Here is a 121,896-nt window from a genome sequence, read left to right on the forward strand (position 1 = left end):
ACTGCTGATGTACAGTGTCAGAACAGTAATGGCGATGCTTCTTATGTATGCAGGGTGAGAAACAATTTGATATCAAAAACACCATGCTGTTCTATTTCTGCTGTTCAAACACGACGCTTGATGCATCAGGCCAGTTAAGGCTTAGCATACGAGACAGGACGCTCTGTCTCTTGATACTACGATTCACATTTTCAAAGCGTTCGCTGTTCCGAGACGTGTGCTTCATAAGACATGTTTCATAAGAGCATGAAGATTTGATTCATACGTCCATTTCAGGATCGCCATAACGGTGACTTCACCAACATCTGTAGCCAAGGGATGTTTTGTTTTAACAATGAACTGGGAAAGTGTTCCAAGATATTACCAGCTGATGGAACTCCTTGTGGACATCAGAAGGTATTGGTTTATAAGTATATTAATAGAAGGTCGATCATGTTAACGAAGTTCTGCAAATTGTGGCTTTTGTTTTGTAATTTATCACAGAAAGCATCGGTATCTTCTCTACTCGCTTATGACACCTTTCACAAAAGATAATGTAGTGGAGCTCTTTTTGTTTCAGTGGTGTTTAAACGGTCTTTGTGTCGAGGAATTCTCCATCAACAGACCAGCTGGTAAGATTCTATCACATATATTCATTAACTTCTTCTATTGTCAAATCCTCAACTATTTCCTTGCTGGTTGAGCATACGGTTGGCGTCTAAATCCTCGATTAACCTGTATAAAGATCTTGTGTGGTCAGCCAAGTGAGCTCTTGTTATCAATATGACCGCATTGTTTATCCCATTTAAGTTTTTCTTTCAGATAACTGTCCATTTTATGATGTACCAGCATCTGTGTGGAGTAACGATACATGCGCTGATGTGGTGATGACGTCACCATGGGAATGTTATGACCGACAATTCCAGCTCAACTGCTGTGATTCTTGCTTCTATAAATACACCAATGTACCAGGTTGGTTCACTGAGCTTCGTGGTCTTAGTTATTCTTACAAAACTCCAGTAAAACCATGCATGTTCTGGATGTTTTACCACTCCTTTGTGCTTGTCACCTAATCAACCGAAGCTTTCAATGTCAAGGCACATTTTGTCCCCCATGGACTTTCCAAACTACCTAAACTGTTTTGTCGAGTGAACTGTTAAACTGGTCCGCCATTCCATTTTAAGCTTCTTTTTCATTCAGGGTGTGAGTATGGTGATCGAGATGCCGACTGTTTCAAAGAACTCTGTAACGAATACAACGAAACAAGGCGGTTGTCGGAGTGCTGTGAAACCTGTTCTGAGGTCCCGTTTCCGACTAGACCAGTTCGTACCACAACTACGATGTCTACACCAACTTCAACGACCACCATTGCGCCAATGACTTATCCAACAACCGCAAATTCCGCTTTATCGTCTCCCATTCCAGCAAAAACGACGACACCGTTATCTTTTGGTACTCCAGTAACAAATCTCAACCAGGGAGTAACACCATCTTATTTAGGTGACGTCACAACCATGTCTGGTTCTATGACAACACAGTATGACGTCAGAATAGTTACGTCTGGAACAAACCCGCCATATTGGAATACTGTGACGCAAGAGAATCTATTTGCCAGACCAGGAAATAACTATAACTGGTTATACGGTGTCCCTAATTATGGTCAAGATTCGACATGGTCGCCCTTGATTCCAGACCAGACCACCAACAGCTACAATCCGCGGGGTGAAACACCAACTCAACTGATACCACCTTATCTAGGTTCGTAAGCTACTGAACATAAATCTCGTAGAATTGGTCGACCAAAGCACCATACTGCGACAAGGACCGATGGTAAGATCGGGTCTCGCTTACCCTTTCGAAGCACCTCAATGGGTCCTGCTTAGTTCCTGTTCAAACTTTTATATTTATGCTTCATTTTCTATTGGTACATGTATTTCTGATGTTGTTATGTTTTGTTTGCAGGTCCACCCAATTTTTCTGAAGAGATAACAAAGCATCAAGACGATGACCTCACCCGTCATCAGGTTCCAGGTGTCCCAAACAGAGCGTCCATTGGCATTATCCATTGGATCCCAATTATCCATTGGATCCAAATTTATCCGCACCAGACCTTTCTTTCGAGGACAAGTTCACGAAACCAACAAGCTTCGTTCGTCCAAATAATCCTACTATCCAATCGACCACTAAACAGCTTGGTTTGACCGCCATACCACAGAAAGGTGTGACCGGTACAGATACAGGTGTTGCTGGTAAAAGATGGCCTCCTATATTTAACACATATTTCAATAGAGGACTACAAGGACAGCCATTTTATCCCAGGGATCATGGTTCTTCGTGGAATAGAGTAGAATCTGGAGGTTTGTTTGTGTACTAAAAATCTCGTCCAAAGCATGACAAAATCGTGAGCAATAATTGTATAGTACTGGACTCCTCAAACGAGAAGTACCATCAGGTGTTTGGGAAAGAGTAAGCGTGGTCTGTTTTGGATGCGACACCCGCCACTGCTATATTAATTTTTTTGCATTCTGAAACTTATCTGTACATGTATTTATATTTCAGAAAATGGACAGGCTTCTGGGGGACTTTCACGAGAAGATGCTGATGATGAACCTCATTGGAACCAAAGAGATCGTTTCCTGAAGCATTTACAATCCAAGATAGCGCTTCACAATAGTAAGAGAGATTCGAATAAGAATTTTTATGAAAATGGACTCTTTAGTAATTTTAAACTGAACCATTTGAAGAATTTTGGATAGAATAGCCATTGATATATTGGGTTGGACCACTCTACATCCTTTTAAGAGAGTCTGTGTATATATATAAATGTAATTTTGTTAACCTTATTAAAGAATATCCCAAAGGGGCCCTCACACTATAGCGATCACAAGTTGTGTATGATTGGAATAAGAATAGCGGTCATACGTTTCGAACGTATCTTTCCTGCAAGTGAGATGTGAGTTGCGTTCGGTACTCATGACCACTTTCATTATTCGCAACCATACACAACTGGTAATACCTGTGGTGTAAAGGTTCGTTTCCCCCCTCGATGAACTGCGATGTATTTATATTTGAGTTGTGTTGAATATTCTATGAACCATATATTGTAGCTTTCAAATAAAAAAAAAACAAACAAAATTTTGTGTCTACCAAATAAACAATATTAAGTATGTGGACTCTCCGAAAGGGATGCTGTGTAGACAAACCCAGTCGCATGCTGTTGGTGAGCTCTGCACATCAAGGGGAACATTAAGGGGGCCATACCCCCCCCCCCCCCTCACCGTATAATTTTTTATCAGTAACTTCTGAAATGTGATGTGAACCCTCCTTTAACAACTCTGGGTCCCTTCTTGGTCCCTTCATCTTAAAAGGCCTATGAACGCCACTGCAGGTTATCATGAGAGGTACCACCCGCTTTCTCAATGTGACTACCCCCTCCCTAACAATTTTCGAATTAGGCTACCCCTTTTTTCTTTATGAATGTAGGGGTTAACATGTTCAAGTCTGAAGAGGATGAACGGTATTTAAAATCTGGATTACCGGAGTTTCTTCAGTATGCTACAATCAAGGGAGATAAATCCAATGAAGGTAGTACTTTTTTGCATTGCTGTGGTCTGTCGTCTAATATATATTTCATATAGATTATTAGATTTCCAACTGTTTATATTGCTCATACCAACAGCCTTATCAAGAAAGAGTCTAATTTCAGGTCATTCTTGGGAAGTTAATGAATTCTTTGATGAAAAAGATGAGAAGTCACAGACACGTGTTCCCTTGTTCTCTTTGAAGAAGTCAAATGGCGGAACTAAACTTCTAGATAAAGACATTGTTTCCGTACCAATGGATGACGACACTTTAATAGAACTGGTTCCTGAAATTGAAGAAGCGATGACCTCAATACCGGAAATGACGACACCGATGACATCTGATGACGAGTCAGATGGGCATACTACTGAAATACAACGCGAGAGTATCTTGGATGCCCCAGCCCCGGATTGGGAATGGATCAGCCCTAAAGGTAAACTTTATTCTCTGCAGTATTGAAGCCGTCTTCTCATTCCTTTTCTCCTTGTGATTCCTTAAAATGCCACTCTGTTCTTCCTAATCTTTAAATGCGTTTCTTATCATTTTCAGCAAAAGCTCAATATGAGAAAACATTGAGGAGACGTCGGAAAAAGAAATTCAAGCCAAAGTATGAGAAGAAAAATTGGAAATCAAATGGTGCTGAAGAGTTCGAGTCTCAATGTTTATCTGAGTTTTTACTTTCTGTTTATAACGGATGTTAATATGAATTTATTTGAATAAAGATATTTTTCTGTGTCTGAAAGGAATGATCTGACTGGTCGCGTTGGTGCAACCTTGCTACTCTTCTACTCTACGACCTTTGATACTTCCAGTATTGTTTTTTGGTTATCCAGTGTAATGTGATATAGCTTATTCTAAAGGGGATAATCGAAACGAGAACACAACTCACGTGCTAACACAGGTGTTTTGGTTGACCTAGTAACCTGACAATTATATATATAATTGTGTCCTCTATTTTTAGACGCCATGTAGCTCAGTGGGATGCGCGCTCAGCTGGTGATCATTACGACATCCTCGCAGATATGGTTATGGGTTCGAATCTCGTGAAGGGTCAATTTTGACATTTATTTATTTATTTATTTAGTTTTTATAAGCCAGAGAAGTGGACTGTTTGACGGCTTTGTTATCCTCGGAACATCTGCCTCTATTCCAGCCTCTGGTAGCTATTTTGAGAGATAACAGCCGATGACTGTTAAAAGAGCTATCAGAGACTGGAGTAGAGACAAACTATTGAGGTCAAGATGCTTGCTTTTTAAACCTAATGATCGGCTGTTGGAATAACACTCCCAGAAAATAAATTGTCAATTTGTGGTGGTTTGAAACGCATGGTTATGGTTCACATAGTATGTTTGAAATATCACTTTAACACACTCTTAAGTGTAATAAAATAATAGCTCAGTCGGTTGGAAGTCGGACTGGCAAGCTGAAGGTCCTGGGTTCGAATCCCGTCGTGCGGAAGGAACAGATTGAACTATATTTATGGAAAGTTTAGGATTTGTCAACTTTAAATATTACTTCCGAACATACTCATATATCTGAATATAATGGCTCAGTCGGTTGGACATTTGTCTGGCAAGCTAGAGGTCCAAGGTTCGAATCCCACAATGGGCAAGAGAGAGTATCAAACTATATTTATGGAAAATTTAGAACTTGTTAACTTTAAATATTACTTCCAAACACATTTACTGACAATTAACATCTGGTCCAGTGGGTTGGACGCTTTCCGACTAACCTTGATGTTAAATACAAGTCTTAGAGGTCCGCGGTTCGAATCCCCCGATGAGCCAAAAAAAAAAGAGTTAATGGAATGGATGAAGAGTAGGAAGGGCAAGAAACCAGGTGATAGGTAGGATATGGAGACCAAGGGATCGAGGGTCCGAAACCCACACTCGTCCAAGAAAATCGTAGATGGTAAAAGATAGTTGAGAGGTTGCTGAAGGAGGGTGGAAGCTAAGGGGTATACAAGGCATATGGGTAGATGAAATTATTGAGAAAAAATCCTTAGATTCAGGCCGGTACAGGTTATTTCTATAGGGGAAATGCATAGGCCGAGCTAAACCTAAGCCGGTACAGGTTATTAGAGCCCTAAAACGTCGAAAAATGTAGATCTTTTTCCATTTTCTGGAATTTTTCCCCATTTTGTCTCAAATTTTTTTTTCGAGCTGGATGATGGTTAAATATATTATTAGTTTGTGCTACGCATGCGTGTAGTGGTCGGAATTGATATGTGTGAGAGTACTATGTCTTTGTATGGTGACTAGAATGTATATTTGTAATATGGCGGGTGTGTAGTATGACGATGTATGTATATACAAGGGAGATAAATCTAGTTAGTAACAGAACACAAACAATCAATGATTTAATTAACTATAATCTTACCTTGTACACACTTCATTTCACCTGGCTTGAACGAGTCTCGAACCCGCATCGCTTTGACGAAAGTCTTTCACTCAACGCACGTACTACCGCGGATAGTTATTTAACCTAAATTTTAATCCATTTTATGTTTGATTAATGAAAACTGCCGAGAAAAAACTTGCCTTATTCAGGATTCGAACCCTTTCACAGAGGATTACAACTGTGTGAAGATGAACACCGCAATCGACTGAGCTATCGAGGACACAGAAATTACTGGGTTAAATTGAAATATATCCAGTTAGAAATCTTTAACGTTGAATAAAACTGATGGGGATCGAACCCATACCCTCCAAACATTTTCTTTTCTCAACGGACGCGCATCCGACTGAGCTATTCAGGACACACATACTACTGGTTTAAATTGTATTATATGCATCAAGAATATTTAGCAGTGAGGAAAAGTTTGGTGGGATCGAACCCATACCCTCCAAACATTTTCTTTTCTAAACGGACGCTCATCCGACTGAGCTATCCAGGATACACAAATTGCTGGTTTAAATTGTATTATATGCATCAAGAATATTCAACATTGAAGAAAAGTTTGGTGGGATCGAACCCATACCCTCCAAACATTTTCTTTTCTAAACGGACGCTCATCCGACTGAGCTATCCAGGATACACAAATTGCTGGTTTAAATTGTATTATATGCATCAAGAATATTCAACATTGAAGAAAAGTTTGGTGGGATCGAACCCATACCCTTCAAACATTCTCTCTTCTCAACGGACGCGCATCCGACTGAGCTATTCAGGATACACAAATTGCTGGTTTAAATTGTATTATATGCAGCAAGAATATTTAACGGCGAAGAAAAGTTTGGTGGGATCGAACCTATAACCTCAAAGTTATAATATTTCCCAGCGGACGCGCATCTAACTGAGCTATCGCGGTGTACAAGTAATTGTGCTATTTAGTCTTCTATCCTAAGACGAAACTATAAATTTGAAGAAAATTTAGTGGACTCGAACCCAAGATGACAGTATTTTCTGTAGCCTAATGACCAATCGCAACCGACAGAGCTACCCAGGACACAAACACTTAGCGATTTTAATTGAAATATATCCATTAAGAAATTTTAACATGAAGAAAAGTTTGGTGGGATCGAACCCATACCCTTTTAAATATTTCCTGTTTCCAGCTGACGTGCATCCGACTGAGCTATCGTGGTATACGATATTTCACATAATATAGGAAACTATCATCCTAAGAAGAAACCATAAATTTAAAGAAAATTTTAGCGTACTTGAACTCGTGCATCCTATCATTTCTAGAGCTCAAACCACAGCGCAATCAACTGAGCTTTCGGGTAAACAGATGAGAACAGTTTTGTCTTTCTTATTGTAGAATCCGAACTTTCATCCTACAAATTAGGTCACGACGTTAAGTGCACGTGCATCCCACTCAGTTACAGTTTTTTACCCTAATAATAGGGCACGTTTTTGGGGATTTATTTGGGGAGGGGGGCGGGATTTGACACCATGTTATTTTTCAACTAAATTTATTTTAGATATACACGCTCTTTCGAAGATCCAGCGGTCTAGATTGGTATAATACCGCTCAACAGGAATGTTTCTAGCTTGTTCAAATTGTTCAAGGTATTCTTCACCTACAGTTCTCATGGGTGTATATTCAGTTTTTCACAGATCCAGCGGTGTGCAATGGTATACTGGTGCCTACCAATCTATCTATTTTTAACCATCGTTCTAAATGTTCACATAATTACCGGAAATCCAGAAATAGATTGCTAACAATTCTAACGCCGGTGATCACACCCCAAGGTATCAGACTCTGTTGACAATGGTCGTATTACAAATTCCAGACCCGCACCCTCGAAACACCAAGCTATTGTTCTTCTTCAGTCATACCACAAATGCCGAACCATATCCGCCATTGTTGACTACCATTCTTGTCGCCCACTAAGTTTAGTTGGCGCGTTTCATTTCTGACCAATGTAAAATGAAAAAAAACCCAAACGATCCTACATATTATAAAAGAGAGTACTCCGTCATATTTGTACAGCTTTTGGACCTCTTTATAATCTTTTTAGGATCAGACATGAAATGAATGGAGTTTTACGTTCTATTAATCTGCAACATGTGGGTTAATGATGATAATGCCATGTAGGGTGCAATGAGAGAAAGTCTGCCAGGACAGTAGCATTAGCCTAATCATTGTCTATTTCCAACTGTCAAGGGATCTTTAACGTGCACAGCCTGTAGCACACGAGGCCTCCGTTTATTATCCCATCCGAACGACTAAGATCAGAGGAACTTGCCTTGATATGTCATAATATATCAGACAGTACCAATTGATTTGAACAGTATCCTCAAATGACCAAATGATTGAACAATACGGGGAGGTTGACATTACAAATATGGCCGTATTGACTAGAGATAAAATTAGGGCGTTGGTGACAAACATTTCTTAATCTTTATTGTCCGCCATGTTTGCCTATAATAGCTATCTAATATTGAACTTGGCAGCCACAGATTGACTTAACAATTATTGGTCATTTGAACTGAACCCACCAAATCAAAAAGTCAAATGATCACTGGCCAAATTAAGCCGGTCATTTTTTCTTAATGTCAACAAGGCCCTAGAGTACAGGAGACTTCGGCTGGACCCAGGGCGATTCTCTAGGCGATGCCCATTGCATTGCATTTGGTAGGCACCAGAGCAAACCCTGTCGACTCTTCTTTCAAAGATTAGAATAGTTTTATATCTAAATTGCTGTTATCAATGGTCCAGAGGTTCCCTTATACATCCAAAATTCATCGATCTAATGCTATACTGCTCCAGAATATATGGACGTAACACTCTCCTTCATTTCTAACGACTATCAATTTGAATTCAGTTTTCATGTCTGGAATAAACAAAGAAAAGTGATAACGATTCCATGGCAGAATCGCTGCATAAGAAACGTTCCATACAGATATCATCTCGACTCACAACTTGACATCCAATATGGCTACCGGTTCCCTTAAAAATACAACCAACAAAAGCTGTTTGATCTGAAAAACGAAATACTTAAAAGCTTTCCAATGCAAATACAAGGAGCGGCATAAAATCTATTTTAATGTCTTTGTTATAAAAAGTGTCTTGGCATATACATCTATCAATGGCGAAGATAAAACTGTTTTTAACCCTTTTGAAATCAATGACCCATCTCAACAATTTCTTAAAATAGTTCCGATATAGATTTTATTTTAAGATTATAAATGTTATTTTCGTTTTGTAATGTTGATAAAAGTTTTCTAACTTTCCTCTGGATTATTTTAATAGAATTCAACTGAGAAATTCCTAAGTGAAGCGGGTGAGGTGGGAGCGTGTCTCCCTTGAGACCGGGGATCCAGGGGGGCTGCAACGGATTTCAGATGGCCTTGGGTGAATTTTGAGCACCGTGGGCCAGGACGTTCATTGTTTATGACAACATTTGTACCAAAAGAAAAGTTCTTGCATAATTTCTTCAGTCAAGTGCGTCTTCCTTTTTTCGCGAATTTTCTTGCAAATTCAGTCACGAAAAGACTCAGTAATCTTTCTATTTAAATGTTTCTGACTTCAAAAATAGAGAAATAACTGTCGAAAAATCTTACTTTTAAATAAAAAAACAAGCTATAAAACGTGTTGATTCTTGTGCACACAAAATAATTACGTGATATAAACTAAGATGACGTCATGTCAATGAATCGCGCCATTATGAGACATCGTTGTTACGTCTGCTTATTCCATATTTGGCAATTTTTTAATTTATATTCAGCAAATATACCACGAATTCAATCAAAATATAAGTCCATTAATTAAATAATATAAACATTTGATTCGGACCTACTCGTCATTTTCAAAGTTCTCAACGGTCACGTAGGCTAGTTCCGCCATTTTGTTTACTTTTGTTGACATTTGGAGACAAATATTTCTGGTTGAAATTTCTATGTTTTGATGCAGGTCGGCTGGCGGTAATTGTCAGGTACTTACTAAGACGATTTTAAGCCGAAGGCAAATAAATAAGAAATTTCAAGACATTCTCACAAATTAGAGAAATCAACGTCGTAATTTATTTTTTCAGATTTTAAAAAGTAGTTTAGCAAATGTTATCGGTGAATAAATTGTTCATGGACACTAACATATGTCCTTAGAAATTGTCCTAAGTAATTAGAAAAACTTTTGAATGTCCTTAGAAACTTTTGAATGTCCTTAGAAACTGATGATTGTCCTTAGAAACAATTGAATGGCCTTAGAAACTAATGAATGGTCTTAGAAACTAATGAATGTCCTTAGAAACTAATGAATGGCCTTAGAAACCAGGGAATATCCTTGGAAACTAATGAATGTCCTTAGAAACGAGGGAATATCCTTTGAAACTAATGAATGTCCTTAGAAACCAGGGAATATCCTTAGAAACTGATGATTGTCCTCAGAAACAATTGAATGGCCTTGGAAACTAATGAATGGTCTTAGAAACTAATGAATGTCCTTAGAAACTAATGAATGTCCTTAGAAGCCAGGGAATATCCTTAGAAACTAATGAATGTCCTTTGTAACTAATGAATATCCTTAAAAAATAATGAAAATCTTCAGTGAGGTGGCTACATTAATATACATATGATGAATTTGAAGAAGGCCTGCCATGACACCTGTGTTTACCGCCGGGTGTGTTTCTGACCTTTCAGAAGACGTCTGACCTTTTCAAAATGGCCGCCATCATGACAACCATTTAGCAATGGAAGATCAACTCACAATGGTGACTTTCTCAAAGATGTTCAACGAATAAATATTGAAATTGATTCTTTACTAATAAAACGATGTTCTTCTTCAACTTATTTGCTGATTTTTCAGTCAATATTGCTCTGTTTGTCGGCCATGTTTAAATCGCCCTTTTTATTGGCCGTGTTTGTATTAACGTCGCGATGTTGACCGTGTATATATGAGAAGTAGATATTTAAAGATGGACTGTATTGACTTGTCGTTTTACTAGAAACAGTATCTTATGGTCGTGTTGATTTGTTCTGATGTCAGTATACGGTTTTCACACCTTGCTCCCGTGTCCCCGGGTCCTATCTTCGTGATATATCACTACCCCTACTGTAGACAGAATATCAGAAATAGAATGGAATTTCTTTTTGCTAACGGAGTCTTGTGAGGACAGCTTACTCTGTTTCGATTTCCAACTGTCGACGGCTCTTTAACGTGCACAGCCTGCAGTAAAATAAATTTTGCTTAATTTCAAATCGAGAACAGATTCAGAAGTTATCAACGACAGAACAATTATTAAAAGTAACAAATGAAAAACTAAATTTACTTCTGCAATACAAACATCTTCTGCAGCTACAAGCCGGCACATCATAGACAAAACTAACCGATAACATGTGACGAAACCATCCGATAAGTGGATTAGACAAATTTCACGATTGGACACTGAACAGAAGTTTCTTTTCAACCATTTCGCTTTTTCTTTTGATGAAGATGACAAATTTAAGATATCTCGGCTCAGTCGATTCTAAAAATAGATTCGACGTTCTTCTGAAGTCGATTAGAATCAAAGAAACTCTTCAGCTATTTTGGGAGAATAAAGAAAAACTAAAAGTAAATGGAGGAGACCTATTTTGGCTTTTGGATAAGAGTATTCAACTTATTATCTCTAAAACAAAGACTGTTCAACCCCGGGGTATTATTTAAACTTTTTCTTGACCTACTTATGTCTCCAGCTGCATCAAAGGGGCGGGAAAATAAAATGGGCGGGAAGTAAAGGCGCGAACAGACGTCAAATACGTGTGGGTCAATTTGACCTGAAACCCCCTTAGTTCCTGAAAACCCCGGGGTATTATTTAGACTTTTTCTTGACCTTCTTAGGTCTCTAGCTGTATCAAAGGGGCGGGAAATAAAATGGGCGGGAAGTAAAGGCGCGAACAGACGTCAAAATAAGGGTGGGTCAATTTGACCTGGAATCCCCTTTAGTTCCTGAAAACCCCGGGGTATTATTTAAACTTTTTCTTGACCTACTTATGTCTCCAGCTGCATCAAAGGGCGGGAAAACAAAATGGGCGGGAAGCAAAGGCGCAAACAGACGTCAAAATAAGAGTGGGTCAATTTGACCTGAAACCCCCTTAGTTCCTGAAAACTCCGATTACATCGTTTGGGTCATCCCGACTAAAACATGACAATTGCCTCCAGTGGCTCAGCTATAGATGGCCCTTGGGGTTGGAGGACTCGGTTCAACAAACCCCATGAGCCACTGATTGCTTTGCGGGAATATCTGAAGTTGTTGTTCTATATTATATTGGACTGACTTTAGTACGACTGTACAGCTGTGTTTTTAGATAGGCTTATATCTACACGAAACCCGAGTTCCATTGCAACATTTGTCTTACAGATTTGGTCTGGTAACAGACTTTGATCGATTACACTCCTCAACTCATGCCACTCGGATATTGAGATTCTCATTTTCATATAGGCTTACTTCCGGTCCATTGGCGCTTTTTTATATGATAAATAATCCGCTTGTCAACAAAAATAGAAATTTTGGCAAAGATCTTCCAAAAATGGCCAGAGACCCGAAAAAGACGCAGGCAATGACTTGATGGTATTACTGAAACATATATCAAGACCTACATATTGGCATCGGATACTGCATATTCCCCTGACGTCCTATTTTTAGCCAATTTCAATCCAAAACCCAACACCCAACAGAATAGACATGCAGAAGTATGCAATTCCTTATACAGATACGTTACAAATAAACACCGAAGACCGAATAGATAAATATTTCATTCCATGTCGATCGTTTTTCTCATTAAAAAATATTTGATGGGATTTCTTGAATGTGTTCGGAAGTAGAATAATTGCTAGAATTTCAAAAAACGTAACCTTAGATACGAAATGCAATACCCTTTTTACACAAATCTGCAGCAAGTCAAATATACCAGAGAGAGACTCAAATCACGTTTTTGGCAGTTGTCTATCCTTCGCCTCATCCTAGTAAACAACTCGATCTGGTTTTGAAGCATTACCAAATATTCTGATCTCACGCATGCGCAGTACATCGACGTCTGCTGGTATAAGAAGAAAGTTTGGTCAGTCAGAAATAATCATCGAATAGTTTTGACAAGTGAAGCAGACGTGAGTTTATCGCCAAAAGTAACGAGGCCAATTTATCTCTAGCCCTAATTAGAGAGTGGTCACGGAGCAGATCTGAGATCAAATTTCTTTTCATCGACGTTGACGAACTATAAATTTCGACTTCAATAAACAGTGCTAGGCTACTTGAGAAAATCAGGACTGTTTCGAAACGTTGTTGTCAAAATGGATGTATTTATGATATGCGGACTAATGGTTTTATTCACACAGGAAAGTTTCGGTAAGTCTCTTTTTGCGTTTTCGGTGTTATAAATATTGAGCAATCACCTGGTGAAAAGCGACATGTTCCTTCCAAAGCCCAAGCTGAAAGTCAATGGCGTAGACGGGAAATGAGTTCCATAGCTATCCTGGAACATTCTAGTTGAAAAAGAATGTCTTGGTAATTGTTCCTCCGAAGGTTTTAGCTCTGATGGTATTCCCTGTCTATATTATGCATGAACGTTCCTGATTATTTGCATCCTTCTAATTCTTTTTTTATGTGTATCGGAAACACTTATAGCTTCTATTTACGCCATTCTGATTTTCTAGTCTTTGTATGTGTATCAGAGACACTTATGTCTCCTTGTATGTACAACATGAACGCTTATTGCTACTTACACCACTATGATTTCCCACAAGACATCTGCCGAAAAAGTATACTCTTTGCGCAGTTGGTAATAACATCCGAATTCAACTGCACACATATAAGTAATTCGCAAAGCCTTAAAGAACCTATTTTTTGTCATGCAAAAAACAATGATGAAGACCTTGCTTGGCAAATGATTGCAAATATGAAAAAATGTCAATATTTAAACTTTACTTTAAAAATTCGATCAAGAAATCGACAACCATTTTAAAATTAAAGAAATAATGGTCCTATTTAGACCAGAATGTAATCAACAGCGTGTTTGTGTAACATGCAATCTCGTCATATTTTACCCTGTCAGAAAGCTGCCAAGTGTCGTCAGTAAATTTGAATTGTTGCGAAGATCAACATGTACAGTGGACAAAACATGCTTTTATTCCAAACCACAACTGCGTTTTATAGTCGATACACTTTTTTATATTGATGACAAACATTGTATTTCATTTCATGATTTGATATGAGCTCTGTTTTTCGGCCACGAAAAAAACTTATTAATTTGCGAAGCGCAGTTTTCTTGCAATTTGCCAACATTACCATAGTGCCTAGCGTAGTCTTCTTTCAATTTGACAACACTACCATTGTGCCTAGTGCAGTTTGCCAGCTTGTTATGCTCGATAGTTCGGCAAAACTGGTTTAGAACAGGCCACACCGAGCTCATTAATGCATGAACAAACTGACGACAAGTTAAAAGGGGAAGATATCAAAACATACTGATGTTGCTAAAGGGAAAAGATTTAGCGGACTAAGGACAAGTGGAACGAGTTCTGACCGACTTGATAAGAATGCGAGCTAATTTAACAGATTGTCAGCTGTTGAACGGAGTCAGCTAGCTGGATAAATTGTCAGAAGGTTGAACAGGCTGCCAGCTAGTTGGACAAATTGTCAGAAGGTTGAACAGGCTGCCAGCTAGTTGGACAAATTGTCAGAGGGTTGAACAGGCTGTCAGATGATTGAACGGACTGTAAGCAGGTTGAACAAAGTGCCAACTAGTTGGACAAATTGTCAGAAGGTTGAACAGACTGTCAGATGGTTGAACGGACTGTAAGCAGGTTGAACAAAGTGTGAGCTAGTTGGACAAATTGTCAGAAGGATGAACAGGCCGTCAGATGGTTTAATGGACTTTCAGTAGGTTGAATAGACTGTCAGCTAGTTGAAATTGTTGTGGGCAAGTTGAACGGACTTTGAGTAAGGTGAACGAAATGCGACATGTTGAACAGATTGTCAGCAAGTTGAACAGATTGTGTCTGAGTTGACCAGACGGTCAGCAAGTTGGACAGACTGTGTCAGCAAGTTGAACAGGCTATCGGCAACTTGAACTGACTGTGAATAAATTGTGAGAAACTTACAGAAGAATAAAAGAATTCAGGGATTCATTGTTTCCGTAATATGGATGACCCTTCCTTTTGTAGGTCTGAAAAATGTCAATGTCTTACGATTATGAATTTAGTAAAATGATTGCGACTGACGCTTGAGTTATTTTCTGATCTGAAAAGCTATTTATAAATCCATTCGTTTGAACTTGATCATAATAAAAAATCAAGACCAACATTTTGAAATTATTAAGAAATATTTCTCTGTGCGGTTTGTTTTGAGTAAACAACCTGTCGCCGTTTTCTGCGACCTTTTTTGATCAAAAGCTTTAAAAAAAATTATTTATCTCGACTGAAATAGACAGACGATGTTGACAGTCGGATTGAGCAATCAGAAGAATTCTATTTTGGGCATACTTGTTGTTTTAAACAAATTTAAAGATCGGCTCCGTTCCTTTACATTGTTATTTTGGCAGTTGATAAATCAATATCTTCTAAATTTAAATCTTAAGAATGCTTCTTTGTTACCTAACGCATTTAAATTTGGACTTCATTCGAGGAAATACATGGAAGAAGATGGACGTGCTTTTAGTTAACCCTGTGGGTCGCTAGTTATACAGATGTATGTGTTTGTTGCTGTTTTCGGATATTGTTCCTTGTGCTAAGGCAAGTTTAATGTTAAGTTTTATTCCCGTCATTTGCATATTATTATAATAATGAAGGGGCTAAAGGGTAACCTTGTAGACTACCATGTTGAATCCTTTTTATTTTTGCTTTCTTGATTACTTGGTATCAGGACATGAGGTTCCTCTGAAATTATTCCATTATTTGTCTGGTACAATACAGACCACATTTGCTGTTGTATTAACAGAAATATTTTAGGATTTGTTCCACACCATTGTAGACTTTGTCGTCTTGTAGTCTTCCCAAAAGAAGCCTTTCATGATTTGTCTGTAACTCCTGTTGGTAATGTCTCAGTCACTGATTATAATTTTATGATTTGTTTGTTCATATACTGAAGAATTTTCATATTTATTATGTTATTACAAGAATCTTCCCATTAGAACATTCCTTGGACTAAAGATCGCTAGCCGTATTTGTTTTCTCAATTACGCAATACCGGTACAGACACTAACCAAACATTGTCAGTAATAAGAACGTGACTTTAAGACCATTCCAACACGACCTACGGTCATCTCGACCATTTTAGCCTACTGTTGGATAATTTCAGTCAAAGAGCGTGAGACTATTGCCTAACTAAAAGTGCAATGTTTGATTTGTAAAGTATTAACTGCTTTTTCGAATGATTTTCACTTTTAAATATATTGCACAATATATATCAGGCTTCTTTTTCAAGAGAATTAGAACGTAAAATTTCACTTCATTTCGTTTGAATAGCGGATAAATAATGTTACGTTACGACTTCCAAAGAATAATATTTTTGGACCATAATCTTGGTTTATCAACCACCAAAACCACAAAAGATTAGACTTAGATAGCCTTTAATCCGCAGCGAAACAACAGTTTACCATGGCGAAGACACGACGATAAATCACAAAACAAACTTGGTAACAAGTTGTAAAAACCAGAGACAACCCGCGAACTGAAATCTGTCCGCCTCCATCGTCTTAAAATAGAACAAGACGAGTTGAGATGATCGGGGTATGGTAGTGATCTACTGGGTACTACTGCACCAGTCTGGACATCTCAACAACAGTCAAGGTATTACGGACTTGGTCTTATACCTTGACTACAATAACCACTCTTCTCGTATCACGGAATTGCAGAGATTTGATTATACGCCAATCAATTCATTGCTATACAGTATAATGAATATAAGGATGATCAAAAATATGTCCACAATGGACAACGAAGAAGAATTTTCTTGCCTTAAGCGAGGAAAGGAATAATGGTTGGCGCGACTGAAATTTGGGAATCTAAATCGAGTTTGTTAGCCTGTTTGTGTATCGCACGGCTTATCACAATATTGGTGTTTGTCCACAATATATCTTTAAGACGCCTAGCTACACACATTTCTCTTGACAGCTTCGTAACATTTACAGTTGGTAAACTCAATCTCGGCTGTACAAACTACAAACAGCTATATTTAGAACACCTACAATAGGAAATCGATTACATCAATAACATTGCGATCGTTCTTTACCAGTTATGTCTGATCGTGTTTAATTTAGAATCGGTGTGAAGTCGTTCACACTATAGTGTTCTCGACCAGAGGCTGGACATTCCTAAATCAAATCGACCACCGATAAAATAACTTTCATCTCTTCGGGCCCGTTATTGTCTTACTCTTTATGAAACACCTGATGGTACTTCTAGTGTGAGGAGTCCAATGCTAAACAACTTCTACTCCCGATATTGGCATGCTTTGGACAAGATGTTTGTTTACTGGAAATGTTTTGCTTGTACGGATTTTTTTTTATTTCACCTCTTGGGACCTATCATCGACTAGCGATGTAGACTTCTGGGGGGACACCTGTTATCCAAGTCTTACCACCCTGAACGCTTACGGTTTATATATTTCAGCTATCAACTGCCATGATTGTACGAGTTGGAGCCCGTACTGTCGAGAAGGGGTGGACCTGCCCTTCCCTGCAGCTGTTGCCACCAGCGAGTGTAAGAAGACAGATACTTGTTACTTGAAGAAAGAGGAAAATGGCGGTACGTTCACCCTAAAATCTTTTTGATGGGGTGGTGGGGGACTGTCAACTTTTGTAGAAGAATATATATTTTTTTATTTGGGAGGGGTTGTGAGGGCTGAAAGGTTGGGATCCCTTGGTTTAATGCAAAGCCTGTAACAGTGGCGTACTGGGTTTCTATGGTCGCTTAATGACCCTTTTATGATTGTTTTCAGTAATCACAAGAGGCTGTGCCGACTGGTGGATGTCGTCACAAGTTGATATCAACTATGTCGGCTGCCAGACCCAAGAGGTGCCGTGGATGGGAAAACAGACGTGGTGCTTCTGTCAGGAAGATTACTGTAATGGTGGCACAATTCAGGAAATTGAGAATGGAATCGGACACCGGCCACCAGGACTTAGAGATGAAATGGGAGTTCTAGCAGGAGCTGCCGGACCCACTGCTGAACCCGTCACCACCTCAAATCCCTGGGATCAAGATTGGGAAAGCATCGACTGGAATCAGTGGACGTGGAACGAGAAGACTGGCGCTTGGGAATCTTCTGAACTCAACGATCTTAGCAACGTCAATGATGTCGCTGCCACCACGATCAAACAAAACGAATACAACGACTTCGACAAAGATTATGAGGTAGAGGTCAAAGCTCATTCACAAGATCCAGCCTGGAACCATTGGTACTGGCACGCTGATTCTGATAGACCACAATGGCCGACCAACGAAGTCAGAGAGCAGACGACAGAAGCCGCCATTGTAGCTGAAAAGATCGAAACGACAACACAAGCCATCCAAAGACCTGCTTCAGCTTCTCAATCTACCCAAGATGCGGAATGGAGTGAGGGATGGGAGCAACTCCTTCCTTGGTGGGAGGGAAATTTCCACCAATCTACCACCATGCCACCTGTCGGTATCCAAGACATTAACGTCATAGAAAAAGTACATGATCAAGATGGCGACGATCTTAGTCAAGTGATTGACATTATGCCGGATGTTGAATGGGTTGATGGTCCACAAGTTATTGACAACGCTGTGGAGATTTCAGAAGCAGGTAGGTCTTGCGTTTCCCTTAAAGACTCTTATACTTCTACCAGACAACATGTACATTTTCCTTTGTCCAATATAGATTTCAAATTTCCCTTTGCGGCTTGGATAGTTAGTACTTGGTTTGTTTATTGTGTGATTTAATGTACCTTATTCTAAAATCTCACATGACTTCTTTCAGATTTCTTTTGTTGGGATTGTTATAGCGACAGCCCACTGTGTGGTGAACGAGTTGATAGTACAAAAGCCCACTATCTGGGTAAAACAGCTTGTCCTGCCACCAATAAATGTTTCGTCCGACACGACGGCGATGGTGAGTAGGACTTATTTTTGACTCTCCTTAACTGCTTGAAACATTGATTCTGAGATAAAAACAACAAAAGGTTGGCAAATGCAGGCAATTGGGATGATTACTTGACCGGTCACATTATATCCAATAATTTGAATGAACTTAAATGACGACAGCTCAGATATTCAAGCCGTGATGAACATAAAATTGCAAAGTTAATTGTAAACGTAAACGTATATTACTCCGTTTCAGTAACGTATCGTGGATGTGCTGACGGCTGGATCGGATCTGTAGTGAACCACGACTACGTAGGATGTGAGGTTCAGAAACTGTGGGGTAAAGAAGTAGAATGGTGTTTCTGTACCGCATCGCTCTGTAATGGCGACTCCATGATGGACATCCAGGAAAAATACCTTCACAGTGAACCGGAAGTCTTCAAAGGTACGTCAAGATGGATTATCAGCACAATGCTGAAAAGGATACGAGATAAGCACTTCTTATAAGCAGAAGACAGTGCCCGTGCTCAAATTCATCTTGAATATGCATCGTTATATCCTAAACGCATATGCGTCAATGTGAAATACCACTTGTATCAATGATGAGTAACTGCACAAATCCATGTTTCATTTCAGGAGATGTAATGAACTCGTCATCAACACAAGTCTACGACAAAACTGGTTCCCAATTCATGAACACTGCTAGAACGACCAGAAGCATCCGAAACGAAACCGTGAACACTACAAGTAATATTGTCCTTAATACTGATCCTACAGACTCGACCACCAGCCGAACAGTAGTAACTGACCGTACCACAACAGCAAGAAACAAGACTTCAGTTGCTATGTCAACCGGAAAGACAGAGAAAGATGCTGTAACAACTGCTCAGCAAGCTAAGGGTGAAAACACAGAGCCCACAACGCAAGGAACGGGCAAGGCGGAACAACCAACGTCTGCACAATCAACAGCGACAGTCAAAATAGAAGCATACATGAACAAGTTGAATACAACAACTGTGGACAGTAACTCCACATCTTCAGTAACCTCAACAGAAGGGACGCAACCCACAGATACCCAGACCACAATTAACTCAACGTCACCATCTGATAATCCGTCCAACCAAACAGCGATTACACAGAAAGTTAATGATAATACAACGCAATCGTTGAATACCACAAGCATAACCAGCAATACGACTACAGGGAATTCAACTCAACTAGAAATGACAGGTATAACGCACATGCACGTGAACAAAACACATTAGCAAACGCATTAGTAATTCTGTCGCTTTTAAAAAACAAATCTCATTTCAAATAGTTTCGTGAGATCAAAGAGCCAAATTCAGACTGGCTATTTCATTCAAGGTGAGTGTCCTATATTAATCGAGAAATGCACGTGCATTCAAAGTTTTCTTGAATAACTGTAACCAATGTAAACAAAAAGAAAATCAAAAGTTCTAAATGCAATTTGCGAAACGCATGCTTCACATGTGTACATACAAGTATATATAAAGTCACGACTCTCATGTGCGTGCATGTACGTGCAAATCAAATCGACAAAGGAAGGAAGGTAAAGTATTGAAATGTTTCTCTTTGTTGGTGTTGTCAGTTTAGCTGTAAACATTGTGTGGTTTCGGATTGTTAGCTTGTTAGTTGATACTTCGATTAAAGTGGTGAAGCAACTACGAGTGCTGAGAACATGAAAGGTGACATAACCGATTTATTTGCCGAATCTTTGAGATCACGCTTCGATTTCTCTTCTCGAAATGGGCTTATTGCTTGTGATGTATCTAAATTTCCTTTTAAAAGAGCTGATGATATTGCCACTTTAATCAAAGACTCGTATTGTATTAGTCCAGTAAACTGTTTCCATTCTTGAATGTTAGAATTATTTTGTTTTTTTTATTTCGATTTGAGCTTCGATTATTATTAGAAGATGTCATTTTGGGTTGGATGCTTTCTCCTTTGTTAGATTTATTATTTGTTGATTGCATGGTAATGCTTAGGTGAAGTTTGCACTTTTGTTAGTATGTCAGTTGTCTCCCCTTGTTCTGTGAATGCACGAGCACAAGCACGTACCTGTCCGTAGAGGAATGAAATCGTTAATGATGTTCGTAATCTTTCTGGGGTCTTGGTTTGGCTTTGTTGCATGTTTCTAGATTTCAATCATTTTTTCTCATTTTGAATTAGGTCCAATATATACCGTTAAAAGCATCTTTGCATATTGTATTGGTTCGCTTCGGTACCAACTTGCATCATTGCCGGTTACGGATGCTTCTAAACAATGCTTCCAAGTGGGCTTGGTGGTTGACACATTGAAGACAGTGTGGTTTAAGGATATCTTTAGAAATGAGCTGATTGTTGTAACGCCTTGAATCATATTCTTGTATTCTGTGCTTTCAGGCTTTGGCCCCTGACCCTGGTAATAAGTACTTCCCTTCCGAAATGCACGACCATGTTCAAAATGGCGTCATACGTTGGAACGATTTGGTAGCACGGGTTTTGTAGGATATCTATTGTGCATTAAATCTATTTATAGTTTTTTTGGAATCGTTTTTATCATGTATTGTTTTGAATTGCAAAGAAAATCAAGTTGAAATATATATGGTTGACCTACTTCCGGTCAAAGTGCACGTGCTTGATTTTCTTTAAGCTCTAAATATATTCATTCTGTTTAGTATATATAACTAATGATTGATAACAAGAAGAGGTAAGGTATCAATTCTTGCATATTCATTATCTCATTTAAATATTCATAATGTTACCACCAATCTCTCTCTTGCCTTTAGCCTAATGTCCCACATATATCTTATAAATATTCATGACGAGATTTTCTAGTCTTTGAAAGTGTTCATACACTGTACCTGTCTGCAATTCCAAAAGATCTTGAATTGTATTACCAGAAGCTAATGTCCCTGATGCACGTACAAAGACCAGAAAGCCTCCTCTAAAGCCCTTGAAACCGTCCCTCACCCAAAACCATCCAAAGAACATTTTTACACTATCATGATTCATTTACATGCACATGCCCCTATTCCCTACATACCACCCATATCTTTGTCCCTTATACAGCTAGACAAATACACCACCCCTCAATCAACCACATGAACATGGTGCTTACCCTCGAAAACTCTCATTTCAGACCCTACATTCTTTTATAATATAAGGGATCGGGGCTCGCTGGAATGGGGTGTTGCTTTAGCTTATGCATTTAGAGTGTGCTTGTGGTAGTTTGCAAGGTGCATTATTAGGGTTGGAAACAATCATAAGGGCTGCAGTTTAAGGGCTTTTAAGCTGCCTATGGGTTATGATTTCCGACAGCAATGGTGTATATTAAAGCAGAGGAGGTTCTTGGAGGTCCGATGCTTAATAGGGCTTGATTGTGGACACATATTTGCTTTATTGACTTAGTTCATGGCTGTACCTTCTGGATAAATGTGGTTCACAATGTGTACGTATTCACTTTGGTCAAATGTACTTGATTTGTGTAGTCATTCGATGGGGTCTTGGATGTTAGATGCATTATATGGTGTCTGCTGGAATGACGACATGGGTTCATGGTGTTTGCTGGAATGACTGCATGGCTTCATGATGTTTGCTGGGATGACTACATGGGTTCACGGTGCTTGCTGGAATGACTGTATGGATTTATGGTGTCTGCTGGAATGACTGTATGGGTTCACGGTGCTTGCTGGAATGACTGTATGGGTTCATGGTGTTTGCTGGAATGACTGTATGGGTTCATGGTGTTTACTGGAATGAATGCATGGCTTCATGGTGTTTGCTGGAATAACTGTATGGGTTCATGGTGTTTGCTGGAATGAATGCATGGCTTCATGTTGTTTGCTAGAATGAATGCATGGCTTCATGGTGTTTGCTGGAATGACGGCATGGGTTAATGGTGTTTGATAGAAATGACTGTATGGGTTCATAGTGTTTGCTGGAATGACTGTTTGGGTTCATGGTGTTTGCTGGAATGAATGCATGGCTTCATGGTGTTTGCTGGAATGACTGTATGGGTTCACGGTGCTTGCTGGAATGACTGTATGGGTTCATGGTGTTTGCTGGAATGACTGTATGGGTTCATGGTGTTTGCTGGAATGACTGTATGGGTTCATGGTGTTTGCTGGAATGACTGCATGGCTTCATGGTATTTGCTGGAATGACTGTATGGGTTCATGGTGTTTGCTGGAATGAGTGTATGAGTTCGTGGTGTTTGCTGGAATGACTGTATGGGTTCATGGTGTCTGCTGGAATGACTGTATGGGTTCATGGTGTTTGCTGGAATGACTGTATGGGTTCATGGTGTTTGCTGGAATGACTGCATGGGTCTATGGTGTTTGCTGGAATAACTGCGTGGGTTCATGGTGTTTGCTGGAATGACTGTATGGATTCAGGGTGTCTGTTGGAATGACTGTATGGGTTCATGGTGTTTGCTGGAATGACTGTATGGGTTCATGGTGTTTGCTGGAATGACTGTATGGGTTCATGGTGTTTGCTGGAATGAATGCATGGCTTCATGGTGTTTGATGGAATGACTGTATGGGTTCACGGTGTTTGCTGGGATGTCTACATGGGTTCACGGTGCTTGCTGGAATGAGTGTATGGGTTCATGGTGTTTGCTGGAATGACTGTATGGTTTCTTGGTGTTTGCTGGGATGACTGTATGGGTTAATAGTGTTTGCTGGAATGACTGTATGGCTTCATGGTGTCTGCTGGAATGAATGCATGGCTTCATGTTGTTTGCTGGGATGACTGTATGGGTTAATAGTGTTTGCTGGAATGACTGTATGGGTTCACAGTGTTTGCTGAAATGAATGCATGGGTTCACAGTGTTTGCTGAAAAGAATGCATGGCTTCATGGTGCTTGCTGGAATGACTGCATGGCTTCATGGTGTTTGCTGGGATGACTGTATGGGTTCATGGTGTTTGCTGAAAAGAATGCATGGGTTCATGGTGTTTGCTGGAATGACTGCATGGTTTCATGGTGTTTGCTGGGATGACTGTATGGGTTCATGGTGTTTGCTGGAATGACTGCATGGGTTCATGGTGTTTGCTGGAATGACTGTATGGGTTCACGGTGTTTGCTGGAATGAATGCATGGGTTCATGGTGTTTGCTGGATTGACTGTATGGGTTCATGGTGTTTGCTGCAATGACTGTATGTGTTCATGGTGTTTGCTGGAATGACTGCATGGGTTCATGGTGTTTGCTGGAATGAATGCATGGGTTCATGGTGTTTGCTGGAATGAATGCATGGCTTCGTGGTGTTTGATGGAATGATTGTATGGCTTCATGGTGTTTGCTGGAATGACTGTATGGGTTAATGGTGTTTGCTGGAATGACTGTATGTGTTCATGGTGTTTGCTGGAATGACTACATGGGTTCATGGTGTTTGATGGAATGACTGCATGGCTTCATGGTGTTTGATGCAATGACTACATGGGTTCACGGTGTTTGCTGGAATGACTGGATGGGTTCATGGTGTTCGCTGGAATGACTACATGGGTTCACGGTGCTTGCTGGAATGACTGTATGGGTTCATGGTGTTTGGTGGAATGAATGCATGGCTTCATGGTGTTTGCTGGAATGACTGCATGGGTCTATGGTGTTAGCTGGGATGACTGCATGGAGGTTTTTTAGGTTACCAGCTTGGGATGTTTGATTAGTTAAAAGAGGTTTGAGAAATCTGGACTTGCAACTTTTGGTGGATGGTTCAATAGTTAAAAGGGGTTTTGGGGTTTTCTAGGTTCACAGCGAGGTAGGGATTTGAGTAGCTTGGAGAGGGTATGTTGTGGAAGAATTGGTTCAAAGGATTTGAATAGCTTGGCAAGCGCATGTTATGTTAATGGGCACAATGGGTTGGAGAAGTTGGTATGAGTAGCTTGGATGGGGATGAAGCTTTCAGTAGTTTGGACAGTATGGTTTGATGTATGGGGAGAATAGTTGGGTTTAAGAGCTTTGAATAGTTTGGAGAGGGCATGTTTGAGTAGATCGGGAGAAAAGGTTCGTTGAATTGATAGAAGAGGCTTGCGAAGCTTGGACAGGGCTTGTTTTGGTATATCTGTAAGAATAGATTGGCTGGTGTAGTTAAAGTCGTTTGGTAAGCTTGGACAGGGCTTGTTTTGGTAGATCTGGAAGAATGAGTTGGATGAAGTATTTGAAGTGAATCGAGAAGCTTGGACAGGGCTTGTTTTGGTAGATCTGGAATAATAGGTTGGCTGGTGTAGTTAAAGTCGTTTGGTAAGCTTGGACAGGGCATGTTTTGGTAGATCTGGAAGAATGAGTTGGATGAAGTAGTTGAAGTGGATCGAGAAGCTTGGACAGGGCATGTTTTGGTAGATGGTAGGAATGGATGAAACGGACTGGTTACGATGGAACGAGTAGCATGAACATGGTATATTTTTGGATTGAGAGTGGGTTTGTGGAAGTAGTTAACAGAAGCTTGTGTAGCTTATGTAGCTTGGACTGGGCATGACGATAAATGGTGGGACTTGCATGCACGAAACTGCTTGAAACAGTGGAAAAACGTAGATGTTAGGAGTGCATGTGCATGTAGTATGGAGAAAGTTAGCCTTGCATGTCATACTTTGCCGAGTCTGCTTCGAAGATCCCATTCTTGATCCTTGCATTTGATCGTATTATTGTGTCTAAGATGTTGCATGTGACTGCTTTATTATTATACTTAGATGTTGCATTTGACTGTGTCACTATGTCTTTTATGCTGCATTGGACTGCATGATTGTGTTTTTAGATGTTGCATTTGATGGCATGATTGTGTTTTTAGATGTTGCATTTGATGGCATGATTGTGTCATTTTAGATGTTGCATTTGATGGCATGTTTGTGTCGTTTTAGATGTTGCATTTGATGGCATGATTGTGTCGGTTTAGATGTTGCATTTGATGGCATGATTGTGTCTTCTTAGATGTTACATTTGACTGCATTATTGTGTCTTCTGGGATGTTTCATTTTGTGCACTTGCTTACATTTATGTACCTCTGCTTTCGGGTGCACTTTTGGACGAAGATGCGTGAATATATGGCTGGTGTGTTATTTGTATTGGAAAATAAAGATGCATGGCTCCTACCTCGATTTATTATTGCGTTGCGTCTGACCCTACATGCATTCAGTTGTATGAGTTTGTTGCTTGGTATGGGTTTAGGCTGAAATGCATGCAGTGGACTATCAGATGAATGCATGAGTCTAGTTCAGTTGAAGAGTAAATTGAATTGCATGCATGGACGTGAGGTTGTTCATTGGTGGTTTGGTGGATGCCACATTGTGGTTAATTGGCTATTGATGGTTTGACGCTGTACAGAGTAGCAATTAAATATATGGAAAAGGGCTATTAATTGGTGGTTGGTTGGTTGCCACATCGTGCTTGATTGGTTGATTATGTTGGTTGTCACACTGTGGTTTGGTGGTTGGGTGATGTGGCTGTTGGTTGTAATAAAGTGGGTGGTTGGGTTAAATTTGGTTGGATGGTTTGGTGGTTTGGTGACTGGTTGTTTGAACTAAACTTAGCACTGCTTTATGCATGGGCTATGCATGAGATATTGGTGAAGAGGTCCCATTCATCTGACACATTACACTTTCATTTCGATTCGAACCTTCTTTAATACAAACCCAACAATAAGGCCCTTCAAACCCTATTGTAATGGGAGATTGGACCAACTACTCGAAGACTCTAAAAATAGCTCTTCAATCCTACCCTATCCGTCCAACCTAACAGAGTATACACCTTTACACCGTCCTACACATACGAAATCCAATCATTTAACATCAGCTGCTCACACATCTCCTTCTATACCAAATAGTCACCTTCAAACAATAATTCCGTTCTTTAACACACCCTTTCTCTTCACCTCGTCCCTTCATCCTTCTCTTTCCCTAACACATACAGCAAAATATCCTATTAGGTCTTAATATCCGATATCTGAGCTCTAAGCTTGTTGCTTGTCCATTGCTTTGCTTGAAACCACTAGATATGCTTACGCCAATCATCAATATCTTCGATCTTCGATCCCGTTTCTGCATTCGAATCAACCAAATAGTTTTATTATTGCTCTGAAATGACGAAACTGTCGGTTATTCGAATGTAGTCTAGGTCATTCAAGGCTTACTGCAAGGGTCGATTACTCAAATATCGCAAAGCTTAAAGCAAGCTTTCCCGTAGAGATTGGTGGTTGAAAATAAGAAAGAAACTGAGACTCTTTTAAAACATATTTTCAGATTCAAAGTCCACGACCACCGAGGCGGTTACTGGTGAAGCTGGAGCAGCAGATACCAAAACTTCCACGTCTGGTTATACCAAAACCTCTACCACAGAATCAAAGACTACCACATCGAAAGCCGCCATAAGAAAGAGAGAATCCGGAATGAAGGAAAAGGTGGTCGAAGCAAAACACTCAAAGTTATTTGAAGCATTAATTGGAAAATAAGGCCTTGATGTTCCATAGTTCCTTATTTAAAATCACATTTGAACCAATGCACAGAGAGATGGACTTTGCAAATGGTGGAACTTCCGGTTGGAAGATGGTTGTTATGGTGACAAAATAGGTCACAGGAAGTGACCTCATTGGTAAATTGGTGTAAATTATGAACTTGAGTTAAATAATGTTTTACATATAGTATTATTATATCGGGAGTCGCTTTTCACACATATTGGCGCAATATAACCTTGACCTTTGACATCCAGTCGAGGTCAAGGTCATTTCAAATGTATATACACACTAATTAATATAACTCTGTACATTTCTGTTCATAGAATTTTTGCAGAAAATATTTCGTAACTTTAGGAGAACGCAAAACATCTGACTTGCCAAATATGGGTACGAGCAGAAGGTACATGTTTGCGCACGCGCGAGAATTTAGCATAAGAGCACTAAAGTATTGTATTTGTAAATTGTCCAGGGTACGGGCTGTGTTTGGTTTGTTTAAATTTTAAAACGATTCGTTCGTAAATAAACAAACATAGCCTAATGTTTAAATGATTTTTGCGTGTGATTTTAGGCTCTGTTCAAAATTATTAGGCGCCGAGGCCCTGTTCTTTCTGATAATTCTGCGTTTCCAATTGTATATCAATTGACACTGTGTTCGCTTTTATGACGTCATTCAATTTGCGCTGGCTTAAGTTATTAGTGCAAATTTGGTAATATAAAATAAAAGTTTTACTGATTTTCCTACCGATCACCGCATATCTTCAAAACGCTGTTCGCCGCACAGACACAACGCAACTGCATCTTAGTTCGTCCATACCTGCGACCTCTGTGTGCTTTAACTACGACTTTTGCCGCTTTCAGAGGAAAGGAATTTACAGTGGTTAACTTTCAGATAGGTATTATGCCAGAACGCACATTCTTCAAAATAATTGCTACGTTTTGACTGAACTTTAAAGGAGTTCGGAGTACATGTCCGTATTTAGACTAACCTATTCATAATTTCAGATACCTCTACAGTTAGAATGCAGTTTATTAAGAGTTCATTTTGATTTTTAGTCACCCTATAATCTACTTATAGTCTTCAATATCCAGCCTTATGTAAGGCGTAAAACTTTCTCTTTTTTTATTGCTGCATTTTTTCATATTATGATAATAAATAATCACCCCCTTTTCTCTTTTATTCTTAAAAATGGCCGAAGTTGTAAGTATCCTCCATATTAAATTCTTTAAATTTGTAACTTGTGCATTTCAGTGTGTATTTTGGTGAATTTTGTATAATTTTTCGTTAAAATTGTGTGCCTATTTGCACGAATTAGCTTCGTTTTATTTTGTTAAGGCCCCGGTGAGTTCGAATAGTGCTATATAAAAGTTTGTCAGTTACTTCAAGCTGCCCTTGCTTAACAAAAGCTACAAGAATATGCAAGACTTAACTTTATTGTTTAAAAATATTTAAATGGTAAATAGTGTTTTCTAAATAAATAAATAAAAAATAAAATTTGATTTAAAAATTGTAAAAAATTAAGCTTTTAAAACCATATAGATCCAATAAAACTTCTAATTTTTTTTTCAAATGTAAAAGCTTTCACATATGAGCATTTTGAGCATTTTTCGCCTGTTATTTGCTCATGACATGAAAGCTTAAAAATGCTTCAATGGGCCCGAATGTATTTTATTGTCGTATATTTGTGAAAGAATGTTCATAATATGAGATATGTTTTTGCATCGAAAACATTTTTACCAATTTGACTAAATTTGTGTTTGTGTGTTTGTTTTTGACATTAAATTGTGCACGATGTTTTTTTGAGTCTGTCGATGTACATTTCAATAAGTTGCCATTTTGCCCTCGAAAGGAATTTTTCTAAACAGTTTGTCGTTTGTGAAAAGAATGTTTTGAGTTCTTGCTTAAATTGTTTTTGTTGTTTGGATGCATCTTGAATCTGAGAATTTGTATTGTATTTTATTTGCTTCATATTTTGTATTTGCACCGATTGTATTTTTGTAAATCTTTGTCTTAGGCTTCGTTCACACGGTTCGAGTTCTGTTCTTGTTGAAACTGGTTCGACTATTTTATTTTGTGATGAAAACAGCTGTACTCTGTGACTGTTCCAGCAGAGCCCCTGGTAGTGCTTAGCTTCCATAGACTACAGCAATACTAAAAGGACTTTAAAAACAACCAATCACTGTTAACCAAAACCTGTTTAATAACCATATTAAGTGCAGAAAAATAGGACGTAAAACTCCATTACTAAGACCCAATATTAAGAATGGCAATCTTGCATTACTCTCAATAGTCCAATAAGGTGCAGAACATATGGACACAAACCAGAAACCATCCTTTAACACGTAATCTGAATTCAGTTAATCGGATGAGCTAATCCTGATTAAAGTGATTATGTGAACGGAGCCTTAGTATAAGTGAACTATGTTGGATATGATATATATTTGAATATGATCCTATGTAATAACTGTTAATATTTTTATTATAATACCGTTAGAGGGGATTATATCTTATATTGCAAACTGAGTTTTATTATTCATGGCATTCCCGTCGTTACAATGTCAAGACGCAGTTCGCAACAGCTTGACATTGTGAAGTTGTGGCGTTCCACAAGGTGTGGACTGTGTGCAGTTGAAGGGAAGGGGTTCCAAGGAATCTGTCGCAACATGCAAACTATGTTTTATAGAATTTAGCCCAAGACAACTTCCTACCATATGATCTTTCCAAATTACAAGAACTCCACAAGCTAGTGATGATAAACCAGATTAGAAATTAGTGCCCCAAGAAACGAAAAGCTGAATCAATTGCACTAGCCTACCTTTCACGGTAGGCCGTTTGATCTTCCTTTGGTGCACCACGGAGAATAATCTTTAAACCAGATGACTGGTTGTTCGAAGTGAAATTGTTTAACAGATAAAGAACAACTGGATCTTTTCCCACAAAAAAACTTTATCAAGAACTTCTCTCCTTAACGACAGATATATATTTTCAAATATTCCCTCTTTTGGACCATTCTTGACCAAAAAATGGAAAAGATTGTCAGAAGTATCGCCACTGTCCTGGCAAAATTTCCCTCGTTGCACAATGCATGGTCTAATCAGTCTGTAATAGTGTTGAAACGCAACGTTCTGTTCATTTCATTTCATTTGACAGGAACTATATTTCTCAGCGGAAGTTTTAACACAATAACCCAATGATAGACATGTCACCATCAATATTTAGTCCAAATACGAAACTTTTCAAAACATTGAAGTCACGAATCGGATATATAACATGGAACACATTCGAATCGTAAGTTTTGACTCATTCCCCTCAATTAGATCTTCAATATGAAACAGACACTGGACCCGTCTGTCATGTAAAGTAGTAAGGGCCATACGAAGCAGACCATGCTTACTCTTTTCAAAACTAACGGTACGTCTCGTTTGAGGAGTCCACTACTATACATTTATTGCTCCCAACTTTTGTCATGCTTTGGACGAGATGTTTGGTTAAAGGAATTTGTATTTAACGAGAACAATACTACAAGTACACGTGTTCTAATAAAACAAACATACACGATTATATAAGCTAGGTTAACTCACCAACGGACACGTAGAGTTGAACTTCTCAACTGCAGAATGACAGTGGGTACTTCTACGTTCATACATAATGTCATCATTTTGGACACTGCCGCTTTTCAGATATTCTGACCGACTTCCCTCATGACCACACTTCAACTGAGAACAGAAAGATAAACAGTGGTTGTCTTGCAGTTTGCACGTGCGTTTCAGTGCTTTGGACTGGTCCATTATATGTAAAAGGGGTTGAAAACATCACTGCAGTTATTGAAGCGAATGCGTTTCATAGACTTGTTACAGACTCATTAAATGTTGGATGTAGTGCTCCTCTCCCCTCCCTCCCCGTCTACTTTCAAACCTCATTGTGAGACCCCTAAAGGGTTCTATTCCCCCTACTCCGGCCCACCTGGTACCTCATTGGAAACGCCACTGGTTCGATGCTCAGTAAGAGTACCCTACAATTTTATTGCAGGTGTTGGTCTCCTTATTGAGTCTGTCCATAGCGACAGCTCTAATACCAGGGACACCTCGAGATCACAATGGCGTCAAGTTCATTGGTGTTGGCTACAATTTGCTGAAGGGAAATCCAGATGGCGGAAGTGACCAGGAAGGGGGTGTGGATCCAGGGCTGTTAGTACTGAGGAAAATCTTCCAGTTGAGTTCTGGAGACAAACCAAAAGAGATCGTGTTCGAAGATCGGTATAGCTGTTTGAAAATTAGATCTACTCATGTATTTTATGGAGCGAAGTCTTACCAGGATAAACTGGGAGTTGGTGTTGACACTTCCGGTAGGCCACTTTTTCCGGAATAAATAGATAGGAGGGGTATACTAAGAGGAGTAACAGCTTCAGACAAATCTGACCCTACTCGTGCCTCGGACGTGATATAAGAATGCAATTTCCGGTATAGATATCACACCAGTATATCACGTCCGATGAACGGGTAGGAGCAGATTTGTCGAGAGAAGAATTACCAATCATCGTCTGACTTTGGGCCACAGTCGACGAAATCCCACAGCCCACTCATAACATGTCACTTACGGGTGGATGCTGGACAATGCTGAAGAATCTAGGATTGTATTTTGTTTGCAGGTGAAGGAGATGTCAAGTTGGTGGGCTTTAAGTTCAGTCTGAGTGCTCGTAAGTACCCTTTTATTTATATCAATGGTCATAGAAATAGTTTTAATATGAAATAGGGAACATAATTGGTATTAACTACAGTTGCATTTGGTGGAGTTCATCTCCTTTGCAAGCGCCACGTTGTTAGGAAGGGGCCCATTTACCTTATGTACGTCGTTACGTCGAACGTCTGTTTCCATCCCGTGCAGTTTGCAGCGACTATACCAATCTCCGATCAATTGCAGGTTACAGTCACGCTAAAACAGAAACCAACGAGCAGAGGAAGGTCTTCTACGATGATGTCAACATCTGTAACTTGGGACGAGTTCGTTTTGCCGAGGAGCTTGCTGATTCTGACGGTTTCTCTGTGACCAGAAACTTTGCCAGTGCCATCTGTCATTTACCACATGTGTACGATAAACAAAAATACATGACGTTCTTGGACAATTGGGGAACAGTAAGTATTTTCTAGTCTTCTCAGAACCATAAACGGTATCTCATTTCCATTATCGACGCCCTCTACCCTGTTCTCATATCTTTCAGCATGCGACAATGGAAGTAGAAATGGGTAACCGAACTATCAACAGATACCGAGCATCACTAGCAGAATTTATCAAGCATGTCCAGAAGTCAGTGAGTATATACGGAATCTCAATGGTTCAGCTACATCAGTAACCTGTGGATAACGAGTGGGCCCCTCCTCATTGTAAGAAATACTTTCATGTCATTGCCACTGCCAGTGCTCAGTCTCGGATTTCAACCCATAATACATTATTATACTCTGGTATCCCGTGGTCATGGACATCTTTTCACACTTTTCAGGGTGGATTCGGCTTTCATATTGGTGGATCTTATATGGGCGCCAGCGGCTCGCTGGGAGTGGATTTCAGCAAATTCAAACAAACAGACCAATCTAGCTTGAAATTTGGACAATATGAGTATACGTTGCATTCTGGACGGGAGGACAAACCAGAACCTATTCATCTGAAGCTGAAAACCATCGTTAGTGCTTTGGATCCCATATATTGGACATCACACGAGATCCGGTCAGCTTGTCCCTCGGCTGAAACACGGATTGCCTCAACGAAGCAGAATATGCTTCAAGCGCTGAATGAGTACGCTGCGTATAAAATGGCACCAACTTCAGAAAGTAAGTTCTGTTGATTCTGTTGCGAATACTAAGGACTTCATGGAAGGTACAGAAATGAACAGTTGTATGTTTTGTCATCTGTGATTGTTAAAATAAGTTGCTAACAGAATCCATTTTTGATATCCACATAATCTCAAAACTCCAGAACCGTAGAACGTAAAACTCCCATTTCAATTTGTTTCAGACCCCGAGCTGAGGATGCCTATTACCTGGCCTGTTGGGTCGTATGGTCTCATGAAAACAACTTCTGGTTGCCCATCAGGTCGAGTGCACTGGAGTGAGGGGTGGAGATACCAGGATACGGAGAACATCATCAATAAAAACTCGTGGTCTAACCCCATCCATCTGTCTGGTGAGTCGGTTGCCGCTTTCCTTTCTTTCCGTGAAAAACAAGCTATTGTTCTAGATACAAGGCTGAGGTGAGTTTTGAAAAATTCGCAGAACTGCGACGGAGCTTTGGCCAATCTGTTTATTAAATGTGTTCTTACCATCTGAGAGTCATGGAATGTTGCACTCCCTTCATGAAACTTGCTTTGATCTTCAGGAAAATTCAGCAAAAGTGACTTCAAGTTTGAATTCTGTATGAAGGGGAACACAAGGATAAGTGACTTCGACGTGGAGTGGCCGAGTGGGGATTACTGTATACTCAAGTATGGAGGATGTCCTTCAAGTATGTTTGAATAGATCTCATCTCATGCTGTCTGTACATGTTTTGGATACAAAATGCCTCATCAGGCAAGCTAGTTTTGTTAATGGAGGTCAGCCCTCGGAGGCGCTGTGCGTGAAAGAGTCTTTCTTATCACGGGCCAATACAACCACCTTCGTGGGGATTCAGCACGATCTGAGGGATATACAAAATGTGCGTACGAGGCTTGAGTACTGAAAATGTCAACGGGATATCCGGTTGAAAACCAAGTCGCTCTGTGCCATCAGGTGTGTACGACCTGTCTTGCACAGAATGTGGGTCATTGATGTTTTTTTCTTCTTTGGCAGGTCAATTTAAATCTGGTTGGATCTACTGGGATGATGAGAATTTCCGGAATAAAGATAAATATGGAGGCTCCCTTCCAGATGGTCAGTTCTCCAGAGATACGAAGATCGAGTTCTGCTGCAGGTATTTAGAGTATTTGTTATCCAATGTCGATGCATATTGGAGTACGCAACGGCGTATTTAGAGGGTGGGATATTGGGATCCATTCATTCCCCACATTTGTTGTCCTTTCACGGCCAATGTTCCACCAACAATGTGCCAAATAGGAAGCATGTCAATCAAAATCACAGGACCCACTCTGTAGCCACCCCCGCCCCTTCCCACCTTTCACAGCAACGCCTACTCAGTTCTCAACCAACGTTTTCCTTCCAGAGATGACGGTCTACCCAGTAAAGAAATCCTGCTACCAACAGAAAAGCCATTTATCATGCTGAAGTACACTCGGGAGTGTCAACACGTCCATGGGATGACAGTGCGAGAAGAGTATGTGAGGTGGGACGACCAAGATGTCATCAACCATGACAAAGAAGGTGGAGCTCATCCTTATGACGATGGTGGTCGACATAACCATCGCTTACATTTCTGTTACTATTCTCCTTCTAAACATTTGATTGGTTAAGTGTCAATGCAGTAAAATTTTGAAGCAGCAAATATCGTCTTCAATTACTTTGTCTATGACCACCAATATTTTGGGTCTTATCTTGGTAGAGGGGTGGTGAGTTATGGGTGATGCAGGGTTCTGTCTTGGCCAGTGGCGTTTCTACTATCAAATTTTCCATCATGTGAACCCTTGGTACATTTTCTGGCCCCTGCTTGACCCCTCACCTAATGTTCCCTAGAAACGCTTCTGGTCTTGTCTGTACCACCGCATCCTACCTCCAAACCAACTTGAGAATTCCCCCATGTTGGTATATAAGACCCTTGTTTGGGGAAGTAGAAACAATGGTCTGTGCTCCCTCCACGCCCCATGATAATTCTTAGGCTTCACACGACCCCTTCAACTAATGATGCATAGAAACGTACCACAGTATAACAAATAATACACAGGCTAGAAGAGTTTTTTCTTAGGCTTCACACGACCCCTTCAACTAATGATGCATAGAAACGTACCACAGTATAATAAATAATACACAGGCTAGAAGAGTTTTTTCTTAGGCTTCACACGACCCCTTCAACTAATGATGCATAGAAACGTACCACAGTATAACAAATAATACACAGGCTAAAAGAGTTTTGCACAACTAGTTTATTTAATAGTATGAATTGTTATATATACACGTTAGTAAAATTTTAATATGTACATTAAACTGCATCTTAACAACCATAATACTAAAAGCCGCCTTCTTTAGGTTTATCCTGGTTAGAAAGGGGCAATAACCCAAGGCCCACATGCCTGTGCCTGTGCTTTTGTAAAATTTGCTTTACTGCAATTCTACACCCTATAATTTCGAGTCTCCGTGTGCTACAGGCCGTGCACGTTTAAGATCTCTCAACCGTTAGAAATAAAACAAGAGAAGGCTAATGCCACTGTCCTGGAAAGTTTCCCTTATTGCAAACTGCATGAGGTTGGCCATCTGCATTTCATTTCTATAAGGTTATAAATTAAAAACTACAACAATAACAAATATTTTCGCTGTTAAAATAGTTTGTAAATACAGCGATTGGATTGGATTGTACGCTAGCGAAAACAGCCAATCAAAGCTCTCGACAGAAAGTCTGTAAACAATCAGCCATAATGTTTACAGTCAGTCTGTCGAGAACTATGATTGGCTGTATTCACTGGCATACAATCCAATCCAATCTCTGCATTTACAACCTTCTGTGATAAAAGAAAGGTTGATATTTCAGTCAAGGTATAAGACTAAGTTCATAATAACTTGACATTGTGAAGATCAAAGAATACTGGAGAAGCATCTATCCAAAAAGGCATTGTGGGTTTATTTTTTTATAAAATGTTTGTAACAGTTTGAGATTGTGAAGATGCTAAGGCAGTACTAGACAGGTTCATTAGATTTTATCTGGAGCTGGAATTGTTGGACACTGTTACCCTGGTTACCACTACCACTAGTTTGAGTCTCTGTATTACCACCATTCTTCCCTTCTACTCCAGCTAACTGTTTCTCAAACAAATCATGTTTCCATTTACCACGATCTGCTAAACTTCTTCCTTCTGTAAATAGACAATTAAATGGATTTTTACGTCTTACTTTTCTGCACCATATGGGCTAGTGAAGACAGGCAACGCCATGCAGGGTGCAATGAGGGAAATTTTGCCAGGATAGCTTCCATGCCTTTGAACTTAGCAAGCAGACTTCTAACTCACTGAGCCACAGCAGAGTGAAAATTGAAATTAGTGACTTACTGTGGTTTGTGAAACCTTTGTTAAAACTGATTTTTCCACCACGCTTCATCTTTGATTTTATGGATGGGTGTAAAAGTTTGGATGGTGGTTTGGAATCTCTAGGATCGTCTGTCAAATTAGTAAAATTCTTCACAAATTTATTTTGACCAAAATATCCTCGATCGCCTCGGAACCTGCCCCTAGAATTCCGGTTGTCATGCTGCAAAAAAAAACAAATATTAATGATCCAAACCGCAAAACGAAACCTAAAATCCAAAACAACATATTGGCGAAACATTGGTAGCAGCTAATGAAGGAAGTGTATCAATCATCAGTGAGTATTTCATAATGAAAAGTGGTATCAGGTGTCCAGGAGAATGAAGATATAAAAGAAATTTTAATAATTGTATTAGGTATATGGATCCTTATTCTACAAAACTTAACTTAAAGGCCATGGTTCGACATTTTCAGTTGAATGGACTGGTCTAACAGATGGCGAACATATCACTTCCAGTCATCTGATTGGTCAATAATTCAAATCAATATCAATTTAGTTGTATTATCCAATCAGATTACTGAATTTCTTAAAATCTGGAATTGATTAAAGTTAAGCATTCAAGATTAAGGACCCCTGATCAAGTAACATGGCTATTCAAAATAAAATAAAATTCCCTGCTCTATATTACAAAGAACGGCAGGGAAGCAGATCACAGGAAGAAAAATGTGAAAAATTTCTTTCTCTTTTTCCACCATTTGGTTGTTGAATACAATCGTTTGATTGGTTCAGTCATAAACAACTACATAGTAGTAGGGCGTTGTCATTCAAATCATCTAATTATTCTAGGGGGTGGTCAAATATTCTAACCCTTCCCCCACCCCCACCGTTAGCTATGGGCCTCCTTGGACAGGAATTAAGAATGGTGCAACTAGAAGCCATCAGTTTCTTTGATACATGGACAAGAACTACTAAATCTTTATAGGACCCTTTCAGTTTACCCTTGATTACCCCGCTTCTTCCAGTGGCAACCCCTGCATCCTGAGAGCTACAAATAGGGGACAGACTGACTCAATGGGGGGACAACTGTCCCGACTGAATTCAAAATACTGCAACTTTAGTATTAGAAGAAGAATACAGATATATACCTCCCCCAACCTCCTGTACCCCCACAGCAATCTTCAGAAAAGAGACTATGATAAAAAGCATAACTTTATATTTTACTGATCAAATTACACAACTTTTAGCTTTTTATTCAAGATGTGAAATTATACCCATGATTTTTAATAAAACAACAAAATAACACACGAGTAACCGAGTTACCGAGTTACCACCTTCTCGGGATTCAAAAAAATATATAATCAAAAGAGTCACAACTTTCTTAGTTTAACTCTGATATTTTACCTTTTTAACTTGATTTATGTCTTCGAAGAGGGGCAAAAAATGAAATGAATGGAGTCTAACATCCTACTCTTCAGCACCATGTGGGCTAATGAAGACAGGCAAGGCCATGCAGTGTGCAATGAGGGTAATTTTGCCAGGACAGTGACATTAGCCTACAATATTTTGATTTCTAACTGTTCACCAATCAATTTATTTAAGACTGGTCCATTAATTGGAATAACTTGATAACTTGAAGACCATGAAGTTTTTCTTTTTATGATAAACACGGTTCATGTCTTTTACACACACCAAATGATAACCTATCACTATGTCATCATAGGATCACTCAATTATCGCCTGTTAAACCTTCTAGACTTATACTCAGTAGGAGAAGACTCTCTCTTCCTATAGGAACGATTCTTTTTTAAAAATTTGAACGCTTTTTTGTCCTCCATCTCCACATTTTGGCCGTGGAGAAAATCTGATTTTAAAGGAAAACTTCCCTTCAATACTGGATTTTCAGGATTCATTCCTTTGAATTCCATTTTGATAGGTGCCGAATCTGAATAGAGTTCTGTTTTCATGGGCGCTGCTTCTGATTTTTCTGCAAGTGATTCTGACTTTACTTCCAACCAATCAGAGCCACTAACTTTTGAAGTGAAGTCTGCATCACCCTCTTTCTCATCATTAATGGATGTAAACTCTTCATCAGAAACTTGCTCCAAGGAGACATCCTGAGGTTCATCTTCAGCTTCTTCATCCTCGTTATCAAAATTATACGATTCTTCATCAGCATATAGATCAACTGTCTTCCCAGGTTTGGCTTTAGCAACCTCTCTTTCGTCTGTCTCCAAATGCATCGGGAAGGGCATTAACTCTGTCTTGATCCTGGTGAAACGATCAATCACCAAATTCCAAGGTTTGTGTAGTCGGGGAGGTCGTAATTTCGCTCGATTAAAAGTCACACCGAGACAAGTTGAACCATCGATGGTTTTTAACGTCGACCATAACTTGTAACAAAAGCTGATTGCGTGAATAAACATGGTTTCGTGGTACAGTCGGAAATAAAACTGGTCCACGTTTCGATGGCTTTTAAAAGTCTTCGTGACGCCAACAACGTATCCTTGGATGAAATTTACAATCTTCGCCTTACCAGTCGACTGAAAACAGAAATAAAAATAACAATTACTATAACATTTAAAACACAAAACCATCTTCTTTAATGTCAAGCTATTAAGAATTCAAAATGGCGGAGAAGGGAAAATTTTGAATGTGACTTATCTGTTTTTGTTTGATTGTGGCCAGAATTGAAAGAGATCTCTTCTGAACTTTCCAATCAAGCGCCACCTAAGATGTCCAATGATTACATTAAATGCATTTCTAGTTTTTTTAATACCCCATAAATCCCACTAATCAAAGATAAAAAAACAAGAAAAAAGCAACACGAGACACTCACTTATGGTTGAAACGAAAGATTCAGATAAATAACTCAATTTGCAAGATAACATTTTCTAAGATTTTGCTAAGTTTTTTTTTATATGTCTGAAACAATAAGCTATGATGCAGTCCTTTTGTCTTATAAGAAGATTCACTTCCAGATTTTCTTGGACCAGCTGAATAAATCTTCTTTTGTACCATCATCATCATTATCATCATCAATAAACATCATCATCATCTTTTCTGAACTCTCAGCCACTCAAATAGGCGATTGGGGGCCAGTGGACTTAAGTGGATCCCAGGGTAATTTTTTTTTAACATATGAACTGAATTTTTTGTGGGGGTCCCCTGAGAGATGTTTCAACCGGTCCAAATGGTAGTTGAGCCACTGTGACGTCTTCCTTGTATTTTTAATCATCATAATTCCAATGGCATTTAATCTCTGTTAAAACTATCATCAGGCTTTGCTTATTTAACATCCTGATCACCATCATATGCTCACTCTGGCCATAGTACATGCCATCACTGGCATCTATTTATAGATGTATACTAAGCTTCTCCCTGTACCCCTTTTTAATAGTGTCTTTTGTTTACAATTGGTTAAAAACATACAGGTGAGATTGGCAACAGGCGAATCAACATTGCCTAGGTTTAACAGTTAGTAGCAGGAACATATTTTTATTTTTTTGATCTTCCTGTATCCCTTTTTAATAGTGTCTTTTGTGGGTTCCATTTCCTGGTGCTTTTACTTGATGTTCCTAAGTTCTTTTCTTTCATAAGGTGCAGGAAGATCCATGTACTTTTTGGGATTTGCCTCCTGTATTCTGGCATTAAGGTGTTTTTTGAGTCTTTGCCTGGCTCTAAGTTTGGTTGTGTCTGGCGCCAATTTCTGGTGTGTCTTCATCTGGTGCCATTTTTGGTTGTGTCTTCATCTAGCCTAGTGTCTAGTTATTTTCATCTGCCGCCTAGTTACCTGAAAGTCTAGAAAATAGAAGGTACACTACCTGGAAGTATTTAACTCCTTTTGGAATCTTGGTTGGGTTGTCTACCCACGGTTGATATTTAGATCGATCTGAAAAATTAAAACAAAAAAAGAGTCAAAAAGAAGCATGAGGATTTCTAAATTTTTTATTTGTACCAGAGACACTGAAAGCATGAATGAGCACCATTCCAATTTTAGTTCCTGGGTTACTCCCTACTAGCCTACGATTGGATATATTACCTGGACGTCTAGAAAAATCAGGCAAATCATCATCTTCTTTGGAGTTACCATGATTTCTGTTATCTAAAAATAGATGAACGTGGAAATACTAGTTGGCCTGATAAAGGGTCCAATTTTAAATATTTATATTCTATTATGGCTTTAAAAGGATAAAGGCATTAATGCATTGATAATATTAGCCATCCGTGTCACTTTTTAGAACTAAACTTTATTTGAGGCCTTCAATACCTTTCTGACTGTTTTTGTTTCTACCTTGGTTTCTAGCTGGACTTCCTCTGGACATCTTCCTCTCTCTACTTCTACTTCTTCGAGAATTCTCTCCCCTTTCTTCTCGCTTTCCCTCAATTCGGTACCTGGATGTTCAAGAATGAATGACAATATTAGAATCTATATCACTCGTTAGAGTGAGGCTTGCTAACAATCTAATAAAAAGACATTTTTGTTTCAGAGATTTTGGTAAACGGAATTGTTTTGCTTGTATGAATTTTTATAGATTCATATACTCATATAAGTAATTGTCAACGGAAATAAGAACCAACGACCACCATGTGTTCGATGTAACCAATTAAATAAGGTTGATAAAAAGAAGGAAGCTGACCTGGCATCTTCGACGTGTCGGTTGGACAAATTGTGACGTAAATCATTTGGGTTGGTGATAACTTTCGAATATCGCTGATCATCATTTTTAGAATCTTGATATATCTTCTCATATCTTGGTTCAGTTCTCATTTCTAATCTAAAATACAAAGACAGACAAATTTTAATCAATTTTCTTGCTAAAATACATAGTTTAGACCATCACAAAATCCCACAGCCACAACTGATAGACATGGGAAAAAATCCCCAAAAGTCTTACATACTTGATTTCAGGGTGATGTCTTGGTGACGGTGAACGTCGTCTTGGTGAGGGTGAACGTCGTCTTGATAATGGTGATCGTTGTCTAGGAGATGGTGATCTTCGTCTAGGTGATTGTGAGCGTTGTCTAGGTGATAATGAAAGTCTAGATAAATGAAGATGACCATATCTACAGAAAATAATACAAAATGAAATTAAATCTTCTATCATATATACAGAGCTTCACTAAACAAGTCCCATTTCTGAGATTAAGGTACAATTGGTCAAATGGATTGCGAACTTGTCCCTTTAATGCCAACTGATTTTCGTGGGTGAAATTGATCTATCAAGAGTTACCAACCTTGAATCTTTCGAGTGACTAGTAGAGGGCGCCACTTTGATAGTTCTTCTTTCAAATGTAGGTTCCTCTTCATAATGTGGCATATCGTCAAATCGAAAATATTTCAATTCTGGACGATCAAATATAGGAAGTAATCCAGACTCCCGACTGTGAATCATGTGAAACAAATGTGGATCAAACACTCTCTGGACTGTAACAGAAGTGGAGGCTGGGGCGTAAGGATTCCGTTGGATTCCAATCGTGATGTTCTCGTCAATTCTAAAGTGCCCATCATCCAAGGTTCGAAACCGTTCATCTAAGGTCCTCTTGCGTAGAATCAACGGCTCGATTTTACTGAGTCCGCTTGTATCTCGAATGATTTTTGGACCAGTGCTCGGTGATATTGGAGCCAATCTATCATTGATGTTCCGATTAGAATAGTTCGGTGATCGTCTTGGTGATCTTCTTGGTGATCTTCTCGGCGAATGAGAAGGTGATCTTCGTGATTTTCGTGAGTCTTCTTGTGCTAATCGGCTGAATCTATCACCTGGAAGTTCAGGACTACGATGAAATCTGTCTTCCCTTTTTCTAAAATAAATCAAAATATGATTTTATGCAGAAAATTTTCTAGCAAACAAAATTACATCATCTGTTAAAAAGATGAATGAATAGCAAGGAAATTGACTTGAAACTGGCCTTTTTCAGAAATTTATGATGGTAAACTTCACCTTAAGGTATCATTAAATATCTGAATCAATTCTGAATTTAATGATGTAAAATTTGAAAAGGTCTGAGCTAATGAGTATGGAGGTAACTTGACTGCAGTGATACAACGTTACCTTTGATGTTTGCGTTACGAACCCGTTCTGGATTCAATATGGCCGAAGCTTGAATACGGTCTATTATGACTGGTATTATAATGGATTACTTACCTTGATGGAGATCTGGACCTAGATCGTTGTTTACCTCTAGTATTCCTATTTCGGTCCGGGGACGATATACGTCTGTTTGGAGGTGATAGTTTTTTAACTGGGGACCTGGAAACACGTCTACGAGGGGAGGGGGTCAATAAACTCTTATCTTTGATTGGCGATCGAGGTTGTCTGACTGGAGATCTAGATACTCGCCTTTTAGGTGAATGTAAACGTTTTCTATTCACTGGTGATCTCGGCTCGCGTCTACGTGGTGATCGCGATCCTTTTCTCCCTGGTGATTTTCTGTCTATTTTCCCTGATGACTTTCTATACGGAGACCTTGACCTTCGTCTGTAGGGTGATCTGGATTTACGTCTGTCAAGGCTTCGACTTCTTCTTCGTATTGGTGAAGGAGAGAATCTAAAGTTCATAAAAATATTAAAAAGCCTGCCAATTAATTGATTTGAAAAGGAGTTTTACATCCTACTTTTCTGCACAGAGTTAGGCTAATTAAGGAAGAAGGAGAGAAAAACGTCCCTCTTAGACTGCTGCATCATTGTTAAGATCAGTGGCATCCCCCTTCCTGGCTGGGAAAGAATTGCATGTGGGCTCCCCTAGAATCTCTGTTATTTTGGGTTTTATCTAGTTCAGAGAAAGCCAGTAAGAGGTGCAAGGGGCTTGAGCTTTTATACATAACCCAACTAAACTCATTTGAAGTCATCACAGTAGTGCATCACTCACTCTCTAGTCTGCAATCATATGCAGATTGCTTTTCCTTAATGCAAATTCTTCTGGGTAAGTCTTTTTATTGTAATTCGACTGTGAAAAGACACCACGATGATCGTTCAAAGAAGGCATCTCTGTTATGATCAAAGGTTATAAATGAAATCAATAACAAGTCTAACCTTCGCCCATTCTTGTGATTATTTTGAAATCGTCCGGGATGAGGCATTTTAGTGCTTTCGGGACTAATTCTATTAACGATTGATTGCTTTACATGTTTTTAGAAGCCATTTTCTTCAAGCGTCCTTCACCTTATCAAACCAATCATTGAAGTATGGTCAAAGGGAGACAACTCGATTTAGTGACTAGACTTCGACTACAGACAACAGTTAATCTCTATAATTTTCTATGCATTATAAACATGGACTTTTATGGTTTAATCTATGGAATTCTTCATTTTATTAACTCATAGAAGTTAATTAGACATCACCTGACTCTGGGTTATATTCTAGAGAGTGAGTCACTGTTGTACTATTGTCGGTTTATAGAAACACTGGATATCACTTAACTCAGAGGTATATGTTAGAGAGTGGTCCACTGTTGTACTATTGTCTGTTATAGGAGCACCAGACATCACCTCTGGGTTATATTCTAGAGGGTGGTCCTCTGTTGTACTATTGTCTGTTATAGGAGCACCAGACATCACCTCTGGGTTATATTCTAGAGGGTGGTCCTCTGTTGTATTATTATCTGTATAGAAACACCAGACATCACCTAACTCTGGGTTATATTCTAGAGAGTGGTCCACTGTTGTACTATTGTCTGTTATAGGAGCACCAGACATCACCTCTGGGTTATATTCTAGAGGGTGGTCCTCTGTTGTACTATTGTCTGTTATAGGAGCACCAGACATCACCTCTGGGTTATATTCTAGAGGGTGGTCCTCTGTTGTACTATTATCTGTATAGAAACACCAGACATCACCTAACTCTGGGTTATATGTTAGAGGGTGGTGCACTGTTGAACTAATCCTATGTTTTGAAGCGCAGAATTTATTGCAAAAGATTACCAGAAGGGCACTCAACATAAAGACAAAACGGTTTAAAACTTGTGATAGAATTTTATTTACATCAAATGAGACATTACTAGATTCAACCACACAACAAAAACATTAAAAAATAAACTTATAGTTAGTATACAATTAAATGCAACCCAATGTACACTAAAGATCTTATTAAGGGCAAGTTACCAGGATGACACCTTGCTATATCAAAGGTATTTAGAGTTTTTCAGCCTTTGATCCATCAAGTTGAGATGCTACAACGACGTAAATAGAACAGAAGGAGAAATTATTTCTAAAAGAAGCAAGTATGAACTTGTGGATCAAAGTAATAGGTATTAAGACTCTATATACCTTTGTACAACAAAATGAACAACTGGTAACTTTCCTGCCCTATAAAAACTAATTTTGATTTCAAATATACCCTTAATTAATATCACAAACACAGACATAAATATGGCATCCCTATAATAGGGGAACCTGTTAGGAAAACGCCCATCTTCACAATGTCAAGTTATTACGAACTTTGTCTTATACCTTGACTGCAATAGCCTATTTTCTTTTAATACAAAATACAGCGATTTGATTGGATTGTATGGCAGGGAATACAATAAATTAAACATATTATGGCTAATGGTTTACAGTCTATATATCTACGAGTCTGATTGGCTGTATTCGCTTGCGTACAATCCAATCAAATCGCTGCATTTACAAACTTACATGATACAAGAAAGATGACTATTGCAGTTGAAGTTCGTAATTGCTTGACATTGTTAAGATGGGAAAACCCCCACAAAAATTAATGAAAAATGTGACCCTCCATCAAATAGACAGTCAAATTAAAAACAAAAAAACAACCATAAGCTTGGTCACTGATATCTATTTTACATACCATCAAAAATTAGGAAAACACGAATAATTTATTCAAAAAATATCATATTAAAATCCAAGCTAGAAAATGGATATAATTGTCTTATTTTGATTACAAAAAAAAAGAATTTAAACGTTTAAATATTGATTAATATCAATCAAAGGGATTCAAAACAGATTTTTACTAGCCTTTGTAAATATATCAGAGACACTTATAGCTTTTATTTACATTCCAAAATGGTAAAAATAGAAGCTATTGATAATGTTCACAATACATCCACAAAGGCTTAACAAAATATCTTTTGAATCCCTAAATTTTTCACAACATAAATCACAAAACTTAAAAAAGAAAACCTCAATTTCTAAAAACTACAAAGCACTGACTAGAGTCTTTAGACTGGTGTAAAATAACTCAGTTCCTTTACTGACAAACACAATCACAGAGTGGCATCAAGCCTCCAATATCTATTGATTTAGGAGGCACATATTTCAGACTGGTATTTGAAGTGTTTTGAAGTGTAATTACTTCCATTTCATGACTTTAAAGAGAGAAAGAACCATTTTATTTTTCAAGGATAACAACTTAAGTTCACAAGGATCTTGTCTACCAGCTTTATTTCATGGACTGGTTTACTTTGAGCAGGGAGGGAAGATGTAAACAATGATCTGAGACATTAACCATCATTTTGAATGATGTTAAATTTGATTTAATTAAATACAACCTAATAATGAATGATTATAAAGGCTATTTAATTTTAATCAAAAGCCAACTATGCCTTGAAGTTAATCTTTATTATTTTGATCAAACTATGCCTTGAATTAAGTATTAGTCAATCTAACCAAACTTGAATAATAATTTTTTAAAAAGTATTCAAAAAAAAAATCTATTTCAAAAACTGAACTATGCCTTGAAATTAATCTTATTTTAATAAAAGCAACTATGCCTTGAATTTGATTTTATATAATTTCAGTTTAAAACCGAGTAATTCTGTAAGTACAGTAGAGAAGGCTGATAGAACAACCACTTTGGTAACGTTATAAATAAAGGGGTTGGCTGAGAACCCGGAAATCTTAAATGGACTTTCCAACTCCTGCAATAAAAACAACAAAATATTAAGATCATCTGAAGTTCAGTTTTCCAGATAAAGGCCCCAGGACCCTGTTTATCACAAATTTTGTGCAAATTTAATTCTTAATTATCATGTAGGCTTCGGTTGTCTTAAGTCGTCAAATTTGTCTCCAAGTGCCAGTTTTTTTACTATCATTATAACAATTAAAATATTTTGGGGTCTTGTTTTATTTTTTGAGAAAAAGAATGGCAATACCTTGAGCAAGTCTTCTGCCAGTTTCAGTACATTATTGGCCAATATCAACTCTTCTTTCTTATGAGGTTTCTGTTCCATTTGTAAATACAGATTTATCTGAAAAAAACACAATGATATTAGCAAAAAATATCTGGAAAAGAACAGAATAGGAACAAACAGAACTAATCAAGCGCGAACATTATTTGTTAAAATAAAAGTCGACAAACCTGTTCTGTGATTAGGACTGATAAATTTCTGTATTTTTTGTTGATTTTGAGACCGAGAGTCATAAAGCGGAGAAGATAAACACCGAGACATAAACACCACACTATTAATTCCCAGTTACACAGGAAATCTAAATATACATCTGTATCCTTTAACATCTACAAATACAAGAAAGGCACCATTGGATATGAAATGAAATGAATGAAGTTTTATGTCCTACTCTTCTGCACCTAAGTGGGCTACTCTTTTTGACTTCCAACTGACAAGGGATTCTACCTTGGACCTTCAGGATAGCAAGTAAGGGTCCAACTCACTGGCCTTCATAAACGTTGAAAACATTCTTTCAAAACAATCTGTTGCCAGAATTTTCAATCTTGATAGAATCAAACATGATCCCGTAAAAAGCATCAGTAAGTAAGAAAAAGTTTCCAACCTGAAGACACATTAAACTGACTAAACTAACAGCGGTTAAAAACGTAGCAGAAACGATGACATCAACTGATCTCTGAGGTCCACGTCTCTAGAATCAAAATATTAATTATTAAAATAATTCCACAAGTCAACAACGATATCATTCTACAGACCCTCAACTCATATTAAATAACCAGAGTTCATCTCATGCTACAGACACATGTTTTGGATAAACAATCATCATCAGGACAGATTTGGAAATGGGAACTCTAATAAAATCCCAAAGTATCAAAAATAGAAAACAATCCCATCATACCTTGAGGTAGCTACGTAAAGACAGCCATGTTTTGATGTTACGTACTTTACTCAATCTAAAATGAGGCATGTCGAATTTCCGTGCCCGTCTGGACGACGTCAAATAACAGAAATGTTTGGCGTATAATAATCTCTGAAAATAAACACAAAATTATTTTAATTTCTAGCCTCAAAGGGATTGGAAAGCAGTTTTCTAAACCCTTTATAGTATATAGTTTTAGTGGAATTGCAGGAACCACAGACGTCTGATTGAACATTGGAATGGTGTGAATTGATACCCAAACTTATACCAATTTGACTGGACAGAGTTTGAATCTTGTTTACTTGCTTTAAGGTAGGAAGGGGTGCGTAATTTTAAATTTTAAGAACAATGGAAACTAACCTGTTTAAATGTTCGGTCAGCTACAGACAAGAGAAAAAAGAAAATCAAACTCAGACAAAATCTCTGTATAATTCCATTTAACATCAGAAAATTCCTCCTGCAAAATATGATATTTATTAAAGGCCAGGGCTCACCATTTTCAGGGGTTGATTTGAGTCTTAAATATATGTACGGTAAATAGTCTTCAGAAGTACAAGAACTGTATGAAAAATCACATAATTCCTTCAAATACATATCGAGTTTTGCATGTTCTAGGGAAGCCTACCAATTTGAAGCAAATACTCCAAAGCCTGTAAAGTTGTGCCCAAGGGGAGAAGGATTATCACTTGAACCGCGACATTTCAAAAACGAAAAAAGAAAAAGCCCTACCTCCAAGAATGATGGAACAGGACATGTAGACACTTTATTAAAAAGTTATAGGTGAACAAGCCTGGTAATTCTTTAGTGTGGTAAATTCTGAACACGATGGGAACGCAGCCAATCAAAATAGAGAAACAGAATCCAATCATAATGTAGTCCGAACTCTCCGGCAGGTTGTCTACCTTGTCAATAATCGCCCAGCCAATATCTAACGCTGTTAAATCAACTTTCTTACATTCGTTACCTTCCCATATAACACAGCTCACTGAAATATACACATAATGACATCATTGAATAAATCAGCACCTTCCATATATAAGCCACATCCCTCCCAAAATCATCAAAATTCGAGACAGTACTTTTCATACATAAACACATGATGACATCATTAGGTAAGCCAGCACCTTCCATATTTAAGCTACATCCCTCTCCAAACTGATCAAGAATAGTGATGTTAGTGTTGCTGGAAGGAGTATCTAAACTTGAAAGAACATCACATTAAACATAGGCCTTGGGTTCCTCAGTCTGAGCAAGTCTATGGTCTCTTAACAATATGAATTTTCCTCACTGAACACTGCATAGCATTGTCCATCTTCATTGTTCAATTTGAAACAGCACAATGGGATGTAAAAACAAAAGATAAACGAACCAACCTTTATCTGGAGGTGCTATTGGAATAAAACCGACATTCGATGTTGTGGGCTGCAAAAAACAAAATTGACAACTCAAGTAAAATCAAATGACATTGTGCTCCAGAGCTGTTGATCTGGCTCTATTTTCTGGCCATGATCAGCAGACTAGCTCAAATGTCCGGTAGCGACAAGGGTCAGTAGGACCTCAAGTATAGGTTGGATAAAAACTGTCAGTCAAATTCTAAAACTTGACAGAACTAAATAAACTCAGTGAATATGTCCCCATCATGGTATCAAAATAAAATTCTTCACAATTAATGTAACAGATTCTCAGAATTCCTGCAAGAACATTTATCATTTCTCACAGTGTTCAAATGTCAAACCTCGAAGACCTCCAGGTGTCTCCAGGTCAACCAGCTATAATTAGCCAAAAATAAAAACGTAATACTCACTGGTTGTAATAAATTAATAGCATTAATACTGGACGACGCCCACCCTTGTTGAACGTCAATCAAATCTTGTGGTAACCCCGCCTCTTCATTATCTGACAGCCCATTGGCTGATTCACAGCTCGATGAATACGAAGATGAGGTCGCTAAATCTGAGGTGATTCTATCTTCCCATTCTTCAGCACTGATTCCATTTACTGCCTGAAATAATAACAACACCCCTAACTTTATAAATGAGCTCTTCCAATCATACATATACAGTTGAATTACTTCCCTTTACAGCCGTCACTTTTAATCTATCCAATCAGAAGTCTCATAACATTTCTAGTAAAGGAAAGTAATTAAAAATGGCAGCCTCCGTAAAATCAATGTTTTCATTACTAGCACATCATTTCTTCCTGAAAAAGCAACCATGTGAACCCCCTTTCCATTTTATTTCAAGAAAGAAATTTATGATAAATGAAAACTGACCCTATGTGTGTCAGGCGTAAGATCCTGAATATTGGAACTGATTTGAGCTCGAAGAGATGGTTTACTAACAAACGGTAGGGTTGACGGCAGGCTTCGTGTACGAGTGACTTCTCCCAAATCTACGCTTCTCGTTGAATTAAAACGTCGTCTTTCATGTAAGTTATGACTGTCCTCCAATTCGTCTTCGGGACACTCGTTATCTGTCACTTCTCCTAGATCTTCAGATGGTAGGGAGGTAAAGCGTCGCCGTAGTGACATCACAGGAGGACGTCTGCTGATATTCTCAACCTTGTTGCTGGCCTCGTTACAAAGATTAATACTTGAATCGTTTAATATAATTGATTCTATCTCATTCTCGTTGTCAAGGATGTCATCAACCAAGGCATCCATGGGATCATCAAAACTTCCATCACAATCCTCAGACCCTAATAAACCTTCTTCGCTATCAATGAGATTGGATTTCCGCTGCCCCTCCTCGAACGCTTGAATCAACGCATCCCCATTGTCTCGCAGCTGAACACGTTTCTTTCTTTTGGCTTTTAAAATTGCACTTTTGTTCATAAGGTGAAGGTCACTTCTGCTGGCAGACGCACTTCTGCCTTCATTACCCTTTTCATTGCCCTGAGTATTCGCAGTATCACAACCAGTCATATCAGAGTTCTCTGCCCCTGAGGAGACTTGACTAGATGGGTTCTCTCCCCTTAATGTCATTACTGGCTCTCGTACATCACTTTCTTGAGATTCGGTCAAGTTTTTGTCTCTCAAGTTTAAGTCACTTCTGCTAGGTAGAGAGGTGGAGGAGACAGTGGCGCCACTAGTCTGTGACGGACTAGAGTTAGCTGTCCTGAATAAGGCATCATTTCGGCTGGAATTAACCTGAGTATTTGATGCTGAATTTCTAACTTCGCCATTTTCTTTGTTCCTTCTTTTTGATTTGCTTAAATTTCTGAAATTGTAAAGAGAAAGATCCATCAAATCCTAAAGTAGGTAGTAGTGGTACAAAGTTACAAAAGCACAGGCACAGGGTGTACAGTATAAGCTTCAACTAATTTCAAGAAAACAGAGCTCACTTTACAGTAGAAGGGAATCGAGTGACGTACCTTTGATGTTTATCTCTATTAGGAGGTTTATGAGAATAGTGTGAGAGAACAGTTTGTGAATGAATTAATCCCAATATAATGGTGATGATGATTGGAAAAAATACTTCTGATATCGTCAATTCCTGAAAATACACAGATAGAGGTTAATAGCGTCAAATATTGTTGTTCTTTGGCCTGACTGTCATGCAGAGGCGGAGCCAGGTTGACGTCCGAAGGGGCGAAATATCTGAGATTGCCTGAATTTCTAACCTAGAGTTATGATATTTTTTCCCAAAAAACTTTCTTTGGGGGCTGCAGAGGGGTGGCTCTCCTCTCTACTCCTCCTTTGGCTCCGCCACTGCCATCTTGGAGTTAAGTTAGGTATAAAAGGGGACACAAAATCATTCTTTTGGCAAGACTGGACTGAACCATCTTGAAGTTAAATGGAAATTAAAACATTCTTTTTTGCAAAATTTAACCATTTTAACCTTTGATGATGGCCCACACCCAAAATATGCCACTAATGATTTGCAATATTGTGACAGGTTACGATTATATAATTCTATTTGACTTACATCTTGGACTATAGCGTCACCCACGTTACTACAGTATATAGCTATAGTCAGAATCTGTAAACTGTACAGTAACAACAGCAATGTGAAAAAACAACAGGACGTCTGCTGAATCCACCTGTAAATTACAAAGTCAGATAAATTTGACAGGGTCACATAAGATTGGTTGCCAGTGACGTCGCAAGCCTTCCGAGGCTGGGGGTACAAATAAGGGCAGACTGACTCAAAGGGAGACAACTGTCCTGCTTGAATTAAAAAATTCATAGAAAAAAAGACCCTAGTTATTGCCCTGGGTTTAGTGACATGTAATGAACAGTCCATCTTAATCTACATGAGCCTAATCAGGGATTAAAGTTCAAGGTTTAAAGTTGAAAGTTCAAGGTTCAAAGCTTACCATCTGTAGCAGAAAGGTAGAAGAAAAACTCTAATGAAAGCTTTCCGTGTAATATAAGACCATGGGGCCTGCGGCTTACTTTTAGAAAATGTAGACCCTGAAATACAGAGAGATGAATATCTAAAATCCTTCCACTGCAATAGCTAATTTTCTTGTATCACATATGGAGCGATTTGATTGGATTGTACGTCAGCAAATACAGCCAATCAGAGTTCTCAACAGACAGTCTGTAATCAATAAGCCATCAGTCAATAAGCCTACATCTAGGTTGGCTTACATCCCAGCTTTTGTCTGAATAAGCTTTAAACAATGCCAAACATCGGTGCTGAAGAACATAGTTTAGTCCTTAATTCCTCCAAGTAATAAACAAACAATGCCATACCCCTAATGAGATCTACATCAATAAATTCTGTCTTTAAACGAACACTTTTTCTGGGTGCATGACGCACATTGGCTGGTGCCTGAAATTTAAATAGAAGGGTGAATTATATGTTCTGCTAAATCATAAAGCAGCCAAAGATCTTATTTTGAAGTGAAAATTAAGACCTCTTAATGCTCATAATTCATCTCTGGCCATCTGCAATCCTTGGTTTCTGGCAGCCCCAAGTCCCCCAGTCTCAAGGGGCCTCGAGACCTCTCATTTTTAGCGCCCCTCCCTCCTCAGGCATTTTCTATATACACCCCTGTTTACAATGTATGACTATCTAGTTTAATAGGTAATTACAATCTCCCATTACCTTTAATAGTTTATTTTCTACTGACTGTTCCCACAACTGTTTATCATATGATCCTATCTGAAATACAATAGAACATAGAAAATGAATTGAGTTTTACACCCTACTTTTCTACTACAGATGGAGATTTAGATTTGCATCAGCGTGAATGGATTGAGCTTTCTCTTTTTTTAATCCTAACATGACTGGACAACAATGAAGGTGTATGTCACCTTGACCTCATCTTTACAATGTAAAGCTATCATGAACTTCATACTTATACCTTGACTGCAATAGCCACCTTTCTTGTATCACAGAATGCAGATACAGCCTTCGACAAACAGAATGTAATGAATAAGCCTTAAAGTTTACAATTTGTCTGTCAAGGACTCTGATTGGCTGTATTTGCTAGCATACAATCCAATAAAATCACTGCAATTACAAACTTACATGATACAAGAAAGGTGACTTTTGCAGTCAAGGTATAAGTACGAAGTTCGTGATAGCTTTACATTGTGAAGATGAAAATGAAGTGGCGTGTACTATTTTTTCTACCTATATTTGTTTTTAACTTAACTAAATATTTGCTTTTTATTTCTGTTAGACATTTTTAACTCATGCACTCAAATAGTTTGTTTTCTTAAAAGATTAGTCTTAATGGAGGTAATGGTTTAAACATCTACCACACTACTAAATACTATTGGCACATGTTATAAAACTTTGTTTAAAGAGCAACATCATAGTGCAATCAAGGGCAATAACTCACCTGTTTTTGATACCATGCAATAGAGTCATGGACTTTTTCCATAACGTGCCCACCACTCTCTTATGGCCTTCTGTTTAGCAGTCTTCTATTATAAAAACTATTTTCTTTAATTTACTTCAAAACAGTGACTATATAAGTAAAAAATAAAACCAATGATACGATTGAAGCAATCTTTCCTATAAACCTTTCTAAGCTTATCAAAATCTAAATTGAGATTTATACATGGAAAAAACCTGATAAATCAAAAATAAACATTACCATGGTAACCTGTTTATATATCAGGAAGGATGTTAATAGATGATATATAGATATTATACAAGTATTGTTCTGTATCACATAATACACCATATATATATAACATATTGTTAATCAGATTTCAGGAAAACATTGGCTATCAATTCCACCAATCAAACCTTAGTCACAGAAACTGGAATTTTTTTTATCTAAGCCAATCACTAATAGTGTTCGCATCTCACCATCTAAAATTGAGCCTTCAAATCCATGTGTATCCAGAATAATCTGCATTTGAATGTTAAAATGACAACTCGTAATGTCTAGAGACTGACATATGTAAGGAAATAGGGAGAGAAATTTCTAGTTTGGGATATTTTTAAAGGAATTATGCCATATTTGTATATATTTAGTACTTATTTTAGACTATTTACATTATATTCAAGACCAAAATCAACACTCAAAATGGTGAACCTATCCCTTTAAAACAGACCCCTCAATATTACAACCAGTCCATATCTCTGACTTTTAGCCCCCTAATAAACAAGGAGAAGTGAAGTACTAATAATGACAAGTCATATTATTTTTTTATTTAATCATGTAATGTAATATTTTACCTAAATAAAGAAAAGATTAGGAAGTTATAAATATTAATGTTAATGTTAAATTTTTCCTCAATAACTGGAAAAGTCTAACAATTTGCAAATACAACCATATATTCTAGTAGTTTTTAGTATTTGTAAATACCATCTGATGATAAGAACATGCCAGACTAAGGCTTAAAATAGCTCTGATATTACATCTAGTCTATTTTGATGTGCACAGTAAAAACAGGTGATAATGTCAGGCAGTCTTAACTATAATGTGAATTTGTGATTGGAAAACAGTACTGTATCTATTTAAAGACTGTTAGCTCAATGTGTTAGCTCATATTTGTTAGCTCAACGTGTTAGCTCAATGTGTTAGCTCAAATGTGTTAGCTCATATGTGCTAGCTAGCTCAAATTGAATACAATTTAAATCCATACAAATAAAACAATTCTATCAACCAAACATCTCTTCCACAACAGAACAAAATCAGGAGCAATAATTGTATACTAGTAGACTTATCAAGCGAGAAGTACCATCAGGTGTTCAGTGATAATTTGTAAATTGGTCCATGCTTATAAATTCTAAAAGCAGGTACTATAATGGCATAAAAAAATACTGAATATTTTCTGCATATGGTTTACATAGAGGAAGTTCTATAGTGTGTCATTTTTCAAGGGAAATTTCTTCAGGTTTTCCTTCAATTTATCGTGCCATGTGCTACAGATTGGTCATATTAAAGATCCCCACCCACCATGTTGAAATCAACGAACCAATTGCATTTTAAATCAATGCTATAAGTGTTCCTGATACATTTAAAAAAATTAGATAACCTGTTGACTATCCCTTTATAGAGATTTATGACTACCATTTTTTATAACTGAATAATAGTCACTTGTGTAAATTTATAATTTAAAGAAATAGTCATCCTAAGAAAAGGTTCATTCTGTTCATAAATCATGAATTCAAAACCTCCCATATCAGATAACAATAATTGTTGTTTTTTTATGACTTAAGTAAACAATACAGTAATATATGGTAATGTCTTTAGAAAAGAGTTCATGTTGTATGAAGATTGTCGCTGAAAGACTTTAATGCTCCTGTTCACAGAGTTTACATACTTTTTTAAAAGCTAAATTCCAGTTCTGGGAGAATTATCCTGATTAGAATTATGTATTTGAAACCTGTGCGACAGATGGCTTAGCTATGGATTAATAAAGCAACCATTTCATCATATCAACCACATGAAACAATCACAATGACAAGCAAAAATTTTAATCCACCTTTTAAAATTTACAGACTACAGCCAAATGCTATAGATTATATTCTAAGAGGACTAGATCTACAGAGTTGTTCAGGCCCATTCAATATATTTTAATCAATCCATTCTGCCATTAAGTTTTAATCCAAAACAAAGGCAAAGCAGATGCCAGAATTCCACCCCATTCCTCGCACTTTCTTTGAATACTTTTACGATCCACGCGGATATCCCTTCCCCCACACATCCAGGGGCAATCTATTGTCTAAATAGGCCTGGTTAAAATAAAATTGCACTCACCGATCTGAATTGAGAGGAAAATAATGAGAACCACTGTTTTACTTTCCTGCTTTACGTCAAACAAAATTTACGTAACCTTGACCTTTCTAAATTTATTTTATTGTGCCTCGATTTACAAGACACTTTTCTTTTTCTTTTTTTTTTCTTGAAAAATGAAATTTCAGATAAAAACCGAGTCTCTTACGTTGATCCCGTTTGATTTTACTTGTTTTTGAAATAAAAGAGGAATACAACCGTGCATTGTGGTAGTCCAAGCTAAACTCTTTTATGAATGAACTTGTTAAGAGCAGACGGAATTGTTTGTTGTCTGAGTCCATCTGTCGCGAGTATTGTTTACATCCGGTAGAATGATTTTGACATTTTGATAAATTTATTACTCAGTTTTATACTCAAGTTTACGTGTATTTTTTAAGTGAAGTCAAACAAGAATATCAAGGACAGAATTAACTAATATTCAAGATGGCTGAATACGCAGACGAACACGATATGAGTGCTGGAGAAGGCCCTCCACCAGATCAGTTATTGTTGAGAATTATTCAAATGGCAAGGCAAGTTACTTGTTGATATTGTGTCTCTCTCCTGGTCCTGCTGCCAATTCTGGTCATACTCCCAGTCCAAGGGTCTTATCATGCGGATGGGATAATAAACTGAGGCCCCGTTTATAGGCTACAGGCTATGCACGTTTAAGATCTCACTCGAGCTGGAAATCGAAAAAATACCAGGCAAATGCTTTTGTCATGGCCAAATTTTCCTTTATGGCGCACTGCATGATGTTACCTGTGTTCATTAGCCCAATAGGCTACAGACCAGTAGGACATAAACCTCCATTCATTTCTTTCCATTTCTCTTTCAGGCAACTAGATTTAATACAAGATGAATTAGATGGGTGAGTGAGTGGTTTGTTTTTGTAATCTTCTAAAAAACTTAGGTAGATCTAATGTTACAGCCTAAGTTAAAAAAAAGTTGCAAAATTGCTGAGTCACTATAGGTCTTCCTATTTGTACATCTAAAAGGGTACAGAATAAGGGGTAGGCATTTTGCCATAACAAGAATTGTATCAGCTAATATTTCGTGATCTGATATTTTTGTCGTTTTTTTCTATTTTCAGTCCGTTTAACTTCACTGGTAAAGCTCCACCAGCCTCAAAGAAAGCCGTGGAAGAACTAGAAACTAGAGTTATTTCCCCTACCTCTCCGTGTAAGTCTACTTTTAAGTTCTTGATTTATTTGTTCATTTCATGTATGCCGAAATATAATTGATTTCAAAGCATACGCCAATTTTTTGACATTTTTTATTGTCTTGGTATTCTAGGTTTAGGAAGACAATGTGCTATATGTCTAGCTGAATTTGAAGAAGAAAACGAAAGTAAAATTTTACCCTGCAATCATCAGTTTCATTCCACTTGTATCTTAACTTGGCTAAAACAGGTTTGTGCCAATTTCTTTATTAAACAAGTTCGGAAGTTTTATTGAGCAAGCCTTAAGGTCAGACATCATTAGTCATGAAGCAATCATTAAAACACAGTTTCTCAAGATTCTAACACCAAAGTCAAGGGACAGAGTTAGATTGGAAAGCTGTTTATCATTTTGTTGTCATGGGTTTTGGATATGAATCCTCATCAGGACAGTTAGTTTAGCCGCTTATGATATTGTAGGTAAATTCCTGTCCAGAGTGTCGACATGAGTTACCAACTGATGATGAACAATATGAAGAAATGAAGAGACACAAGGTAGGTTTATTCTTTTTAAATCTTAAAAGGGTTCAGGGCAGCACTCTAGCCAGGAATGGAGCTGGAACTCGCAGCTACATGAGTTGAATTAGCTGGGATCTTGGTTGTGTACAAATTAATCAATCTAGATCCGAAATATTCTTAATCCTTGGTTTTATTTTTCAGGCTAGAGCTAAACAGAGAGAGTTTGAACAAGAATCACTGCATAATTCAATGTTTGGATGACACCTAATAGATTTATAGTATAGACTTGATGTTTAAATACATGGGTGGAAGGATCGTTCATTAATATTATGTAATTGTATATACTAGAGAGATCTGTGAAGTGTCTCTTAAGATATGCTTAATGGTTACTGGTATATTACTTGTGTCTAAAACATTTCATTTCATTTACATTCAGTGTTCAAAGGCTTCAAGGGATCATAAAGTTTCTTCACCAATTTTTGTACCAATTGAATGTATAGTTTGCATAATGAACATTAAATAGAGTAATATATATATGTATGTGATGTTTATTTCAAGGCCCAGTTCTATATTTTATCCAGGAATTTGTGCAGGGTCAGTATTCCACACCTCACCATGGTTTTATTATACTGTAGACTAAAAGCAGGTGCCCGAAACATTCACAAGAAGATTGATTCATAAAAAACGACAACAATTTGTACATGTTTATTGAATGATTGTTATAGCTAATTTTTATCCAATACTAATAGATAAATGCAAGAAGCCAAAATGTAATAATACAGGCTACTATTTAACCTTATTTGTTTTATCTACTTGGCAGTATCATTTCATACACCTAAATTGACGGGATTGTCCAAAATGCAGAAATATTGCATCCAATAATGAAACGTTTTTAACAATTAACAAGTAGAAGTAATATTCCAGAGTTTTCTCAGTCCTCTGCTCAGGAGATCTGGAAAAAGCGTTTTAGAAGGACTAATCTAAGTTTACAGAAAATCAAATGGTGTATACAAACAATGATATTTACAATGATCTGATTGGTTAACACTTGAACCAGGAGAACCACAATCCAATCAAAAAACAGCATGATGTAACGAAAAAGTCATTTCATTCATAGTAATCCTAACCAAAACGTGAAACAAAAATCAGCCTTGGTCTAGAGAGAGAATCCTTTGAAAGATATGTTCCACACCATCACTATCAACTGAAGGACGCATTCTAGGTCTATAAGTCAATCTTTTCTAAGCTAATGGGCTGAACATAATGCCAAGTTCTTATAAGATCAATTTCCTGGATCCCACAAATTTCAACAAAATGCATCAAGACTGGATATAGAGTGCTGGTCCTGTATCTGCATCTGCATCCCCTTGGATTGTTCATTGAACTCTTCCATATAATTTTCTTCCATCTATACAAACACTGTTACGTATGATTGTAAGCAGGTTCATTTTCAAAATTAGGGGCGATTTTGATGCGGATTAAATCATATTCAGTCTTGAACATTCACAAATAACAGTTTCATAACAAGGGTGATAACTCTCAAAGAAAAACATAAAAACAGCCCGATCTCAACAAAATTTCCATCGATTACCACATTCCATACAATAAACAAATGTTGTCATAGGTTCATCTGAACTTCTCGTTTGAAGCTGCGTGTATGTTGTTTTACTTTTTCCACATTTTCCACATTTGAACAAATCTGTGACTGTGCCTTGATTTTTGGCCATCTGATGATCATCAATGCTCTCTTTGGTCAATTTTTCTCTAAGTTTTCTCAGATCTTCATTTGCCATCTCTTCAGTGGACATGTTGGACATTCTCAAAGCAGATATTGCACCAATCAGAACGTGTGAACGAAGTTGGGGATTTTTGGCGTCTCGTAAATTAGCCACACGACTTCGAACACGATTTTTGTACTTCTGGTTAGTATTTCCGAATTCAATATATATATAATCTTCGATAGCTGCTGCGATTTCAACTATATCTCCGCTATTTTCTGGAGGATTGTCACATTTTAAGGAATTTGCAAGAAGTTCACGACATTTCAATCTCACAGCGTCGTTGGTATCCGAGGCAGAAGACGGCTTCTTTTCTTCCTTCGTTTCTTTTTCGGCAGCTACATCTGTACTGTCGTTCGATGTTTCGTCCATCTTAACCTTAGAAGAACTGCCTCCCTTCGATTGGGTTGTTTCTCCTGGTAGAAGCTTCTTCCATAATTTAATCAGAGTTTTAGCAAGGGAGATAACTTCTTCATTTTTACTGGCTTTACGTAAATTGTTGACAGTCATACCTATTCTCGTCTTCTGCAAAACATCCAAAGACATGGGCAGATCCTGAAAGAAAAACAACAGTGTTTAAATAGTTTGATCCAAAGAAACATGTATTATACTGGACAAAAATATACATAGCTTATATATATAAATGTAGATCACAGGGTGGAAAAAGTATGGACAGCCTTCATCAAAAGTTTTCAGATGGAAATTGTTAATTGAAATAAACAATAGGGGTCGAAATTGAAAAGGGCCAAAGAAATGGAGGAAATCGAAAACACTGCTTTCGCATGAGGCTTATTGGAAGCAATGATTAGTTGATCTAATACTTCAAATACTTCTTAGCAGATTTCTTGATAGAAAGGAGGAAATGAAAGTATCTGTAAATACTTTTTAGAGCATTGAAAGAAACGGAAACAACAATAAACAAACTCAACGAACCTGCAAAGTTTTCAGTAAGTCAAAAACAGAGCTATGGTCTGCTGTTTTATTGGTAATCATTTTGTCCAGCTTCTTGCCGACGCCAAGAACTTCTTCTTCACATCCCATTTTGAAACTATGCAGCTTTTGTAGCACTTTGAATTCAAAAAAGTACAAAGGTAAATTTGGAAAACGGTAATCTATACACCGGAAGTTTAATTAAAAACAAACACTGCGCATGCTCTTAGCAACAAAAAAAAGAATTTCTTTCTAATTTCCATATAAAAACAATAAAAAACGCAACAAAAATCTCTAGTTACAACGAGAAATAAATTAGATTTCTGACACATATTTGTATATTGTTTATCCTCATTCGAACTTTTGTGCATAAAATGTAAAGTATCATTGTCAGATAAATAAAAAGGGAGACAGAATGAATGCTTTATGGTGTATGGGAGACAACTCTTTTAATGTATAATGACTAGGCCTACAGACAACAACTAATTCTCATTAATTTCTAGAGCATTTTCATTCTCTTTTAAAGCAGTTGCGAACACCATTTCCCTGCAACGATTCTCCTCAATTTACTAATCCTGATAAAGGATCTGCCCGTCGAATTTCAAATGAACCCACAAGCAACAGATGTGTTTGTACAGGGGGCCAGCAGTCATGTCTCCTCCCCCCCTCCCCCCCCCCCTATAACTGCAGGCTTTGGACCATCACTTTAAAATTTGGGACAGGGAACAAATTGAATTTTGAGCCTTCCCCTACCCCCACCAGTAAAATTCCCCAGCCCCTACTCAGCCTTCAAAATACCATTAACACTCAAAAATGAAATCATGTATATTTATTATTTTTATTAATTATAAAAGATCTAGTTCAAGTAAAGCAACAAATTCAAAATAGAAAAATACGAGATTTGATCAATATATATACCAGATATAAAAAATAAAATATCACAAAATAGATTTGTATAAATATTGAACAGTCATGATGAACGATGTCAGCTATGTGGACTCTCTGAAAAATCCTCATTATTCCAGTCGACCTAGCTTTGAATGGGTACAGATAATCTAAGAAAGATCGCTGCAGAGAGATTGTCCAAGGATCAGATAGTAGACAGTATCCTCATTATTCCAGTCGACCCAGCTTTGAATGGTAACGGATAATCCCGGAAAGATCGTTGCCAAGAGAATGTCCAAGGACAAGCTGGTTAACAGGATCCAATAAATAAATAAATATGTCCTAAACAATTCATGCCTTTCTGAATCTACTAAATATAAAAATATAATTTCTTTAACTACATTTTGTGTGTTTATGTCATAAAATGCAAAGTTGGAAGTAAGATAAATATTGAAAACACCCCTAATTTTGCAAATGAGCTCTTCTGAAGATTCATATTGAATAATAAAATAAATACTAGAAAGAGTTCAATAAAAGATTGAGGGGTGGCTAACTATTTCCAGTGAGATCATTACGTGAAAGGAACCAGACCGCTCCTACTACTCTTACTGCTAGTGGTTCGAGTCCCTGTGGTTGTAGGTCTGGATGATTGAGATGATGGTAATGAAGCTGTGATCATCTGGTCTTTTTGTTCTTTGCCTTTAACTGTAGAGGAGGCTGTATGAGGTCTGGTTACCGTTGGAAACTGTTGCTGAAACCATTCCTCAAATTCTTCGATTGTCATATCCACGATTTTTTCTCGACAGAACTCTACTGCAGCAGTGACATCTGGACTACATATTTCCCAATCACGTAACGTACCCAGAGCTTTTATAAATGGATACGGGCTCTGACGGCTGACGTTTTCAATCTGAAAAAAAAGCAAACCTTTTTTCAATAAATACTTAATGCAGCCCTTTCTATAATAAAGACCTTTGTTGAAATGAATGGAGTTTTACATCCAACTTTATGCACCTAACTTGCCAATGAAGACGAGCAACACCATGCAGTGTGCAATGAGGGAAATTTTGCAAGGAAAGCAGCATGAGCCTACTCTGTTTTGATTTCCAACTGTTAAAAGAAAAGTTTCACAATAATCTGAAATGTAGCAGTAATTCTAAATCTGAGATTATCCAATAAAAAAACAAAACTCACCAATCCAAAGTTTCCCAGTTTATTGAGGATGAGTTTATAATACCATAACTCTTTTAGTTGTCGTGGAATACTGTCTTGTAGGTCAGAATACCTAGAAATAATAGTACATTATAAACTGTAATAAGTTATTTGTTGTCTGTAGCTCAAGTCACAAAATTAAAATGGGTTATCTCCCATGGACCATTCAAACGGATAAAGGCTAATGCTACTTGTACAGATGAATTGAGATTATCATCAGTGATATTTAAATTAATTATTAGGCCAAGGGACTATGGGCCACATAATTCTTTGTCCAATAGTCTGATAAATGTAAGGGTGGGCAAGGCCCGTATCTAGCCCATGGTCTCACTGGAGGGCCAAATTTTTTAAATGGGGGCTCAACTATAGTGAATCAACAAGTCATTTAAGTCATCTAACTTTTCAGGGGAGGGCTAATATTTTCTTAGGGGGGGGCCTGGCCCTCTAGCTACGGGCCTTGGGGTGGGGTTTGGGGGTGGGGACGCATGATCATTAATTCTACTCAAATTCTACTGACCAGTTTCCTTTGAAAGAAGATTCTTTTCTTCTCTGTGGATTCTGGTTTCTAGAGATAGCACCTTCTCTCATTTTCTCTAGAGATGTCCACATACTGTTACCAGCCTGGATAGCTTCATATTTCGATAGACATTTACTCAGACGATCTCTGAAATAAAAATAGAAACGGTACATAAGAAGGTCATCCCTGGAAATCAGCCATCAATTTCAAAATGGCCTCGCCCAGAAGGAATGGGTTGAAGGTATTGTCATCTTGGCATTGATTGGATGAAATTCATGTAATACACTACAGTAATGTCCTTGGTGTTCTTAGTTAGGACTAGATTACGTCTCCCTGTGTCCAGCAGTAAGAACTCCGTACCGATAAGCAAACACAACAGGAGTCCAGTTTAAAATGTTTCCATGCCTACCTGTCTAATTTCTGTAAAATATCATGTAAAGTCAGCGCCTTGTCTTCTTGAATTTCTTCAAATTTATTCCTTAGATTGGTGGACAGATTTTGGAATCTGTTGCTAGGCAATGTGGCTTGATAGTCGACTAAACCTTGTGTTGTTTTTGGTCGAATAATTTTGGAATGAGCTGTTGAAATTCTCGATGGTCGCTGGTCTTCAATTGTGGAGATAGTTTTAGCAGACTGCACTCTTGATTCCCTTCTCTGAAAAATTTTAAAAATGTGTAAGTTACACAAGAGGATTGCTTCTATGGCGCTTCCCCAAAGCAGAAATCACCTCCAATTCATTAATCTGACCAATCAAATGACATCTAGATTGCAAAGCTCCATTAGCTGTACAGGTGTTTGGAAGGGAGATAGTAAAAGCCAACATACCGAACTGCGTCTGTCTGGAGACTTGTTTCTGTGAGATTTTCTACTGGCTCTCCCTTCAGATACACTGGCCCTGTAAAAATACAAATCATGGCTTAACTTATCTTCACAATATCAAGCCATTACAATCTTCGCACTTATACCTTGACTACAACAGACACCTTTCTGTATCACCTAATACATTTTATAAATACAACTCACCTTTTATCTCGTTTGAATCTATCAGGTGATGTATCGTTGCGTTCGTATCGACCATAGTATACACTGTCCAGTTTATCACTAATATGGCCCTCACCACGATTTAAACTTGAATAATATTCATCTAGAAACTTAAATATACCTGAAATATCAATTAATATATCACAATATATATCAAAGGGAGATAATGAATATATTTTTTATCAAAATTGCTCAGCCATTGATGGAGGCCATGCGTACACAAACACCTGATGCCACTGTCCCTTCCAGAGAGTCCACATAGCTAATAATGTTTATTCAGGATTTTGATTTCTCAACTAGACATTTCTTAGCGGAGAGTCCACATAGCTAATAAAGTTAGTAAGTATTTGGACATTCACATTTGCATAAAGTCCCTTAGCAGAGAGTCCACATTGCTGATGTTTATTTTAATATTTAGCACAACACAACTGGACAATTGAGCCACACAGTTATACATTAGGTTAAATATCTATTAAAACACATCAAACTTAAATACACAATATCAATATCAAAATTAGCACAACATTTTGATATAAGCATTACAATTACAATAGGTGGAATAACTCCGGGGGGCACTCGATTGGTCAGTTCGTCATGTTCGGGATTCATTGATTCAACTTTCAGTAATAAGTTAGAACAGAGTTCAGAACGCGTTCCACGTGTGCTAAACAAATAGTAAGTGCAGACAAATTTCAGAATAGGGGAGAAAGAAACAGAATGGAAAATCTTGAATAATTTGGTTCTGTACAGTTTGATTGAAATCAGAATTGGAGCAGACGGAGCCTGTTCAGAACTAACCAATCGAATGCCACCCAGGCTATATTTTGAGGGTTTATTAGACATTTATAAACAAGTTAAATGGAACAATGACAACAAAAACACAACATTTAGTTACCTGTTGAACCATCTACAGTAAAAAAAAATTATTATTGATTAAGAAATTAAGTTTTTTCCATTCAGTGGCCATTTATTCCTTGCAACAATCTTATGGGTTGTCTTCCCTAAATCGCTCTTTCCTAATTGGCCGTTAAGTATATTGCTCCTTCCCTACTTTGTCCAATTGCCTCTTGGACCCATAATTCGAGGCGGATGAATTCAGTTGTTTGCACAGGCTAAGATAGACAAAATTGTTAAATTTGGCAAACAGACTGGCAAAAAAAAATCTTACTTCTGCTATATGGTGTCTCTTCATCTTCTTTTTCTGGTACAGGTGTCATGGCTGATGTCTCATCTATAGTATTGGGCAGGGGTGAATGAGATACTGAGCTCTGATTGGTTGTATTTAAATGTATTGAACTGTTGCTAGGGCTTAATGATGTTCGAGTCAGTTGAACTCGTCTGTTATATTGACGACTCAGTCTCGATCTTTTGCTAATCTGAAATCATCAACAATTCAGCCTTTTACAGGTCAAAGATTAAAGGTCAAAGATTGAAGGTCAAATGTCACTTTCAAACCATGATTTGCGAAATACTTTGACTCAAATATCTCGTAATCTTCCACAGCTTTTACTTTCTTGATTGTTAAGTTACATCGCTAGCAGCGTATGACTTTAACATTATGTGATATCACTTAGTAACTTATTTTTTTCCCGTCTTAAGGGGAATTCAAAATGCCATATCCTTCCTTAAACACGCCAACACATGAATTTCCTACCTTAGCATGGGCTCCAGTATTAGTAACAAACTGATCCCACTTGGTCTGAGCTGTCTTCTGATTTTGTATTCTTCCTTTTGAAACCTTATTACCTCCCATGTCACTGAAAAGGTTAATAAAGATTCATTAATGACCTATTTTGGGGGTTGATCAAGGTCTTGATATGTTAAGTCTTCAGAAGTACTAGAACAGTAAAAAGATCGCAAAAGTTGATGGAGCTCAAACTCTGCTATCTATAATGCTTTTCAGAATTTTAACCAGACACCAGGTTCTTCTACAATTCTTCCACCAATTTAGGACTACGGGGGCATAATTAATATTCCCCTTGTAGTATTTTTGATATTTAGTAGTTATTTATATATACATTACCTTTTACTGAGTTTCCAGCAGGTTGTTATTGAAGACATCGTACATCCTTGTTCTATATTCATAGCCTCTAATATCCAGTTCAATACACATAATTGACGGAACAAAGAATCTCTGAAAATATCAAAGGTCAAGGTAACTTTATAATTGATCGTCCAAACTTTTCAGAATTGGCCAGCGATTGTCTTGGAAAATCACCAGTACGTGACCTTGGTATAAACGTTGTTAGATTGCAATGCAGACTAACAAAACAAAATAATAAGGAACCAAATTGTAATTTAATTTGAACTAGATTGTTCCACATTCATGTCAGACCTCAAGAGTTTAAAATAAAACCTTTACCTTGAAACATCAAATGAAATCACAGAATTATCAACAGCAGTGTTCATTGAGTCTGGATCAATTGGGACTACAGAACGATTATCAGGTGATACATCTCGTGAAGGGTTTAAACTGGACGTAATGTTGGCTTCGAAGTCTGCCGTGTGATCAGTGACCTCTGATAAACTGGTATATTTCGGTGTAAAAGGACGAGGTGGGATGTTTTTCTTCTTCTTACGTGGTGTTGATTTAGAACTATTGGGTCGTGAACCATCACTGTAAATAGATCTTTGATATAGTACATACAAACTTTTCCCTTGATATCATTAGTCACAACACGTATATCATCTTCACAATGTCAAGATATTACGAACTTCGTCTTATACCTTGACTGCAATAGGCAGTCAATACTGTAATGTACAGTTTTGGCCTAGCATAAGTTTGTAATAGCTTGATATTGTGAAGATGGGAAACTGAATACATGTATTTAACGTTTCAGTCATTTTAAAAATAAACAGGGTTTAAATGCAATATTAAAAATTAGGAAAAGCCTTAAAAGCAAATTTAAAAATGGCACTATAAATCTAATATGAAACAAAACAGGCTTACCCTGGAGTATTTGGTTGTGTTAAAAATATGCTATCCTGTTCCCCTCCAGAAAAATAACTACTGCAAATAAAATAACCAGCCAAGCTATGTTATAAATAACTAAAACTAAACTGCTAACAAAGCAAGACATGGATAAGAAAAAATTGAACAAAATTCTCAAGCAAATGTATTAAGAAGCAATAACTAAGATATATTCTAGTCCTCACACCATGGTGATCACCTGATTTGTATGGCTGCAAATAAGAATAGCGATCAATGGCTAAATTATAAGACTAGGACTTGTACAAATAAGCAAGCTCATTATTGTAAATAGACCTACCTGTCCAGTTCTGTATCTTGAGGAATATCATTCTCAGATTCATCGGAACTACTGTCTGATTTGGGTTGTTGCCAGGCGTTACGTGCCTCTTCTGCCTTCTTCCTGTACGCTTCAGCTATTGCTGCTTTCTACAATTAAAGATCAAAAATGGCTGAAACTGCAGAGTTTGGCTGTGTGTGTAATCGGGTGCCATGATTGGCTGTATTGCTATTGTACAATCCAATCAAATCGCTTACAAACTTCCATGATATAAGAAAGATGACTATTGCAGTCAAGGTCTAATAGCTAGACATTGTGAAGATGTAATATATTGTAACAGTATCTCATACCTTAGCCTGTCGTTCTTGTTTTATCAAATCAAATAATCCGTGTCCCAATTTTACGTTTCTTATCAAATTCCTACAATATATAACATAGTAATTCAATGGTTACCTTTTCAAACTTTGATTTCTTTTTAATAATTGATCACATTAGCTATTTGCACAGCCACAGAGTGTATTGTCTTTGTTCTCCATCTTTTCCGTACCGTTGTTGTGCATGGACAGTGGATTGTTTCCCTGTCGCTGTGCTATTTTTTTTTCAAGCATCAAGCCATTTTGATAGTCAAGAATACTATCAAATGACTTTTGTAAGGTTAAGTACGGATGGCCATACTTGATTTATTTCCACTTGGAAAGATAAAGTTTGATTTATTTAGAGTGTTTACAAGGAACTATAAATATACTTTAATATTAAAGGGTCATATAGATTAGTTGATAATTCACAAGTATATAAACTAGATATCAATCATTTGACGTCTGTGATATTGACTCACACTTGAAACAGACATTAAAGGGATTGTAAAAAGGTTATCTAAATTTGTTATTTTTAACGGAGAACACTGATTCCAATTTTTGCCTGCAAATATCACAGAAAATAGACACTTACCTTCCATGTCTAACTTCCTTATTCAAATTGTTAAGTTCCCGCTTTTTTCTACGCAGCATAAAATTAGCAGCCGACTGAAAAAAAAAAGAAATTTGTACAAGAAAGAAAGAAACAACTATATTTTACAAGGATAATAACTTAGGTTCACAGTTAAAGATCCTTTCTACTAACAGATCCTTGTCAAAACCTTTTGGCTTTGATCTTTTCCAAGATAGCTTCACAATGATCCTTTCTACCAGCTGGTCCTTTCGTCCAACATCTTGGCATTGATCTCTCTCGGATTATCCCTACCCATTTACAGCTAGGTCGTCTGGAATAATGAGTGATGATGACTTCATATTTAATGAAAGACTTACGTTTGATTTTTTCTGTTTAGTGACTTCCAGTCCTCGTTCATCTTCATCAGAACTAGAACTATAGCACGATTCATCTGACTATAATAAATAATACAATGATATTACAGAGAGATAAAGATTAATAAATAATAAAAAGGTTAAGAAACTGTCCGGCCCATTTCTAAAGTTATTTCAAGCCATGGAAAGGGACACATTTGTTTAGATTTTGGTCAGTAATTCACCTTGGTTAAGCTTGCAGTTAGAGGTTTAGGCCTCAGCTGGTCCTGTTACTTTAGTGAGCTACTGCTGGAAGGGCCCCCCCACCCCCCCACAACTTTATAAAACTGAACACTTACCTCTTCCCACTGTCCTAGAGCACTCAGCACCAGGCGTTTTTCATCAAGGTAGAATGGATCACCGATTCCAACATAGGGGCGGTAATTCAATGCGTTAAATCCTTGAGTGACTAATTGTTCTTGTCTACGTCTATAATTAGCTGAACGGACGATATCTCTACTAGGATGAATGGGGTTATACACTGTATCACATCGGGCCTGTAGTTTTAACCCTTTCTGAGACGCAATAGGTAGAGGCTGTCGATTAACGTAGGCTCTCGGATCTTTCGTTGGCATGTTGATAGCTGTTATTCTTTATCTTTGACTAATTTAGATTGCGCATTTTTATATCTGAAACTAAAAAAGAATTAAGAACCTCACTTATATATTTTTAAAAGAGTGGCGGAGGGGGGGGGGAGGTTGCTACAACTTACATAGGACAGGCCTAAAGCCTCTGTAAGATATCATATTTGTAATGAAATAATTCATACATTCACGGCCGATGTTAATTATTAATTAAGAATGGACTGTTTGTCATATTGTCAATTGCTTTCGATTTTTTTTGGTTTGTTTACATTTGCATATTGGACGCACCTTACACGTAAAACTGTTTTCGTTCCAGTTACTCTTTTCAGATCGAATCAAAAATCGGGATTCTTTGCTCGTAGAGATGGATTTCAAAACTATTTCCTTTCATTAAAAAAAATTATAAAAGTACAAACCTTCATACAACAGGAAAACAAACTAGAAAACATTTTCACCGTCTAAAGTTTCTATCATGGAAGAAATATACTAACGTCTAAAACTAATATGTGGATTTGTAAGATGTGCAATTTTCTATTTTCAAAACTTGTGTAGACTTATTTTCGAAATTTTTGAATAGATTTAGTCCAAAATTGAATAGATTTTGCAGAAAATTACACAATAGTTACCTAAATTACAAATTTGAACGCAATTATTCTAATCCTTGTCTCACTTCGAGGCGTTTTTTTAGTGTCTTGTTGATCAAGTCTATTGATAGCGTCCGTTGCTAAGAAACTTTATAATTTTACTGTTAGTGTTTCAAATCTGGATGATCGAGACTGGTATTATCAAAAATTAAAGATGAACCTTCCCCCAATTAATACAATGGATTAATTGGTCTCATTATAAGCTTTAAGCTGGAGTATTAACTTCAATCGCACTTCCGATTCTTCTAGGGTATGATTTTGGCAAGAACTTGCAAATTTCAAATGATTTTGCCTTGTTCTGGCATTATTTAAGTTGGATGTTCCCAAGACCAGTTAGCCTTATGATAAGGCTTCTTATATATTGCATTTGATCAGTCAGAATAAATGTTGTGTCAAATTTAGAGGGCTTTTTGCATGCTTTATCATTATACAAGAGCAGGGGCATCGTGGGCATGGATCATAATCTTGAGGGATTTAGGGGTTCTCAGGATCATGTGGTGTACAATGAGGGAAACATTGCCAGGACAGCAGCATTAGCCTTCTCTTCCAAACTGTCTAGGCCTACAAGCCTTAAGGAAAATTAAGGCTCTCAAATAAAAACAAGCAGTAAAATTTAAATATTTTATTTAATTGTGAAAGTTAGACTTTATTGAAGGCTGCTATATCAACACTTTGTACCTGAAACAGATATATATAACATCATTAGTGCCTAACACAAACTAAGAGACAGAGATCTATTCCATCGTAGTGGGTCTATTTTTGTCTAATGCTGTGTATTCATACGCCGCATCGCTGTCACATTGTTTTTTACAAAGATCACTTTAAAAAACAATGTAAATTTTACTCACCAAATCTTCAAAGTCTGTGATTTTTTCTACCAAATCGTCTATGCTGACTTTGTCATCTTCTACTATACAACAGATCTGTAGTTTCATTATACCATAACCTACTGGTGCTAATTTACCTGCAATATGGCAATTGATACGTTATTATACCTCCTACAACTCTGACAGGGTGAAACTAGGTTGAAAATTACCCAGGTAATACCTCAGACACCAATAGGGGGAAACCTGGTTGAAAATTACCCAGGAAATACCTCAAGACACACATAGGGGAAAAAAAAGGGTTGAAAAGTCTCTATGTGAGACCCATTGGTAACAAAATAATCCGGGTATTGATCTTTCCAGGATAATACGTAGCTGAGGCGACTGGAAATTAGAACCCACTACTACTAATTTGTTTGACGTAACCAAGCAAATGACATCATGTTATGATTCCAAAGCTCTAACCGACTGTGCTACAATCAGCCCTCATAAATGTCTGTCTCAGTGAATGCTGTTAATAAAATCAAGACTTACTTGCTCCCCATTTTAGGCCATCTATTTCAATAGTTCGTACTTGTTTTTCTACTTCCTTCATGTCTGTTTCATCATCCCACGGCTTGACGTCCAGGACTACATTGGATTTGGCGATCACTTTGGGTTCTGAAGAAAAAAAGCAAAATGTTCATTACCTTCTGTGTAACATTTGCACTATTTAGTATTTCAATTGCAAATAGAAGCCATTTATTCGAAAGGTTCGCCTTGTTTTATTGAACAATGAAAAGAAGACATTCCAAACTTACTGGCAGCTTTTTTTTCTTTGTAATCAGCTACTCTCTTCTGTTTTAATGCTTCTAATTCCGCCTGAAATAAGACCCGGGTTTTTATTTAATGATAGGCAGACTTTTTGTCCAGGTCACAACCAAAATGAGAAACATAATTCAACAAATTGCTCTTGTTCTCGTTCTTATAGCATAGTCGATTACAGCGTTGGTTCTTTACAGTCATGACATCATTTGCTTGGTTACATCCAGTTATGACATCATTTGCTTGGTTACGTCCAGTCATGACATCATTTGCTTGGTTACGTCTTCATTGCTGTGGCTGCGACCCTCAAAAACACCAAAAAATTCTAATTACCTCTGCATCTTCATCATCACCACCAAATAAATCAAAATCATCATCATCATCATCTGCTGGGGCAGGTTTAGACTGGCTGGTAGGTTTACCTCCCTCTAAAGCTACTATTCTATTTTCTAACTTGATCACCAAGTTCCTTAAATCGTTTGTTACTGAAATTTAAAATAAACAGCATTCAAATATTTTCAATGAATCATGATCTCTGTGGAGGGGTGATATTTTATTTATGAAGCACTGGTAGACAACAACAGAATATCAGCTTCAAAATATTTCTGATAGACCAAGAATTCCTAAACGATTCTTACCTTTTCTGAGTTCTTTGTTATCACGTTCTAAAGCATCAATTCTGGTGGTATCCATGGTGACTGATCCCTGAAAAACATAACAGATAGTGCCTCTTATAATAATTCTCAAAACACATAGTTTTTCTTTCACTTTATATTAATTACTCAGTTTCATATCAGTTAATTACTTCATTGATATAGCATTAAAAATATAAATGTATTATACACCAGTATTTTAACTTGGTCTAGATAATGATTTCACATCTTTACAATGTCAAGCTATTACGAGCATTGTACTTATACCTCGACTACAATAGGCACCCTTCGTTATATTACGAAAGTTAGTAAATGATTGGATTGAACGTTAGCGATATAAAACAGATTTGTAATACAATATGTGGATGCAAAATGTATAAATTTTCACAATGTCAAGCTTTTACGAACATCGTACTTCTTCTTCTTCAACTAGAATGAACACCTTTTTTGTATCATCTGTCCTCTGTTTGGCTGTATTTGCTAGCGTACAATCCAATCAAATTGCTGCATTCACAAACAAGAAAGGTGGCTATTGCAGTCAAGGTATAAACACATTATAAAATCACAAAAACAACAATCAATACAACATCTAACATTCTGCCTACTTCAGTTTGATTAATATTATTATTCTGTGAACTCCATCGCTGCATTGAAACAAACAGTTATACAGAATTAAACATAGTATCAGGGAGTGAAAGAGGACAACTGGCTGACTCTCGGAAGCACAAGCAGAGGCATCAGAATTCTCCTACTTTGGGGGGAGTTTGATTACTTAATCTCCAAGCAGACAGCAATTCAACTCACTACCACAGCTATTCCACTGCCAACTGAGTTGACAGTGTAAAGTATTGATGATTATACAGTTCGAAAGCTGTTAACCCCATGCTTTGAAATTCCAGAAAACACAATCCCTTCAATTTCAGAATTTTTATCTATTGTGAAAAGTAATAAAGAATTTAGTAGCAAATGTCAACCAAAATTAGAAAATAAATCAAAACGAAAAGGTACAGAGAAAAAGTTAATGTTTCAAAGTCAAACTAAGTCCAAACAAATCAGGAAAGTCACAAATGTGTGTAAGGAAAGTTAACAAGCATTCCCAAAATAAGATTGAAATGGAAGGCCAACATCCAGAAATAATCATCAAAAATGTGAACAAAATTAGTAAAAAGCAGAAAAAAATCACAAAAATTAGCCAATGAAATATAACAAGCAGCAGGGAAAAAATGAAACAAAAAAAATTGAAGAAGTGAAATTTGGAAATGAATTTTAAATTGATGAAAATGAACTTTATGTCCAGACTGTGAATTTTGATTGACAAAAACAAAGTTTCTGACAAATACATGGCTCTTCCTTTAATCTGGGTCTTCTGATACACTTACTGTACTATTGTCGTTCTTTGGATATTGATTTTAAAAGAAGTATTGACTGCAAAGCGGAGATATTTTTGCATAACTTAATAAGCCAAAAAGCATCAATTACTAATAAAATTAAACAGTCTGGAAATAAGAGTCTACCAGTAGCTTTGATTATCCTACTTACTGGATTGTTCAATGCTAATTGAATTTGTTGCCTGGCTTGAGTAATTTCATTGATTAGGGAACTTTTTCCGCCCGTCGAGGCCTAAAATATATAAAGTTTTCTTCACATGCTTTTATGGTGGTTTGAGAGGCATTTAGTGGTCACTTTGCTGTTACAAGAACATCTCCACAATGTCAAGCTATTACTAACTTCTTCTTATACCTTGACTGTAATAGCCACCTTTCTTTATCACATCACGTAACGCAGCGATTTGATACAAGAAAGGTGGCTATTGCAGTTAAGGTATAAATATGAAGTTCATGAAAGCTTGCATCATGAAGATGTTCTTCAATCAGGATGAAAGCAATATTTGTTAAGTGGTTGACAAACAAATTTATTAGACGTTTTTTTTAAATAATCAAATCAAAACTGACAATAATAGAACATGGCCACAGTAGATATTTTAACCTTAGTCCAAGGACAAATTTCAAATAATCTTATGTCATGAAATATACCTTAATTCAGCTCGCTTACACATGTAGCCTCGATTAATCAGGCATTTATTTGGAATTTGGAACAATCAATAGTTTTTGTCAATAGAAGATAAAAGGATAAGCACCTGTGAAGAGACATTTGCGGATGTACCTGCGACTACACACTGATAAAACGCTTCAGCATCTTCATATTTTCTCTGATGTAGCCAGACGGAATCGTGCAATAATGGATGGGCAGACATTTTATGTTTCTTTCTAACATGAAATAGACAAGAAAAGATCTTAGGCTAAATGACTTAAATACAAAGCATTATTTCCTAAATTTGTGCCAGTCATTTTTCATTTGTTGGCTAGACCTCCGTCCGAAACATCTGCCTCCATTGACTATTCCAGCCTCTGTTACCCTTCACCTTTTGATGTGCAGAAAATCCCCACTAAACAAGGCCTGTTTTTTCTGTCTTTACACCAGCCGACAACTGTCCAAATAGTAATCAGAGGCTGTTAAAGAGGTAGATGTATAGGTCTACTGCTAAACCGTGGTATAATATGCAGTGTTAACAAAAAAAAAAACAGATAGCAGACGAAATGACCACATTATACCGATTGGATGGATCCCGATCGCTTTCAAAGTTGTCCAAAGCGCGTATGTGGCAAGAGGAGGGGATAAATAGGTGTGAATGATACAAATTTAGGCAATTAACCTTTAATGATTTGAAGAAAACAGCCTTTCCTTCCACGAAGTAGTACAAAAAGGAAGTAGGTACAACGTGAGAACAGCACCGCAGTATCAGAAATATTTTGACTAAGAAAATGACAATTCCAAATTCGTACTTATTTGCAGAAATGTTCAGACGAGACAAATTTGAGACTTAAAATTTGCTAATTTTTATTTTTCAGAATATAATTATAACTTAGATATATTTTCTCTCTTTATATTTATCCAATGAACCGTTAGAGCGGGATTAACAAAATTCATCATGGCCGACAAAGAACGACATCAGTTTTCTCTGCCGCTTTCAAGAGTGAAAACAATCATGAAATCGTCTCCAGATGTAACCATAATCAGTCAAGAAGCTCTACAGATGACGGGGAAAGCAACGGTATTTATATTTAAATGTTTCATATGAGATCTTTATTGAAATTGCCATTGTTTACATAATTTGTCAAACGAATTTTTTCAAGGGAGATAACTGGTCTGCGACTTATAGGCTCAGACCCCATTGAACTTAGTAATTTGTTAATGTATTTACTGATGGATTTCTTTCAATACTGAAGTATATCTATTGTAAGTAAAAGAGAATTTATTGGCCAATTTATTTACTGGTGGAATAGTTGATCTTCAAACATTTCTTTGTTATTTTTTTTTTTTAATGTTAGGAACTTTTTATCCAAGCCTTGGCTAAAGTATCATTAGAAAGAAATAAAGATTCAGAGATAACCTACAATGATTTAGCAGAAATTGTTAACAATGACGAAACTCTACAATTTTTACAAGGTACCTTCTTACTTAATACCATTTTCATCCAGAATACAGAGAGAGACTCTTCTGTTGTTCATAAGAATTCCTCCTAGTCTGAAGCAGACCATTCTTATTCATTTTGAAACACCTGAGAGTACTTCTCTTGGGAGGAGTCCCCTACTATACAACTTTTACTCTTGATTTTGCCATACTTTGGACAAGAATTTTCTTGCTTGTACAGATTTTTATTAATCAAATTTATTTATTTTTTTTTGAAGATATCATCCCTAAGAAGATAAAAGTGTCAGAATATTATGAAATTTTAAAAGAAGAAGAAGCAGAAGAGTCTTGATTAAAGTTTCTGAATGAAAAATTGTTCCTAAAAACTGATTCTTTGACTAAAACTGAACTCCAAGTACTAGCTTATGATATCGAGGAGAGATTTTGTCCAAGATTCCTCTAGCCCTTAGCATCTTTGAACTCAAGCGTTTTATTTTTTCTATATTATTTATCATTTGTATATATCCATTAATTTCATAATAAAATGTTGTCTCATTTCCATAGACTTGATTCTTTTCTATAGAATTCTTCCTATTCCAAAATATCAAAACACTGTCTATCCATTCCCATGTAATAAAGAACCAAACAAAAAGGGAAAACAAAAATGGGATGAATTTATTTACAGGATATTTATGATGATATCCAAAAATATTGGTTATCACAAGAAGCCATCCAGATCTCTTCTCACAAACAACAAAAAATTCAGAAATCTGACATGGACAGTCAGCCTTTATCTCTTATAAGGATTTTTTTCCATAACCCTTTAAAATCTCAGAAATCTCACATATAGTTTCACTTACTTTTCCTACATGCCTAACATTGTCCTGATGAGGATTTAGTATCTGAAACGTGTCAGCTTCAAAAAATGAGCTCTTGTCATCAAAATATTATGAATGATTGTAGGTTTTGATAAGATAAACAAAGCAAACGTTGCTATATTTTGTCAAGCAGTAAAATTTCTGTGATCTATCGCATGAGTTTACAATTATTATTAACAGGAATACAAGTTTATAGCTTAATATCACAGATTTCAGAGTAAATATCACATGATTCCCCTCTTCACTTGAGTTAAAATTCATTCTCTAGATCAGCCAATAGCCTCTGTTCTTCCAGATCATATGCTGGTACTTTACTGATTCTAAAATGCGTAAGAAAAAAATGAAGAATTAACTGTAGTCTGAAAATTATATTTTTGTGTTAAAAGGAGTTGCGTCCCTTTGACCATTCAACGACGTTATAACTGCAGACGTCTCCCTGTCAAAATATCGTAGCTCCAGTCACAAGATAAACAAGATTAAGGTATTATTTTCTAAAGTTTAAGCCCCCAGATCTATTGTAATGTGTTCTGAACTGTTCCCAATATCAGACGATACAGTGCTCAAACGTCTAGACTAAAGGTTCGATAGGGCCTATTACAAAACGATGTTTAGGCAAGGCTACCCTAAATTGCTAAAACTAATGGGCTTACGTACTAACCTTCTGCTATAATCTGGCTTTTCTCTTTCTTTTTCGTAAATTCCATAAGAACTTTCCCTTCTCCCATCTTTAGAGGTGATGTACCGGGGGGTTTCGAACTCTAAAACACAAATAAACATAACGTTTACCCTATGGTTTTAATTAGTAATGCCAAGCTTGACCCAGTGCCTCTACTGGATATATTACTTTGCCCTTCCCCCCTACGAATGATCAGAGGTTACTAATAGTAAGAGCCTTTGTCTTCGCGGCACCCACTACTAGCCTCTCGCCCCTACCTCATCTTTCCCCTGTATAATTACTAGATGACATATCGATTTCCTGTCTGGTGGAAAGACGTTCCGTTCTCTGATTAGAAAGAATTCCATCAATGTATCATAACCACTAATTTTCTTCTAAAGTCCTCCAACTGAATTGTAGTGTCAACTTCAAAACTATAGGCCTACTGATTGTTTAAGAAATGATTTGCTGTGATGATTAGATTAGATAGATATGTTATTGCTCACCTTTTACCACCGACTCTTGGTTCGGGTCCTGGAATGAAAAAACTAAAATAAATATCAAGAACTTTTTAGAATGAGTTTCGTATTGCATAAGAACTGCATTTCGTTTATGAGAATTTGTAAAAACTGCGAGAAATTCGGAAACTTACGTTATGTGTATTGACCTGTCTAAATTTAGAAGCATCAAATCCACCATGCTCCTCTTCAGACTCTTCCTGTAAATAACAAAAAGCAAGTAGTTCTTATATCGATCAGTGCTCAGTGGTGGAGCCAGGTTTACGTCCGAGAGGGGGCGGGGGGGGATATCTGAGATTGCCCTAATTTCCTAGTTATGAGATTTTTGCTCGAAAAACTTGCCTTCGGCGCTGCCTTTTGACTCCGCCACTGCCAGTGATTTCTGATATCTTCCTGTGAGTATAGTGAGGCAGTGGAATAGGGGATCTATACATGATGTAATTTCCAATATATAATTCAACAGATAATGAGTTTTTATCCAGAAATATTCTATTCGTGCCGATCCCTTAATGCCTATCAAACAGTATATGACTTGGAACTTTTAGGCGAGGCAATTAGTGGAGTTTCTCGGAAAAATTGGGCAAGGGGGTAGAGCAGGGGGTACAAAATTTTCCAGGTGGATTAACAGAAAATTCTTTCACTATGCAAATTGATAAAAAGAAATGGAAAGTTGGGTGAGAGGGTGTAGAAACGCCATTGGAGGCAATAGATATTTTGGGGGATTCTGAATTAAAAATCAGACATCGGGTTCGTCAACTCGGCATCACTTTTATAGAGTTCACAAAGCTAATATTGTTTGTTTGGTCTATGTAGGTTGTTATTATCATTATAAAAACTTCATTGTAATATTTATTTGATTAGGTCTAGAAATCCATTAGACAAAACATACTGTTAATATCGCTAGATAATTATCACCTTTCGTCCTGCCTTAATTATTTATTTAGTTTAATTAGAACACTGGACTAATCTAGACTATCTATAAGGGGTGAGAGCCGACACCGGGCGAGGGGCAGCCCCGTCGTTAGTGTGGGGACTGGCACCTTAAAATTGTCATAAACGAGCCTTTGATCCTTCAAGTTTTCTGAGTAGACTACAAAATCTGAGCCCCTGGCGACGGGGCTGGCAAGGGGTGAGGCTGTAACGTGAGTTGGGGCACCTCCCCTGGACTTTTTCAAAACATAATATGCTCTCCTATATTCTGTGACCCCTCTGTTAAGTCAATTTAATCTGTGTTAATGGAAGATTTAAAGATTTCTAATCAGTAGTTAATGGTATTTCACTCATTTATATATTGCTGGTTATTTAGTTTAATTTTGTATATTTTTATGGTCGTACTATCTAAATGAAGATGTAATACTCACCGAATCATCTTTCCAATCATCAGGGTTTCTATAAATAGTTTTCTGTCGGATCAACGCTTGCCGATCCACAGTATACTGTTCACGTGTATGTTTCTGCGCGTACGTTTCCGGATACGCATTTTCCGGACGACTAGTTGTACGTCCGTGAGATGTACGAGGTCTAGAGGAAACCGGTTCTTCGTTGTTTGTGTTAGATGAATTTGTTTTCGCTGCATGTGAAACTGTCTCTTTAATGAACTCGTCTAAATCGTCTTCGAAATCCGAGTCAGAACTCCAATCCGAATCTTTGGATTTTTTCGACTTTTTCGGAGATTTGTTTTCACTCGCGTTTGACTTCGTCTTGACAGGCGTCCCTGATCCTTTTTGGTGCACATTTCCTTTCCTCTTATCTGGTGACTTATTGTTTACGTTAGTAACCGTTCCATTTTCTTTCTCGGGCGATTTTGTGGTGGATTTCTGCGGCACCGGTTTAGGTTTACTGGTACCTGAACCCATATCCGAAACACTATCAGTAAGAATTACTGAGTTACTATATATCCTACCAAATTACTAGAAACTGTCAATCATGATCAAAGTGGTTGATTGTGCTGTACTATCATTCAGTCTATCACACGGCCAGATTATCTAAACACATTCAGTAACACTTGCAATTTTCCGGCGATACCAAAAACTTCTGTCTCGAAGTATGTCGTCATAATAGCCTAAAATCTATGACGTTTTACGCTTTCCCACCGTTATCTTTCTGCAAGTTTTAAATTTCAATGCCGTCTCTGTGGATTTAAGTTGCAGAAATGAAATTGTGATTCCATTCAAGACGAAAACAAAATGTCGACGATACGTTAGTGACCAAGACGATAGCAGACGACCAGAGTGTTTGAAGTGAGTAGTAGTTTGTATATAACTGTTTACCTGACTACGTCATTATCGCAATTAGTAGCGTTCTCTAAAACACGACTAAACATGACAAAATATCATATATATTGTTTACTTATTATGGAGTATATTTGACTATTTGGCATATTTGGTCGTAATAATAAGGCAATGTATATATCGGTAAATCTTATTATATTAGCTAATCGATTTTGTCAATGAATGGTTGAATCCATTTAGATCAGGTGGGATAGAGGTTTGAATTTTTACCCCAAATTTATATCTTGCGACGTAGGATTTATCAAATTTTGAATAACTTCCATAAATGTTTAAAAGCCCCTCAACCACTTTTGAAGAAATAATGGAAATATCCGAGAAGCACAGCAAATCCCCCCGAAAATGTTAGTCTTGACTCCCCTTAATTGGATGGGTCTATATTTCATAATTAAGCCCATAATATAATTGAATAAAATACACATAAATCCGCAGAATAAAAATGAAGAATATTCAAAAGGCAACAAGGGTGTGTTAAGTTCTCAATAAAGTTCAATAGAAATATAAAGAACCTGCCGGACATGTCTAGCAATTTTTAAATGGTGGCCGGGAATTATGTAAATGGCAACACAATGAATCCTTCCGTTTGATCCCAAAGCGTCATTTCCGGTAGTGTTTAATAAATTTTAGACTTTTATCTAAGTCTTATTCAATGTGCTTTTACTCCAAGACCCCCACGCCCTTTTCTTCTTTCTTTTGTTCATTTGTTTTCAAGTGAACTGGAATATTATATTAAAAATAGTACAATAAATTCTGATTCCACGTTTAATGCTTTAGAGACTAGGTTCAGTCTCGTCACAAACCAAGGTACGAATATCAAGGGTGTGGGAAAGATCTTTTTGAAGTGAGAAATTCTCTTTGAACGTTACACCCATGACTTGCTTTGTGACAAGTTCATGTGAGGTCGACTTTTATGCTCAATTTCTTTTACAACTGCCAGTATTACTTTGACTCGCCCCTTTTGTATTATATAAACATATAGAAATACTTATTAATGCGATAAACTGCGTATTAAACCTGTGGTTATATGTCAGAAACATACAATAGGTAACAAGTATAAGTAATCCGCTTATTGTCCGAGTATTTGTTATTTTGTATTGTATTATATTATGAATCATATTTCGTTTATTGACATATAACGCTGCCTAACCACGTATGATGATGCGCTTCAGTGAGTGCACATGTTCTTAGGCCTTGATTTGGGGAAATTAAGCCCCTTTTCCTAGACTAGCTGTCCTGATGAGGATTGTTTTTCTTGTGTAGCGTACGTTACAGAGGGTATTCGTTTTTAGATAATCTACTAAAATAATCCTTTTGATTTTGATTTTGATTTTAAAAGAAGCCTTTAGCAAACTCCTCAAATAAGCCATAACCATGATAAATTTTACGCGCCGTTTCTTACATATAAGAAAAATATCGAGTTATGTGTAGTCTGTAACCTTTTTAATTTACAAAGAATTATCTCCCCTAAATTCCTCCACCAGGTGGAGATACCACGTGTTCATTCTTTTCTTACGACATTTTATTTGGTGAGCACGCTTGATTTTCGATTAGAAAAACTTCAAATATTGTCGCTTGATAACGATGAAAATCAGCGATCTGAAACGTACGATGATAGATCACAACCCTAAGATACAAATCAAACGCCCGATTCCTTTTTGGACCGGATAGATCGTCACAATTTGTTGCAATATAAACACAAATGTGTCTTAGTTTTCCCAACCTCCAACCGTATAATTTCTGTCACGTCTTTACAGTTATTGGGCCCCGTAATGAACGCTTTGCAAGACTTTGTCAGTTTCATTAATTGTCGCATCGTTGCAGGGATTCTTGTAAATAGGATATAACACAAAATGGCCGGGGAAAGCGAGAGCTACATGATCGCAGGGCTAAATGTAAGATGATCCCACCCTAATTTGATTTGATCTCTCTGTTACAGGTTTATCTTTAAAAGGCTGAGTAGGCTATCCCTGATTCACCAAGATGGTCAAGGAAGATAAACAAACCTGGAAGTCTAAATACTTCATGAGACTTGTAGTAAGTATTACTTGAGGAGTTATGGCCCTTGAGCACCAATTGCTTATTAGCCATATTTTCTTAGTTATGCAAGAGTTATGGCCCTTGAGCCTTGATTGTTGTTTTTGTAATGTTTTCTTAGAAATACAGGAGTTACTAGCCTTGAGCATTGCTTGATGTTTTCTTAGTATATCAGGAGTTGTGGCTCTTGATTACTGTAATATAGTTCTGTGTTTCTGCTTTCAGCAATTATTTGATGAATATCCCAAGTGTTTCATCGTCAATGCTGACAATGTTGGTTCCAAACAGATGCAGAGCATCCGTATTGCTCTTAGAGGCAAGGGAGGTAAGTGATGGTGACAAGTTTGACCTAGCATGTTTCAATTGTTGTTTCTATGGTAAAATCTGTTTTTAACTTTACAAGATAAATTCTTTGCAGTATTTGAAGAAAAGACACATTTCAATAGGAAAAGGATTTCAAATTCTTTTTTTTTTTTTAGTTGTGTTGATGGGCAAGAACACCATGATGAGGAAAGCCATCAGAGGCCATCTTGAAAACAACTCCACCTTAGAAAAGTAGGTACAAGTTATGACTATAATGTTAAAGTTGCCTTGCAAGGACTTGTATATAAGGGACACAGACAACGTTCATGAATGCAGGGGTGTGTTCATGCTTGAGCTTTGAAAGCTTATTGCACCAATACTTCAATACAATACTAGCCACATTACAACGGTTGTCATAGATCAGACGAGAGTTGTCTCCAGGTGCCACCAATTCAAGAGAGGTTTGCTTCTAATTTCAGGATTCTTCCAAAGATTCGAGGTAATATTGGATTTGTCTTCACCAAGGATGATTTGGTTGAAGTAAGAGCAATCCTGTTGGAGAGCAAAGTAAGATTTGAATTTATCTTATTCACAGAATTATTTTGTATTAAATTTGGGTGAAACGTTGTGCTGCTTCCTGGCTTTCAGTCACTGAACAACTTGACGACTCAGGCGAGCAACTGGATGTCTTTGATATTTAAAGGGACACAACCCTGTCATGCTTTCTGTTTTTAACAAGCTCACGGACTCTCCCTATAATAAATTCATTTCTTTATTTTTAGGTAAAAGCTCCAGCCAAAGCAGGAGCCCTTGCTCCATTGGATGTCAAAGTTCCAGCTCAGCAAACAGCCCTGGGTCCAGAGAAGACCTCTTTCTTTCAAGCTTTACAAATTCCCACCAAAATTACCAAGGGTACCATTGAAATCTTGGTAGGTGCATTGTTATTTTGGCTTGTTTTGCATCAAATTGAAATAGGTTGATGACCAATGGAGTATTCTTAACTTCGAATCTTCATTAGGGGATAACAGCTGACATGAGGTTATTTTGAAGATTTGAACCCTTGGCACCTAATTACCTTGCAGACGACAATCCAAAGCACTGTTGTCTGCACTATTCCACAGTCTTAAAGTGTTGATACTAAGAAGTTGACAAACCGTGCAAAGAGTGTTGAACAGTGTTTTGAAAAAGGAATAGCCAGGTTTGGTAAGCTAGCAAGAGGTACAATACAACCATACTGGGAGTTGAAATATAGAAAATGTCTTATTTCAATTTCAGAATGAAGTGAACTTGATTAAGGAAGGAGAAAAGGTGGGAGCTTCTGAAGCCACGCTTCTGAACATGTTGAACATCTCACCCTTCTCATATGGTCTGGTGATTGAAAATGGTAAGTAATGTTTCTCATGAGATTTAATCATGTCTTTCAACCCCTTTTCCCCCCTGTCAAAAAGCGTCAGTTGGATCGGGCAATAAACCGAGGGCCTGTGTGCCACAGGCTGTGCACGTTAAAGATCTCAGGACAGTTGGAAATCAGAAATAGTAAGCTATCTTGGCAAAATTTCCCTCACTGCATGATTAATAAGTAAATGTATTCAATAAGAAATGTTTCTTCTGTTTACAGTGTACGATTCAGGAACTATCTTCAGCCCTAAGATTCTGGATATTACTGATAATTATTTGAAGGGAGTCTTCATGGAGGTAGGTCACAAAATTGTTTGAATTTCGCTTTGGAGTTCACGCACAATTCTTTACTGGAATTGATTTGCTTGTATGGATTTTTACATGGTGTCCAAACCTCACCCCAATTTGTCTTACCTCTTCGTTACCATGGTAACACAAGTATTCAGGATAGGATGTGATGTTTTATACCATTGTTATTATATTTCAGGGAGTAAGAAATATCGCCAGTATTTCATTGGTTGTAGGATATCCTACTGCTGCTTCAGTACCACACTCTATTGCTAATGGATTTAAAAATCTACTGGCTCTAGCTTGTGTTACTGAGATCTCTTTTACTGAGGCTGAAAAGGTGAGTAATTTAAAATTTTCTGGTTTGACATAGCTGTTTTTATATCCATGCATAGATCAAGAGATAGTTCCTTTGGATTAAAATTTTCTGGTTTATGCAGGTCCTGGGTCCACATCTGTTTGCCTGTCTTCGTGAAATTGGAACAGATGTTCGATGTACGTTAATTTTCAATTTCATTTCAATGCATTTATTATTTCAGACTAAGGAGTACTTGAAAGATCCTTCTAAGTTTGCTGTAGCAGCTGCCCCAGCTGCGGCTGCTGCTTCCAGTGCTGCCCCTGCCAAGGTAGAAGCGAAGAAAGAGGAATCAGAGGAGTCCGATGATGATATGGGATTCGGTCTGTTTGATTAAACAGTTGACCAACTTCGACAATCCACGATATTTACAAGCCAGAGATCTCGTGCTCTAGATGGCTGTAGATTCTATGAATAAAAAATTGTCTTGAGATTTGTCTATTAATTTTCACTGAGGATAAATGAAATGGGATTGAAAATGGCTTGAAAACGCCCTGTTTTCTATTGGCGCATATTTGGTACACCCCTTAACACTAGGGTGTTCCCTATTATTTTATGTGCATTTGTTCCTTATGCTATCCCTGTTCAGCTTCTTTTGCAAGTAAGATGGGTTGGTGGGTACCCTTAACCAGTGTCATATTTAAGGGTGGGTCATACCCCTCAGACCTGTGAAAGGTAAAATTTTGTGCAAACCAGCCTCTTTATCGTCCTGGTCCCAGCTATCTAAAATTCTTAGGCTTCTGGGGTCCTCTGGCAGCCACCCCGACCTTAAGGGGCTCGGAGACATCACTCATTTATGATGTGTGACCTGATTATATGAAATTAGGTTAGAAAAGTAAGTGTACAAATTCGCCATACATAGTTATATATGTTACACGTCTCTGTATTGATTCCTATCTATTATAATAACCACCTTTATCTATTGTACTACTAGCTATATTGACACAACTGTCGCAATATACTACTCAATGTAACACGTAACTAGCGTCCTTAGAAACCAATACTACTGAGTTTGGGCGACTCTGTGGTCTAACATAGACACTTTTACAGAGGCTAGGAGTTTTTGCCTCTGAGGAATGCTAGATTCTTCGGATCCCTACGAGGCAAAAACAACATGCTTTTTCTCGCTGCATACTGCACACTGTAGTCCGAAACTGTTGGCTATTAAACGATGGCTCTTGATAGTCTATCATGTTAAAACACTTTAACCGTTGCCAAGATGTGTGGCTTCTAAACAAGTTCCTCACCCCCACCTCCCAAAAGACCTACAGCATTCTGGGTTATTTAAAGTTTTTAAAATGAAACTTAAGGCAGTATTCATCACCAATCATAAGTGCATTGATATACTTAAGCCTAAACCACTCGCCACAACTCGCTACCCTTACCGTTATGGTAGATAAGACCCACTTGACAATGAACGAATGTAGGCTATACATGTCAACCCCCTGTCATGCATTGACGATATACACGTTAGCCTTATCTAGTTCTATCAAGATTGGACCGACTTTAAGGTAAATGACTCTTTAATTTTCTGATTTAAAAAGGAATACTTTGGCACCATTGGCAGATTGTGGCGTTTCTACAGGGCCCAGAGAGGTGAGGTTAGAGAGTGCCACACCCTACCCCCCAAACAATGTGTCTAGCCCGGCTTTAGCCCCCACAGTTGGAAATTGTAATGATTGAATTCTTAAATGACGGGTGCTGTGAGCCCCTTGACAATAATGTGGTCCTTACTCGCCCCCTCCCCTCTACTTTATGATGCATATAGTGTACGACACCCTTTAACTCTCTCCCAGGGCGTTATAAACTATAATAACATGCGGTATCGATCTTATCCACTGTTATCAATAAATAACGTAATAAATTATTCAATCTTACAAATCGATTTATCACCCTTGGTTTTATATCATAATAGTATAGATATTAGTAGATATACCTGGTGAATATTGTTCTAATCTCTCTTGGAATCAGTTAGGAGTCAGGTAAGGAGCAGAGAAACAGTAAGGTGCAGTGTGATCTGCCAGAATGAAGGATCAACAAGGGGTAGGGGTAGGGGTAGGGTGAGTCACAGTCAATGAGGAATTTTAAAAGTGGGGGTTGAGTCAGACCAGCTTTAGTTCTACCGGAAGTGGGTATTTGGCCACCGCCTCTCATTTTGTTTTATATGTATTCTGTTCGGATAGTCCGAGAGAGATCATTGTCCAGAGATGGCTCAGCTAGATGAGTTTGGGCAATTGGACTAAAATGGGCTCGAGATTTCGACCAAGGACCAGTTGACCCCAAAATAGGGGTGGGGGTTATATTGTCAGTTTAACTCGACTGTTATTGTTATTTCTGATTACGTCCAAAAATCCCTTTAATCCTATTTCAACCATTCGTGACATATAGTCTACTTTGTGACTCTTCTTATTTATTCAACGACTTCTATGGATCATTGTCTTATTGTTCTAGCAAGTATTCAGTCCTACTTCATTGTCGTGTTACCATTGTTGTTTCACTGTTTGTCGTTTTGCATTCTTTCACAATGGTCGTTATTCATGACTTGCCATATTCTTAATCATTTTATTGAATAATTTGTATCGATTTTCTTTTCAGAACAAAGGTGTAACGAGAATTTTATTCATAGTCCTAGTTAATCGGGAATATAATAAAGTGTAGTCGTGATTACCAAAGAAATAATATTATGTAGAAAACCATTGGCAGGATAGTTAGCAACCGATTCAAAATGGCGTCGTCGTTTCTTGGACCAGAGTCACCTAGACCATATTCTGTGATATCGGAAAGTTACGAGCCGTGGTTCGATATTCCGAGATTTTCCGGAGATGAGGACTTTAGTTTCGGAGAAATGTACGAAGAAAAGATGCGAGAATATCTGTACAAATATTTGGACATTGGAACGACGGACAAAGTGTGCTACGTCGGAGAGTTTCGAGATAGCATCGTGGACATTCTCCAAGACAAATTTTGTCTTCTGACTCCTGTCACCATGGTGATTCCTGCTCATTTTCATTACGCAAAGACTTCCGGCAATAGATATCTACCAATCAGAATTAAGAATGTGGGTGCCGAGGAGTACTTCCGGAAGTTGTCGGAGCAGCCCGACGATAAGCGGATTCTGTTTGATAAGATCATTTTAAAAGACACTGCGCATTATTTGGAAGAACCACAAGACGTTTATAGAAACATTATCAAGTGCTTGACAGAAAAGGGTCTGCTACTGATTATAGACCGTCCAACACCTTTGAATACTCTCCCCATCTCTCAACTGGCTCGTCAGCGTTTCGAGGACTATGAGGCACCGTACATGCGCATTCTGAAGGATCTCCAGGACAGCCATCTTGTAGCTGAGTGGGAAATTGAGACGGTGCCGATTGTCATTCAAAAGAAAAAATGGTACAAGCTGCTGAAAGGCAAATATCCTCCACGTTTCCAAGCCTTGAGTAACGGTGAGGTATTATCCAGCGTCCGTGAATTATCGGAGGGCGTAATGAAGTATCACGAACCCATCGTTCAATTTTCAGATCGTCTGCTGTTTATTACCGCCTGTTCGCCCAGAAACCCCCTCGTTTACCCTAACATACAAAGATATAGTAGAAATGATTATATGCCGTTCCCGGGACTACAGCGGAAATATGAACTTGAGGTGACGCCTGACCTAGAACAGTATGTCAGACCAAAAGAAACTAAAAAACCAGAGAACGAAATGAACAGACGTCGTTGAAGATTTCCAACAGCATTATCAGTAGGTAGTGTAGCAAACGTAGATGATCTTTAAAGGACCGATAACTCTGTGGAATAAACCTCTTACGTAGTGAAACTGCGTTGCAAAAGAGTCAAATGTGGTCTTTTGGACGTGGATTGTTTTCGTGGTGCTAGTGTAGTCTGTGAGGTTAGAAATGAAAGCAACGACTCCTTGTTTAGGCCATCGGACGTACAGAATATAAAGCAAAGAGCGCGACAGTGAGTGTTTGAATTGGGCCTTCCACTATTGATATCCGACAGTTTTATACGGAAGGCACTGAAGGCAAAATAATCCAACCGTTGTTGAAAGATGAAAAAGATGCTGTTGATATAGTTTAAGTTTTGTATCAATTTATCAAAGATCTTAACAATTAAACAGGTGTCTCATTACAATATGTATCGCTATTTTTAAAATATCAAGTTTTGATTGGATAATAGTTGAAATAGAGGATTTTCATTGGATGTTGCCATTTCGGCAGGTGCTCGTTTCATGTACATGTATTGAAATGTTCAATAGATAAATCTTATTAATTATCTTTAGATGTGGTTAATAGCCCTCGCTCGTCGTGAAAGACTCAAAGAATCCAAATAGTCCAATAAGTCTATTAAAAATGTGGCGACCTCTCATTGAAAAGATTTCTTTTCTTATGTCTACCTTATTGATTTAAGGACTTAACTTTGAGCAGATTCATGTCGGTTTTCGAATTCCTTAAAGGGCCGTCACCAGTTGTGTATGGTTGCGAATAAGAAGGAGTCAGAAGCTTCGAATTCAACACTCATGTAACTGAGTTGTGTGTTGCGTTCGGAACTTATGGTCGCATTCATTATTAATTTTGCAACCAAACGCAACTGGTTATCGCTATGGTGTAAAGGCACGTTAAGTCAGTCATTCAAACCGCAAATGTATTCCCAGTCCCCAGCCCATTCCCTTCATTTCCAAAATCATGCTTCATTCTGGAATGTCGTTCTTCAGTCATTTGCTTAATGTTCAGAGTCTCGGGCTACCTTTCCAAATAATGATAGGCCTAAAAAGCAAAACCCGGACATGGATTGGTTTTCATTGGATTTCTAAGGTTTTTGGAGTGTCAAACAGACGAAATCAACATCCATCCTACTTCCATTCCATTTCTAAACTATTACAAATTTCGTCTGTATGATTTTATGGACTAAAATTTAGATTTTCAATGAAAATAGAGAAAAAATAACGTTACAACCTCAAATCCATATTTAACGCGCGTAGAAACAAGGGGGAGGTAACTCTATTGCTACTACTTTCGTTTTTGAATCAAAACATAGCAAACGTCAAAAGCCATAAATGTAAAAGAACAGACAGTTTTCCAATAGAATTTCATGGGTTTCTGACATCCAATTCCTTCCAAATTACAGAAGAAATGCCGTGATGAAAGTGCCAGTCGATTACAGAGACCGACAAGTCGTCTTTCTACTAAACTCGAAGGTTAGTGAACATTTTCACTCCTCCATATTCCATGTCAACAAGCAAGATAAACTGAGCTTAAAAGGGATACGTTCGCCATTTGTTTGACCAATCATACCTTAGTCTCATAATGTTGAAAGCAATGGTCAAGGAGTCTACTGACCCATCTATTAAACTTAAAGGGCAGGTGGTGGTATCATCCCTGGCTGATTAGGAATGGGGTAAGGCTTAACAACACCTTGAGCAAAACGGGAAAGGGTGGGGGGTTAGTTGCCTGTTAAGAACTCAGTGACTAAAATAAAAATAAAGGCTAATTGATTCTCGAATTTTATTCTTTTTCTATAAGATTTACAATTTTCTTCCTTATTTTTTGTTGAATTTCAAATTAACAAAATACATTTCTGCACTATGGAATTATGGTTAACAGGGAAATTATTAAATCTATCCAGAAAAAATATACTTAACGACACAAAAATGGAGATCGAAATTCTTCCTCACTTAGCAAAATATTGAAGTTCTTTCTGTCTGCTATAGAATGCCATAAATGATGAAAAAAAAAAAAACTTTTGAAATATATGTTTAGTGAAATATTAAAAGGTTTAGAGGTTTTCAAGCATGAACAGAAAAACACTATAGCAGATATGTTCACAATGTCAAGCTATTATGAACTTTGTTTCATATCAAAGACAAAGTTCACGTAGCTTGACATTGTGAACATAAATATAGGACAGATATACAAAACACAAATAAACTTTTTAAGTAAAAATAAAATTTGAACAAAAAAAAATTAAGATACGTTACATTAACATAAATAACATCACATGCATAAATATTTTAAGGCTGTGTTTTTTTTTAACTGATTAACTTTGAATCAACTGCATTTCCGTATTTTTACAGATTTAATTTTCAAAATAGCTATACCAAACTTAACATTTTAACTATGTGGACTCTCTGAAACTGGGGATGTCAATTTTGATAACCTAAACACCAAACAGTTTTAGCTTTGTGGACTCACTGAGATAAGAAACCAGAACAATTAATAAACTAATTAAAACATTTCAAGCATTGTGGACTCTCCAAATAGGGCTATCATGCCTTGAAAGTTTAAATCCAGTCTATAAGCTATCAAATAAAGTTAGCATGGCATTTTGATGATAATTAATAAATATACCAAAATTAACATATTTAATACCGCTCTCTAACTGGTCTAATATACAAATATTGTCTATGTGGACTCCCAAAAAGGATGTTTTGAAAGTTTAAATCCAGTATGCAAGGTATTATATAATAGCATGATATTTTGATGATAATTAAAGCTTTCACACACTCTGTAGTATATAATATAGTCTTGTATAATATGAAAATTATTTGTATAAATAGACGCCTATTGGGTTATTGGACTACACACAATATGTCACTGGCAGGGCTGTATAACTCCATTCTCATTTGAAACAAAAAACTTTAAAGAGGTTGTCTAAATTTTGAAGTGTATCAGGGACACTGATAGCATAATTTGAACCATCTAAATTTCAATCACACATCTGTGGTTTTCAATTCCACTAAAACTAAGCATTGTTATGATGCCACTATCGCAAAAGGTGCTAAAAATAAGCTGTGATGTCATATACATGATTAAGCAATTCCCAAATAATGCCAATTTTCATTCACACATAAATCCCTGCCAGTTTAACATGACTGTGTGTAGAAGAGGTCCAGTTAGTATTTTGACTTAGGTCTTTTAGTAAATAGTGAGGTATTTGACTATAGATAGTGATTTCCATCTCGCTTTTTCACAGGTCTTACGAGCCTAAAACCTATAAGATACCCTGTCACCATAGTGATTACTAGTTGTATATGATTGTGAATAATGAAAGTGGTCATGAGTATTGAACACAACTTACAACTCAGTTACATTCGAAAACTTAAGACCCCAGTTTTTTTTCGCAACCATACGCAACTGGTAATCACTATGGTGTGAGGTTCAACATACTGATAATCTCCCCTCTAGGAATACGTGGTAGAGACTTAAGTAACAAGATCAGCTTGTTGATCAAGGGTTGGGAGTAAAATGACTCGTAATGCCTTTGTGAAAGCAAGGTGTCTGATTTTAGATAAATTACAAAATTAAATTAAATATTCTAGTATGCTGGTTTAAAAGATTCTTTTAGAAAAATTCAAATTAATATAACAAAAAATAAATCACACGAAAAGCAAACGTTTTATGGTCTGTTTAAAAGGTCTACATCTTATATTGACGTGTTGTTGTCAAGGGCAATACAAAAAACATTCTGCCACTGTAAAATTCCAGAGAGACTTCATCATTTTATGAAATGATATAGGCCTTGGTTCGCCATTTTAGGTATGATTGGTCAAACAGATGCCGAATTTGTCCCTATGCATTGTTTTACATGTTTAAGTCAAATCGTTTAAAAATAAGTAAACTTAATGTTCACAAGATGCTGGAATAAGCTATGCCTTACACGTATTTTCACAAATAATGAGCTCAGGTAATTTTAAGCAGACCACAAAAATTTTAACAAAGCACACAAAGCTACTGTATAACAACATTCATAATATATTTCTTCTATTTCCTTTTTTTCATTTAACTTTTTACAAAAATAATTATATTTATAGCACTGTTTTAAAAATTCCTTAACAAACTTCTTTTTTGGTACTTGCCATCATTCGATTATATTGACACAAATACATGTATCTTGCCATAAATACACGTATCTTGCCATAAATACACATATCTTGCCATAAATACACATATCTTGCCATAAATACACGTATCTTGCCATACACTTTCCTTGCATATATATTTTTTTTTTTTTATAGTTTTTCAAATTACTGAATGTAATATTTGATGATTTGAAGGCAATAATAAGTGATTTAGGACAATAAATGGTTTAACAATTATATACATATATTGTATATTTAATATATTTTGAAAATGTATCAAGTCTTTCAGACAACATTGACAAAATATGAATTGGCAGTGAAATTTATATAAACAAAATGACAATGAATTTGGTCCCCAAAAAATGTTAATATTCTTAACTTGGCAGTGAAAATATGAAAAAGTGACACTTGTGAACAAAATTGGTTCCCAAGATGTTCAATGCATAGTTATTTAGGCACATTGGACTAAAATAGAAATAATAATCTATAAAAAACATAAACTCCATTGGCAGTGAAAATTGTTTAAGAAACTGAACCGGGTGACTTGTTCCCTAACAATGATAAATGCATAGTAATGTCAGTGATAATATACTCATAGACTTTAAGGCACTAATTTAATCCTTTTGGTGAACCATATAATTGATTCCTTAACAATAATAAATGCATAGTAGAGGCAGTGATAATAATCTCTTATCTAAGGCACTAATATTAAATGATTCATCATATTTCCCTTGGCAATTTCAGCATTGGGTCAATGAGTCTAACAAGTAATCAGTGGGTCAATGATTCAATATTTCCGTAGGTCAATGATGATTATGTACAATGCTACTCTGGGTCATTGATAGTTTATCATTTGATTTGTCAATGATCACAAGCAATGTTAAGGTGGGTCAATAATGATTATAGACAATGCTTAAGAAGGTCAATGATATCTCTCAGTGGGTTAATGATGATAGAAAAGCGACTTTGGGTCAATGATGACTGGCAATGCTATGGTGAATCAATGATGATCATAGCAATGCTAAAGTGGGTCAATGAGGAATGATTTCTCTCAGCAGGTCAATGATATTAAGCATTATGTCTCAGATCAATGATGTCTCATTAGGTCAAATGATGATGAATGATGATGCCATTATAAGGTGATAATTTATGTATGAATTATTGATGAAATGCATGATTAAATTACAAAAAACAAAATCTTTCTCTTTCATAAATTACAGAAATGCCCCAAATTTTAATCGACATTTTAATTTCAATTTTTTATTTCCTCTTTGGGCAAGTTTCTTTAATATCTTAGATGGTTGGTTTTAATTTATACCCATGTTCAAATGGCCAGTTAGATCTAACTGGCAGGACTTGACTGGCATTAACAGACCAAACAACATCCCTGAATTCTGATTACTTTCAAACTTCAACAAAAACAGGAACAATCGTAAATTCATCCAAATTAAAGGGTAAATACTATTAACTTAGATTCAAACAATTTAAATTTGCTCAATTAGCATATAAGAGTAATTTAATATCAGTATGTGCATAATTATTTAATTTATGCAAATTTTATTCACAAAAAAATTGATTAACTTAAAATGTCAATGCTTCATCTTTTGCATTAAATATATAACAAATAAAAATGTGCAAATTCTTGCATAGCCATTCATAAATAATTCTATGCATAAATTTGCATAATTAATAGAAAAAATATTAACAATTAATCATAATTTGATTCATTTAATTAATTAAGTAATATATGCACATAATATGCAAATCAATCATGAAATCTATTGTTGACAAAACTAAAACGGTAAGAGTTTTTGAAAGCCTACAATGCATTTAATTCTAGAAAATTTGTTAAGTTTTTCACCTAAGATAGGCTTCTGTCATATTTATCTTTTGTTTGCTGATGCAAATTGTGACTTCAATCAACAGTCTAATGTCTAAGCCTTGTGGCTTTAAAGTAATAATTTACAACTAAATATATAAAGAGATATAAATTAAAGAAAACTAAACTATGTATTTCAACCGACTCACACCCGATTTCATCATTAATTTATTCTGGGCCTGTTTAACAAATACTACACCAATCAAGATAGATAAAAGCAGAGCTCTTCCTTACCGTTGGGACTTAGTTTAGTTCTTGTGAAACAGACCCGAGACCATCAATAGATGAAATAATGAAAGATAAATTATAACCTTAAATATTGGTGGGAAGATTGTACACGTCAAATAAATCTGATATACCCTCACCGTCCAGACCGAAGATATAATCATCCAGGTCTATCGGAGGTTCTAGTTGTACGAAGGGTGCGTCTATGATCTGATCTTCTGTTTGTTGAAGAAGGTTGAAGTTGTTTTCTGGACTGATGTCTTCGTCATCTAAGAAGGCATTTCTCAAACCATGATGACCTGAAAATAAGTAATAAGTCTTTAATTTACTGGCCATAGAAAACATCCTTTGAAATTCCTTGGATATATTAGAAGATTTTTCTGTCTGTTAATTAGATATTATAAGCACCTTTTGCATATGTGCCTATGTCTGATTGAAAATTGGAATGGTGCAAATTGATGATATCAGTGTTCCTGATAAAAAGGTTAAGAAAACCTCGTTACTGTCTCTTTAACTGATCAAAATAATAATTATTAACCATACCTTTGTATCCATCAGAAGACACCGAATCTTCCGAGAACGATTCCTCGAGATTCCTGGAAGCACTGCTAGGATCTGTGCTAGGAGCGAAGTCGCTGTTCTTCTCACTGGAAGAGTTGTCGGCTTCTGGCATATCTTCAGGACACAGGAAGACGTCTATTGGTCCTTTCTGACTCTTTAACCATATCTACAAAGTAGGAAATGAAATGGAGTTTTACGTCCTACTGTTCTGTATCTTATTGGACTAATGAAAAGAAATGGAGTTTTATGTCCTACTTTTCTACTGGCAAGAGCATATAGGAGTAAATTTTGCCAGGACAGCTGCATTAGCCTACTCTTTTAGACTTTCAGGATTCTTCCCAGGCATTTGCCGCCTCAAGTTGGTCCAATAAAAGAATAAAATACAAACCTTAGAAGGATCAGGAACTTCAAGTCTGGTTTCTGGTGGAGCTTTAATAGCTATAACTGTTCTTTCATCTAGTGATTTTAAACTACGGATATCTTGATAGGTGACGTAAGCCTGTCGTGAATTCTCAGGGCTTTCTGTCAGTAATTTTAACTGACGTGTACAGTTCTTAATGGCTTCATCCAACCGGTTTTCTTTCGCTTCCAAATCTGCTACATCTGTAATGTACAAGAGAGCTTATTAAAGGTCATTCCTTTCCTACAGCAGATGATAAATCGTTTATTTAATATATGAAAAGAGAAGGTCTAAGAAGGTCACCTTGGTACGCTTTCAGTCTACGCCATTTAATAATCAAGGCAGGACTAGTGCATCATGGGAATGTACAATAAATACCAAGGTGACAATAGCTCAAACCCTTTCCTTCGGGGTGAAGCTTTAGATGTAATAATGCACCAGTTCAGCTCAACCTATTTCTTCAGGGGAAGCTTTGGATGGAATGGCGGACAAGATCGGTCACTCCAGAGCCATCCTGCTGGTGAGTCACGGCATTTAGACCAACCAATATATAATATATCTAAATATTTAACGTACCTGAATGTAAATCAACAGTTTCTGTAGAGATAGGTTGTTGAGAATAAGAATTATTGGCTGCTATAGAATTTGTAGCGCCCCTGAAAAATATACAAAATCAAATATGTTAAGGATTGGACAATTTGGAAACTATGCCATACAACTCTTCTCTGTATCTAATGGCAATGATGAAATGAAATGGAGCTTTACTTCCTACTTTATGCGTCTTTGTTCACCATTTTCGCGGGTTGATTTGGGTCTTGAATACATTATGTAAATAGTCCTCATTTTAAACACAGATAATTCTGGACACGCATAGATTTAAGGGCTCAAATTCCAACAGTGACTTGTGAACACTATTACTGATTAACTAAGCTAGAAACATTCCTGATTCTGAGACTAGGGTACAATTGGTCAATCATGGCAGACTGTCCATTTAAAAGATAAGGATAAAAAAAGAACCAAGAGGTAAAGACAATGGAGCTTCTTACTTCCATTGAATATTATTTTTAGATTTCTTCTGTATAAGACTGATACCCTCGAGGACGTTGGTGATATCGTAAATTCTTCTTTTCTGTACTTCTAATAACTCGGCTGCCTTGTTTAAATCTACTACCCCATCACTAGCACTACGTAATAACCCAACAAATTTCTTCGTTAATAATCCTAATGATGTATCATATCTGGTCTTCTCTATAGGTGATCTCGAACAATCTAAAAATATTTAAAAATACATTAGAATTAAAGTTATAACTCCATGCTTATCATCTGCTAAACTATTTCAGCGTTAATTTGGGTCTTGAATGTCTTCCTGTTTCTTAGACAAAGGTCATTTGGTTAAACGCATGCCTGTCCATTAATTGGGAGGTCAGTACAAAATATACAAGTATCAGACATTGCCCATTTCTTGTTCATCTTTATTGTATTGGATATAAAGTGCATCATCAGGACATTATCCATGCTGTTGCATTGAATTTGTTCACTTACTTTTCCAGAGTTGATCTAAACTAGAACATGGTCCCCGTCCATTGCGTGGACTATTATCACTAGAGAGATATCTCCCTCGTCGTTTACATGATTTCGGGGTCTTGAATCCTTCTTGTTGAATTGAATCTGGTTCTAGCTCTAACTTTCTCTTCGCCTGAAACAAATCAAATATAATGTTGAAGTATGCTCTAAGGAATGGCCCTTTGTGGGTACCAAAATTACCAGTAGACTGAATAACTTAAGAGAATAAACAAAGAGATAGTTAAAAGGTTTAAGAAATTTTTTTTATGTGTATTGGGGACACTGATATCATCAATTTGCACCATTGTAATATTCAGTCAGACGTCTGTGGCTCCTGCTAGTTATATGCGTTTAATGACATCACTTATGACGTCACTATCGCAAAAGCTGCTCATATTGATATCAGTGTCAGTGATACACAAAAAAAGTTAAGAAAACCTCTTTACAATCCATGTAAAAGATGTCATCACAAATGGTCTAATTTTATGGTTTTTAATCTGCACTCAGGGGATCTTTTATGCGCAGTCTAGGGTATACAGGGCATTGCTGGAATATTAGCTAAAACTTCAAAAATATGTTTCTTGAAGCATGCAAGATCTACAAAGCCTCAAGTAAGGTCTTTTAGTTTATGGCTATGCTACAAGGTGAATGCATCAAGCCATATCTTTTCAACTTGAGTTTTCATGACCCACTTTCATTCTTAATGCAAGTTCAGCTCTATTTTAAAAGTCTCCAGAAGGAAATGTTAATATTCAAAACTGATTTAAAATGTCTCAAAATGAAAGATAAATGTTATAATATTGTTTTAAAATCGAATTTAAAATTTGCCATCAAAATAAAGCCGAAAATTTAAAGGTCTAGTCTAAAAATAGTAACAATAATAACATCAAGAAAGGAAGTTATTCAGTTTCAAACTTTAAAATCTCTTTGGTATTTTCGTGGGCGTAGGTCAAAGCTGTGACCTTTATGAAAGCAAAAACTGTATCCTGCATTGCATAATGATTACAAAATCCATATTTTTTGTCCGAAAGTTGCTCATCAAATGGGGACACGTCGGTTGTGGGCGGAGCTCTGCCCGATGAGGACACTAACTTGTTTTGATCACAAAGAAAAAATGCATTCCTGCACATGCAGAGCTAAAATAACAAATGCATCCAATACCTGAGGTCTGCCAAGCACTGGCTTATTGTCTATTGGGCTTTGATTGTTCCCTTGGGGGGTAAGGCCAAGTCCATATTGGTTGGGCGCTTGGGTGCCCCATAGCGCAGCTGTCGAAATATCCGAGGGTTCAATTTTTACATTCACAATTTGTTGCGGATCAAACGATTGTACCGTTGTTGCATATATTATTTCATCTTGTTCTTGTTTAATTTGAACAGTGGGGTAACAGTTACGAGCCACAATCGCTTGTTTCCGAGGCATAATTCCGTTGTTATCACTAAAAAGTTCCAAAGTATTACTGGTATACGTTCACCGTTAAGTCAACATCCGTCAAACCATCGGCTGTAATCAACAGCTAAATTTCCAAATAATGAACACAAAATTAATAAAATGGTCCAAAGTGGTGATAATTTAATCCTTAATAAACAAAATTTTACAAAAATCGTCCAAAATGATGATCAAGTTTGTCCGGGATGGTTCGGATTGTGACACGTCTATTATTTTGGTCCAGTCCCCCAGCCTCTCTATCACATCAAAATCAACCAACAAAGCCGAGAATCGAATGGCGCGAAATCATATTTCCCGCGGTCTGACATCACTTAAACGGCCCTGTAACCAGTACTTTCAAAAATGGTTTGTTTATATCACGTTCCAAACGGAAACTTTTGAAAACTGGATGCCAATAATGAGCAATGATTGAAAAGAATGGTCTAAATTATGTCGAGTTGTAATTTTATATCCTCAAAAGAAGCGATAATTAAAAATATCCGAGCTGTAGATTACCGACAATGGTTGAGTATACACAATTAGGGCCCTTTCATTCATTTAAATGCCGATATACAGGAGCTTTTGAGGAAATCTTTTGTTTTCTTTGAGCGAACTCAATAATTGTAGCAAACAATGGGAATAATCACCTTCCCCTAACAACTTGGACGGTTTTCAACTTTTTAATCCGAAAGCGACAAGAGTTTTCGCACGTTCTTAGTTTCCGCAGCGTTATTTTTCACATGTTCGTTCAGTTGTAAACGGATTAAAATTCACTTTTACGGGCGTGAGTTTTCGCTTTTCACAATTAAAAGTGTTAGAATTAAAGCACAGAGATGAATTCACACGGTTTAAAGAACTTTTAAATTCTCAATTTTCAATGAGATGTGAATGGCTAATGATCTGTTAACATACACACCCGAAATATAAGAAAATGCGCTCGTAAGAAAGAAACATTTTTGTAATGAGCTTGTGGAATTTAAATATTAATAAACGTTTCATGACGCGTCGCCAATTACAATCAAATTTATCCATGATATTACTAAAAATTTTGAGCAATATTCAATACGTATTATATCTAATCACAAAACCCAGAAAATGGATGGCGTTTGTCTAGGAAGGGGGTTTTTGAGTAGGAAATAAGACCTAGAATCGCTTAGGATTAAGGCTGCGAAGGTGGGGAAGGGGTTAAGTTATGGGATATTAAATTAGGCCCGTATAAAATCTGCAGTCAATATTTGGTGACTATAAAATTTTACTGATAGAGAAAACTATTATTAAAGTCAAGTTGAGGATACTGTCTCAAAACAACATAAACCTGAGGGGTCGGGTCAAATACCACGTGACCTACTATAACACCCTATATGTGTGTAGAATTTGGTTAAATGGCCCGAGGCAGGTTGCAGATTTCGGCATTTTTCTCACGTTTCTTGACCTCTTCATCAAATTTACAATCTACCAGTCTTTCAAGGCGTAAGCATTAAGATGGGATTTTTGGTCTGGATAAACCGAGAATATTAACCCTAAGGGTCAAATAGATTCGCGGGGATTTGCTTTCTCTACCAATGAAAATCATCGGTATTTTGGATCAAGGATATTTTTATTCTTTGATCGACTAAATTTCAACACCGCTCAGTTTTAATCAAAATGAAACAATGCTCATTGTACCCCTTTTTTCAAATAGATTCACTGGTTATGAGCTGTACTTTTCAACGCCAGTTCTTTACCATTTAATTTAAATCTGATTTAACCCTATGAGGGCGATTTATTGTTCAAAACTCTACAGCACCAAATATTATAAGTATAGGCTACTTTTCTCTTCCGCGATCAAATATATATTAAGAAACATATTCGTTATATGTTTATATGCATTATTTATTCATTAAAATACCTTAATTCTTAAAAAAAGAAATGGAAAGCTTAGTAGTTTCCCCGGTTTCCTAAAACAACCATGGCTTAATTTTGGCACATACCAAGAAGCTACATTAACCCTTTCAAAACCAATGACGAAAAACACTCGAACTACGGAAAGCGTTAAACCCAAAATAATGGGCCCCATGGCGATGCTATCTCTTTGTTTCGCTTTAATCAGGGAATAACTAAACGAGATGTGGTCACAATAGCCAGTTGATAAATCTTACTCAAATCACCAGGACGCCATGTTTATTACGTCATTATTTAATGAACAAAACCCCAGTTTTGTCGACGTAATCATTATTTGCGTCTTAGGCAAACACGATAATGATAAAAGTATCAATTACAATTGTTGTATGGTTGAAATACGTCGCCCGAGGTATACAGATCAACATTTCAAGTGCTTATCGCAACTGAAGTGCAGATCCGACCCGAAACGGATCCTTTGTTACGGTTCAATCCGATAAACTTGCCGTCATCAACGATATAAGCGTATGTAGGACTTGTAATATATCGAGGTCCATTTACGAGGCCATTTCAATTGTCCCTTTTGAAACGAGCAACAAATTCCTTATAAGAGTTGCAAATATGATATGGCGTATTTAAACCCAAGGGTATTGGTATATGACGTCATCATTACGTCATTAACTGACCATAAACAAACTATTGCCTTGAATTGTATAGTTTAGTAAATATATACAAACCGGAGATAGGGGTTTAAGGGGTTAAACTAATGGATCTAAATTGAACCAACAACTACCTGATAAATTGGACCAGATAAGGTTAATGACGCTTTCGTCGGCTTGAATTTAAGGGGATTATAAAGAGGTTTTATGAATTTTTATCGTGTTTCGGGGACACTGATAGCATTAATTTGCACCATTCCAATTTTCATTCAAACGTCCCTTTAAGATGACGCTAAATTTTGAAATTTCTTTTGGACTCTGTCATTGATGTTTTGAGAGAAAAAAATCAGCTGCCAAAATAATATCACTACTGAATAATTTAGTTCCTAACGGAAAATTTGAACATTTGTAAGGTATTGTGAGACGCGTCCCCGCTTTCACGCACCTGCCAGCATCGCTTTGGTTTAAATAATTGAACACTCTGGAATAGAAATCTTTTGAAGTATAATTTAAATAATAGTTTATTGACGTATACACATTATGAATATTTCTATTGTCATGAAAGTACACATAATATTATATTAAGCTGGATAACCCCGACACACGTTCCCCGTCTTCCAGTCCGATCAGGGCAGGAAAGAATTGGATGTAAAACTCTTTAATTTATAATTTTATATGTGATTATACGCAAAATCTGTGACGGAAAAATGATGCTGTAAATATGTGGATTCCTCTACCGTCTAACAAACTTGCATCATATTCGGGGGGTTTTGGGGGATTGTTCGTTGTCGATCTTCTTCTAATTTCTCTCTCTAAAGTTATGCTTTTCTATCCTACCAATGGTCTGATGCGCGTGCCGATAGATGACGCTCTCTGTGTCAGCTGTTTACACTTTCTTGTAAACTGAGATGACTGTCATCTGTCGCTTGCACGTTTTGTCATGACAACTTTCGAGTGCCAACACCTGCCCCTCAATCGATATTAAAGTATTTTTATAAAAACATTACTGTCCAATACACCTTGAACAGATTGTGTTTCTGAAAGTTGCCCCGAAAAATTGAAATTTTTTCCACTTATTCATTTCATCCTTTCTATTTTCAGATCTTGAAGAAATTTGATGAAAAACCAAGAAAAGAAAGAGAGATGGGATTCCAAAGAACTTAAGGTTTGAACTATAAACAATTTCAAACAATGGAATCATTTATACAAACATCATAACGCTAGAATTCTAGATAGAATTATACAAGATAGAAATATACAAGATAGAAATATACAAGATATAAATATACAAAAGAGAAATATACAAAAGAGAAATAAATAGAATATGAATATACAAGATACAAGATATAAATATACAAAAAATATATAAGATATCAACGCTAAAACTCTAGATAGTTATATACAAGATAGAAATATACAAAAGAGAAATAAATAGAATAGAAATATACAAGATACAAGATAGAAATATACAAAAGTGGAATAAATAAAATAGAAATATACAAGATACAAGATAGAAATATACAAAAGTGGAATAAATAAAATAGAAATATACAAGGTACAAGATAGAAATATACAAAAGTGGAATAAATAAAATAGAAATATACAAGATACAAGATAGAAATATACAAAAATGGAATAAATAAAATAGAAATATACAAGATACAAAATAGAAATATGCAAAATAGAAATATACAAAATATAATTTATTTCCTCAGTATATTGCTTACAAATCCTACGCATCATTTGAAACGATACAGTTAAATTATACAGAGGTGTAAAGAGGATATTGGCCTCACTAAATAACCTGTACCCTGGCCTAATTTTACCACCATTGACTATCAAAACTATTATAATTTCAACCACCTGTCCCCCCATTCACCAGACTCAGACGGGGAGAGAGGGGGCGGGGTTGACCCCACATACTTGACGAACATGTCTGAACATGTTTCTCGTCTCAATCAATTTAATAACATTGAATTCAAATGGAGTTTTACGTCCCACTACAGCACCAAACTTGGCCAATGATGACGGGGATCAATTTTCATAATGTCAAACTATTACGAACTTCGTATTCTCTGGAATATAATCCAATCAAATCGCTGCATTCCATGATACAAGAATAGTGGATATTGCCGTCAAAGGTACGAAGTTCGTAATAGCTTAACATTGTGAAGATGCCGGAGGACGAAATACATGGTCTTAATAAGCATGGTCTGAATCACAAAAGGGCATTTATTTTGCGACCAAGGTCCAAGATGGCGTGTAAAGAGATGTTTAAAATTTAAATATCTCATCAATAAAAGGGGCCAGTTAATCGCCTGACAGATGGTCTGATGTACAAGATAAAAGTTTAAATTCCTCCACATCAAATTTCAGACCCCGCTGCTTAATTAATGGCATGGTCAATAACCTGTTCAAATTTCTACTCATGCGTGAATATCTTTAAATAGCCATCAACCAATCAAAACGCTGGATTTAAGCTCTGAGCCAATCAAATTTGAAGACAACGCCAGCATTCCCATACAGGTTTTCAATCAATAAAATTAAATAACTCACTCGTGCGTAAACAGCGTCGGATGAAATTGGCCAATCAGATGTCTGTATTCAAGCTTTAAACCAATCAGATTACAGACGCTACGAAAATTCCCATACATATTTTAAATGGGTATTATTTATTCTTCCGTCTAATTTTTGAAAGAATTATATTTTTTTTATGAAATAATCGATAACCAATGAAATGCTTCCATTCGTGTTGTTAGCCAATCGTAAGGAAGGAATCACCACTCCATGTAGATTTGAAAAATCTTCAAGGTTTTAAAAAATCCAGAAAAATTCGATCTAACATTAATCAAATGGTTCTGGAATCAACCAATCGGAAAGATTTATTCATCCTTTAATCCAATCAAAATATAGAATTCCAATTGAAATTTCATAATATTTTTTAAATTCCTTTACATTGATCTCTATTGGCAGCCAATCAAATCGTTTATTTTGACCTCCAAACCAATCAAATTGCTCTCTTTCTTCACGCATTCCCATACATGTTGATGCACCTGCTGTATTGATGATGAAGCTAATAATAGAATTGACGGTGTGGCGTGGTCCCCCATTCTTCTTCTCTCTTCCCCTTCCTTTATCTGTTAATAACAATAGGCCATTAAACACACTCAGAGGTTTAAAGGGACGATTGCAAGTCCAGAATCTCTAACAGATTTTAATCTTTTGTTTCCTTTTCTTCTGTGGGCGACTCCCTGGGTCATCTGAATGCTTTAGCCCGAAAAAAAAACCCCAAAAATACAACCAGATCGATATTTAAAACCGATTGGAAATCCTGGATAATTTTCTCGTTATTTTCACAACCCCTAATCAGTGAGTTCGCCTTCTTGCCCCTATATATTTTATTCATTGTTCGAAACGGAATGTACATACTAAACGAGGATGTGTGTTTGTGTGTGGGTGGGTAGGTAGTTAATGATCACAACCAGCCTCTTTAAGCAACATCCCTCATCCGCTCTTCCGCTTCCCCTTTCAATATTTATCAATGGACAATAGAATCGTTAAATAGAAGCTTTATGGAAGCTTATTGCGGCCATTATTTTATCATCTGTGGTTTGTCTAAGCTGGTAGACGGACTTTTTTGTGTTTTTGCATATTTATCGCGACATAGTTTTGAAGTTATATCGTCGCGATAATTTTACCGTAAAATCGTCGCAGTATAGTTTGTCCCCGGTTAATTTTGTCGTGAAATTGTCGCGATATAGCTTTGCTGTTACTATTCCGCGATAGTTATACAATAAAAAAAAATATAGCGACCGCGCCGGTCTTCCATAAAGGGATACTTTAAATAATTGACCCTTTGAATGTCCATATCAAGTAGGTCTTTATTGAAACAATATAATATATTGTACTATTTCTAACAATAAGATCAATTTCAAACTATTTTTTAACCTCAAAATTTTATTAAAAGAAAACTGTTTTGATATTTTTATGTATTGAGCACTTTGTTTACAGTGAACATATTGTGTAATTGTTATGGAATCATTTTGAAATCTTTTGATCATTAGCTATAACTAGCCTGTTAGTGTCAATGGCCCATCGCTCTGCATCAATTCCATCTTTCCAGAAACTGCCAAAATTTGTCAAATTGTAACGACCCTATAGGATGCAAAGTTATCTACTAGGGGTTAACAGCGTAAACTCTGGTATAAACTGACCTATACAGGGTTAACAGACAATTCGGGTCAGGGTAGGGTTAAATCAGCTACGAATCCTCTAAGATTATTTCATATTTGTAGAAGGTCGAGGGTAAGAAAGGGATTTATTGAGTAATTATTGATGGAGAAGGGAGTCTGGGTCAAGATTGTTTATTCTTATCGCGACTATACCGTGTCAATATGGGTCAAAACCATTACTATTATTTGGGGCGCCGAGAGGTCACTTATTGTTGCAGTTTAGAGGCGTAAACGGTTCGACAACTTTCCAATTCTTGTAAGCATTGGTCGGAGTCTGTTCGCTCAGAATTCCACTCGAACTAGCTGCAAATGGGATCAATGCCGTTCCATAGCTAACTGATTTGACCTTACCAAGATTGGTGCCACCTGGAGTTCAAGTCTTGAGGTCATAGAGGTCAGATATTGAGTAAGAATTATCGTAAGATGGTCTCTGAATCAAATTTAAACCAACTTAAAGACTTTTCTCATTTCCGTCGAACCCCCGGGGTGTGTTCCTTAGAGGTCACACCTTATGATGTCATAGTGTCATGACCCTGCTTACTGCAGACGACTTTTCGGAGAGAAAAAGATTATATTTTTACATCCTACAGTTCTATCCCTGAACAATTAATGACTGACAGCGCTGTGCAGTGTGCAATAAGCAAAAATTTCGTACAACAACAACGACAATGATGTAAGAATTTGCAACGATAGTCTTATAGGCTTGTTAATGGCATTGATGTGCTTCCATACAATAGCCAGAAAGCTAGAATAAAGCATCTGTAATCATCCAAAATGAAATAAAACACGGTTTTAGCATTCAATATCCCCCTAACAATAAGCTACACTAGTTAGAATCTAAATTTCGTAATTTAAATCATTTCGAAAGTTTCGTTTCCGCTTTGGGCGTTTGCTGGATTGCGAAATTTTTAGGAATTCAAAATGGCGTACAATTATGGAGTAAGTTGAATATTTTATTTCTTTCTTAAAATTCACAATTAAATAATGCATGGATGTTCACAGAAACCTGCAAAATTATGTATTGATATATCAAGAATATATCCTGCAAGTTTTGAGTGTTTTTGATGCCTGAATGCCGAGATATCGAGCTCCAAGGCAACGTAGGGAAGTAGGAAAGTGAAAGTCGGTAACGGGTAAGATCAAAGGCGGTGCTACTCTCAATGAATATCCAGGTATATGGTTTAAGGTGGGACATGCTCACATTTCCAGAACACCCTATGCCAAGTCTTTTGGCTTGTTTTTCCTTAATGTTGGGTATTGAGCTTTTGGGTTTACGTTGTATTCCATTTTGATAAGCAAGGTACCGGTATGTTAAAAAGTTAACTTGGTCCTTAACAAAAATGGTTCAAATTTTGTCAAAATATCCCCTTAAAGGTCAAAGATGTATCATTATCCTATGTATTTAACTCTTTTATATTTCTGTTGCAGCCCCCACAAGGCGGTTACCCTGGACAACCAGGTGGTTACCCTCAACAAGGTGGTTACCCAGGTCAGGGCTACCCTCCTCAGCAAGGTGGTGGCGCTGGTGGATTTGCACCCCCAAGTAAGATATTGATACCCTTTATCTATGGTACAATGAATATTTTCAACAGTTGGCAACACTGTCTTTGCATACTCTTCTAGACACCTGATACCACGTTTTATAATGAAATATTTCCTAATTTATAATTGAAATACTTCCTCATATGAATAGGTCATTTGCTGCAACCAAAGCATGACTTTCGTGTTGCGGTTCGGATCGTTAGTACTTGATTCATCTATCTTCAAGAATAGTCTTTAAACTGCAATCAGTTCGAATCGTTAATACTTGTGTTTTTAATTATAATGTCTTGTGTTGTAATTTCAGCAATGGGAGCACCTGTTGATCCTCAAATAGCAGCCTGGTTTCAAGCTGTGGACCAGGATAGGTCAGGAAAAATAACAGTGTTTGAATTACAGAGAGCCTTAACTAATGCTAACTATTCTCAGTTTAATGCTGAAACTTGTCGTCTTATGATTGGTAAGTTAAAAATCTGTCATGATTGATCTGATAGAACATGTTATGTTAGCAGGGCTGGGTGATATACCAGTATAATATATATACCATGATAAATATGATATAGTAATATATCTACCACCTCAGTTGAAAATAATGTCATATTTCCATATCCTGATATATGGTAGTTATCATATTTCGTCAAATTTTTGTTGAGATAAGATCATCTACACGATTCTAACAAGTAATTTAACATTTGGGAAACTTTCCAGTTTCCAATTACGATTTTATCGCGAACGGAAATGTCTGGATAAACGAGACTCCACTTTTCTTAGAGGTGAGAATACAGCAGAAGAACCAAACTACGAGTTGTTAACGGGCTGCAATATTTTAAAGGAACACTACCTGTAAGAAATATTTTGGTTCTGATGTAAAGGCTTCACAGTTTATAGTTTGTTTTAATGTGTTTAAAGGCATGTTTGATAGAGATATGAGTGGTACTATAGATATCAATGAGTTCCAGGCTCTGTATAAATATATTGACCAATGGAAGGGAGTCTTTGAAAGATTTGATGGCAATAGATCAGGCTTTATTGATTGTAATGAACTTAGGAATGGTGAGTAATCTCCCTTTGGTATTTGTATATGATACTCATAAAAATTTGTACAAGCAATTCAAAAATCTCGTCCAAAGATTGGCAAAATCGGGAGTATAGGTAGTACAGTTGTGGACACCCTAAAGAGAAGTACCATCAGGTGTTTCGAAAAGAGTAAGTATACTCTGCTCCCTGTGGTTATATTAAAAAAAAGCTGATAAAAAAAAACGGAACGAAAGTTTGCTTTAGTTTTAATTAAACTGTTATTCACTCAATATCAAGTCTTTGTTTCATTTTTTTCAGCCTATGCTTCAATGGGGTACAACCTTTCCCCGCAGTTTGCTCAGATGGTTACTTATAAATTTGATATACAGGCACGACGAGCGTTAACACTAGACATGTTTATCCAGTCTTGTGTCATGTTAAAAGGGTTAACAGATTCCTTCAAACAACGGGATCCCCAGATGAGAGGTCAGATAACGTTGGGGTACGAAGATTTCATGACCATGGCTGTCTTTAACAAAGCTTAATTTTATATCATTTCTTTTTCTATTAGCAACATAGGGATATATCCAATCTATGAATGTAGAAATGTCAAGACACAATTTTTTTTGTATTATTGCTTGGGCCTTATTCTTGAAAACTTAACTAACGATCGATTAAGTATTCCAGTCATCTGATTGGTCAATTACTAAATTTATTTTCATTTAGTTTTATTATCCAATCAGATTATTGAATTTATTTTAGTGAAGTTTTGGAGAATAAGGCGGAAGGTCCCAGGTCTATGTCCTGGCCCAGGACTGACTGCATCTTCACAATGTCAAACTAATATGAACTTCATCTTATATTTTGACATTGTGAAGATAGACTGACTAAGATTTGTTGTTTATTTTTACAAAAGAGATTTGATAGTTGGCATTATCTCTCTTTATCTACTCAAAACAACTCAATGTTAACAAATTCGATGTTGTTGCTCATTTCTTTTTAGTGCTTTTGACAAAAATAAACATAATATTTCCGTATACTTAATATATATTCAACAGAAACATTTGGGTAAATTTTCGCTAATCAATTTTTAAGGACTATTTTCGTTTTACGTGCCAATATGAAATCATGTGTCCTTTAAAAAATTAGAATAAATTATGGTGAAGGTACCCTAACACCATAGTGATTACCAGTTGTGTATGGTTGTGAATAATGAAAGCGGCCATGAGTATCGAATGCAACACACAAGTCAGTTACATGAGATCGCTGTTCTTATTGGTAACTATACACAACTGGTAATCACTAAAGTGTAAGTTGTGATGGCTGGTTAAACGATATTAAGTTGAAATTTTGTATCTCAGAAGCCCCCAAAGACAACACATAATATTCTCTATTTTCTTGGCATTGTGAATCGTATATCAGTTTATTTTTCCTAAAGTTATAAGTAATTTTTAATGATATATTATATGTTACAAATTTTCTTAAAATAAAATAATTCTTTATTATGTATTTCTTTTGTTTTTATTATTTGTCCCATGTAGTTTAAAAATCAGGAACGTGTCTTAAAAACAACCACATTTGGTCTTTTTGGGAAGCCTGAACAACTTTTATATATGGCACGTTTTGTCCACCATACTTTTATGCAAGCCAAGCGTGTCGGGTGCAAATGGCGCATGCGTAGTTACATTGTTTACATTCGCGACGACCTGTCAATTCCCGTTCATTAAAGTCGAATTGTGAAATATTCAAAGTGGAATAAACAAGGTAAAGTAGTTCATCTCTTTAATAGGGGCTTCATTATTTGTATCATTACATCAGCTAACCTCTCCAGCAATTTGAAGTTTTTAAGTTTATCAGAATTCATGGTAAATTTGATGCATTGATCGTTTTATTCATTCTACTTTCGATTTTTAAAATTAGTTATTGCGGACCTTATTAGGGCCTTATTTGATTACGTAGTATGAAGGGTGTCGAAGGAGTATACAAACTCTGCCAGCAACAATGACTCATTTATTCGTACTAGAACAGACCATAAGACAATAATGCTAAGCTATGTACTCACTATTTAGTGCTTAGTTCATCATTGGCTTAACTACCATCATCAAAACAGGGGCTGGTTTAACCAGGTTCACGGGCCATAGGGTTATTATATAAACCAACTTGTAAAAGAATGAACTAGAGCATTTGTTAAAAGATAATTCTCCTGGGATGGGTCACCGACCAAATTAAATCTATAAGTCCCCACTCATCTACCTCATGCCACTTCAACCGACTGTTCTTCCTTCTTCCTGGAACCATTCAAAATCTGGATGATCGTTCCAAAAATGCACCAAGAAGTTCATTAGTTCCATTAGAACCGAGCATCATCAATTTCTTTTCCAGACACCATAAGCTTATAAAGTTTACACAATGCCTCCGAAAAAGAAGAAGGGGAAGGGAAAGGGGAAAAAGAAGGGAAAGAAGAAGGATGATGCCACCCTGGAGCTTGAAGACAAGTACAAAAGAACTGTAGATGAGATCCAAGCACTGAAAGATCATTTATCAATCCGTAAGGAATTCACTCGAAGATCAGTGGCGTATAAAGATGAGATGAGGCAACGGATGCTGGGAGCTGAAGAAGAACTGGAGGACACTAAATCCAACCAGAAGACAGTCAACGCAGACATGACCAGACAGTACAAGACCATGCAAACAGAGATGAGTCTCCGAATACATCAGTTGGAAACTGAGCTAGCTCGAACTCGATCTGGGTTATCTCAAACTGAACTAGAACTGAAGAAAACGCGAGAAGAAAAGGACAAAATTATCCAAAATCGGGAATTGACGATCAGTGATCTGAAATTGAAAATTAACAGCATGGAAAAGGACTATGAAGGAATCCTAAGAGGAGCCTTAGATGCATTGATCCAGAAAGTGGAAGTAGCCAAAGAACGTTGGGAAGAACGGAGCACGACCATTCAGTCTAAAAATAAAAATGTGTTACTTGAATTCGGTCTGAAGCCTTTAGAAATATAATGGAGTTGTCTTCTCTTTGTTCTGTTGATTTTAGCCTTATGTTGCTGATCTTTGATGCACCTTTTTAAATAAACTGTTTTTTCCCAGCATTTTCTTGTGGATAAACTTGACATGCCCGTAGTTACCAGGGGCGAGGGGGGAGCACTGCCTGAAAAAATGGACTACCCCCCTCCCACCTTGAAAAAAGATTCAGACAACCGATCCATTTCAGTACTGCAACTAAACACCATTTCCCACGGCCTCTCACAGATCGCTAGTAGAACTTTCAGGGTAAACAGTTTCTTAAAGTTGTGTCATACATCCCCCTCCCCGCCCCCACCCCAACGACAACTGTCTTTGTGCACCCCGTGTGCCAATTTAAAGATTACCCTCAGCCTTAAAACAGTTGATATATAGCCTAAGATCTATTTTTAACCTGTGCATTATCAACATAGAGTCCTATGCATGAATAGTCAGCGACAATAAAGTAAAAGTTTTCCTGTTTCTACTTGTAACTGTACTTAGTCATATAATCCGGTTAAAAATAGGCTGTTATTGATAGGCGGGTAGACTGATTTGCCTCCACCCGACCATACGTTAATGTTCAGAGGGCTGCTTCCCAATCCGCGGTATCAGAAGTGAACCTGAGATTTAATCAGGTCTGGCCACTCGGATCCAATGGGTTTCCTAGGGCCACCACCACATGATAGCAGCTTCACAACTTTAGTTATCTTTGCCAGCAGGATGTGGGCACCGTGTCTCGTCTATCCGCGGCTTTATCCTTAATCGATGAACATACTGAAGAGCACGTCGTCTCCGGTTGTACCGGATCCGAAATGTCGAAGTAACAGGCAATGCGGCACATCAACATCTCTTTATGTCTCTTATTGATACGGACATTGTTGACTGTGGAAATCGACTGGACTGGTGTTTAAACGATCGTTGATACGGTTATAATGTACTACGCGTTGAAATTTGGAGGAAACTGAAGAGTATTGGGAATCTCAGACTGGGAATAACAAGAAAGGTATGTAATGTATATGATATTAGTATATCCATTTGAATCTTCAATTTGTTTTCGAATCTACGTTCTTATATTCTTGAATTTCGGCCAAAGGAAACTACGTTGGTTAAATGGTAGATGACAAGTTAACGTTCGCTTCTAGCGGAAACTGATACCGGAAATTAGGTAGTTGTTGATGGTCGTAGTAGTTGGTAGTTGGGTTGGTTAAATAAGGTGGTTCTGTGCTTTTGAGATTTTGTTTGATCTGGTATGATGAGTTACTCGGTCTTCTTCACTCTGCCAAACTTGGGTGTAGTCCAAGATAGCCCGACCCTGTCTTCAATCTCCGACAGATGATTTGGATGGATCGTCGCAAATCATCTGTCAGGGTCTACATATAGGGCCAGGGTTGCTTGAGCTAGATGTTGTGATGCTTCTGTTAGATGGTGCTGTGATGCTTCTGTTAGATGGTGCTCCAGCCCGTGCGTAGTCCATCTACATTTAGAGCTGACGGTAGCCAATAAATGTTTGTATTGCTATGAATATTGGGTCATATAGTATCAGTTTCAATAACAGTTAAATATTATATTTATAGCTGTCGTATTATGTATATAAATTTTACCTTGTCGTTTTTCATGGGAAACACCATGCATTGTGCAATGAGGACAAATTCATCCTGACAGTGGTATTAGCCTACTGTTTTCACCATTATTTCGATCTGTCAAGGGTATGCTTATATTAGAGCAAATATCGTATTATTGACTATAAAACTGTCTCTGTATTATATAGAATCAATATTTGAATATAGTGAACCTATGAAGCACAACATTCATTCTTTATATCTCATGCATAATGCATAACAATTGACATTAGTTTTAAACCCAGATTGTACGTGAAGTAACGAATGAAGCACTTTCTTTCATAATGTGTATTTCGACATCTTCTTTCAAACCACACCCCTCTGCCGACATGTACTTATCAACCACACCCTTTGTTGACAAGAGAAGATGCAATATTGTTAAAGGGATACTATCACGTAGATCTATTCCAAACACATAGAGCTCAATTCAGGAATATGATCAATAGTTAAAGGACTATGCCCCTTTAAATACAAGCCATGTGTTGATGTTTCCGATTCACACGCCATGTTCAATTGACCTAGAAGAAGTTGCCTCATCAAGAATGTAGTGTAGACAGTATTTGTATATTGTTTTCATTATGAGATGATGTATATGATATATAAGAAAGGTCAAAGCTTTTTCTATCTCAATATTATTAATAATATTCATATACATGTACTTGATATACAGTCTGGATGACTTTTATACAGTCTCAAACACTCAGTCTCTTACTCCCCAAGCGCAAGTCGATATGTACCCCCATCTTCATAACGGTCAAGATATTACGTCTTCACCTTATACCTTGACTGTAATGGTCCACTTTCTTGTTTCATGTTCAGCGGTTTGATTGGATTGTACGCCAGCGAATACAGCCAAAGTCTTTCTGCCCAGGGCACAGATTGGCTGTATTCGCTAGCGTACAAAACAAATTAGGTTTTGATACAGAATCCCCGCCATACAGTAAGGAAATGGTGTATATTACTAAGAGTATAGAGTTATAGTAGATATAAGTTAGATCAGAATGAATAAGGATGTACACTAGTAACGAAGGTTAGTGTCTGTTCTCTCTATTACCAATTGTTAATTTGTACTTGTGGCTCATTCCATTAGGCACTGTGTTGTCCATTTGTTACCTTGGCCAGTGCTTCTATATGCGAGTATCTTCTTTAACATTACTTATACTTGGCACATGGGGTTACTCTTTTTGTATCCCAGGCCAGTGCTTCTATAGGAGAGTATTTCATATGACACCTGGCAAGGCACAAGGCACAGGAGGTTACTCTTGCAGCACCGATAGTGAGGTCCTGCAAGACTAATTGTTGCTTAATCGATTTGTCCTCAGTTTTAGAAGTTTTGTTTTTGAAAAAGAATTCAATTCTTTTGGCTTAAGACGTAGGCGTATCCTGTAACTGCATGCGAATAACGTCATAACGTATGTAATTCCGTATCAAAAAGGCAACCCAAACGTTTTCTCTGAGGCATAAAATTTGGGTACGTATATTTTCTTCATTAATAACTGACAGATGTTTTACCTACACAGTGTGTAAAACTATTTGGTTTAATTACCAGAAAGAATCAGTTAGGAATGTGTTTGATAGTAGTGGTGTTTGTTTTTTTCAACTTACATACTGTGATATAGGTTGTATTTTGGTGTTCGGTTGTTAAGAGAATAGCAAGCACGGTGCATATAGACGAGATATGGTATAGTAATATAGCAATATTCGTAGAGAAACCAAGCTTTCTGTAGGATTGAATAGAAATAATCATAAGCAGATTGAACCAATTAAATATAAATTGCATATTGTAAGTGGTATTCGAGTTTTATATTAAATAAACGTTAATTACTTACTCAAATTTCTCTACTAAAGATTAGCATCAGTCTAAATTGATACAAAATCATTCAATTGGTCTGTAATATGTGAATTACATAATGGAATAAGGAAAGAACGAAATAATCATTATTTACAAAGAAAAGTCCTTGACCAAACCTTTTGGCATTGATCTTCCCAAGTTAGGTTCACGAGGATCCTTTCAACTAGTTGGTAGTTGGCCAAACCTCTTGTCTTTTGAGTTAGGTTGCTTTCTACCAACTGTGCCTTTGCCTAACCTTCAAGCAGTGATCTTTCATTCATTCTTTCATCTATCCATTCATTCATTCATCCATTCATCCTGATTATGAAACAGCTGTAAGACCAGGGTGTTGTTTGAAGTAATAATGTAAGCGGTATAACCTTTTGTATTTACAATAAAAAGAAATTGTTTATAACATCTTAACTACATCAGAAAGAAATAACATCACAGAAAAATACACAATAGTGTAGAATCATCTTCACAATGCCAGACTATTACGAACTTAGTCTTATACCTTGACAGCAATAGTCACCTTTCTTGTATCACGGAATGAAGAGATTTGATTGGAATGTGAATACAACCAATCAGCAAAACAATTTATCTTTCTGTCGAGAGCTCTGATTGGCTGTATTGGTTGGCGTACAATCCAATCAGATCTCTGCATTCGATGAAGAAATGTGGATATCGCAGTCAAGGTATTAGACAAAGTTCGCAATATCTTGGGTATTGTGAAGATGGGTGGCAATGTGGCTATATGTAATTGGTCCTGCTTGCCATCAGTATATGGCAATGTGGCAACTTCTTTTATATCCAGTTCTGGTATATTGAAGTTAATAAACAAATTAACGTAAACAGAACGGGAGATAAAATGAGTTTTTTCACCGGTTCACTTAATAGTTATGACTTTCAGGTGTTGGTCTGGTCGTGGGTACCAGACTTGATTCCATTCATCATCGGTACATGAACCTGAAATGTACGTGCGTGGCTGAAAAATTGTTTACGATTCTTTTTAACGAGTCTTTAAGCTATATCATTTGTAAACATGTATGCATGTAGAGGTATGGCAAGTTGTGTGCGGTGGCGGAGGGGATCCATTTTGTGGCCCCTGCTCGCCCCATACTCGCCTCGAACTATACAGTGTATAATATGTAGATATTGATGTAAAGGCTATAGATATAATATATCACGCTTTTCAAGGCTATACTATAATGTATCATTATTTATTCTGATAATTCGCCAAGAAAACTGGAATCGAATACCTCTATCATATTCTGATCTATGGGTGTGTTCGAATATTTATTCATATATGTTTTTTGAAGGTCGTTTAGTCTATGAACACCCCCCCCCCCCTTTCCCATCTGATCACAGAAGACTGTCCTTGCCCTAGGGTGTTAACTATTGGGACACGATACTTTAGTATGAAAATCTCCAATTTGTGGATCGATGTGTCGATATGTGTTCGATGATAGTTCTGAATATGGGCTCAAAGTTATAATATTGTTTTGCTCGTTAGGTGTGTTCGTCATTCGTCGTGTATGCGTTCGATTACAGCTCTTGATAATGGCTCAAACTTTAAGATCATGTCGACCTTTGCCATAGTATTTTGATCTATGGGTGTGATCGAAAATTTATTCACACGAAGTCTTCCTTGTTCGAAGGTCACAACGTTTGAAAGCCCTGGGGTGATTGAAATGAAATTAAATGGTTACTACGCCAGCTATCTTCCTGCCCCAGTGTGGCTTATGACGGCGGATAATGCCATGCAGTGTATAATGGGGAAAATACCTATCGGTCATCATTATAAGATACTAATCTAGTACCCCCTACCTAAAAGCTTGCGTGAAATGGTGTAAGTTGATCTCTGTAAAAACAATTTGTTTATCAAAGAGGAAGCGAGATTGATAAGGTTCGAGCCAGATACTTACCGATTCGGTTAATTAAAACATAATATTTCCTCAGCTTATATCATATAGGATAATCTTTCTATAGGCGTTGACGTCCAGTAAAACACATTAAGTTATCTAAGAACGATATAATGGCGTTTTAACTCGTATACCTCGTTATTTAATCAGCTTTGATGTTTCTCCTGTGGCCCAATTATTGCAAAATCTGGTTGTTGTTTTTTTGGGGTCATTTTTCAGACATTTGGTAGGGGCCCAAAGTTGTTTGGATGGTATATATCCATTACAGTATTTAATTATACAATCCCACCTTGATTTTTGAAATAAAGAAATATTGGGGAGTGAAATCAAAGGGCTCGAGCCATTGTGTTTTTTGGTGATATCTGAATTTTTAATAGATTGTGTCAGTGAATTTTAAAAGAGACAATCTTATAGATAGCTAAATGGGGATTACCCTTTAATTGGTTAACCAGTGAACGTACTTTGAAGGAGCCAATCTTATAGATAGCTAAATAGGGATTATCTTTAATTGGCTAAACCATTACCTGTTAGTATGATAATCGTACTCAATGGTTGATATTTTGGCATTGATTTATAGGCGAGTGACTGGCTTTATAATGGTGTGTAACTGTGGGTTGATGTATAAGAATTCAGTAGGAATCGTACAGGTATTAGGTGAGTCAGGTCTGTTCATTGTTAAACCATAGAACTGTATTAGGTGACGGGTAGCGAGGCGTGCTTCTAAAAAAAGGGGGAGGGGGATAGTTTAATTTTAAACAGGCCCGAAGCCACACTTGATAGTTCGGAGGGGCAAGTAATATATTCAGAGGAGCAATGGTTTATGATGTTTAGTTCCAGTAATGGAATTGGTCGGTTGTCAGAGAAAATTTGTGGGGGTGTAATCTATTTTTTCGAGGGTGGGTAGGGGGCATTCCCTCCCTGTAGTTACGGGCTTGACTTTGTTGTCAAGTTTGTCATTTTTTATTAGTTTATAGATGATATATGTTATATTTTTGCTCTCAGAGATTCGCCGAGTTGGGTATTTTGGAAGGCTAGCAGACATGATCGTTCAACAACTTGATTCAATGTTTACATTGACTTGATGATTGTTTACATTTTGTTTACTATATTGACAAAATGTTTAGAACGTTGTTTGTTGTTTCACAATTAGTAAACATCTTCAACATCTGTCTTTTCTTTCTGATCGGGACATTCAGTGCATTGTATTAAAATAATTCGTTGTGTGATTTGTTGAAACGTTGTGTTGTGAGTAGGCATAAATAGTAGTAAAATGCAAGTATTCATGATGATGTAATCTATTGAAACGTTGTTTTCTTATATATTGAGGATACATTATGTAAAATGTCAATGTTGTATTGTTTTTTAATCACCAGACAGATTTATGATCATGTAATTCATTGAAACGTTGCTCTGGGTACATGCACAAGTATGAAAAGTAATGGCATTTGTAATCGACCATTCTCTCCAGAGCACCTTCAGTTGGTTAAAATCTCCTGCCACACAATGGTAAACGCTTCAAGAATTCAACTTGATATCCAAAGGAAACTGTGGCATTGATTTTAACTGATCCCGCGGGAGAATTTTGTCAGTTAGAATTTTGGCATTGATACCCCTCCATACAATGGTATTCATTTCTCTAATGGTTTTATTGTGCTGACACCAGTCTGTTAAAATGTTAACTGGTGTTCAGTTGTAATCAATCTCGTTACCACCTCCGTTGAGAAAATCAGCAACAGATTAGATGTTGTTTGAGGGCAGACATTGATTATGGAAGGCTAAATAGGTCAAAACGTAGGACCTTAGTCTGATAGATTATTGATCTGATTGGTCTATTGTAACAGAGCTAATATTTGTCAATGAGAATTGATTTCGAATATAGCTTAATTATCCAATCAGATTACTTCATCGACTTCATCTTACTTAAGTTTTTGAGAATAAGGCCCGCAGTAAACCATCCAAAAGATTCTTTTGGCAAAAATTCATATTATGGAAGGCTACCTAGGTAAAAAAAAATATACACTGTTACATAGATTTCATTTAATTATTTTTTGCATTTCAGACAGTGAAGTTTGACGAGAATGGGAAATTGGATTTCTTCATTGACATCTTACGTCCCTGGTTTTTTGACCAATCAGAAAGCAGTTTCAGAAACCAATGAAAATGTGCCAGTAAATGAAGTAGTAAGAGTGTCGCCACCTACCGATATTGAAATATCTACGGAGTGTGCGCGGACGTTGTATCAGGCTGAAACTTGCCGAAAGAAATCTCAGCACTCGGACTACATTCAATTCTGCAAATTGACCCCTACTGACATACCCGAACAGTTTCAAAATGACAGACTATACAAATATCTTGTGAACGTTGGCAAACGTGTAGTCCGAGTAACAGTCCATGCATCAGAATTGGACTCCTTTTATGGAAGTGGCGTAGTGACGAAATATCGAGGACAAACTGTTATCGCCGTGCCACGAAGTTTAGTGCCCAATGACACAACAGCTTCCCAAACCGAGGTCGACTTTTTCTACGATACTTCAGACTACAAAGGCGTCTTCAAGTCCAAAGGAACTGGTCTAATATCTGTACCCGATAACCCTCAATTGACCTTAATGACTTTTGACCCAGAACCTGAGGTCATATGCAAGTCATATATTCCTGACATTGACCGATTCAAGGTCGAGGTCACTGTGACCGATGAAGAAGATAATCTGCGTTCAGGAGAAGCGGAAGTGTTTACTGAAGATGGACAATATTACGTCTTGACCAATACTGACTTGATAGACACAGATTTCCAGGCGGAGAACTGTCAAATCAAATTCTGTATTGATGGTGCGCTTGCACCTAGTTTGGGAACTGGGATATTCTATATGGACGAAACGGATACCATCATTTCGTTTGATCCTGTACCGGAAGTGATAAAACGGGAACTAACGAAACGCGACCCCTTATGGCAGAATAGCGAAGACAGTGACATAATGCCAATAGTGATCTCACATCCCCACGGCGCCCCTAAAACTGTTACCATGGGAACAGCGTTCACGAACATTCAAAAGGAAATGCTGGAGAGAAGTGTCCTCAAGGATTCTTTGAAATCGAAGCATGCTGTTGGAACCAAGGACGAAAGTGACTTCATCAAAAAAAAGGTGTTGGTTCACACTGCAGACACGTGCCCCGGAAGTTCTGGTGGGATTGTCATTGCCGTTGGAGACGATTCAAAGATAAGGGGAGGCTACTCTAAAGCTTTTATCCATTTACAAGGTTTAAAGTCCGAATTGATGAAGTTGCAGACTGATTCGGACAATATTAACATATCGACGCTCATTGGTTGGATTTGATTGTGTGATTGTCATTAGTTGAATATCCGAAATGTTAGCTTGGATAACGTTTGTGTTCTGATCTTTTACTAACTTCTAGCACCTTCTGTGATTTTGAATTTTGAAACTCTAGCGCTTTCAACTTCCGCTTGATGAAGGAGACAACCGGAAGTAACAATGCTTGACAACGGCAGCGAAAAGCAGTTCTATGAAAGTGCATTGTAGACAGGTCGTTTCAGAGTGAGAACCATCTCAGCCGCACCTCTCCGCTTCCACAGAGATGCAGCATTTTAAATTCTTATCTCGACGGTTGTCCCGCCATTAAGTCAATCTGCTCCCTATTTGTACCCCTAGTCTCGGGAGACTGGTGGCGCTACTGACCATAATGATGTAAGAGATGATTCTATTTCTGTTAATATTTCAGTAATCTATTATTGAGAATAAAGTGTATATGATTGACTAAGATTTTCTTTATTATGTTCTCAGCCGAGTTCTCCAAGTCTGACTTGTTCCAGACCACACAGGAAGGTACATTGTCTCCGATCTAGCATCTTTACTATGTCAAGCTGTTGAAAACTTTCTGTTCGTAATAGATTGACCATTGTAAAGATGCCGAGTTCGATGCTCTTCTTCTAAGTATCCTGAAATAGTTGTTAGGTCATCCTAGAGACCGAACATAAATGAATAGAGGTATGATTGAATTAATGAATGGATACATTAATGAATGAATACGTGAAATGAAGGTATCTGAGGTCTGGTGAGCTGAAATTAGGCTGCTTGAAGCAAAAAATTCAAATATTTAGAAAATTTATGAGAAATTAAATGCCAAAAAATGTTTAATTAAATTCGCATGATGAACTTATCTCTTATATATTGCTTTTTTATACTTTTATAAGTATCATCATTAAAATAATAACAATATATTGGTAGATAGATATCTGACCGAGAGCTATAGATTGTAATGAAGAAATATTTGCACAGCAAGCGTTTAAAGTGGGGCAATGCGCCACAGGGTACATTGTGTTCAGTTATCATCAAAATGATCACAGTAATCGATATGATCACAGTAATCGATGTTATGTTTTCTAATGGTCTCGATCTCTGTAATGTTCTTAGTCTCTCTTATGGTCCTGATCTCTGTAATGTTCTCGATCTCTGTTGTGTTCTCGATCTCTGTTATGGTCTCGATCTCTGTTATGTTCCCTGTCTCTGTTATGTTCCTTGTCTCTGTTATGTTATCGATCTCTGTAATGTTCTTTGCCTCTCTTATGGCCTCGATCTCTGTAATGTTCTCGCTCTCTGTTATGTTCTCTGGCTCCATTATGGTCTCTATTTTTATTATTGCTATTATTGTAAATGTACATGTTTAATAAATAGATATTCTATGTTGTATAATGAACTTCATATTTTAATTGAATATGAATATAAATATTAGTTATATGAAATTACATGTTAGAAATCGATTCGTAATTTCACACAGCGGCAGCAAGCTTTATCAAATCTGATAAACCCACGTTCATTTCGACTGTATATATTCCAGTTAGCTTTAATAATATCGAAACGATGAGTTGATGAGGTATTTTAATAGAAGCAGTACGTTTCAGTCTCAGTATGCAGATTGTGGATGTATACGTCGCGGTGCTATTGCTTTATTATGTATGTCTTCTCGGTATATTAACTACAGAGGAACCGCTCGGAATCGGTAAGTGTATTCCATTCTTATGATTTCGGGTTTTTTTCGGTGTTGACAGCTTTAACGCCTAAATATGCCTAGCCTATATGACCTGTGCCTATATATGACGTATGCCTAAATCAGGGGTTCTCAACATAGTTCAGCCTTCACTCCCCTGGAGCAATCACGTGGACCTTTCACTCCCCAAAAATTTGTTTCATCCACATTTGCAGCATGTGATGATGTGAGGTGCTCTCTGAACTCATATGAATTCTTCTCCTGCACCAGTTGGCCACACCCCTGACACCTTAGTCCCACACCCCAGGGTGTTTTCGTGTGTCTAAAGTACCGTGTCTGACTGACTGGCGCGTTAACTGTTTGTGCTCAATTGACTGCCACCGTAGGGCCTATGATATTTCAAAGAACTTTTTTTTATGTTATTGTGTGTTCCTGAAGGAAGTGTGTCTATTGTATCGTTTCTAACTGACTGGTGCGTTAAATATTTGTGCTCAATTGGCTGCTTACCATGTCTGTTGATTGTTATAGGCCTATATATCTTTGACTATTTAGACATAATGCATGTCCACTTTGTTTTATCTATGATGGTTGCTCTACCCTTGCGATTAAAACCTGTTATTTCACACGTTTACATTAAGGATTAAAGATGGCTCCCTTAATACGACGTTAAACATTGTTGAATTCATCATAAGCACCATAGAAGCGGAAGAACTATTTGGATTCAGAAGCGAGATGACACCATAATCATATACAGCTACATCAAAGGGAGTGCATTACGAATGGCGTCATCATTATTACGTGTGTTTACGTCATAATTATCTTACTAACGTTAACGTCTTAAAGGCCTACCCCATGTCATCGTATCACGAATACGGGCTTTGACATGGTCTTAGTATGACGAATGGGGGTGTGGTTTGGACACGATGACCCCTTGTACACTCGGTCCCATTTGAACAAGGAATAGAACGGCCAGATTCGGATCCAGACTACTTTAGACAGGTTCATATTAAATTTTGTCAGGCCCACATTTCGATTCATTTACATTTACTGAATATTAAAGCCTATCGGAT

General features: G+C 37.1%; 19 protein-coding genes across 19 annotated transcripts in view; 9 read left to right on the forward strand and 10 right to left on the reverse strand.

Annotated features, from left to right (window-relative positions):
- Window positions 1-4,298, forward strand: part of LOTGIDRAFT_237696 (hypothetical protein) — a gene marked incomplete at its 5' end in the record, with an annotated part of 7,723 nt that extends 3,425 nt beyond the window's left edge. Inside the window, 11 exons of the mRNA XM_009047672.1 lie at window positions 1-54; window positions 277-396; window positions 560-611; window positions 802-951; window positions 1,180-1,737; window positions 1,942-2,010; window positions 2,088-2,336; window positions 2,539-2,652; window positions 3,463-3,564; window positions 3,686-3,994; window positions 4,111-4,298. The exon at window positions 1-54 is cut by the window's left edge and continues 91 nt beyond it. Of these exons, the coding sequence (XP_009045920.1) occupies window positions 1-54; window positions 277-396; window positions 560-611; window positions 802-951; window positions 1,180-1,737; window positions 1,942-2,010; window positions 2,088-2,336; window positions 2,539-2,652; window positions 3,463-3,564; window positions 3,686-3,994; window positions 4,111-4,262 (1,929 nt within the window). The 3' untranslated portion in view covers window positions 4,263-4,298. The remainder of the gene's footprint in view (window positions 55-276; window positions 397-559; window positions 612-801; window positions 952-1,179; window positions 1,738-1,941; window positions 2,011-2,087; window positions 2,337-2,538; window positions 2,653-3,462; window positions 3,565-3,685; window positions 3,995-4,110) is intronic.
- Window positions 4,299-22,777: 18,479 nt separating this feature from the next.
- LOTGIDRAFT_137463 (hypothetical protein) lies at window positions 22,778-23,324 on the reverse strand (the record flags this gene model as incomplete). Its single annotated transcript, XM_009047673.1, has 2 exons — window positions 22,778-22,859; window positions 23,164-23,324. Coding segments are annotated over 2 exons (243 nt in total), but the record flags the coding sequence as incomplete, so codon positions are not given.
- Window positions 23,325-31,565: 8,241 nt separating this feature from the next.
- Window positions 31,566-34,905, forward strand: LOTGIDRAFT_137430 (hypothetical protein; the record flags this gene model as incomplete). The annotated part of the gene is made up of 8 exons (XM_009047674.1): window positions 31,566-31,815; window positions 32,355-32,602; window positions 32,689-32,778; window positions 32,968-33,295; window positions 33,480-33,651; window positions 33,850-33,965; window positions 34,289-34,409; window positions 34,659-34,905. Coding segments are annotated over 8 exons (1,572 nt in total), but the record flags the coding sequence as incomplete, so codon positions are not given.
- Window positions 34,906-36,217: 1,312 nt separating this feature from the next.
- LOTGIDRAFT_237699 (hypothetical protein) lies at window positions 36,218-43,793 on the reverse strand. Its single transcript, XM_009047675.1, has 12 exons — window positions 43,659-43,793; window positions 42,772-43,173; window positions 41,861-42,427; window positions 41,525-41,689; window positions 41,263-41,400; window positions 40,893-41,017; window positions 40,665-40,727; window positions 40,447-40,514; window positions 38,372-39,165; window positions 37,493-37,670; window positions 36,649-36,847; window positions 36,218-36,456 (listed from the first exon to the last, which is right to left on the reverse strand). Exons 1-12 carry the CDS (start codon window positions 43,703-43,705, stop codon window positions 36,281-36,283), a joined length of 2,922 nt encoding a protein of 973 aa, XP_009045923.1. The 5' UTR covers window positions 43,706-43,793; the 3' UTR covers window positions 36,218-36,280.
- Window positions 43,794-43,996: 203 nt separating this feature from the next.
- Window positions 43,997-44,389, reverse strand: LOTGIDRAFT_171480 (hypothetical protein; the record flags this gene model as incomplete). Its single annotated transcript, XM_009047676.1, has 1 exon — window positions 43,997-44,389. The coding sequence occupies one exon, from the start codon at window positions 44,387-44,389 to the stop codon at window positions 43,997-43,999; it is 393 nt and encodes a 130-aa protein (XP_009045924.1).
- Window positions 44,390-46,344: 1,955 nt separating this feature from the next.
- Window positions 46,345-47,797, reverse strand: LOTGIDRAFT_137384 (hypothetical protein; the record flags this gene model as incomplete). Its single annotated transcript, XM_009047677.1, has 5 exons — window positions 46,345-46,497; window positions 46,732-46,827; window positions 46,938-47,093; window positions 47,369-47,455; window positions 47,663-47,797. Coding segments are annotated over 5 exons (627 nt in total), but the record flags the coding sequence as incomplete, so codon positions are not given.
- A 4,199-nt stretch (window positions 47,798-51,996) lies between these two features.
- LOTGIDRAFT_137488 (hypothetical protein) lies at window positions 51,997-53,521 on the reverse strand (the record flags this gene model as incomplete). Its single annotated transcript, XM_009047678.1, has 4 exons — window positions 51,997-52,097; window positions 52,383-52,461; window positions 52,738-52,794; window positions 53,480-53,521. 4 exons carry the CDS (start codon window positions 53,519-53,521, stop codon window positions 51,997-51,999), a joined length of 279 nt encoding a protein of 92 aa, XP_009045926.1.
- A 3,428-nt stretch (window positions 53,522-56,949) lies between these two features.
- Window positions 56,950-57,809, forward strand: LOTGIDRAFT_137472 (hypothetical protein; the record flags this gene model as incomplete). Its single annotated transcript, XM_009047679.1, has 4 exons — window positions 56,950-57,050; window positions 57,177-57,282; window positions 57,510-57,584; window positions 57,750-57,809. Coding segments are annotated over 4 exons (342 nt in total), but the record flags the coding sequence as incomplete, so codon positions are not given.
- Window positions 57,810-59,116: 1,307 nt separating this feature from the next.
- On the reverse strand, window positions 59,117-60,442 carry LOTGIDRAFT_237702 (hypothetical protein; the record flags this gene model as incomplete). The annotated part of the gene is made up of 2 exons (XM_009047680.1): window positions 60,260-60,442; window positions 59,117-59,881 (listed from the first exon to the last, which is right to left on the reverse strand). Exons 1-2 carry the CDS (start codon window positions 60,365-60,367, stop codon window positions 59,117-59,119), a joined length of 873 nt encoding a protein of 290 aa, XP_009045928.1. The 5' UTR covers window positions 60,368-60,442.
- Window positions 60,443-61,081: 639 nt separating this feature from the next.
- On the reverse strand, window positions 61,082-69,074 carry LOTGIDRAFT_237703 (hypothetical protein; the record flags this gene model as incomplete). The annotated part of the gene is made up of 16 exons (XM_009047681.1): window positions 61,082-62,051; window positions 62,336-62,426; window positions 62,871-63,017; window positions 63,280-63,524; window positions 63,696-63,765; window positions 63,894-64,032; window positions 65,080-65,287; window positions 65,566-65,668; window positions 65,935-66,045; window positions 66,274-66,528; window positions 66,862-66,921; window positions 67,181-67,308; window positions 67,510-67,579; window positions 68,108-68,181; window positions 68,464-68,541; window positions 68,799-69,074. The coding sequence occupies 16 exons, from the start codon at window positions 69,072-69,074 to the stop codon at window positions 61,713-61,715; spliced, it is 2,394 nt and encodes a 797-aa protein (XP_009045929.1). The 3' UTR covers window positions 61,082-61,712.
- A 1,260-nt stretch (window positions 69,075-70,334) lies between these two features.
- On the reverse strand, window positions 70,335-74,681 carry LOTGIDRAFT_205046 (hypothetical protein). Its single transcript, XM_009047682.1, has 9 exons — window positions 74,621-74,681; window positions 74,146-74,275; window positions 73,548-73,628; window positions 71,994-72,060; window positions 71,689-71,840; window positions 71,352-71,412; window positions 71,086-71,211; window positions 70,576-70,691; window positions 70,335-70,405 (listed from the first exon to the last, which is right to left on the reverse strand). Exons 2-9 carry the CDS (start codon window positions 74,260-74,262, stop codon window positions 70,367-70,369), a joined length of 759 nt encoding a protein of 252 aa, XP_009045930.1. The 5' UTR covers window positions 74,263-74,275; window positions 74,621-74,681; the 3' UTR covers window positions 70,335-70,366.
- Window positions 74,682-74,997: 316 nt separating this feature from the next.
- On the forward strand, window positions 74,998-76,036 carry LOTGIDRAFT_237706 (hypothetical protein; the record flags this gene model as incomplete). Its single annotated transcript, XM_009047683.1, has 3 exons — window positions 74,998-75,120; window positions 75,398-75,515; window positions 75,758-76,036. 3 exons carry the CDS (start codon window positions 74,998-75,000, stop codon window positions 75,829-75,831), a joined length of 315 nt encoding a protein of 104 aa, XP_009045931.1. The 3' UTR covers window positions 75,832-76,036.
- A 99-nt stretch (window positions 76,037-76,135) lies between these two features.
- Window positions 76,136-79,462, reverse strand: LOTGIDRAFT_237707 (hypothetical protein). The gene is made up of 5 exons (XM_009047684.1): window positions 78,892-79,462; window positions 77,665-77,730; window positions 77,519-77,546; window positions 77,016-77,115; window positions 76,136-76,677 (listed from the first exon to the last, which is right to left on the reverse strand). Exons 1-5 carry the CDS (start codon window positions 79,384-79,386, stop codon window positions 76,608-76,610), a joined length of 759 nt encoding a protein of 252 aa, XP_009045932.1. The 5' UTR covers window positions 79,387-79,462; the 3' UTR covers window positions 76,136-76,607.
- A 1,889-nt stretch (window positions 79,463-81,351) lies between these two features.
- LOTGIDRAFT_237709 (hypothetical protein) lies at window positions 81,352-84,632 on the forward strand. Its single transcript, XM_009047685.1, has 10 exons — window positions 81,352-81,421; window positions 81,755-81,852; window positions 82,078-82,177; window positions 82,332-82,407; window positions 82,635-82,722; window positions 82,938-83,084; window positions 83,431-83,539; window positions 83,774-83,850; window positions 84,041-84,181; window positions 84,381-84,632. The coding sequence occupies exons 2-10, from the start codon at window positions 81,799-81,801 to the stop codon at window positions 84,531-84,533; spliced, it is 945 nt and encodes a 314-aa protein (XP_009045933.1). The 5' UTR covers window positions 81,352-81,421; window positions 81,755-81,798; the 3' UTR covers window positions 84,534-84,632.
- Window positions 84,633-86,921: 2,289 nt separating this feature from the next.
- LOTGIDRAFT_171491 (hypothetical protein) lies at window positions 86,922-87,917 on the forward strand (the record flags this gene model as incomplete). The annotated part of the gene is made up of 1 exon (XM_009047686.1): window positions 86,922-87,917. The coding sequence occupies one exon, from the start codon at window positions 86,922-86,924 to the stop codon at window positions 87,915-87,917; it is 996 nt and encodes a 331-aa protein (XP_009045934.1).
- A 6,328-nt stretch (window positions 87,918-94,245) lies between these two features.
- On the reverse strand, window positions 94,246-98,104 carry LOTGIDRAFT_171492 (hypothetical protein; the record flags this gene model as incomplete). The annotated part of the gene is made up of 7 exons (XM_009047687.1): window positions 94,246-94,457; window positions 94,702-94,885; window positions 95,108-95,322; window positions 95,696-95,775; window positions 96,166-96,388; window positions 96,662-96,815; window positions 98,015-98,104. 7 exons carry the CDS (start codon window positions 98,102-98,104, stop codon window positions 94,246-94,248), a joined length of 1,158 nt encoding a protein of 385 aa, XP_009045935.1.
- Window positions 98,105-105,791: 7,687 nt separating this feature from the next.
- On the forward strand, window positions 105,792-108,198 carry LOTGIDRAFT_199248 (hypothetical protein). Its single transcript, XM_009047688.1, has 5 exons — window positions 105,792-105,818; window positions 106,308-106,422; window positions 106,726-106,878; window positions 107,328-107,471; window positions 107,754-108,198. Exons 1-5 carry the CDS (start codon window positions 105,801-105,803, stop codon window positions 107,978-107,980), a joined length of 657 nt encoding a protein of 218 aa, XP_009045936.1. The 5' UTR covers window positions 105,792-105,800; the 3' UTR covers window positions 107,981-108,198.
- Window positions 108,199-109,150: 952 nt separating this feature from the next.
- LOTGIDRAFT_224434 (hypothetical protein) lies at window positions 109,151-110,537 on the forward strand. Its single transcript, XM_009047689.1, has 2 exons — window positions 109,151-109,199; window positions 109,818-110,537. The coding sequence occupies exon 2, from the start codon at window positions 109,845-109,847 to the stop codon at window positions 110,448-110,450; it is 606 nt and encodes a 201-aa protein (XP_009045937.1). The 5' UTR covers window positions 109,151-109,199; window positions 109,818-109,844; the 3' UTR covers window positions 110,451-110,537.
- Window positions 110,538-113,011: 2,474 nt separating this feature from the next.
- On the forward strand, window positions 113,012-119,594 carry LOTGIDRAFT_237712 (hypothetical protein). Its single transcript, XM_009047690.1, has 2 exons — window positions 113,012-113,102; window positions 117,885-119,594. The coding sequence occupies exon 2, from the start codon at window positions 117,904-117,906 to the stop codon at window positions 119,155-119,157; it is 1,254 nt and encodes a 417-aa protein (XP_009045938.1). The 5' UTR covers window positions 113,012-113,102; window positions 117,885-117,903; the 3' UTR covers window positions 119,158-119,594.
- Window positions 119,595-121,896: the final 2,302 nt, after the last annotated feature.

Source organism: Lottia gigantea (genome assembly GCF_000327385.1).
Source record: "Lottia gigantea unplaced genomic scaffold LOTGIsca_115, whole genome shotgun sequence".
NCBI lineage: Eukaryota > Metazoa > Mollusca > Gastropoda > Lottiidae > Lottia > Lottia gigantea.

Coding starts and splice junctions, on each gene's coding strand:
- LOTGIDRAFT_224434 (XM_009047689.1), top strand. CDS start 109,845: ATGCCTCCGAAAAAGAAGAAGGGGAAGGGAAAGGGGAAAAAGAAGGGA.
- LOTGIDRAFT_237707 (XM_009047684.1), bottom strand. CDS start 79,386: ATGGGTTCAGGTACCAGTAAACCTAAACCGGTGCCGCAGAAATCCACC. Junction 77,547..77,664: donor GACAGGTCAATACACATAAC/GTAAGTTTCCGA, acceptor TTTTCATTCCAG/GACCCGAACCAAGAGTCGGT. Junction 76,678..77,015: donor AAGCCAGATTATAGCAGAAG/GTTAGTACGTAA, acceptor TACGCATTTTAG/AATCAGTAAAGTACCAGCAT.
- LOTGIDRAFT_237712 (XM_009047690.1), top strand. CDS start 117,904: ATGGGAAATTGGATTTCTTCATTGACATCTTACGTCCCTGGTTTTTTG.
- LOTGIDRAFT_199248 (XM_009047688.1), top strand. Junction 106,879..107,327: donor AACTTGTCGTCTTATGATTG/GTAAGTTAAAAA, acceptor ATGTGTTTAAAG/GCATGTTTGATAGAGATATG. Junction 107,472..107,753: donor TTGTAATGAACTTAGGAATG/GTGAGTAATCTC, acceptor CATTTTTTTCAG/CCTATGCTTCAATGGGGTAC.
- LOTGIDRAFT_237699 (XM_009047675.1), bottom strand. CDS start 43,705: ATGCCTCATCCCGGACGATTTCAAAATAATCACAAGAATGGGCGAAG. Junction 42,428..42,771: donor AGGTCCAGATCTCCATCAAG/GTAAGTAATCCA, acceptor GATTTATTTTAG/AAAAAGGGAAGACAGATTTC. Junction 41,018..41,262: donor CGACACGTCGAAGATGCCAG/GTCAGCTTCCTT, acceptor TTGAACATCCAG/GTACCGAATTGAGGGAAAGC.
- LOTGIDRAFT_237709 (XM_009047685.1), top strand. CDS start 81,799: ATGGTCAAGGAAGATAAACAAACCTGGAAGTCTAAATACTTCATGAGA. Junction 82,408..82,634: donor AACAACTCCACCTTAGAAAA/GTAGGTACAAGT, acceptor TTCTAATTTCAG/GATTCTTCCAAAGATTCGAG. Junction 84,182..84,380: donor CTTTTACTGAGGCTGAAAAG/GTGAGTAATTTA, acceptor TTATTATTTCAG/ACTAAGGAGTACTTGAAAGA.
- LOTGIDRAFT_205046 (XM_009047682.1), bottom strand. CDS start 74,262: ATGTCTGCCCATCCATTATTGCACGATTCCGTCTGGCTACATCAGAGA. Junction 71,212..71,351: donor CAAAGAAAAAAAAGCTGCCA/GTAAGTTTGGAA, acceptor TTTTTTCTTCAG/AACCCAAAGTGATCGCCAAA. Junction 70,406..70,575: donor TCACAGACTTTGAAGATTTG/GTGAGTAAAATT, acceptor TATCTGTTTCAG/GTACAAAGTGTTGATATAGC.